Below are 144179 nucleotides of genomic sequence, written 5' to 3'. Positions count from 1 at the left end.
ATTGACATATATACATTATTGATACTATATATAAACTAGACAACTAATGAGAACCTGCTGTATATCACAGGGAACTCTACTCAATGCTCTGTGGTGACCTAAATGGGAAGGAAATCCAAAAAAGAGGGGATATATGTATACGCATAGCTGATTCACTTTGCGGTACAGCAGAAACTAACACAACATTGTAAAGCAACTATACTTCAATACAAGTTTAGATAAATAAATAAAAATTAAAATCGGGGCTTCCCTGGTGGCTCAATGGTAAAGAATCCACCTGCCAATGTAGGAGACACAGGTTTGATCCCTGATCCAGGAAGATCCCACGTGCCAGGTGAGCCTGTGCTGTAGAGCCCAGGAACTGCAACCACTGAGTCCATGCGCCACAACTATTGAAAGCCCTGACCCTAGAGCCTGTGCCCACGACAGGAGAAACAACAGCAATGAGGAGCCTGCCCACCACAGCGAGAGACTAGGCCCCTCTCGCTGCAACTAGAGAAGAAGCCATGCAGCAACAAATACCCAGCACAGCCAAAAATAAATACATACGATTATTTTCTAAAATTAAAATTAAATCAACATTTATACATACACACAAAACCAGCAAGCCAAGACTACTGAAACAGCAAATTTCCCCCATTTTAAGAAATAATCTTAATCTCATATAAACTATTGTAGAAAATAGAAAAAAGCAGCAAACTCTCCAATTCTTCTATGAGACGAAAACGACCTTATCTCAAAACAGATGAAGAATAGTTGAGAAAGGAAAAAAAATACAGCCAACTCACCAGACTATAAATATAAAAATAATTTTTGAAAAAACAGTTGGGAAACTAAATCCAATAACATTAACCCTCTACATTATACCGCATAAAATATTAATTCAAAGTGGATCATATGCATTTGGTATTAAACAAAATTATAAAGCTTCTAGAAGAAAACAGGAGAAAATCTTTACAACCTTGAGGTCAATAATAGTTTTTAGATAGATAGAATGTGTAAGACAAGTCATTTTTAAAAATTATAAACTGGACTTAAAAATTAAATGATTTTTATTTTTAAAAGACAGCATTTTAGAAAATAAAAAAGCAAGTTACAGACTAGAAGAAAATATTCCAAAAACATATATGAGATAAAGGACTTGTAACCAGAATATACATAAAAACACTCTAACTCATTAATATGAAAACAATCTAGGGACTTCCTTGGTGGTTCAGTGACTAAGACTTCATGCTCCCAATGCAGGGGGCCTGGGTTCAATCCCTGGTCAGGGAACTAGATCCCACATGCTGCAATTAAGGATCCCACATACTGTGCAACCAATAAAAAAAACATTACATATATATATATATATATAATAGGACAAAACTTTGAACATACACATCATAAAAAATATGTACAAATAGCTGAGAAGTTCATGAAAAGGAAAACTCATCAGTCATCAGGGAAATGCCAATTAAAAATCATAATGACCTATCATGACACATATATTAGAATAGATGCATTTCAAAAATAATCATATCAAGATGTAAAGGCAAGGATATAGAGCAACTGAAATGCCCATGGACTGCTGACAAAAATGTAAAATAGTATATCCATCTTAGAAAATAACTTGGCAAGTTTTTAAGTAAATATTGACCTACAATATAATCCAGCCATTCTACTCCTAGGTTAGAAAAGAAAAATGAAAATGTATGTCCATACAAAGATTTGTATATGAACCTTCATAACAACTTATTTTTAATAGCCAAGCACTGAAAACAATCCAAATGTCCATCAACAAGTAAGTGGATAATATAAAGGATATGCCACTTAGCAATTAAAAATAATGAAAGGTGGATTTAACTATAGACACCCTATCATTACAAGTTGGCAATTAATTCAAACAATTAAAGGAAAGAATATTATGACCATCTGTTTATGTGGAAAAAGGACCTTCTAAGGTTCAATATCCATTCAGACATTAAAAATAAAGAAAGAGAAAGACACTACCTTAATCTGATAAATAGTATCTTCAAACAAAAACCTACAGCAAACAGAATAGTTAATGATGAAAACTCAGAAGTATTTCCTTTCAAGTCAGAAACAAGCCAAGGCTGTCCCACCACCACATCTTTTCAACGTTGAACCAAAGGGCAGAAAACTCAGTAAGAAATAAAACGTGTAACATTGGAAAGGAAAAGTCACTGTTATTATTCCTAAGCAATGACATTGTAAACATAGAAAACCCAAATTATTCCATCAAAAAACTATTAGAACAAATAAAAAAAATCAGAAACTTGCTAGACATAAGATCAGTTTCTTTAAACGTTGTGTTCCAATATACCAATAAACAATCAGAAAACTATAAAAGAAAATTGTTGATTCACAAACTCAGTAGCTTCCCGGATGAAATCTGAAACTGATCCCCATATATGGAAGGCAAGGAGAGATGGAGGAAAGAGATGTACCACTCCAGATTGGCAGGTGGCCGATTTAGTAATCAAGAGAACTTACTTACGAAGCTCGTTTTGGGCAGCTGCAAGACTGAGTAGATCTCCACACAAGCTCACCAGAACCTTAAAAGTTTCTATAGAGGCCCTAATTGGGTTTGGTCACATATACCACACATACCAACACCTTATTCTCTCAAAGCCATGTCCCTGAGACAGTTCTTAATGTGGGAATGATGGACAGAAAATGAATTCCAAGAACAGGAGGGACAGTTGAGGAGCCTTCAATTTTCCAGGTCCAGCTTGTGGATCAACTGGTGGTCATATTTTCTCATGATCTCCTCCAACAGAAATATGCTGTTGCCCATCAAAGAAAAGTGAGAATGAAACAGACTCATGGACATGGGGGAGGGGGGAGGAAGGAGAGGGTGGGACAAATGGAGAGAGTAACATGGAAACACATGCAACCATATCTAAAATAGACAGCCAATGGGAATTTGCGGGATGACTCAGGGAACTCAAACCGGGGCTCTGTGACAACCTAGAGGGCTGGGATGCGGTGGGAAGTGGGAGGGAAGTTCAAAAAGGAGGGGACATAGGAATACCTATGGCTGATTCATGTTGATGTATGGCAGGAACCAACACAATATTGTAAAGCAATTGTCTTTCAATTAAATATAAGCACATTTAAAAGAAAGAACTCTGAAAAAAATAAATTAAATAATCTTTTGCTTAAAAAAAAAGGAAAAATGAGAACGAGAGTGTAGTCAGGAGATTGATATGAAAATCCTTGTAGTTCAGTATGTATAAAAACCATACTTTCTCCTGAAGGCAAGCCCTTGGCTCTGAGGAGTCTTATGTAGCGGGAACAACAGCCAGATTTGTGTTGTAGGAAGTTATCCGCAGCTGCAGAATTGGCAAGAGCAAGCCAGGCCACAAATTCCATCTGAACTATGAATACATTCTTCAGACATTCTAAAGGTGAAATAATAAGCAGCTCAATCCAACAAGATGAAATTTTCATTAACAACAACCAAATGCTGCCTTTTGAATCAAAAAGGAGTTTATGCAAATATGAGACCTGATAACAGTTTGTGAAATAAAGATTTGAAGGATCCAGGGAATGACAAGCTTATTAGGAACTCGCAGTGGGTGACAGCTATTGGGAAAGCTATTAGGAAATTCTGAATTAAAGAGAAAAGATAAAAGATGAAAAAGAGGGTCTCCCCTGGTGGTCCAGCAGTTAAGACTTCCCCATCCAATACAGCGAGCATGGGTTTGAGCCCTGGTCAGGAAGCTAAGATCCCACACACCTTCATATCCAAAAAAAGAACACGTAAAACAGAAGCAATACTGTAACAAAAATTTTAAAAGGCTTTAAAAAAGGTCCACATCAAAAAAAAAACACAGATGATGGACTGCCCATGTAGCTCAGTGGTAGAGAATCCACCTGCCAATGTAGGAGACATGGGTTCAATCCCTGGTCCAGGAAGATCGCACATGCCGTGGGATCATGCTGCACATGCCATGCAGCAATTAAACCCATGCCCCACAACTATTGAGCCTGTGCTCTAGAGCCCAAGAGTTGCAACTACTGAGCCCATGTGCCACGACTACTGAAAGCCTGTGTGCCCTAGAGCCCACGCTCCACAACAAGAGAAGCCACAGCAATGAGAACCCCGTGCACCATGATTAGAGTAGCCTCAACTCACTGCAGCTAGAGAAAAAGCCTAAGCAGCAACAAAGACCCAGCACAGTCAAAAATAAATAAATTAATCTTAAAAAAATGAAAAAAGAAAATCTCATGGCCTCTCCAATAGCATGCTAGGCTATTATGTCCTGTTTTGAACACTGTAGCTACATTTTAAGAAGTGACATTAGACATCAGCATAAGGAGAGTTGAGAATGGAGGAGCAGATGACCATAAATTTTTCTGATGCTCGTCCCATGGAGAGATAACACCTATGTCCCTTCTCATCTGAGTTGGCTCTGTGACTTCTATGATCAATAGAATGTAGCTGACTCTCTAAGAGTTCCTAGGCCCAGACTTAAAGAAACTCGGCAGCCTTTGCTTCTTCCATCCTGGATCACAGAACCACTATGTAAAATGGTCATTTAACCAGAGGCCACCATGCTGGAAGGAAGCCCAAGCAAAGGGAACGGCCTTGTGGAAAGACAGAAGCTCAGCCTATCTCAAGATATTCCAGGAGCAAGCCAATCAACTTCTGGCCCAAACCAGAGCCAGACACCGATGAAGGAATTTCAGACAGCGGGACCAAGTCAAAGCAGCCCTACTCACAATTTGACTGTAACTACATGAGAGATCCAAACAAGAACCAGCCAAGTGGGTTCAGTGAACCTACAGATTCATGAGATATAACGAAAGCATAATCACCATTGTATATATTATATCTTAAGTAAGTATTAGTATAATAAAAAGTGGTTCTAACCATTCAGTTTGTTACACAACAATAGAGAACAAAACTTGAGGTTCCTTGTCTCCAGGTCACTTCCTGCTACATGAGGAATGATTAAAAGAATAACGTATATTTAGCTTGGAAAGGAACACTTTAGAAAAGGATAATAGCCATCTTCAAATATTTGAAACTCTGGCATGTGAACTAGAGAAGGGTTTTAGTCTCTGAAGGACAGACCTAGGACCAAGATCAGGTGATCAGGGAAGGAGCAAAAATCAGGTTCCTAGAAAGAACATTCCAATAATCAGCATGGTACAAGAATGAAAACGGCATTATTGTGATGTTGGAAACAACTTTCTCTGGATAATGTTCAACTGAATAGACATTTTTCCATAGAGGAAATGTGAATGGCCAAGTGGCACATGAAAAATACTCACCATCCCTAATTATCAGGGAAATGCAAATCAAAACCACAAAGAGCTGTGACCTCACACCTGGCAGAATGGTTATCATCAAAAAGAATACAAATAACAAATGTTGGCAAGGATATGGTGTAGAAATGCAAACTGGTGCATCCACTGTGGAAAACAGTATGGAAGTTTCTCAAAAAACTAAAAAGAGAACTACCATATTACCTAGCAATTCTACTCCTGGGTATATATTTAAAAAAAAAAAAGGAACAGAAACATTAATTCAAAAAGATAGATGTACCCCAATGTTCCCAGCAGCATTATTTAAAATTGCCAAGATATGGAAGCAATCCAAGTGTCCATCAACAGATGAATGGAGAAAGAAGATGTAAACATACATAGCGGCCATAAAAAAAACAATGAAATGTTGCCATTTGCAGCAACATGGATGAACTTGGAGGACATTATGCTGTGAAATAAGTCAGGCAGAGAAAGCAAATACTATATGATGTCACTCATATGTAGAAGCTAAAAAATATAACAGATTAGTGAATATAATAAAGAGGCAGACTCACTGATACAAAAAATAAATTAGTGGTCACCAGTGGAGAGAGGGAAGAGAGGAGAGGATAATAAAGGGGAAGGGGATTAAGAAGGACAAACTATTAGGTATAAAATAAGCTAAAAATATATATTGTTACAACAGGGAATACAGCCAATATTTTATGACTATAAATGGAGTATAAAAATTCACCTTTAAAAACTGTGAATCACTGTATTATACACCTGTAACTTACATAATATTGTACAGCAACTACAATTCAATAATAGATAAAAGACTAGAAGTACGACCAGGTGGCTGTGTTCATTCCATGTGTTTCAGAGAGGTGACAAGTAAACTTGTAGGTATCTGTGTGAGCTAAAAGTAGCTTTTGTTGCTGTTGGTTAGTTGCTAAATCATGTCTGATTCTTTTGCAACCCCAAGGACTGTAGCCCTCCAGACTCTTCTATTGATGGGGTTTCCTAGGAAAGAATAGTGGAGTGGGTTGTCATCTCATTCTCCAGGGGATCTTCTCGACCCAGGGATGAAACTTATGTCTCCTTCATTGGCAGATGTATTCTTTACCACTGAACCACCAGGGAAGCCCAAAAGTAGCTTCAAAAGTCGAAAGTGAAGTCGCTCAGTCGTGGTCGACTCTTTGCGACCCCATGGACTGTAGCCTACTAGGCTTCTCCATCCATGGGATTTTCCAGGCAAGAGTACTGGAGTGGGTTGCCATTTCCTTCTCCAGGAGATCTTCCCAACCCAGGGATTGAACCCGGGTCTCCCACATTGTAGGCAGACGCTTTACCATCTGAGCCACCAGGGAAGTCAGAAGTAGCTTAGGTATTCTCAATCCCTTCTCTTTGAAAATACTGACTTATGAGGCAATAAAATTCTGCAGCCTTGACTCCAACTTACTCTAAGCTTAAACAAGACAAATTTCTTAGAAATCATACATGTATTCTATTTGTAAGATATATGCAAAAGTGAATGGCAAATATTGTCAGGAAACTCTTCTAGTATTTAAGCAAACCACTTTATGGAAACACTTTAAGACTGGAAGAAACGATCCTTCACTTCAACTCTTTCACCTACATTAGATAACTACTTCCCTACATCTGATGACTCACTATAATTCAGAAACTGCACTAGGCATTTTAGAGTATTCTCTTATTTGTGCCAAACAAAACTCTAAGATAAGGTCTTATCTCTATTTCACACATTGAGAAATTGAGGCACAGAGAGGTTAAGCAAACTGCCCAAATGCACAGCCAATAAATCCGAAACTCTTACCCAGCTGGCCACTAGCCTGGGCAGATTGAAGAATCCTTCTCACAGAAAGCAGTGACTTTGTTCTGTGTTCCTTAGAAGCTCCACGCATACCTGTTTCTTGGTGTCCAATAATCTTCTTATTTGATTATCAAATGGGTGATTCAATTCTTGTGTTAGAAAAAACAGAAAGGAGAATAGATTGAGAATAAAGTACCTCTCTTAATATAGAGGTGTAGTTATATGGGTGTTCCAATGTAGAGTTTAGGACAAAATTGCTAGCCACCTTTCCAGATCTCTTCCCTCAAACATAGGTTACATCACAATTCAAACAAATGCCGTATAGTAGAGCGCCACCTCAGTGAAAACTAGAAAATAAATTGTATTAATCCAGGAAGAGCAAACAATACAAAGCTAATCATTATTGAAAAGAAAGTGAAATTGATAGAGTCCCAGTCATGTCTGAACTCTTTTCAACCTCATGGACTGTAGCCCACCAGACTCCTCTGTCCATGGGATTCTCCAAGCAAGAATACTAGAGTGGGTAGCCCTTCCCTTCTCCAGGGAATCTTCCTGACCCAGGGATCAAACCCAGGTCTTCTGCATTGCAAGCATATGCTTTACTGTCTGAGCCACCAGGGAAGCCCAAATCATTATTGGGTCTCTCCATTTAAAACAACAATGACCAAAAAAAAACAACAACTTAAAAAAAAAATCTTCCCTAGAAATCAGATAAACCAAACATGCCATTGCCATATTCAAGAGTCAGTCTACGACATAAGGCAAGCTCTCCTTCAGAAAGATGTAAAGTCCACTTGGGAGCCCAAATTAGGCTTATCATCAAGGTATTGATATTAAAAAGTACTGAGAAAGCTATCAGTTAGAATGCTTTATGTATTAGTACATATTTAAAAATCATATCTGGATCTTTCTTCATTCCTGGGGTCACAGGGTGCATGGGAAGTTTACATGGGAGGATACACAGTTATTTGTAGCAGTATTTTCAGCAGGGGCTTGGACCAAACGACCCTTCAAGGTGACACAGTATTTTTCGAGTCCACAAGCTGTGTTTATATCCAATCCCAGCTCAGACAAGCTTCACTAACCACAGAAGTTGGGATAGAAGCCAGATGCATCCCACACATCCCTGTGGTCCTCCAGCCTTCTGGCAAACTCCGGGACCAGATTGGAAAAATCTGTGCCCGGTGTGGGGGCCAAGTTTGGCGTGATCCGGGGAAGATTTATACGGCTTTGGTTGGAGTCCACACGGTATGTGCTACTTTGGCCAAGTTCAGCTTTGGGGTTTCTGACTCATTTGAAGTGAAATGTATCAGGTGGGGACAGATGGGTTCCCCGATAGGGATAGAAAGGTCTCCTCCAAATACTGTGGGACCCCAAGACAACCGAATGGCCCACCTCTCTACTTGAAGTCCTGGAAACATGCAACGCGGGTGGTGTCAGTGCAGAGGAGCTGGAGGGACACGTGCTTTCCAGGATTCGCCAAAAATAAAAATAAATGGCTTTTAATTTCTGAAGGGAGAAAGGCTGGATTGATTTTACAGGCTCTCCTCTAAACAGCAATTTACATGCTGAAACTGTAAAGCTGAGGGTAAAATATCCCTTCCAGGTGATTTGAAATCCGTTGATTAATTTCAGGTTGATGACCTTGGTCCCCTACAACAATAGAACTTTAATTCATCTCACTCAGGCTGCCTCTAACTAGTTTTCAACAATCACTAAATAACCAGCAAGTGGTGGCTATTTGGTGTATAGAATCCCTATTAATAAATACAAATGAAATGAAGCATATCAAAAGAACCTGAATCCGGTACCAAACTAAATAGGATTTTCTCTGAATTTAAGAGCAAAATGCATCCCCATCAGAAACATCTCAGATACTGTAAGGCAACTCTGCTCAATAGATAGAAATAAAAGGCAATGGATAAACAACAAGGTTCTACTGTACAGCACAGGGAACTAGTCAATATCCCATGATAAGCCATAATGGCAAAGAATATGAAAAAGAATGCATATATATGTGTATATGTATGTATAATTGAATCACTTTGCTACATCAGAAATACAACATTGTAAATCAACTGATCAACTATACTTCAATAAAATAAATTTTAAAAAATAACACAAATATAAGCCACTATGTAATTTTAAAATTCTCAAATAGCCACATTAAAACACAATAGGTGGAATTTCATTTTTAAAATATTTTTATTTAACACAATATATCTAAAATATCATTTCAACATGCAATCAATATAAAATGTTTCATGAGATTTTTTACATTCTTTTTCCATGTAAATCTTTGAAATGCAGTATGTATCTCACACTGAAAGTGTGAAAGGGTTAGTTGCTCAGTTGTGTCCGACTCTGCTACCCCATGGGCTGTAGCTTGCCAGCCTCCTCTGTCAGTGGAATTCTCCAGGCAAGAGTACAGGTGTGGGTAGCCCTTCCCTTCTCCAGGGGATCTTCCTGACCCAGGGATCAAACCCACATCTTCTGGATTGCAGGCAGATTCTTCACCATCGGATCCACCAGGGAATCCCATCTCACACTGAACAGCATCTCAGTTCAGACTTCCTGCATTTCAAATGCTCAAAAGACTCATGTGACTAGTAGCTACCATTAATGGGCAGTGTAGCTCTAAGGTAATAGCCACCCTAAATGTCTTTCTATAAGCAAATATTATGGTTAGCTCAGACACGAGTTATAACAAGATGAATAATAGCTTTGACCTCACAGAAATGGCACCATTTAGGAGCCAGTGTAATAGCAGGCCACAGGGCGTCTGAGAAAAGCCTGCTGAGGCGCTTACTCTGCCTGCCTCAGTTTCCTCATCTATGATGAGGATAAGAGCTCTAGCTATCTCATATGGCTCAGTGATTAAATTAGGGAACACAAGTAGAGAGTTTGGAACCATTTTTGGCATATCGTAACAATCAACAGATCCTGGCAAGAAGAGGCTGATCAGAAATCTACCTTGAGGGCAAGGACTGTTCCTTATTCATCACCCTTAAGTCCCAGTATCTCTCTTGGGCCTGGTACCTGGTCAGCGAATGTTTTCTTCTAAGGCCTTAAGAGTGGTGAGACACTGTGACCTGCCGCTGGGACCCTGCTTCCAGAAATAAAGGGAATTTAACTCAGGTTTCTGGGTGTGCTGCCAGCAGACAGCCCTCAGCTATCCTCTTCCTAATGGGATTGCCCCAACCGAAGACAAATGACCTGCTTAAACCCAAACACTTTTTTCCAGGGTAGTTTACTTACAATAGGACTATTAGGCAGGCTCTCTCCTCAGGGAAGACCGGAGCCCCTCATCCCTTGGGCATGCTTATGCAAGGACTTCTCCACCCACCCTATCCTGCATCCTTCCCCTCCGTCCACAGATCCGAAAGGCTCTTCCTACTAAACACCCTGCCTGTTAACACGTAAGCCACAGAACCCAACTGGTGATGGATGATAAGAAACAGGAACTGTTCTGTTGAAAGAAGAGTTAAGATGGTGAATAAACAGTAATGGTCAGGAAGATCCCCTGGAGAAGGAAATGGCAACCCACTCCAGTACTCTTGCCTGGAAAATTCCACAGATGGAGGAGCCTGGTAGGCTACAGTCCATGTGGTCACAAAGCGTCGGACACGACTAAGTGACTTCACTTTCACTTTTCGCTTTCACTTTCACTAATGGCTTTCTCACAATTTCTATTAACCTGGCCAATACACGTGCCACCTGAATACTACGCGTTGTGGGTTGTCTCTTTGTCTTTCCACCAGCGGCTCATTTCTTCCAAGACGCACAACCGAGCAATGACAGAAGGAACGAGAACAGCTGCAAGCACTGAGACTCTGTCAAGAAAGCCTCTTTCTTCTTTAGGTTATCCAAGACCCACGCACTGCAACCAGATGCATGCCGTCCTGAGCCCAAACCCTCGACTTCTCTCCCATCTCGGACTTTCAAATTCTTAAATTTGCCCTTTACTTAAAAAAGTCAATGATTTCACCAAGAAAGTTTGATTAGTTTCTTTTACTTTCTGTAATGAAGTGCCATCCTTTTTACACTTGAAAGGATCTTTGTAATAATGCAACATTGATCTTTTGAATACAGATGAGCTAACCTAGATAATAGGATTTAGAATGTGAGAGACTGGACTTGGGATGATATTTAAGGCTCCAGTGCCATCAAGAGGAATTGCAGCATAAGACATCTGCTTCCAGAGACATTGTCTGCCGCCACATTAATAGATGGAGGATCATGTGCCCTACCGCACAAAGTTTTTATTTTGTTCAGCAGCTTCAGAGATGTCAATATGCTCTATCTTCAGATGTCAATCACCCAGTGTGGGGAGGTGGTGGGGGAGAAGGGCGAGATTTAGCCCTGAGATCCATCCTCTCCAGTCTGCAGCTTTCTACCTCAAAGGTGGAGAACTGGGATTCAAATTTGATACTAGAAGACAGTTTAATAAAACTTTAGGGGGAAAAAAAAAGATAAATCATTTATTCAACAATACTATTTTGCACCAGGCTTAGTAGAGACTGGGGCTTCCCAGATGATTCAGCGGTAAAGAACCTGCCTACAATGCAGGAGACCCGGGCTCATTCCCTGGGTGGGGAAGATCCCGTGGAGCAGGAAATGGCAACCCCTCCAGTATTCTTGCCTGGAGAATTTCACGGACAGGGATGCCTGGTAGGCTACAGTCCATGGAGTCACAAAGAGCTGGACACCGCTGAGCACGCACACAGGTAGAGGCTAAGGATGTAAGAATGAACTAAACCTGGTTCAAGTCCTTGAAGAGCTGACAAGGAGAGGCAGGGAAGGTTAGCTCTGGAAAATGAAGTGTATTTTGCAAGAATTCACACAGTAGGTGGCTATTTTTCCACCTCTCCAGCCCTTAGAAAAATAAAGAGAGCTTTTTATGGCCCCACCCTCCAAGAGAGACTGAGTAGAAACAGCCTTATACACAGTCTCACACACTGGGGTCACTCTTGCTCAGTCAGGGCCAAGGTCATGACTTCCCTGTAATGAACAATGTTAGATACAATGTCAAAATAAAGTAAAAAGAACTATCATGAAAGACTTAGTCCGGTGACAAGTTTTGGAGGAGCCAGGCTATTATTTTATATATGGTACATCTGAAATTATCCATGTCTTATTTAATTAAGCCCAAATTTAGTTTGGGGAGCGATAACTAAGCAACAGCAAAATCAAGTGAGATACTAACCGAAAAGTATTTAGAGCCAGAGACAGCCTAGTGTGGGATACAGGGAAAAGTACAGTGAAAGTATTAGTCGCTCAGTTGTGTTAGACACTTTGTGACACCATGGACTGTAGCCTGTCAGGCTCCTCCGTCCACGGAATTCTTCAGGCAAAAATACTGAAGGGGTTGCATTTTCCTACTCTAGGGGATCTTCCAGGTCCAGGGATCAAAAACTGGTCTGTTGCATTACAGGCAGATTCTTTACCATCTGAGCCACCAGGAAATCCTGGTGGGCTAAATTGGGCTAAATTCTATCATCCTAGTCCTGGGGGCTTCTTGGGACTTAGATGATAGGGTAGCTGAGAGTTCCTTCTCCCTCACTCTGTAACAGGTAGTATGAGACGCACTTCACACACACTGTCTCATTTACCCCTTTGTGGGACTATATGAGGGGGTTACCTCTGCTTTACAGGTGAGAAAATTGGAGCCCAAGGTTGAATTACTTACCCAAGGGTTCAAAATTCTTAGGGTGGAGCTGAAATTAGAACTCAGTTTATCTGAGCCCAGAGCCTGAAGTCTTCAACAAGTAAATCATACCAAACACTTGACCAAGAGTGAGGATGGATCAGCAAGTCACAGGACCAAGAAGGAAGACTGCGATATCTGATAGGCTCACAGGGAGAAGGCAAATTGGAAGACAAGGTGGAGATGTAAGCCAGTGTCATGGGGGCAGTCCAGCCATACAGAGTCAAATCTAAGGGCAGACTTGGATGCTAGGCCTTAGAGTGACAAATAAGGTCAAAGGAATGGGGATAACGAACACGGGACCAAAGCAGGGGTTCCCTTACGGGAAGGTCTTATAAGACAAGGACTTAGTCATCAGATAAGATGGTAAGAGTACAGATCTAGACATAAAACATGAGTTTCCAGAAAAGCAACAGCAGAGCCAATTTAGATGCCCTCATTACATTCTGCTTGGGAATAGAACTGGTCCCAGACTCTGGCCTTAGGCTACCTCTCTACCTCTATGTAGGAACATGATAACCTCAACCAGTGGACCCTGAAACCTCCAAAACATGGACCATGATATTCTGGCCCCATGAAATGTTAAAAGAAAATAAGAAAAAGAGGAAGAAAGGAAAGGGAGAGGAAGGGAGGGAGGGAGGAAGAGTTTTTAATTCCTAGGTCCAAATAAGTTGAGAAACTCTACATGCAATAGCATTCTTTGATTTATAATGCACATTAGCATAAAACTCCACCTAAACAAGCAAACATTTTCCAAATTTATTTGTCCACAGAGGCCCGCAGGGCACACCCTAAGAAAATATTGTAAAGAAATGCAGGGGCAGAGGCCCACACCCACACCAACCATCTCAGAAGAAGAAAGGAAAGTGGGCTGGCCACAGAAATGGGCATGAAGAAGAGCCAAGATCGACCAGGAATTATGTTGGAAACAGTCGAAGATTCCATTTGAGAAAATGAAGATCAGATTACAAAGGAGCTGGAAATCCTGAATGGTCAGATAGTGGGAGGTTCCTGAACTGAGAAATCATAACATTAGAGATCAAATGTGCTGGGTCTCAGAGCTCAACATCTATATCGGGAGGGAATTTAGAGAGAAGAGTGGGGTGGGGAGGTGGGCTTTGTATTTAACTCAAAGGTAGTGTATGCCTTGGAAGTGCCAGAGCTCTCAAATGAGAAATTTCCTTCTGAATGCCAAGACTGTCATTTACCACCCTGTCACCTTGGCCTTAGGGACTCCATCCGCTTTCCAGCACCCTGGAAACAAAGGCCTGAAGAAGGAAGGTGACTTGCCCAACCTTCTACTCAAAAAGCATCTCAGCCACGATTCACAACCAGTGTAGCTGCCTCCAGAACCACTGGGCTGGACCATGGTATTAAACCATCGCTGAGATCTTTTCCCTTCAACCCTTCAAGGACAAGAAGCCAGTCTCCATGGTTCCCTCTGGTACCCTCTGCATCTCCACTTCCCTGCTGGTCAGCTGGGAGCATCACCCGTGTCCCACTTCCCCCCACAGGAAAGGTTTTATTGGAATACAGTGTTACATTAGATCTGTGCTACTGCTTTTAAAAATTCACTAAAGTCCACCTTTAGCCAACATATTTTTATTCCAGACAGACTACTATTATAGCTATTTTATTTCAAGCTAAAAGATACACTCAATCCAGTTATATCGTTGGACACCTTTCAGGTGACAGAGCCAACACATGGCTCTGTGGAGCCAAGGTATGTCTCGGGTGGTTTCTATTCTTTGCGCAGCGTGGCCCAGCATTTGTTCCGGCTGCAGTTACCTAAGAGCAACACCTGTCCATTTCCTGTTGGATGTAGCCTCACCTCACACTACCTCCTACAGGTGATGCTCAACTCTAGAAGTACCAGTTCTAAGGGCTTTCCCTCCACCCCCTCTCAATTTAGACCCTGGCTGGTCTGGGACGGGCAGCCCAAGGGGTCGAGAGGGTTCTCCATGAGAGCTGTCCCCGCAGGCTCATCCCAGCCCTTTGCGGCGACAGGCCCTCGGGCGGCATCTCTGGAGGTGCACTCTCTCACAGGGTGCACGGAAACTGCCCGAGCCTCAGCTTCGACTTGTAAACAGAGGCTTTGAAAGAGCAAAGTTGTGAGTTTGTCTCCACTAAAGCAAACTTCCTCTGCTGTTTGCTTTGGGCGTTTTGCCGATGTCTCTGCAGAGTGAGCATGGATTTTCTGTCTGTCCCTCTAGCCTCTCGGAGCCGCGCGGAGCTCAGCTGCCACCTCCGGGCTCCGGAACAGGCATGAGCCAGTCCAGGTCAAGCCCCAGCCGAAGGCTTTCCTCTCCCGCTCTGCGCCTCCTTTAACCCTTTCTTCCCCCAGCGTCGTCAGGTGCCCCATCAAGCGCCCTGCTAGAGTGCTAGTTAGGAGGCAGGCAATCTTCAACTTGCTGGAGTGCTAGTTAGCAGGCTCCCAGTATCACTGGCCTGCAAACCCCGCTGCTTCCAAGAGGAAACCAAGCAGGAGCCAGGAGGTGTGGCTTCCTGGGGCATGCCAGGCAGCGCACCCTGATAAAGTTAGTGCCTGCCCAGGGCTGTAGAGAGAACTGAGATTCTCTCCATTTTCACCAAAGGGACTAAAAAAAAAAAAAAAAAAATCAGAGTGAGGTATTCTACCCAAGGTTAACTTCAGGTCTGCCCACCTTCCAAAACAGCTCTCCTGGGAATTCCCTGGTGGTCTAGTGGTTAGGATTATGCTTCCATTGACTGGGGCATAATCCCTGGTTGGGGAACTAAGATGGGGCAAGCTGTCCAGTGTGAAGCTCTCCCACGTATGAAATTCAAAGCGCTGGCAATTTCTCCAAGTGCTGCCTGAAGCAGGGAGGTCCACGTTCAGATTCATTTTTCTTGAGACATGTGGCACCTTCACTGCATCTTTCACTTTTCTACTTTAAGACAGGCACGGGTATTAAATGCTCATTTTCCTTTTTATTGAAACAAAAACGGTACAAAGTGATTTCATTTTGCACCTCCCTCAGTGTCAAGTAAGCAAAAGGGGACACCTGGGTATGTAGTGACTACATACAGCCGCAAAGAAGGTCTGTGCATGCTAAGTCGCTTCAGTTATGTCCAACTCTCTGCAGCCCCATGGACTGTAGCCTGCCAGTCTCCTCTGTCCATGGGATTCTTCAGGCAAGTACACTGGAGTGGGGTTGCCATTTCCTCCTCCAGGGGATCTTCCCGACCCAGGAATCAAAGTGCTGGCAACTAATTTTTCAAAAAATGTTAAACATAGTATGGGCCTATACAGCCTGATGAACCAAATATGCTCATAGAATAGGTCTGGAACTGTCTGCCATTGCAGCCTCTGCACTGTCCTGCCTTAGGAAGAGTCAGCTGATTAGCTCTGAGTTAAGACCTCCTGCAAACAAAGGGGCCTGGGGACACTGGAACCCAGCAGGACTAGATCTATCTGTGAAAGTGACACTTCAGAGTTTCTATGATCATGGGGTTAAGGAAGGTCACACGGTTCCATCTTCAGAGAAAGCTGGCTGGATTCTGCCTACTTAATAGATGTGGAGAAAGATTAAATGCAAAAATTTTCTGATAGCAACAGCAGGATTTAAGTCCTATCTAAAGGTATTGAGGGTTGGGAGGAAGGATGGGTTTATGTATTATCTTTGTGACATTTCCAATTAAATGCAAAATCAACAGAACATCTTCTGCCAGGGTCACAGTGGTAATGAGCGCTCACCCCAGCTTGTTAGCACAACAATCCCTCAAAACAGCAAAAAGGGGGATAAATCAACTCCTTTGCTACCTTTATCAGCATAAACAAAGAGATAAAAATACGGTATAAAATTTTAACTATCTTCCCCCTGTTCTACCTGCAAATGTGAAATTCCCCTGTGCTTCAATAAAAGAAAAATACATCCAATGAAATCTAACAAATGTGCCATCTGTTCAGAAAGAAGGCAGGCATCTTTTACATGTGACACTACTGCCCTCGTGTGGTCTAAAGGTATAATGCAACTGTTTTCCAAAAAGGTTTGAAAGGTTCTGTCTACAGAAACTTCTCATAAATGTAAGTACTTCTCATAAATGTAAGACAGTTATAACGTGGCACACTATATGAAGAAAGTTTCATTTCAAAAAACACAAATATCAGTTATAATTAAAAAAAAACCCTCCATGCAAATCAGACTCTGGACTGAGCTTCCTTATGAAAGGGAGAAGAAATCAAGGGAAACAAGTGTCATTAGGAAACAGCTGGATAGCAAGGACACAGGACTCTCAGACCTAATGATAACATCAGTCACTTTCCTGCCATGGTGCCTGCACCTGGCTTCCCGCCTCAATGCTTTCCTGTATGGTTTTGCCCAGGGATGAGGGGAGGAGAGGAGGGGGAGGGATGGGACACTTTTTAATTCCTACTCTTATTTATTATTTCTGCACCATTAATTTGTACCACCACCTCTGGCTACATCATTCAAGTCCATGGCCTTGCATATCCCAGAGGTTATTCCTGAGAAGGCATTGTTTGAAGGGGTGGCAAGAATTCAGACAGGCAAGTCTAGACAGGGAACAGAAAGGAAAACTTCCCAGCACAGTGAACTAGACAGAAAAGAGACAACATTATAACTAAAATGAAACAAATAATACTTCCATTTTCTTCCCTCTTCCACTGACTACAGAGTCACTCAGTTATTCAATGAACAAATTTTTTAAATGGCATGTGTATGAACATACGAGAAGATGGCAGGAACACTCAGCCCTCTCAGCCAGCCTTCTTGCTGGTAAAATAGGGGAAATGCCTTCTATTTAATCCTTTCCATCATCCTATGGGGTGATGGGCATCAAAGTCTTTCCAAGATTGCTCACAGCCTGTAGGCTTTCATCATAGCATTCTAATTTCAATTGAGGTGCAAGTGTTAGATTTAAATTTCATGAAGGAGATTGTTTGGATGATAATCTGCAAGCTGAGTGGATTTCTTGAGCTTTGTGACCCAGAAGGCTCGGTTGCTTCCTGCAAGGGTTGAAATCAGGCCAATTGACTACAAAACGGGAAAGCCCCCGAGGTCCTCCCCAGGGGAGCCCAAAGCACTGCCAGGTGTAGGCTGCTCAGTCAGCGTTAAGGTTGCTGGCTGAGTGGCTGGACATTCCAGCTAGACGCCAAGCACCTCTGATGGCCGCAGGCTGCTGTACCCCTTCCCAATCCCACCACTGCCCCAGATCCTGCTGCAAGAGTGAGGGGGACCCTTACTCTCCAGCTAGTAAAGCAGGGGGCAGCAGAGCTGGTCTTTATTTTATTCCTATGAGGCCTGTCTGCTGTTCTGTGTGAGTACTCACTCAATTGGAGGGAAATAATTTGCTGCATGTTTATTCCACCTTTAGAAGTAGGAAATTAATCTTTCATCAGACCAGTGATGATGGCGGCCTACTGAAGATTCACACTGAAAAGACTGGACAGCAGTGTCTGAGAAAATGAGCCTTAGCATGAGTTATACCCAAGCCCAATACACGCCACCTCTGCACTGACTGGCTGTGTGGTCTCAGTGAGTTAATCCCTGTCTCTGGGTTTACATCCTAATCTATAAACTGGGGATACCTGTCCTGACCTGACTCTCTGGGTTGGTGTGAAAATGCTTGCCTGCTTGGCACATGAGACAGGTCAGCTGATGATAGCAGAGCTGGCAGTCAATAATTGAAGCAGGTTTTGAAGGCCGGGTGAATTTGAGCTTGGCGTGAGCAAAAGTTTCGAAGCCAGAAAGCCTCTGAGTGTGATTTAGACTTAGTGACTATGAGGGATGCAAACTCTCCAGCATCTCGATCAAGGGCAGGGTGGGGAGTCTGACAGCCCAGCCAACATGACCTGTAGCCATTTGTAGAGCATTTACTCCTTCCCTTGTAATCTGTCAGGGGCCACTATCGATCATCTTCCATCCCTTCTGAGCCGTCGCTGCAGCTGGGCTGACAGGGTGAATGGCAAAGTGATGGCTATTAAGTAGGAGGTTTCCGCGATGCCACATTGCTCTGGCTGCTGCTGTAGTCTTTTCACACCAGGGTGATCAGCCTTGCCCTGGAGTGTTTCTAATGTGGTCCCCCTAGTGCTGCTGAAAAGCAAGCCACGACCTTCTTTGTTTCTTTGCTGTCGAGAGCTGGGCAGATGGATTAAGCGTCCAGTCCCTGGTCTCCTTTCAACCCAGTGTCTGTTCTCTACTTTGTATCCCAGGCCCTTTTTCAGACCAACTCCCGACAGGAATCTTGGCTCTTGATCTGTCATTACCTTTTCCTGGAGCTTCAGTCCCAGCTGTTTTGTCCAGACCCACTCTTCCTTTCATTCACTCCCCTTCCACTTTTCCTTTTTGCTGGTGAAAAATAGCCCATATGACCTGCCTCATCTGCAGTATCTTCCCTGAGAAAAACTGAAATTGACACCCCAGTCTCAAGCTGGAGTTTGTTTTTTTTTTTTTTTAGTTTTATTGTGACAGAAATTACATCTTAAAATGGATCATTTAAGTATACAATTTAATGAATGATAGTAACATTACAATTGTACCATCACCATAATCTAATTTTAGAACATTCCCATCCACCTAAAAAGAAACCTTGTGTGCATTTAGAGTGATTTCATATTTCCCACCCCCAGACTTTTGAACATTTCATATAAATGCAATAATACAAAGCATGTATTTCTGTGTCTGTATTTATGTAATACAAAGCATTACATAATCTAATGCCTTGGCCATCACTTTAGACAGGCCCCCAAAGACCATATACCCTTCTGCTTTTCTCGTAGCCTCTTAGCTACTGCTGCTGCTGCTGCTAAGTCGCTCTAGTTGTGTCCAACTCTGTGCGACCCCATAGACGGCAGCTCACCAGGCTCTGCCGTCCCTGGGATTCTGAAGGCAAGAACACTGGAGTGGGTTGCAATTTCCTTCTTCAATGCATGAAAGTGAAAAAGTGAAAGTGAAGTTGCTCAGTTGTGTCCGACTCCTAGTGACCCCATGGACTGCAGCCCACCAGGCCCTTCCGTCCATGGGATTTTCCAGGCAAGAGCACTGGAGTGGGGTGCCATTGCCTTCTCCGGGCCTCTTAGCTAAGATGCACACATTTCTCTACAACTCTGAGCATACTCTATATACTAGGCTCTGGGCTTAGCCTCAGGATACAGTCAGTGGTCAGCAAAACTAGACACAATCCTTGTCCTCACAAAGTTACACAAGTATTTATTTCACCCAAATAAATTTAAACTTATCAATGTGATAAGTTCTACAAGAGAGACAAAATCTTGATTGTATTCTGAGCTAAATGAATACAGTTTACAAGAACTGTCTACTACCAAGCATCTTGAAAAACATAGGCTTTCTGGTCAAAATGGAAATTTTTTTTGCTAAAAGTAAGGCATAGGTATTCTATGCAATCCTTATCAAAATCCCAGCTGCCTTTTCTGTGGAAACAGACAAACTGATCTTGGAATTCATATGGAAATGCAAAGCACTGCAAATAGCCGAAACAATCTTGAAAAATAAGACCAATGTTGTTCCTAATTTCAAAACTTACTACGATGCTACAGCAATTAATACAATGTGGTACTGGCATAAGGATAGGCATGTAGAAAAACAGAACGAGAGTCTAGAAAAAAGAAACAGACATTTATGGTATATTGATTTTTGGCAAAGGCGCTAAGGTAATTCATTAGAGAAAAGTATAGTCTGAGTCTCAGCAAATGATTCTGAGACAACTGAGTATTCACATGCAAAAATAACCTCAAAACAGATTTAAAAAGCTAAATACAAGAGTTAAACTATAAAACTCTTAAAAGAAAACATATGTAAATCTTTGTGATCTTGAATTAGGCAATGAATTCTGAGATATAATAAAAATATGAACAACAACAATAAAAAATAGATTAGACTTCATAAAAATTGAAAACTTTGCACAGCAAAGCACATTATCAAAAAATAAATAAAAAGACAATCTATAGAATGGGAGAAAATATTTGCAAATCATATATCTGATAAAGTTTTAATATCCAGAGTATATAAAGAACACTTAAAACTCAACAACAACAAAATAATCCAATTAAAAACAAGTAAGGGGTTAAAGTTAGAGAACAGACATTCTCTAAAGAATTTATGTTAATACAAATGGTTAACAAGCACATGAAAAGAAGCTAGGGTTATTAATAAAGTATAATTTCATTTTACAGAAAAAAATCACAATGATATATCATTTCTCATCCATTAAGATGACTTTGGTCAAAAAGACAGACAAAAACAAGTCTCAGAGAGGATGTACAGAATTGTGATCTTCATAAATAGCTGGTAGGAATGCAAAGTGGTGCAGCTGCTACAAATAACAGTTAAATAGTTCCTCAAAATGTTAAATATAGAGTTACCATATGACTCAGCAGCTCCGCTACTTGCTATATACCAAGTTGAATTGAAAACACATGGCCTCACAAACTTGTACACAAATGTTCATAGCAGCAATATTCATTATAGCCAAAAAAATAGCAACAACATAAATCTCCATCAACTGATGAAAGATAAAAAAATGTGTATCCATGTAGTGGACTATGATTCAGCTGTAAGCAGCAATGAAGTACTGATACGCACTACAACATGGATTAACCTTGAAAGCATTCTGCTAAGTGAAAGAAGTCAAAAGAGAAGGCCACATATTGTATGATTCCATTTATATGAAATGTTCAGAAGAGGCAAATCCAGAGAGGCAGAAAGTAGACTAATTGTTGCCTAGGGCCAGGGGTGCAGTAGATGAGAGTGACAGTGAGTGTACAAGATGTCTTTGGGGCCGATGAGCACAGTCTGCAATTAGATAGTGGTGATCATTGGACAACTTTATGAATATACTAAAAAATGCTGAACTGTGTACTTTAAAGGGGCACATGAAATATATCTCAATAGATCACCAGAAGCCAATTCAAACAAAGCAGAAGTATATATAAAGTGAGAGGAAGTGTCTGCATTCCCTTTTCCCCACATGACTGTCATCAAGGTCCTGTCTCTAGGCTCCGAGCCTACTTTTCCATAATCTGCTTTGTGATGCTTTTAAAAAAATAGATTTATTTATTTGGCAGGGTCAGGTCTAGGTTGCAGCACGCAGGATCTTTAGCTGGGGGCTCATGAGATCTAGTTCCCTGAGTAGGGATAGAACACTGGCCCCCTGCGTTGGGAGCACAGACCCTTAGCCACTGGACCACCAGGGAGGTTTCTGCCTTATGATGCTCCCTGTCACGTTTCTCACAAGAGGCAGACTGGCAGGCAGCAACGTCTCTTGACCCCAGGAGCGCAGTCAGTTCCATTCCAGGCTCCAGTGTCTTTCAGCCTTCCTAACAGAATCTCTGTGTCCCCCTTTTTTTCAAAAGTTACCAGCAAAAGCCAGGAAGTGCTCCCTTCTCAGGGCTGAGCCCTCTTCTGAGGTTCTGATAACATTTAGCCTCATCTTATTTCTCAGTCCTTGATGTGGGAGCTGCTTCCCACAGTTACTGTCTTTGTGATATCTGGATCTCCCCTTCTTACTTTTTCAGCACTCCAACCTTGTCTTTCTGTAAGTCAAATCCCTTATGTTGAAATATTTTATATGGTTTCTGTTTGCTTAATTGCATCCCGACTGACAAAGCCCATTATATACCTATATACTCCTCTAAGTTTCTTTTAATTCATATTGAAATATTACTTACCATTGTTCTTTGTATAATGGGATACTATGTTATACAAGTTGTTTTATATTGTAGGCATCTTTATCAATGTACTTCCACATCATTTTGTATACAGTTAATGTATCCTTTTTATGGTACTTGGATCCATTTCATCTCCTCCCATGATGTTCATTGCTCTAAATGTGTCTAAAGTATATTGTTCTTTCAGGGAAATTTAATTGCACTGAATTCTAATTATATTCACTTATTTATGAGGCATCTACTCTGTGAAGACATTATACTGAGTGTTTGAGAATATAAGGATAAATTAGACATGGTCTTGCACTGGAGAAGATATGAGATACAGCTAAGACTATAAAATTGAATTTTTCAAGACATTTCCAGTTTTAAGTAATCCATCCTTCTCCTTCAATACACTAGCTATCTTACTCAGATTTTTATTTTCAGTCAAATACAAATTTCCATTCAGTTGCTACTACGCAACTCTTTATCCTGATACTCATCTGCCTCATTCATACCTTGCAATGGCTTTTAGACAGAAATTCTGAGAGTGTATCTAATTTTTTTAGATGAAATGGTAGTAGTTCCAAGGAGATGTCAAATTTATCAAACTGGGAAAAATAATAATATAATTATACCTAATATTACAATATCTGAACCAAACTCAACTTTGACCCTACTAGAACTTAAATAGACTTCCACTGGGTCACCAAAACGTATTTTCTTAGACATCCTAACAAGGTCATTTCTCTTGGTGTGCATAAGGGCAAGATATCAATCCTACATTTCATTTACAACTGGGAGAAGTACAGAGCTCCAGAATAATCTATTAATGACATTTTCTTTAAATAAGCTTTCTTTATACGTCCATAGTATATTCAAAAGGAAAAAGAAGAATGAAATAAACTTACTGGACAGCACTAAGGGTTGCTAGAGAACCAACACATGACTCCGAAATTTGATCATTAAGAGACAAAAAAAAGTCAGCATATATTACAACTTTCTAGGGTAAGTATATCTTAAGACAATAAAAACAGCTTTAGTGAAGAAAGTTCATCTGTCTAAAAAAAAAAAATCCCAGTTAATATACGCAGAAGAAATTATACTATTCAAAAATCACCATTTCACAACCTTTAATGAAATAATCAAATCTAGGCAATGGTCATTGTGTTAAGCTTTCTAGAGCTGCTGCAATAAAGTACCACAGGCTGGGGTGGCTTAAAACAACAGAAATCTGGGAATTTCCTGGTGGTCCAATGGCCAGGACTTGTCACTCTCACTGCTGGGGCCTGGGTTCAATTCCTGGTTGGGGAACTAAGATCCCACAAGCCACAGGGCCAGGGGGGGGAAAAAAAAACAACACAGAAATTTATTGTCTCACAATTCTGCAGGCTGGTAGAATAAAATGAAGGTGTCAGCAGAGCTATGCTCCCTCTTTCTCATTTGGTGATATCCCCATCAAATGTCAGCATTCCTCAGCTGACAGCTGGATAATTCCAATCTCTGCCTCTGTCATCACTTGCCTTGCTCCCCATATGTCTCTGACTTCACATGACCATTTCCTCTTCTTATAAGACATCAGTCATGTTAGATTTAAGCCCATCCCAATGACCTCATGGCTTCCCTGATAGGTCAGTTGGTAAAGAATACATCTGCAATGTGGGAGACCTGGTTCAATCCCTGGGTTGGGAAGATCCCCTGGAGAAGGGAAAATCTACCCACTCCAGTAGTCTGGCCTAGAGAATTCCATGGACTATATAGTCCATGGGGTCGCCAAGAGCGGGCCATGACTGAGTGACTTTCACTTTCACAACGACCTCATCTTAACTTGATTATGTCTGCAAAGACCTTATTCCCAAACAAGATGACACTCACAAGTACCAGAGCTTAGGACTTCAACAGATCTTTTCTTTTGGAGAGGGGAACACACTTTAACACATAATAGTCAACAATAGATCATAAAAATATTAAACAAAATGTTGATGGGAAACATTACACTGAAAGGGTGAGAATGTCACCCCTGAACCCACAGATCAACACTGGAATCACTGAAAGCTGAACCACCAAACATTACATATGACATGACATGATCAGATGTATATAACTTGGCACCACTGGGGCATATTCTTACAAAACAAATTAAAAATACACTGATTTGGAAATGAGTTTGCCTTTCATTCTTCCTCCACCCCGCCCCCGCCACAGGGTACTGAAGATAGAGGGACATGTTAACCTACGTTGCTAGGAAGCACTGGCCAAACCCAGAAGCTGAGACAATTATATTGCTTCTACAGACATGGAGAATGAAAGAAAGGGAAGTGTTCTAGAGGGGAAATAGTACAGTTAAGAGAAAATTGAGCTTTAAGAATGAAAAAACAACAGACCACATTAGGAAACCAAATCAATACACAGGGCAATTGTTAAAAAAAGTTTATAATAAAGCAATTTTACTATGTACTAGATATTAGATGATATTAAGAATATTTTCCTAATTCTATCATCCTATTGTGAAACGATGTCCCTTTTCAAGAGGCATTTTGTAGCAATTGGTGATTCACTGACAGGATATATAATATTTCCTTTATTTTAAAAATTTATTTATTTGGCCACATCATTTGCCACATGCAGGCTCTTCATTGTGGCATGTGGGCTGCGCTCTAGTTGTGGGATCCCAGGTGCCCCACCAGGGATGGAACCCACATCCCCGACAAGGTAGATTCATAATCACTGGACCACCAGGAAAGTCTCTGTAGTATTTATTTTGAAATGCTCCACACAGTGGGCACTTTCTATTGAGTGAATAAATGGAGGGAGGGATGAAGATGAGGGCTACTCTGGCTTTCCCATGTGGAGCAGGACACTCTGTTCAGAATGTCAAGGGTTGCTCATCCAGGTGAGACCTAAAGATTACCTCTTACAGAAAGCAGCATTTCAGAAACAAGCTCATTTCCTGAAAATGTCATGATCATTTGGATCACTTTCTGCCCATATCATAAACTGACTTAAGGATGCGCAAGGACTGCCATTTCCTGAGCACCAACCATGTGACAGGCACTGTGAAGACACATTAAAGCCATTGTCTCAGTTAATCCCTAGAACATTCACATGAGGCAAGTACCATTTTAATCTTCATTTTACAAGTCTGGAAATCGAGGTGTGGCAAGATGAAGCAACTTTCCCAGGGTCCCAGAGGTAAGAACCAACATAGCCATTGTTTGAATCAACTGGGAGGGCTTATCAATCAACAGTCTTCATCACCTACATGGGAGAGTTTTCAATGAAATTTAGGAAATGCAACCCACACTATCTCCTCTCCCTCCCAAGACCTCACTATATCAAGACTAATTGGATGTTAAAAGAAAAAGGCATAAACTTATAAGAACAAAGAATAGAAGAAAAAATGAAAATAAAATTTCCAACTCTGGAAAACAGACTCAGTGTTCATTGTTTTAACAGACCTGGGCAAACAGAACCCTAAGCTGGCAGAGGAAGGTTGGAGAAGCAACCCATTTGACATCAGAACCCCAAATGCACAGGAGTTTGTAACATTAGGTACCCCTGGGATTGTACAGTAAAAATGAGAGTAAAAACCTGAAAACTGATGGAGCCTGTTTCATAAGCAGTTAGATAGATGCACAGAGTCCTTCCCTCATTCTGCACAAAGGTCCAGTGAGGGCCCCTCAGAGGCTACGGTAGGGATCATCCACCAGAGACAGGAGGATCAAGACAAAGTTAACATACCAAAACTTCAGACTTCCAAACTTCCTCCCCAACCTTTAGCTAAGAATGTGGAAACCGCAAAGTATACCCTCTGGGCTGGATATAACAAAAGACCTCGCTGTGGAATTTGACCAGCCAGAGAGGAAATACCTAACAATCCTGGTATTTGGAGAACTGGACGTGGAACAGACTGGTTCCAAATAGGAAAAGGAGTACATCAAGGCTGTATACTGTCACCCTGCTTATTTAACTTATATGCAGAGTACATCGTGAGAAATGCTGGGCTGGAAGAAGCACAAGCTGGAATCAAGATTGCTGGGAGAAATATCAATAATCTCAGATATACAGATGACACCACCCTTATGGCAAAAAGTAAAGAGGAACTAAAAAGCCTCTTGATGAAAGTGAAAGAGGAAAGTGAAAAAGTTGGCTTAAAGCTCAACATTCAGAAAACGAAGATCATGGCATCCGGTCCCATCACTTCATGGGAAATAGATGGGGAAACAGTGGAAACAGTGTCAGACTTTATTTTGGGGGGCTCGAAAATCACTGCAGATGGTGACTGCAGCCATGAAATTAAAATACGCTTACTCCTTGGAAGGAAAGTTATGACCAACCTAGATAGCATATTCAAAAGCAGAGACATTACTTTGCCAACAAAGGTCCGTCTAGTCAAGGCTATGGTTTTTCCAGTGGTCATGTATGGATGTGAGAGTTGGACTGTGAAGAGAGCTGAGTGCTGAACAATTGATGCTTTTGAACTGTGGAGCTGGAGAAGACTCTTGAGAATTCCTTGGACTGCAAGGAAGTCCGACCAGTCCATGCTAAAGGAGATCAGTCCTGGGTGTTCACTCAAAGGACTGATGCTGAGGCTGAAACTCCAATACTTTGGCCACCTCATGCTAAGAGTTGACTCATTGGAAAAGACCCTGATGCTGGGAGGGATTGGGGGCAGGAGGAGAAGGGGACGAAAGAGGATGAGATGGCTGGATGGCATCACCGACCCAATGGACATGAGTTTGAGTAGACTCCAGGAGTTGGTGATGGACAGGGAGGCCTGGCGTGCTGCGATTCATGGGGTCGCAAAGAGTTGGACATGACTGAGTGACTAAACTGAACTGAACTGAATGAAATAGCCAGTGAAGTCACCTTACAGTGAAGCTCACAGTTGACAACCTCTATTCTCACTGCAGCTATTGGAGCCCTCTTCTTAAAAGTGATCAGACTTGTATGACTTCAATTATATGATGTTCTGGAAAAGACAAAACCATAGAGAGAGTGAAAAAAAGAATTTGTGGTTGCCAGGGGTTGGACAGCAGGGAGGAAATGAAGAGGCAGAGCACAGAGGATTTCTAGAGCAGTGAAAGTACTCTTGTGATACTGCAATGATAACAGTCTATACATCTGCTCAAACCCATAGAATATACAACACCAAGAGGGAACTCCAAATAAGCCGTGATATTGGGTGACTATGTAGGTTCATCAATTGTAACAAGTGCACCTCTCTGGTGAGAGACGCTGACAGAGGAAGCTGTAACGTGAGGGGATGGGATATATGGGAACTCCGTATCTTCCCTTCAATTTTGCTGTGAACCTTAAACATCTCAAAAAAAATTTATTTTTGGTAAATAAAGTTTTATTAGATCACAGCTGCAGTCACCAGTTAGTTATTGGTGGTTTTCATGCTACAGTGACAGAGTTGAGTACTTACAATAGAAACCATTCAGCATGAAAAGCTTAAAATACTTACTGTATTTACTACCTTTTAGGAAAAGTCACCCCACTCCAGTACTCTTGCCTGGAAAATCCCATGGACGGAGGAGCCTGGTAGGCCGCAGTTCATGGGGTCGCTAAGAGTCGGACAAGACTGAGCGACTTCACTTTCACTTTTCACTTTCATGCATTGGAGAAGGAAATGGCAACCCACTCCAGTGTTCTTGCCTGGAGAATCCCAGGGATGGCGGAGCCTGGTGGGCTGCCGTCTATTGGGTCACACAGAGTCGGACACGACTGAAGCAACTTAGCAGGAAAACAGTTTGTCAACTTCTGACATAGGCTTGGAAATCATACACCATTACTTCTATGGTATCTTGGTATTATTCTTACAAGTATTTTGAAAGTTTATAATTTCATCGAAATAAAAAGTTACCCATCTCATAGCCCCCCTCAAAAAAAGATGTATATGAAATGGATGAAAGGGGTCAGGAGATAGAAGGTGTGGTGGAATAATAGGACTGAAAATTCTGAGATGTGCTTTCAAGTTTTCAGAGTTGTTTGAAAGCCTCTTTCCCCTTTCTGGAAATACTCATATTCAAAGTTGGCTTGCTTTGCTTATTACCCCACATAAGAAAATTTCCAAATAGCAAAACAACAACAACAACAACAACAAAATCGCCCCAAACCCAGTATAAATCCCCAAGTCTCAGAAAACAGACATTTTGGTAGAACACACAAGTGTACAGAAAATAACATCAAAAAGGGGGAGCAATAGCATAAAAAGCCAACAGCAGGGAAGTGATTAAATATACTGTTACATTCACAGCTTACAATAGTATGACATAGATATATTTAAAGATTGCTTGTTGTCATGGTTAAATGTTTATGATAGCACATTGAACAAGACAAGGTATGGAGAAACACACACAGAGAAATCCATGCAAAGGAGTGTGTGGACGGGGGAGCAGCCCTCTTGTATGTGACATAATGGTTTCTAAGAATTTGGGATAATAAGATCTATCTGTTAAAGAATGCAAAATATTTAGCATATGGCAAATGTTTTGTCAATATTATTAAACACACACACACACACACAACTGGATGAAAACAAGCCAAAACAATTGACAACGACAATTTCTGTGTGGTAAGAGTGTGAGCTATCTTATTTGTATGTGTGGCTTGCTTACCTCTCCCCCCTCCCCCGTTTTCTATAATGAACATCCATGATATCTCTGTTTTTTTCAGTCAGGAAAAAAAACTTGTCTTCTGCCAGCCATGCTAATTTCACCTGGAAATTAAAGGACCCATAACTGACCAGGCATAATGTTCGATTGCAGGCAGCCAGAGACAGTCCTGTAATTGAACAAACAGACCTGCTTTCACTGGCAGCAAGAGTATTTATGTCCAAAGAGAGCACAGTGGTTCCCTTATGAAGGCTGAGAGCTTGACATACATAGAGTGAAACAGGTTTTTAAAAAGTGTGCACACTGGCCCAAGTTTCTCAAAAAGCCTAAGGGAGACCACATATTCCTTGACAAAAGTTATTATTAGATACACATTAAATCCAGAGTCCTGAAGTATGTGTTTAGCTTGGTATTAACACTGAAAGAAAAGGAGGCTTGATAATTAATAAACATATTTCTTACTTCATCTGCTGAGGGATGCTTTGGGAAACTAAAGCATTACAGTACCCTGTGGACATTCTCCAGGCTTGAGGGTGGGTGCCTTACGTATGTAAGGTGAAAAGCATCAACAAGTTCCTAACAAGGGCCCCGTGATGGCTAGGTCTGAGGTTCTGTCACCGCTTCTGAAAGGTCTCATTTCACATTATCATTCCCCTCCCTACCCTTTTCAATGATAGAACTTACAAGGGTTTTCTTGTAAGTTCTTGAGAAGACTTCTTTCAGAAAGATCCCACACAAAGTCCCTTGGAATGGATCCATCTGTATGGGCTGAATTGTAGTCCCCCCAATTCATCTGTTGAAGCTTTGACCCATGATATGACTATTTTAGAAGATACGGCTTTTAAGAAGATAATTAAACAAAGTCACAAGTGTGGGGCCCTAATTTTATGACTGGTGTCTTTCTAAGAGGAGGAAGAGATATCAGAGCACGATCTCTGTGCATAGAAAGGAAAGGCCACTTAAGCACACAGTTAAGAAAGCACCCACTGTCTGCCAGCCAGGAAGAGATCTCACCAAAAACCCACCCTAATGTATGGAGAGAGTAACACGGAAACACTACCCTATGGAAAATAGATAGCCAATAGGAATTTGCTGTATGACTCAGGGAACTCAAACCGAGGCTCTGTGACAACCTAGAGGGGTGAGATGGGGAGGGAGGTGGGAGGGAGGTTCAAGAGGAGGGGACATAGGCTGATTCATGATGATGTTTGGCAAAAACCAACACAATACTGTAAAGCAATGATCCTTCAATTAAAAATAACTAAATTTAAAAAAAAAAGAAAGAAATCCACCCTAACAGCACCTTGATGTGGACTGCCCAGCATCCAGAAGTTTCTTTAAGCCACGGAGTCTGTGATATCTTGTTATGGTGGCCTGAGTCAATTAACTCATCATTCTTCTTTTTTTTTTCAGGAAAAAGTTTTATTACACATATGAAGTAAATCATGTGTCCATTATTAATTTTTTTTTCTTGGTTGCAAATAAGTGGTAATCTTTTTGCCTTTGCTCATGCTCAGCTGTGTCTAACTCTTTGTGACCCCATGAAATATAGCCAGGCAGGCTCCTCTGTCCATGGGATTTTTCAGGCAAGAATACTGGAGTGGGTTGCCATTCTCTTCTGGGGATCTTCCCAAACCAGGGATCAAACCTATCCTGTGTCTCCTGTGTCACCTGCACTGCAAGTGGATTCTTTACCTGCTGAGCCATCACGGAAGCCCAATAAGCAGTAGGTATGCACCAAACACCATATGACATGAGTTGAAGGTTTACAACCACACAACATGATAACCTATGTCTGTGTAACCAATTAATAGGAGTATCTTGAGTATAAACCTTTTAAAATGTAAGGTTTTAAAATGAAAAATATGACTTAGGGAAAAATTCTTAAAATAATTTCAAACCATTATTTAGTATTTACATGGACTAATAAATATGAATGTGACTATTTCCTTTTCCTTTTCATTAGTAATTATTTCTATTTCTTTCCAGGCTAGTAGTATATCTGAATATCTTTAATCCACAGCTTACACAAAAATTTAACCACTCCACATTCAAGAATCTAAGGAAACAGATTCTACAATGGTTAGATTGACCAAGTTTTGAACTCCTCCATTTTAATTCCCTTTTCATAAAGATCAGGCTAAAGGGGTATTTGCCTCTTATATGGATCTATTCCTATTACTTGATGGTTCACTTTATTCTGGCTTGACTATTTGTCTGAAGAACTAGATACATAAGAATCAAAATAGCTTCCTCTGATTACCAAATAAATGAATAATGAAAAATATGCAAAAGCCATCTGGGTCTACACAAGCCAATCCTAGATATCATGATTGTTCCCTTTAAGGCTGCTGAGATTTGAATTATAGAAAACTGATGGGAAAATTCTTTTGAGTTGTTCAGCTAAGTTACTGAGAAGCACAGAAGGGATCATGGAGATTTTATCTTTGACATTAACTGAAAGGAAGTTCCATGGAAAGCAAAATGCACTTATGCTTCAATGCTCTCCAAAATGACCAGCAAGTCACTCTAAAATTTACTTCTGAAAAGGAGTCAGCTTTGTATTGACTTTATGGGAGCCGGATTTTGTTAATTGGAAGCTCATCTATGAACAGACATCTAAAAGTTCAATGAAGAACTGTAACACGCTTTTAGAACAGGTTTCTCTTCATCTGTTGTCTAACACAGCAGTCAGTATTGGGACCTGTCCCTTTTTCTTAAGATATAAAAGTCCAGTTATTGCTGCAACATACGTTCGGTGAGCTGGTGACTTCTGGAGGGCAGGGTTTGGGTGGCCTCTTTTATTGATTTGCTTGACCTCAGAAATACACAGTAAATAGCATTCTGGTCAAATTGAAAAGAGAAACTAGACTCCCAACACTGCCCATACCAATCTCAACCCTTCATTGATTTAAAAAAAAGAAAAAGGAAAGGCAACAACAAAAGAAAAAACACCCACAAAAACAACAGGCACCAAGCCACAGCAAGCCCATTATAAATAAAGTGATCTGCTTTAGCAAAGAGGCCTGGTGTTCTCCAGCTAATTTAAAAATTACCATGCATTAAGCTAAAAAATCAGAGTCTCTTTATATGGTAGACAAAAGGGGAACCAGGAAGACCATCTGTGATTGAGCAAGAATTGTGTTATGTTAGAGGAAGGGATCCTTGTTATGTTAGAGGAGGTGTCCTAGGCCTACCACGACTTCATCCTAACTTTTCTGACAATAGTGTCTGTAATACAACAGAAGACCTTCCAATGAAGAGTAATAAATCCAGACCTATTTAGTGATTCTTCTCACTACCTGGTATTAAAGTACACATTTATTTTCACTTGTATATTGCCCTTGAGCACCACCAGAATCAAACCCATAAAGGCAGTCACCTCCATTTCCTCAATATTCGATGAATAAATGAATTGATGGATGAAACATAATGGACTGAGATTGTTGCATTTGCTTTCAGCATGCTCCTGAAGATGAAATTCAAGTGATTTGGAGGGAGGGAAATGGAACTATTAATACTATAACCAGAACATTATCCCTTGATTGTTAGGCAAAAACTGGGAAAAGTCACCTGATATAAAATAGAGAAATCATGGTCCATTGGTTAAGATCCCCAGTGCAGGGGGCTCAGGTTCCACCCCTTTTCAGGGCACTAGATTCTGCATGCTGCAACTAAGACCCAGTGCAGCCAAATTAAGAAAAAAAAAGAGAGAGAGAAATCTTATTGGGAACTATCAAAGAATACTACATCCTACCATCAATGATGACATATAAAAACCATAATATAAGTACAATGCAAAACTATACAGTCATTTAAAAAAAATCAAATCACAGAATATATTTCAAGGGGGAAAATGTGACTGCATGTATATTAGGCGAAAATGGCAGGTAGCAAAGGCATCTACTTAATAATTTAATCCCACACCACTAGATACTCAGTAATCATCATTAGATTAATTCAATGTAAGATTTCCTTTGCACTTATTGCTGCTTTTTGGAGGTGTCTGTATAGACATGTATTCATATATAATTAGAAACAGTTCCATGGAGTTCAGAAAGACTTTGCTTCAGCCTGAAGCTCACAACTGGATCATAGGACTACAATTACTTCCCTCATATTCATATCATCTACCCTTTGGAGACAGTATGGGTGAATGAAAGCAATTATCTTTAAAGAAATAGGACTCTTGGAACTTTTCCTAGTGGTCCAGTGGTCCAGACTTTGCCTTCCAATGCAGGGGGTGGAGGTTCGATTCCCGGTCGGGAAGCTGAGATCCCACATGCCTCAAGGCCAAAAAACCAAAACATAAAACAAAAGCAGTATTGTAACAAGTTCAATAAAGACTTGAAAAATGGTTCACATCAAAATGATCTTAAAAATTGGGGTAAGAATGGATACATGTATTAATATATGTATGGCTAAGTCCCTTTGCTGCTCACCTGAAACTATCACAACATTGTTAATCAGCTATGCTGCTAAGTAGCTTCAGTTGTGTCCAACTCTGTGCAGCCCCACAGACGGCAGCCCACTAGGCTCCGCCTTCCCTAGGATTCTCCAGGCAAGAACACTGGAGTGGGTTGCCATTTCCTTCTCCAATGCATGAAAGTGAAAAGTGAAAGTGAAGTCGCTCAGTTGTCTCCAAATCTTCGAAACCCCATGGACTGCAGCCTACCAGGCTCCTCCGTCCATGGGAGTTTCCAGGCAACAGTACTGGAGTGGGGTGCCAGGGCCTTCTACCCCAATTCAAAATAAAAAGTTTTTTTAAAATCTTTAAGGAAAAGAAATAGCTTGAAGAAAACAAACAAAAACAAATCTGCCTCTTAACCTGGTCTGTCAAGCTCTCTGGACCCAACCAGTATCAACGTGGCTTCTCTGACTATCCTCAGAACCTGATCCTTTCCTCTCCCTTTAGATATCTTTCTTAATGTATAGATTAGAGTCTTGCCTCCCTTGCCTTTTGTCCATCACAGATCTCTTGCAAGGAGGCGGCTCCTGTTACAGGCAGGATCAAGTGCCCTCTAGGATGTAATATTAACCCACAAACTGTCTCAAACTGAAACAAAATCTCCTTACAGCTGCAGGTTTACTTAATGCCTACCACATAGGGTCATTTCAAGAACATGTGGTAATCCCAAAGTTAGATTCCCAGGGTGGGGTTGGGGAGAAGTTTCTGGAGCATGTCCTCTCAAAGTAAACAAATATATACGAGATTCACCGGAGGAGCTAGCTAAATGAGATGTTTCCATGACCTCTCTTCCAAGATTCCCTTTTAATAGGTCATTTTTATTGTGTATGTTGAATAGATTTCTAAGGCAATTCTGCAGCAGATAACCCACAGATCACACCTAGAAACAGTGCTTCCAGACTTTAATGACACAGGGAAGACAGTGAGGCGAATGGAAGTGCCTCAAAATTTTACCCCAACTCTGAGTGCAAGTCAAAAGATTTGCCTCTAGCTAGCTATGAAAAAAAAAAAAAAAAACTGAAGTAATAAAAAAGATTTTCAGAGCATTTGACATTTATATCTCAATTCCTTCCTTTAGGAATGTGATGGCATTCTTACCTGGGAACTTTAGGCAATACTGTTTTGCATTTATAGTTTATTTTGCTCAGTAATTATTTGCAAAACGTTTTGCAGGGTATATTTGGTCTCCCCAGATTGACCATAAACTCCTGGGGTAGTTTGAAGGCTTTAAGAAAAACTTTTTAAATGACATGTTAAGAAAGAAAATGTGCTTGGCTCAGCTCTGTTGATGCAAGTGATGAGAGGTCACGAGGTGTGTATTTTATACTGCCTCTCATTTAGCTCTAGGTCTGGAGTCAGATCCCTTTTAAACTAGAGATAAATATTAGGTGGGATACTAACGTTTTAAATTAAAGAAAGCTTTTATTTTGTAATGAGGGCAAGTTTCATTTTAATGCAACAGTCCTCAAAATGCAGTCCACAACCAGCCAAATTAAAATGACCTTATTAAAAATGCATGTTCTCAGGCCCCTCCCAGACCCCTTGAATCAGAACTCAGGCAGTGCACCCAGATATCTGGTTTCAATGAGTTCTCCAGGGACTGCTTCTGTCTTAGCCCAGGCCGCTACAACAAAATACCAAGACTAGTGGGGGCAGGAGGGAGGATCTAAACAGCAAACTTCCGTTGCTCACAGTTTTGGAGGCTGGGAAGTCCCAAGATCAAGGTGCTGGGAAATTCAGTCCTCAGTGAGAGCCTTCTTCCTGGTTTGTAGATGGCCGCCTTGGATCTCCATTAGGGCGTGCAGGCTCCTCCTCCTGGGGCCTGGGGGGTCTCTAGTTGCAAAGCACAGAACTTCTCTACCTGTGGAGCACGAGCTCTCAAGCATACAGACTCAGTAGCTGCCATGCTCAGGCTTCTCTGCTGTTGCTAAGTCACTTCAGTCATGTCCAACTCTGTGTGACCCCATAGACGGCAGCCTACCAGGCTCCCCCGTCTCTCGGATTCTCCAGGCAAGAACACTGGAGTGGGTTGCCATTTCCTTCTCCAATGCATGAAAGTGAAAAGTGAAAGGGAAGTCGCTCAGTTGTGTCCGACTCTTAGCGACCCCATGGACTGCAGCCTACCAGGCTCCTCCGTCCATGGGATTTTCCAGGCAAGAGTACTGGAGTGGGGTGCCATTGCCTTCTCCGCAGGCTTCTCTAGTTGGGCTTAATTGCCTGGGAGGCAAGTGGGATCTTAGTTCCAGACCAGGGATAGAACCTTCAGCCCCTGCATTGCAAGACAGATGCTTAACCACCGGATCGCCAGGAAGTCCCAGCTGCCTTCCTGATGTATATTGACATGGCCTTTCCTAGATGCGCTCTCTTCCTCTTAAAATGGCCTTAGATTCCATTATTGAAGGCCCTACCCTCAAGACATAGTTTAAATTGAATTACCTCCCAAAGCCTTGCCTCCAAATATCATCACACTAAGGGGCTAGGGTTTCAACATGTGGATCTGAGGACACATTTTATCTGTAACGTGTTCAAATGCACACTTAATTTTAAGACTGGGGTTGAAAGGGATGGTGGAATCTGTTTTATTATTTAAAACAAACAAAAAAACTTGAAGTCAATAAAATAGTAAAGCTAGCATGTAATCAAAGTGTACAATCTGCTTGATAGAAAACACTATTCATAAAGTATTAGATGTGCATGGAAAGATTCCTCCATATACACATATAAAATAAATGCACAGAAACAAACGGGAATATTTCTGTTGCATTTTACAAACTACTTTGTCTCACTCGATCTCAGTGGACTCTCCTAACTTCCCTGAGATGAAAATTAAGTCCTATTACTTCCCTATTTAACAGGCAAAGGTACGAAGCTCAGAGATGACCTGGGACGAGTCACGTGGTCCCCAAGCTGCCTAAATTCTGTATTCACTTCCCTCCACCAAACTGCATTTCCTTATTATAACAAACGAATTCCCGTCTTTCACCTTGTTTCTCAAGGATTGGGGTAAATGTTATCTCCTGAAGCTCCTTGCTCGTTTGTTTGTTGTCTGCAGACCTTTTCTTCATTCACAAATTAACAGCTTGTCCCCGTATTAGCCAGATGGATGGCTGCACCTGGTTAATTGGAGTTGTAAGATGGATAAGTGGATTAAAGAGCACAGCAGCTGGAGTGCTCACTGCTGGCCAGACATAATTAAGAAAGGAGGAGTGAGCAAGTTCTACTGGGGCTTTGGTGAGGAAAGGGCTCAGTGGACTGATTTCCTGGAACTGCTTCAGTTGCTAAATTATGAGAGGCACTCGCTGCCGCGTTGGGAGAACACTGCAATTCTGCTGCTGAGAGGGCACAAAATTCTGCTCTCTCCCTAAGATGTTCAGCATTTAAATCAATGTTTCTCAGAGTTTGTCTATCGACCGTCTATCTCAGAATCATCTGGATGTTTATTAAAAATACAGATTTCTTGACCTCATCCAAGGCCCACTAATTTAGGGGTGGGGGTTCGTGGTAGGGACCACGATAATAAAAGGGGGAAAGTGCATTGATAATAAAAGGGGAAAAGTGAAAGTGTTAGTCGACAGTCGTATTTGACTCTACGATCCCATGGACTGTAGCCTGCCAGGCTCCTCTGTCCATAGAATTCTCCCGGCAACAATGCTGGAGTAGGTAGCCATTTCCTTCTCCAGGGGATGTTCCCAACCCAGGGATCGATCCCATGTCTTCTGCAATGCAGGCAGGCTCTTTACCATCTGAGCCACCAGGGAGGTCCATCTTCCTCTAAAGATGGGAACCACTGACCCAGCACATCCTCAAACATGTAGAATTCTAGAATCACCTAAAAAAGACTTCACAACCAACACTTTGGGAAAAATAACTCTGGTAGAGCCCTTGGCTACCAAAACCTATAGCAACAGAATATCCAAATCCCCAAAGTCCTTGACCAATCAGAGTCTATTGTCAGAATACAAGAAGGTTTTGGATGTCTCAGAAGCCTCCTGAGACATCCGTTAGAAACACACTTTCTCAGCCTCAGCCCAGAAGTTGTGAATCAGGAAGTCTGGGGATGAGGTACCCTCAGGACGAGTCTGGGGTATGCTGAAACTGGAGGACCATTGCTCTAGACCCATACTGCTCACCCTTCAGTGCATGTATGAATTACCTGGAGATCTTGTTAAAACGCAGATTGTTTCAGTAGGTTTGGGAGTGAAAAATCTCCCAAGTGATGTTGATGCTGCTGGCTCATAGACTCTGAGTAGCAAAACTCCAGGCTATTTTTTAATCTAATGGCGTTAAGAGAAAATTCAAAAAAAAAAAAAAAAAAAGAGCAGGTCCCCAGGCCTAGGTTGAAATGGTTGGTTAATCAGCACATTCCAAGCAAAGAAAGTAAAGCTGCTCACTGCTATGCACAAACCAACAGAACACTGTAAATCAACTATACCCCAAGAAAAATTAAAAACAAAAAAGAAGTGATGCTGCTAAAATACCATCAGTTGGCTTTGAGCTCTGATACTAGGGATGCATTTGCACTGACTGTCCCACAGGCCATCCTCTGAAACTGTGATAACTGTTAATAAGATCACAGGTTTTTACGTGGCTAGGAAAGGAAGCTAAAAATGGCTTTCCAAGGATCAGACTCTGACCCAATTTATAAACATTGTCATCAATCAGCTAATAAGCTCTGACAAATTATCCCAGTTCTCTCTACGGTGACACGGTGTCATGTAAACAGCTCCAGTCAGGGGCGTGGGGACTCCTAGTGCTCACTCATGTCACTTTACTGGGCCCTTACACATGGAGAGATGTTTTAGGGTCTTTGTTTCCCAGGTGGCTCAATGGTAAAGAATTCTCCTGCCAATGCAGGAGATGCAGATTCAATCCCTGGATCAGAAAGATTCCTTGGAGGAGGAAATGGCAATCCACACTAGTATTCTTGCAGGGAGAATCCCTTGGACAGAGGAGCCTGGCAGGTCGCAGTCCATGGGGCCACAGAGTCAGACATAATTTACCGACTGAGCACACACACACACTACCCTTGAAAGTCTGTATTCTCTGACCCCTTCAGCCCAATTATTATACTTGCTGTATTGCTTCTGCAGCTGCACACTACCGCTGCCTACCCTTTTGCACCTGAGTTCAGTGAAAGCAGTTTGGTTTCCCTGAGTCAGCCTCTATTGCTGGTTCAGGGATCATAAACTTGAGCAACACGTGGAGGATTCAGACGCTCTGTACTTCTTGTGCTTGTACTTTTCACCTTTACCTTGGTACATTTTCAATTATTCAGCCTTGACATTCCATCACACTCAAATTCCTAATCTGGAATATCGTCACATACAAGATTAGTTTGCCTAGCTGACAGTGGTTTACCAAGTAGCCCGCGTCCTCTGAGATGAGGTATATATAAATTAGAGTGAGAATCTGCTTCTAATAGGGACCTTCCAGAATAATTTGCTCAATAAAGACTTTGAATAGCTAGTAGGTTTATGGAATTTCTCTAGTGTAATTAGGAGAGGCATTGTTGTGTAATGAAGAAAATTAATTAGAACTAAGTGTTTAGGGATTGTCTGGTTAGGTAACCAAAGGCATATTTGCAGCCTAATTGTTTTTTGGCAGCTGGAGGCATTTTATACCCTTTCAGAGTGTTTAGTTAATGGATATTTTAACATGCCCCACTGTTTGCTTTTCCTTAAACTACTCCCATATTTTAAAAAAATAACAAAAAAACAGTTCATCAAAGGCTTGAATCAAGTATTTATCCCAATGGACAAATGCCTCAGTTATCTGATTTATTTGATCATACTGTCTGCCAAATGCAAATTATTTTCAGAGGAAGTCCATTTTGAGACTAATTTGCATGCCCTCCTGCACCATATAAATTACAGAGTTCTGCTGTGTGCTTACAAAACACAAACACCAAAACATTTTCTAATATCTTTCCAATATTTCTTCTAATCTGCCCCCAAGTCACAAGCATTCTGTCTCAAGTCTCCTCTGGAACAAGACAGAGTTTTGAAAACAGTCTGTTTTAAAATAAGATGGATTACTTATTCAGTTGGTTGATTAGTTTTCTCATATGTATAAGATTTTGAGGTCAAGCAGACACAGATTCAAATGCTGGCTCTGTCACTAACTATGTGATCTTCAGAAAATTATTTAAACTTCCTAAGGCTTAGTTTCATGATCTGCAAATGAAGATAATAAGCCTGGCATTACAGGGTTGAAGTGAAAATCAGACAAAAATAAATATATTTTATTAAGATATTTTTGGTTTTAGATGAGAGAAAACTGACATAAAATAACTTCAAATGACAACAAAGAGGAGAATGCTAAGTGCTAATTATTTTCAGAGGAAGTCCATATTGAGACTAATTCTAAATAACATTTATCTAGAATAATTTTATATTTCCAAATGAAATTACAAAAATATTAGTTTCCATATATTCTTCAGCCAGCTTCACCAAATATAAAATTAGCTGTCATAAAATTATCAAAACCAGAAAATTAGTATTGACAAAAATATACCTTAGTTTACAAACCTGATTCAAATTTTGGTAATCATCTCTTCTGGTCCAGGATCTCTCATTGTATTTAAGCTTCAAATCTTCTTGGTCTCCACCATCTGGGAAAACTCCTCAACTTTATTCTCTTAACCTTGACAAGCTTGAAGAATATTAACCAATTATTATGTAGAGGCCTGCTTTTATTTTGTTTTATTGCTAAATTTGCCCCAGACGTGGCCATTGGGTGATCCTTCAAGTTGATTCCTGTGTCATTTTCACATACCTCTGTTATTTTGGGGGGCCCTTCCTTGCTTTCTGACATATCTGTGCATCTCATTATTTCAGCCCTGGAATGAGTCATTTCTCCACAGAAACCTAATGGAAAGTTCAAGGCAATGAAGCTGGCTCCAAGCACAGCCAAATCAAAGGGTTCAAGGAATTTCATAAGGTATTCAAATCTGTTGTTCAAACTTTTGGCTCTGTTTTTCTCAGTTTCATTCTTAGGTTATATTAACACAACTTAGGTCATATGTCCATCTCTGATCCAATCTCTTTGGCCAGGTATGTATCATATGACCACAGGCAGGGAGGAGTTCAGCATAATAATAAGTGCACTAGAAAAATTTTAAATAAAATATAGGTATAAATAAAGGCAATATATGTGTGTGCTCAGTTGAGTCTGCCTCTTTGCAACCCCATCAGGCTCCTGTCCATGGGATTCTCCAAGCAAGAATACTGGAATGCGTTGCCATTTCCTTCTCCAGGGAATCTTCCCGACCCAGGGATCGAACCTGCATCTCTTGTGTCTCCTGCACTGGCAGGGAGTTTCTGTAGAACAAAACAAACTAACATCTGCTTTCTTCTGACAGTCACAGTGCAAGTCCCATGGAGAAGGCATATTAGCACAACTTAGGTCATACAAGGCACTTCAGAATGTCCAAAACATTGAGCATCAGCTACTGTTGTATTAAAAATATTAAAGTTACAGTTGACAAAATTTGCTGAGCATCTCTTTTTTTGTTGCCTTAAAACAAGCAAACAAAAAAACAAGACCAGAAACTAGAGTGAGGAAAATGAAACGAGAATGGAAAGCCAGAGTGAAAAGGGAATCCATAGAATGGTAGAAAATATTTGTAGAAAATATTTCTACCATAGAAAATAATGGTAGAAAAGCTCGATGAGTTAAGAAGACATACGAATGGCTAACAGGTATATGAAAAGATGTTCAATGTCACTAATTATCAGGGAAATGCAAATCAAAACCACCATGAGACCATCTCACACCTGTTACAATGTCCATTAGCAGAAAAGTAGAAGATAACAAGTGGTGAGTGCCGGGGACCAGCCCCGGCTGATCCAGGGTATTCGAAGGAGAGACGGCATAGGCGAGGATCAGGATACAATAGCTTCAATTAGATATTAATTAAAGATATAAAGAGTAATAGAATAAGGATAGCTCAGTAGGAAAATTCAGTGGAGAAAAGAGGCTGAGTAGCTTGGTTTACGCGGGAGACCAATAAAACTTCAAGACAAGAAGTTTGCACCACTTACGTAGGCCGCAGGCGTCCTTCCGTTCTCCCCCAAGGAGAGGAGACACTGAGGCCTCCCGGTCGGATCTTAGAAGCCCAGGCATAATTAGTAAGCATGGTGGGTTCCGCGCTCCAGATGGAGACTCAGCCAGAGTGACAGAGAGAGCGACATGGGGAGACCAGTATTTCGAGAAACTGATCCCAATTCTTTATTTTCCAGAGTCTGTTTTTATACACTGAGATGTTATGCAAAAGTCACGCGGGGTCAGCAGTCCTGACTTTTATCAAAGTCAGGTGCTTCATACAAATGTATACAGAGGTCTTAGGGGTGTTACATTATCTTCTGGCCAGGGGGGCCTGCTGACAATTTACGACCGTCTCCTTGTGACAGCGGTCAGTCAATCAGGACACTTATTTCTCCAGGGCTGATTATTCTCAAAACAGACGCCACCCAAATAAAGTTACATTCCTACAGGGTGAGGGTGTAGTGGGTTTTAGTTAAGGAAAGAATTTACTTAGCCTAAGGTCTAACGTGATTAATATCAAAGGTTAATACTTATTTCTTCTATATATTCATTAATGTGTGTAAGGGCAGGGGATGTGGAGACTTAGCAACAAACATTGGCTCAACAAATGAAAAACCCTTCACCAATACAATTTCTAATCAGCCCATTATACTTATACTAATAGTTTTCTAACTTTTCTAAGGAACCTGTTTTTAGAAGGTTTAAAGCATTTCGTGCCTCTCAAGGTTGGGAGGCTGTGAGCAATCACATGTGGCCCGACGAGCCTGTCAGGCAGGCTAGAGAACCTTCAGAGGAGTTTGTAGGTTAAAACACTCTTGTCACACCCAAGAGTTTTTATTGACTGGAGCTCTAGGTTAACTCCTTCTCCGAAAGAGGTGGTGGGGGACAGCCCCCTGTAAAGTCAGAGATGTAGGAAAGAGCACAAAGTAGTAAAGTAGGCAGGCTCTGGTTATGGGGGTAGACGCTCGAGGATTTCCAGGGGGACTCCTGAGGCTCGATCCCGCCTTTGCGTATGTCGAGCCTCCTTCCTCATGACCTTTGCCATGGGCGGAGTACCTCACTCTGGCCCCCAACAGGTGAGGATGTACAAAAATTAAAACACTGTTGATAGGAATGTAAAAGGGTATAATTACTATGGAAAACAGTATGGAGGTTTCTCAAAAAATTAAAAATATAATTATTGTATGATCCAGTAATCCCACTTTGGGGTATTTAGCAAAAAAAAAAAAAAAAAATAGAAATCAGAATCTCAAAAAAAATCTGCACTCCTATGTTCATTGAATCATTATTCACAACAGCCAAGACATGGAAACAACCCAAATATCCATCAACAGGTAATGGATAAAGAAAATGAGGTATATCATACAATGGAATATTATTCGGTCTTTAAAAAGAAGGGAATCCTGGGGCTTCCCTGGCGGTCCAGTGGTTAAGATTTCGACTTCCAATGCAGGGGGTGCAGAGTTGATCCCTGATCAGGGAACTAAGATCCCACATGCCTTGTGGCTGAAAAACCAAAACATAAAACAGAAGCAATATTGTAACAAATTCAATAAACTTTAAAAATAGTGCACATTAAAAAAAAAATCTTTAAAAAAAAGAAGGAAATCCTGCAGTATGATACAGAAGAATCTTAAGAATAGCTAGGTTAAAATATGCCAGTCATAGGACAACTACTGCACAATTTCACTTAAATGAGGTTAACTAAAATAGTCGAGCTCATGCGAGCAGAGAGTATTAATAGAATGGTAGTGGCCAGGGGTTAAGGAGAGAGGGAAATGGGGAACTGTTAATCAATGCACACAAAGTCTCAGTTGTACAAGATGAGTAAGTTGCAGAGATCTGCTGTACAGTAATTAATGTGACTATATTGTATAGTTCAACATCTACTAAGAGAGTAGCTGCCATCCTAAGCATTCTTTCCAAAAAAAATAAATAAAAACCACACACACACACAAACAAGAAAACCTAAAATGGGAAAGCCAAAGCCTCAGTTTCAAATGTGGGAAGAGAAGTGGGGTGGGAATTGATTATATCCATTATTGGGGCCATGACAAATGAGGGTACCACTTTATTAAATGTAACAGTCTCTCCGTATTCAGAAGACCTTTAATACTTTCTTAGCATTTGTTTGTTATGTTTATATGACGGTGATTTAATGAGAGGCTGCTTTTTTAAACAAGCCAGAATAGAAATTCAAGTAAGTATGTCATCCCCTTCAAGAGTCTTGAGAAATAATCTAAGACATTTGTTTCAGCGATGTTCCTAACTGCTGTCTAAAGTACTCCCCCCAAGAGAATATTTTCAAAAATCAATTAAAATTCATTTAAATTCAAGATTAAGGAGAGTGATCAAGTTTGATGTACCTATTTGGCATTAAAACAGTAAGGTGATTATAGAAAATCACTGGTTTCCATTTAATGGAATCCTATGAAGCTCTTAAAAATAATGGAGTACATATATATGTACAGCTATGAAATTACCTACAAAACACACCATCCAGTGGAAACAAGCAAGGAATTTAACAGTAGGTATGTGCTCACTCAGTCGTGTCCAATTCTTTGGGATCCCATGGACTGTAACCCACCAGGTTCCTCTGTCCATTTGATTTTACAGGCAACAACAGTGGAGTGGGTTGCCATTTTCTCCTCCAGGGGATTTTTCTGATCTGAGGACTGAACAACAAATAGCATGCTTTTAACTGTTACTTGTAAGAAAGGAGTACATGTATGACTATATGCTCAATCTAGGCACAGCCTATCTCTGGAAGGATATCTGAATAATTGGTAATTTTCGAGTAGCTGTTCTAAAAATTTTAATATGTTTGTGGCATTTTCACGTTTGTTTCTTAGCTCTTACTAGGTTTCACGATCCCTTAGGACAAGGCTCATGCTCTGTTCTCCCTTATATTCCCATGTGCACAGGAAGTTACACTTACAAGACACTCAATAAAAGGCTGTGTGTTAACATGCTCAGATTTACATCTGGTGAAGCTAAGTTAAGATGGAGGATAGAGGCAAAGATTCATCAAAAGGAAGATGAAAGTAATGTGAGGGCTTCTTTGAGGAGGTACTCAAATACAATACAATCAAGTTTTCATATTCTTATCTCGTATAAATAACTAAAACTTGGTAAGAGCTGTGCATTCTACTGACTATAGTTATACATGTAATAGAAAAGATAACTTTCCATTTCATCCCCAGAAACTGGGATAAGCTTATCCTGCTTATCCTGGTTGCTTATCCTGCAACCCAGTCTTGCACACAGACATCTGCAGTTCTGTTTGTCATTATAAAATTAATAGCCCGTGTGGTTCCCAGGAAAGGAACTTGGAAAGGGAACTTCCCACCACACAGTGTGTGGTTAGAAACAGCTGGCCCTGTGGCCAGGGAATATGCTGATGGCCACTGAAGCATTTTCCATGGGTCATTGCCATTCTTGGAGCACCGGACCAGCCCACCAGCTCTTCATGAAATGATACAAACACACAAGCAGGTGGTTGCTGCTCCACTTCATTTCTTCATTCAAAACATTTCCTGAAGATCACAGCCATGAGTACATGTAAAGTGAAATATAAAAGTTCCAGATTGAGAGCAAGTACATCTGAGACTATGTGACTTGATACAAGTTCAGAGAAGACTTAGTCCATGCTTACGTGGATTGAAGTGTTGAAAAGTCTGCCAATCTGAAAAGTCACAATGCTTGACATTACTTCAAGAGGCAATGTGATAAACCACTTTCCCGATGAAAGGTTGTTGTTGAATCACGCAAAGACGCTGGGATTCTTGGCCCCCGGAGGAGAAGAATTCAATCCGGGGCCAGAGACGAGGCTTGATCACTCAGAGTTTTGTGTAATAAAGTTTTATTAAAGTATAAAGGAGATAGAGAAAGCTTCTGACATAGGCATCAGAAGGAGGCAGAAAGAGTACCTCCCTGCTAGTCTTCAGCTGGATGTTATACAGTCATTAGCAGTCTGTTAATGAAAGAAAGGAATGTCTTAAAACTCAGAATGGCACCAGGCCCCTCACCCGTAAGATGCATTTTGGGATAATCTTGGCACCAAATGGTTCATCCTGGGCCATAAAAAGATTAACTTGAATCTTGAAGAAGGGCAGATCACCATACAAATAGTTTCGTTTACAAAGATTAGGGGAACAATATCTGAATATAACATACTGGTTTGTCAAGTAGGTTCTGAGCCAAGAGGCAGAACCAATTTGAAGACAGAGTTTGGAGTAAATGCATAGTACATTAGCATGGCTTAAGACAAACATTTCCATAAGAGAAATGCATTGGTTATCTCTAGGTTTGAGAATAGTTAACTTCAGGGAAACCAGGTGTCATTATGGCAACACAGTATTTTAAGAGAAACCTCCTTTTAAATTTGTATAGAGAAGGAAAAAATATCGACAGTTTCTTTCTTCCTGCCACTTAAGAGAGATAAAAATGTCTGACATTTGCAGGCTATTTTCTCCCTTTGGAGACCCCTGGCCTTCCTGTCTGTTACCCTCTCACCCATCAACGTCAGAAATCAGCTGATTTCATCTGCAAATTACAGCATTAAGAAGAGAACATTAAGGAAGACAAAAGGGTTAGCTAACACTTTAAATTTCTCCAAGGACCTACCAGAGCTATGAACGTTTATAGGAGTTATTTCTGTTTCCTTTACACAAATATCCCTATTTTACTGCTGTGGAAACTAAAGCTCAGAGAAGTTAGTTAACTTGTCCCAGATGAAACAGCCATTGCAATGTCAGACTCTACATTCAGGAACTGACCTAAAGTGACAATTAGCTTCCCGAAATCTGATGGCCAATCAAAAGTAAAGATGAACAGCATGATCTCTGGGACCAGATCACTTGGACATGAATCCTGATGCCGTCACTCACCATCTGTGAGACTTAACATGCCTATCACTTAGTTTTCATTCCAATCCTAAAGAGGGGCAATGCCAAAGAATGTTCAAACTACCGCACAACTGCACTCATTTCACACGCAAGCCAAGTAATGCTCAAAATCCTTCAAGCTAGGCTTTAACAGTATGTGAACCAAGAATTTCCAGATATACAAGTTAGATTTACAAAAGGCAGAGGAACCAGAGATCAAAATGCCAACATCAAAATGCCAAAAAGCTAGAGAATTCCAGAAAAACATCTGGTTCATTGACTACACTAAAGACTTTGACTGTGTGGATCACAACAAACTGTGGAAAATTCTTAAAGAGATGGAAATACCAGATCATCTTACCCACCTCCTGAGAAGCCTTTATGCAGGTCAAGAAGCAACAGTGAGAACTGGACATGGAACAAAGGACTGATTCAAAATTGGGAAAGGAGTATGTCAAGGTTGTATATTGTCACCCTGCTTATTTAACTTATATGCAGAGTACATCATATGAAATGCCAGGCTGGATGAATCACAAGCTGGAATCAAGACTGTGGGGAGAAATATCAATATCTTCACATATGCAGAAGACATCACACTTAAGGGAGAAAGTGAAAAGGAATTATTAGCCTCTTGATGAAAGAGAAGAGTGAAAAAGTTGGCTTAAAACTCAACATTCAAAAGACGAAGATCAAGACATCCAGTCCCATCACTTCATGGCAAATAGATGGGGAAACAATGGAAACAGTGACAGACTTTATTTTGGGGGCTCCAAAATCACTGAAGATGGTAACTGCAGCCATGAAATTAAAAGACATTTGCTCCTTGGAAGAAAAGCGATGACCAACCTAGACAGCATATTAAAAAGCAGAGACACTACTTTGCCTACAAAGGTTTGTATAGTCAAAACTATGGTTTTTCCAGTAGTCACATAAAGATGTGAGAGCTGGACAATAAAAAAAAAAGATGAGCACCAAAGAATTAATGCCTTCAAACTGTGGTGCTGGAGAAGACTCTTGAGAGTCCCTTGGACTACAAGGAAATCAAACTAGTCAATCCTAAAGGAAATCAGTCCTGAATATTCATTGGAAGGACTGATGCTGAAGCTGAAACTCCAATACTTTGGCCACCTGATGTGAAGAACTGACTCATTAGAAAAGACCCTGATGCTGGGAAAGATTGAAGGCAGGAGGAGAAGGTGATGACAGAGGACAAGATGGTTGGATGGCATCATCCACTCAATGGACATGAGTTTCTGCAAACTCCTGGATATGGTAGAGGACAGGGAAGCCTGAAGTGTTGCAGTCCAAGGGGTCTCAAAGAGTCAGACATGACTGAGCGACTGAACAACACTTATCTTCATTGTCTCCCTTACCTCCATTTGTAAAATGTGCACAGGAATAGTAACTACCCATGAGGGTCATTTTGAGGGTAGGTGGATTTATGTAAGTAAAACACTTAGAAAATGTACTTTGTGTATTTATTATGTTAGCTTCTGACTTGAGAGAATCAGGACAAACATACTTTAATGGGAAATAGAAAGGAGTATGATAAAGCTATAAATCAGAGGAGGGTAGATCAAGGCAAGACAAATAGTGCAGAGATCTCAGTTATGACCTGCAACTGTATCTGAGGGTGAGAGTGGGGAGCAGCTCACCAAGAGCGAACATGGATGGATGACAATGGATAGAACGAACATTAATGAAGACGAACTGGGAAATCAGACTTGTCCTGTGGATAGGAATATTCTGCAGTTTTTCATCGGCTTTGCTCTTATTATTTTCTAGTCTTTCAACAGAAAAAGCATCACTTTGTTGAACTATCTCAAAAGCAATCGTGTAAAACAGTTAACTCTATATAATTTGCACTCCTGTGAGAGGTTTAGTCTACCTTCCTCAGCTCAGGCAAAGCCTTCTGGAAACAAAGCACCAACTTGGATTTCTAAATGAGCTTCAGTCCCCATGGTTCAGCTATGCAAAGCTTCCAGCAGCACAGAACCTAATAGTTCATGCTCCACAGCTGGGTTCTGAGCCTGGGGCTTCCAATGACTTTTTGCAGAGCTTCATGATTGGTTTGCTTCCATGGGATTTGGATCAAGAAGATGAAAAATGAGCCCAAGATTATTTGGAAAAGGCTCATATTTAAGAAATCTTCAAATGCTTTCGCAAATAAAAGTGGTCTATGAATACTGTATAACAACCCTCTAATAACTTCCCACTTGCTAATGTTTATCACAGAAGGAAAATTAGCAGTGGGTACACCCATACTTCAAAAGTTAGGGAAGGGGAGATAAAATCCAAGTAGTCTGGAAGAAAAGCACTTTACTCAGTGGGGAAGAGCAGTTCATGAGGGAAGGAAATTGTATTTGAATTTCCCAGCATTGTGATAATAAAGTGTTCTATCTGGATGATTCCTATTTTTGACAGAGTATCCCCAGCCTCCAGCACCCAACCTACCAACCTCTGTCCCCACCAACTCATGATGAGCCATCCCAGGAGCATGTACTATTCTGTAGCCACAGGGATGGGGTTATGCAGATTGAAGATCACCTATCTTTAATGCATAAAGTTGAAACCAAATACAATAATCTCATGAACAGTCAAACAAATCAATGTCTTGAGTCAACATCCACCCCCATTCTCTTGCGGCATCGATGCTGACCCTCACACTTCATTCTGGAGCCGAGCCTCAAGGGCCCGCACCACATTAGTGAGTCCAATTGGCCATTTTTTTGTCGCAGAGCTGCTGGTTTAAAAATCAGCATTTATAAAGCAGCTTATTGATGGAGTAAAAAGCCAGGACAAAGATGTAATAAATAATGTTTTGAATTACAGTTTGGACATTTAAAAATGCTCTGGGCTCATTTTCATGAGGTATTTGCATTTTTAATAGGAAAAACAAAACAAAACAAAACATCTCTGAGCTTCCAGTCTCAGGTTAACAGCCTCATTCAAGTTGTAAATTTTCTGTAGGAGCAATTACAAACTGTACAAAGATTCATTATTTCTCGAGTACTTTATCAGGACATTTCCCCATACATCTAATTTGTCCTGTCTGAAATGTAACTTGACATAAGGGATTTTCTTAATTGCTTTTGAAGCCCTTCCAAGATAATCACCAGCTTTTTGGAGGATGATAAAAGACAGTAGGCAGTATTGCCAGTCTGCCTAAGGATTGCACACTGAAGTTTATGTGTAAGAGATAGCAAAGAAAGGCAACAATTGCCTCTTACGCTATTCAGTATCTCTATTTTAACTTGGTTTCCATTTAAACAGCAATGTCTAAGAATAGTAGGAAGAAGATGCCCCATTTTTATCTGCTCCATTCCAATGTCTTGTCACCTTGGGGGTGGGGGTAGATGTAGTCCTTATTTACAAATGGACCAAAGTATAGTCTTTTTTTTTTTTTTTTAGAGATTCTGAAAGAACTTTATTAACCAATATTAAACGATCCAAACAATACAAATACACTGAAATTTAGTATATTTGCTTCAACTCTGTATCTTACTCTTCTCGTAAGTCACCATATATATGTGTGGGTGTATACATATATATAAATAAAGGTTATTAATGACTTTGAAAACTCAAAATTTTAAATAATTTTTTGGAAATTAGTAAAACATTCCTTGGTTTTATAAAATTAGTTTACAAGTTTTAGAACAAGACAATTTAAGAAAATCTGAGAATTTACCCCAATAGGAAAATTGTCTTCCTTATAGTAATACATGAAGACAACAACAAAAGCTGCTGCTGCTGCTAAGTTGCTTCAGTCATGTCCGACTCTGTGCGACCCCATAGACGGCAACCCACCAGGCTCCCCAGTCCCTGGGATTCTCCACGCAAGAATACTGGAGTGGGTTGCCATTTCCTTCTCCAAAGCATGAAAGTGAAAAGTGAAACAAGTCGCTCAGTCATGTCCGACTCCTACCGACTCCATGGACTGCAGCCTACCAGGCCCCTCTGTCCATAGGATTTTCCAGGCAAGTGTACTGGAGTGGGGTGCCATTGCCTTCTCCAATTCTGAAGAATCCTAAGTAAAGATTAAATAAAATATAACCAAATTTGGGGAGGAGAAGAAACTGTGTCAAAAGCTGGTTGTGTTTCTACAAACCATCACTTAACAATTAAAGCAAATGATGGAACACTCTTTTAGAACCGTTTTATCTTGAGTTTTCAAGCTGCCAATTCTAAATAACTCCATTTTTTAGTTACAGAACTATTATCTAATATACATGGTTGGCAGATTATGGTTCCTAAAGATGTCCACACCTTGACAGCTGGAACCTTATAAGGCATTATAGACTTTGTAGATGTGATGAAGGCTACTGACCTTGACATGGGGAGATTGTATATGGATCACTGAGAGATACCTCATCTACTCAGATGCATCCTTAAAACTGGAGAACTTTTCCCAACTGTGGTTCAAGAGATGAGACAGAAGGGTTAGAAAGATTTGACCTGAGGACTCAACCCACTGCTGCTGGCTTTGAAGACAGAAGGAGGGGGCAGGAGCCAAGGAAAGTGGTGGCCTCTGTAAGTTGGGAACAGCCTTCAGTTTATAACTAGCAACAAAATGGGGACTTCATTCCCATAGATGCCAGAAACTGAATTTACAAGCAACCCAAATGAGCAGGAAAACTTATTCACAGAGCCTCTGGAAAGGAATGAAGTCTGGAGACATTTTGATTTCAACCCAGTAAGACCTGTGTCAGAGTTAACTATACAATTATGAAATAATACATTTGAGTTGTTTAAGGCACTATATTGGTAGTCATTTGTTAAAAGCACCCAGAAAAACAATATGCTGTCTAAAGCACAGTACTCTATTTTGGTAACCAGATCATTTTTGTAACATGAGATTAATATGATTTGTATTATCGTATTATCATTTAGTGAGTACCACCCTGTGCAATGGAAATACCGCTGGCTTAGGTAAAATTATATCTCACAAATGGAAAATATAAAAGACTCTAGTGTCCTTTAAGAAAGCTGACATTACTAACTTAAGAACATCAGGGTATTGGATAAAAATATTAGCTTTGTTTTAGATCAACAATGTTAATATACCGTGCTGACCCTTTATCATCTCTCAAGAACTGCACTTGGCAGGAATCACAGAATTGATTGTTCTCAATTTTAAAGCTTAGCCTTGGCAGTCTATAATATAACAAGTTCACAGGAGCTCAAGGAATATTTAAATCTTTTCAAATAAAAGATACTCCAAAAAAAATAAAAGATACTCCAAAATGATAGGAAAATAAAAATCACTTTTTCCAGGTGAGTGCAGGCAATATTAATAGCCAAAATTAAAAGGTTACTTTGGTGCTTTCACTTGTATTAACCAATGGATGTCCTTTTCTAAGACAGTATGTTCCAGTGTATTAACTTTCCCAAAGAAATAAAAGAACAGCAATTCACATGAGCCAAAAGATCACAAGAACTGTTATGGAAGGCACAGAATTAAAGAAAACCAGGAGCCTTCAGCTCATAAAGATGGTCAGGAGGAGATTCACCATCTAAGTCTACAAAATCAACAAAAGTACGATGTTCCATTTTAAAATGGTAGATAGAATACAGGTATGAAATTTTGTTTCCTCCCAAAACCCTAGTTAAATATATAAAGACACAAAATAACAAGGACAGGAAGAACCAAAATGAAACAAAAGTAACAAAATTTTGGAAGCTGGAAACCAAGGAAACTATGATAAAGGATTCAACCAACCCCACTCCCACCCCCACCACCCCTCAGAGCTGAAATGTAGCCAATAGTTGCAAGAGCTGAGAACCAAAGCAATTTATTCTGAAAAACCCTCCAAAGACTCAGAACCGGAGTTCCCAATCTTGGGTGAAAGGCACGGAAGACGATAGAGAAAAATGCAAAACTAGATTCCCAGATCCCCTTCCCAACACCTCGATTTCAGCACGTCTGTCCTCTGGATAGTCTTAACACAGGTGACTTCTGGAGTGGAGTACTGGAGGTGAGATGGGAGGGGTGAAGAGGGAGGCACCCAACTCAAGTCCAAAGTGAATATAATGAAAGCGGAATGCTAACTTCAGGACTTTGAGCTGTGTGGAAACTCTAACATAATCTAGCAAGGAGTTCAACATCTTGGGTCTAGGTCTCTACTGGATGAACTGCACACTGTTAAGAAAGACTGTTACATAAAAGGCAAACTTGGCTCTAACAGCAGTTCTCTATGCTACTAATTATGGAATCTCTAAGCTGTATTAAATCCAGCAGGAAGAGGATGGTATGGGAATCCCTGGATGCGGTGGGTACCACCCGCCCCAGACAGATCACCTTCTGACCCTTTCTATCTTCAGCATCTCAAGGGAGGTTAAAGGCATCACAGTGATGTATGTCAGGAAGCATTTAACAGAATCTGTTAAATCCTGTGTGCTGTTTTGGATCTGTCAGGAATTCTCTGTTCCTTATTAATTCCTGAATACTCAGGAATTAAGAGGAGAGGCAAGCCTCTCCCGGGGGCTGAGGAATCCAGGCATTTCCTTCATTAGTGTTTCTATATGGTGGTAAGTACCCTCTTCCTTCTTGTGAACCATACAGTAAAAGTGATTGTTTACAACTCTCTAATATGGATCGCCTATGTTTTGTAAGTCTGGAATTTTAATCTTTACCTCTGCTGAAAATAACTACTTTGTAAGACAGTATATATGCCCACACCATGTTGATTAAAACACCTTTGCTCTATCAGAGCTCTGGTCCCCGTGTCTTTCTCTCTCCCTCTCTCTTTTTCAGGCTGATCCCCTGGAGTGCAGAGGCTCTCTGAGTTCACTTTCCTGCCCGGGTTTCTAAGACCCTCTCGAGAAGGTGCTCTGCACCTTCACCCCATGGAGAGGGCGCCTGAGGCCTTCGTGAACAGAGCAAGCCCGGTGCCAGGGGCTTTACTGGCTTTCTTCGTAAACCAAGGAATACAGCCTCTCTCTCTCCTTTACTTTCTAATCGGTCGACTCTGGACCACCAGGTTCCGGTCCATTAAAGGACCTCAACAGATGTGTGTAGTGCTCTGTTTTGTGATGAAACTTTCACTTTGATACACTCCCCCTGAAATGGTTTAATAGTACAGATCTCAGGCTTCTCTCTTACTAGTCACCAGATCACTGGCAGCCAGGCCTTTGCCCTCCAAGTAGGGGACTGAAAGACCCTTTTCTGAGGAATCTGACCTGCCCAAGAGAAAAAACTTGAAAATAATGACAATGGGAGCCACACCCCCACCCCCAGCTACCAGTGGAAGCACTCACATGGCCCTAGAATAGTTGTTCTCCTTTGGGATGACCTTGCTCCCAAAGAATACCCGGTGATGTCTGGAAGCATTTTTGATCACACCTGTGTGGCTGGTGTCTAGTGAGTAGAGGTCAAAGGTACTATCAATCATCCTACAATGCACATGACAGTCCTCCTACACAGATATTCAGCAGTTCCAATTGTCCTTTCAGTGTCTCACTCTCAATCATGATCAGACAGCTTAACAAAGCTAAGCTTCTCTAATAGAGAAGAAAACAGATCGAGCACCCTCATGCTGCTGAGAGACATGTAAATACATCAGATAGACAAAGGTGCCATCTCATGCAGTCTTAGCTCATACAGCAGTTTTTTTTTTTTTCCAATCATCCATCCTTGCCCACGGGATTCCTTGATAGCTCAGTTGGTAAAGAATTTGCCTGCAATGCAAAAGACCCCGGTTCAATTCCTGGGTCAGGAAGATCTGCTGGAGAAGGGACAGTCTACCCACACCAGTATTCTTGGGCTTCCCTTGTGGCTCAGCGGGTAAAGAATCTGCCTGCAATGTGGAAGACCTGGGTTTGATCCCTGGGTTGGGAAGATCCCCTAGAGAAGGGAAAGGCTATCCATTCCAGTATTCTGACTCAGAGAATTCCAAGGACTGTATAGTCCATGGGGTCACAAAGAGTCGGACACAACTGAGCGACTTGCACTATCCTATCCTCTTGTTTCAACGAAAATTATAACTACAGAAGATGAGTTCTGCAGTCAATAACCCTCATTATTCGTTCCAACTATCCAACAATTTACTACATACTCAGCGCGTAAAGTCTGGGGCTGATACAGTATAAGAAGAAAAAGAAACTACTTCCTGCTCTTCAACAAGTCCAAATCTTCCTAGATAAGTTTTAGCATCTCATATTAAATTTGAAGCCTCCAAGTCCAGTTTACATTTCAAAAGGTAATGTTTTGTGAGTTCTGTAACAAACTAGGGAACTGGAATTGTAGGCACTGGGCTCATGAAAGCCTGCTATAACGTTCCATACAAACAACTAAGTCACCCTGCTGTGCAGCAGAGACTGACACAACACTGTAAATCAAACACATTTCAATTAAAAAAAAAAAAGGGCAGAAGACTATAAAGTCCCCACACACTCAAAAGCACATCAGTAAGAAACTGATTAAATAAATTGATTCAGTCACTGATAAAAGGGAATAAATGCAGCCATAAAAGACTACCTGGCTCCTTCTTTGGTAGTCTGGTACACACTGAATTGTGGGGGGCTGCTGATAGTGCCTCTTGGGCTGGGATGAGGTCCTTGACCAGGTGCAGTGGCCCACATGGTCACTGGCATCAAGGTCATGGCCCAGGGGTCAGGGATACTCAACCGGCTCACGGAGATCTGTGTGGTGAGGGGAACAGGAGGGGACTCGGTGTGATCCAAGAATGGCTCTTATAAATGACTTGAGCGAATGTTGAAACTAATGGGAGCTATGTTTCTCATTGTCAAAAAAGTACCTATGAGAAGACAGAAGCTAAATAAACCCTGTGGAGCAACACTAGAACTGGAGGCACTGATGTGAGTCATTGATTTCTTTATGTAGAGATGTCAAAAATGTCAAGTCTTTATGAACAGGAAAAAAGACTAAGGAACTATTCCAGACTAAAGCTAAAGCAAGTAAGAAATGCCACACGTAATCCTAGATTGGATAGACTTAGAAAGGACATCACTAGGACAACTGATGAAATGTGAATAGGGTCTATGGATGAGAGGAGATCATCGTACTGATGTCATCTTCTTGACTTCGATGCTTCTATTATAGTTATGTGGACATGTATTCTTATCTTTAAAAAACACACTTAAGTTTAGATCCTAAGTAGGTGATTAGGCACCATGACTCCAACTTACTCTTAAATGGCCCAGGAAAAAGACATATACATCATGTGTGCATGTGTTAAAAAAAAAAAAAAGAAAGAATAAATGACAGGAAAAATATGGCTTAATGCTGAGAGTTGGGGAATATAGGAAGGGAACTGCAGGCATTCTGTGTGGCATTATGGCAACTTTTCTGAGACTGAAATTTCAAACTGAATAGGGGAAAAAAAGGATTCTTTGTAACTATATAAATCCCAAGGCATTTTAAATGAAAAAAGCAACACACAAAAAAACTTAGTAAAATATGTATTTTGCTATCTAAATAAAAAAGGGATGCTGAGAGTATGAACATATATAGAGAGTAACATGCCAGATCTGAACTACGTTGATTTCTTCCACTGATAAAAAATTTGGGGTTTAAAGGGTATCAGGTCAAGCTAGAGAAGAAAACTTTTTTTTAATGTGAAAATCTGAATTGATTACTATGTGAAGTGAAGTGTAACTAAGGAAAAAAAAACAAACCCAGAGTACTTCAGTGGTTGCCAAATACAAGTCCCAGGCTGGTTACTTCAGAAGGACCTGAAGAACATTTATAACTACATCAGCAGGTCATCAGTTTCAGAAACTCTATTTCAGTGGGTACATCATAGCACTCGTTGCAGTAAAAGTTCCCTAGTTCCTAATATAACATAACATCGTTTGGGAACTGAGGCTTTAACCAAATCACCCAGACCTGATCCCCTCTAAACCCCAAATTCTAAGTAAATTAGAAATAAATAGTTTTTGTCCAATGAAATAAGACTATAATCTAGGGAAAGAATACTTCACAAGTGAAATGAGAAAATCTGAAAACTGGATTTGTACTGAACTCTGAATAGAAGCCAAGGCTCACTTGTTATTCTTTCTTTCTGCTTCCTTATTAAGGACCAAAAATACTGTTGAGGTCAAAGTAACCTGACTATTACCTGGTACAGAAAACACATTCACATACTCTGCATTCTTCAAAAGGAACACTCTTTGTAAATATATTACAAGAGTATAGTTATTTACTTTTCATTATGAAAAATCAGTGGGTACAAGTAAATACAGTGTCTATAACATTTAGATTTCACGTGGTAGATTCACCAGGGCTCATTTTATTACTGTGCTTTGTACTTTAATGTACATTAACGATATTCTGCATCAGATAAGGTAATTTTACATGATAAGAAGGAAATTTTAAAAATTACAGCAACAAAACAGTTTAGATATCTGGTCCCTACATTTCAAAAAAGAGAAATAAATACGAGAAAATTAAGCATTACCATGCCAGCAGTACATATTTATTATTATTCATGAATGTCAAAAGACTTACAAGGCCCATTACTATTAGTATAACTGCACATATGAAATATCACTTAGTGACATGGAGTGAAAAGGACAGTTTCATATATATTTAAAAAATACATTCACATACACACATTCTCTCTCTCTCAAACATTCACTGTTCACTGCTACAAAAGCAGGAGGTATCAAGCTGCAGGAGTTTCAATATACATAACATGTTGAAATATCTCAAGCATAAAAACTACACTTAGGTTGCAAAAATAAAGTTTCTTTCTTCAAACATTTTGATCTGAACTCAAGCAAAGCAAACAATGAACACCAATGATTTGTATGCCATTTAACACAATTTAAAACATTAAAGGATCAACAGTTGTAAAAGTCCTGAAAATGTAGAGGTTATTTATAGGAATGAACAATGCATTTCTTCCCCCTGCCCCCCCAAAAAAAGTCTACAGCAGATGTGTTTCATCCTGGCTCTCAAATACTTGAAAATCATAATTTACTATATTCACACAGCAAATTGAGGCAGAACAAAATGAGAAAATCATTACTTCAAACGAGGCATTATTGCCCTTAAATTTCCCTAGACAATTTCACTTGTGCAAGAGCATCATTTACCTGAAAGATAATGAGTCACAATCGAAGAGCACTCATACAAAACTATTTCCTTTTTTCTTTAAAAAGTGCCATGACTTCTTGACTTCTCGTTTTAAAAAACACCACCACCACCCCCACCACCACACATACACTAATGAAAGACCGTCTGTCTCCATCTCTTGTCAATCAGGAAAGGCCAGAGTGACTCTTTGATTCCAATTCGAAATGGTGTTCGCTGGCCAATGCCCAAGGTCTCCAATCTAGAGCAATCAAGCTGAGCATTTCTCGGACGTTGTGCTCCTACGACAGGACTGTCAGTTATCTTTAAAATAAACACACAAAATAAAAAATAAATGAGAAGCTCATTGATGAGGTTTTACATTCTCTATTTCCCTTTGCCCTCAGTGCAAGGAATATGATTTGATCCCTAGAAAAATAAATAAAGCATCTGCCACAATCAAGAAAGCACTTTTTCTATAAACTTCACCAATACACATGGGCTCCTTTACACATGGCAATTTAGAGAAATTTAACAATGGAAGCTGCCAACATACAAGCAAAGTTCACTTTGATTAGATTTCATGCAAAGATGGGCTCGATAAAGGACAGAGATGGTATGGACCTAATAGAAGCAGAAGATATTAAGAAGAGGTGGCAAGAATACACAGAAGAACTGTACAAAAAAGATCTTCACGACCCAGATAATCACGATGGTGTGATCACTCACTTAGAGCCAGACATCCTGGAATGTGAAGTCAAGTGGGCCTTAGAAAGCATCATTACGAACAAAGCTAGTGGAGGTGATGGAATTCCAGTTGAGCTATTTCAGATCCTGAAACATGATGCTGTGAAAGTGCTGCACTCAATATGCCAGCACATTTGGAAAATTCAGCAGTGGCCACAGGACTGGAAAAGGTCAGTTTTCACTCCAATCCCAAAGAAAGGCAATGCCAAAGAATGCTCAAACTACCGCACAATTGCACTCATCTTACACGCTAGTAAAGTAATGCTCAAAATTCTCCAAGCCAGGCTTCAGCAGTACGTGAACTGTAAACTTCCAGATGTTCAAGCTGGTTTTAGAAAAGGCAGAGGAACCAGAGATCAAATTGCCAACATCCGCTGGCTCATCCAAAAAGCCAGAGAGTTCCAGAAAAACATCTATTTCTGCTTTATTGACTATGCCAAAGCCTTTGACTGTGTGGGTGACAATAAACTGTGGAAAATTCTTCAAGAGATGGGAATACCAGACCATCTGACCTGCCTCTTGAGAAACCTATATGCAGGTCAGGAAGCAACAGTTAGAACGGGAAATGGAACAACAGACTGGTTCCAAATAGGAAAAGGAGTATGTCAAGGCTGTATATTGTCACCCTGCTTATTTAACTTCTATGCAGAGTACATCATGAGAAACGCTGGGCTGGAAGAAGCAGAAGCTGGAATCAAGATTGCGGGGAGAAATATCAATAACCTCAGATATGCAGATGACACCACCCTCACAGCAGACAGTGAAGAGGAACTAAAAAGCCTCTTGATGAAAGTGAAAGAGGAGAGTGAAAAAGTTGGCTTAAAGCTCAACATTCAGTAAACGAAGATCATGGCATCTGGTCCCATCACTTCATGGCAAATAGACGGGGAAACAGTGGAAACAGTGTCAGACTTTATTTTTGGGGGCTCCAAAACCACTGCAGATGGTGACTGCAGCCATGAAATTAAAAGACACTTACTCCTTGGAAGGAAAGTTATGACCAACCTAGATAGCATATTCAAAAGCTTTACTTTACACATTACTTTGCCAAGAAAGGTCCGTCTAGTCAAGGCTATGGTTTTTCCAGTGGTCATGTATGGATGTGAGAGTTGGCCTGTGAAGAAAGCTGAGTGCCGAAAAATTGATGCTTTTGAACTGTGGTGTTGGAGAAGACTCTTGAGAGTCCCTTGGACTGCAAGGAGATCCAACCAGTCCATTCTGAAGGAGATCAGCCCTGGGATTTCTTTGAAAGGAATGATGCTAAAGCTGAAACTCCAGTACTTTGGCCACCTCATGTGAAGAGTTGACTCATTGGAAAAGACTTTGATGCTGGGAGGGATTGGGGGCAGGAGGAGAAGGGGATGAAAGAGGATGAGATGGCTGGATGGCATCACCGACTCAATGGACATGAGTTTGACTGAACTGCAGAAGTTGGTGATGGACAGGGAGGCCTGGCCTGCTGCGATTCATGGGGTCGCAAAGAGTCGGACACAACAGAGAACTGAACTGAACTGAATACTTTTAAACAACAAGAAAAATGTTATCCATAGAACACAACAGTGATGGACCTGGACTTCCAAGAAGTAAGAAGGTTACCTGTTTGTTTCGCTGAGTACCGCTTGAGGGATCTTAGTTACCTGGCCGAGGATTGAATCTGGGCCTCAGCAGTGAAAGTGCCAAGTCTCAACCACTGGACTGCCAGGGAATTCCCAAGTAAGGTTCTAAATGCCATGTACTTACCGGTCTTAAGTGGCTGCTGGGGAGGTTGAAGGCATCTGCAATTGCACATGCCATTTCATACTTAGTCATCTGTTCGTTGCCAGACCAGTGAAAGGTTCCCTTAATTGATGGATCCTGACAAGGACACAAATAGTTCAAACTGGTTTCAAACTTTCTGAGTTGAGTGGAATAGCAACTGTGACAAGACAACTAACTTAAACAGGTCCAGGAAATATAATGTATCGTACCTTTCTGGAATGCTCTACATAAGATATCTAAAATCAAATTCCTATAAATCTCCCCAGTTAAAAATGGAAATCCATTTTAGAATTTAGCCTTAAGAATTGTTTTAAAATAAATTGTTAGTGGCTCTGATTTAGTGGAAATCCTAAAATGATTACAGATTTTTATGAAACACAGACCAATTCAACTAGCATTTTCAATTATCCTAAGAAGCTAACACCAAAACTTAACAGAACCATTTTTCAAGATGAGTTAATTAGTCATAACATCCTTATTGTCATGGTACATATTTTTTAAAAATACACAAATTTTGATGCATTAAAAAAAAGTCACGCTACTATAAATATTCTAAAATAACTCAGTCTCTAACTTTCCTTTCTGTAGATATTCTATTTAGCTCTAACTTTTACAAATACTTAAAATGAGCTATTTTTCAAATATCTAAAAGAATAATTATAAATTATTCTTACAGTGGCTGAAACAATTAAGGTTCTTCTGTGCCACTACCTAGATCTTAAATAGACATTACTCGGTATTTAAAACAGGCTTCTTATAAGACATCAGGCAAAGAAAAATACAAGTTTTCAGTTATCTTGCAGTGAGAGAATGACAAATGGAGTCTATAGTATTTGAGAAAAAAATCAAATATAATAGCATAAAATTTTTATTATTCATAAATACAGCTACTATCCAAGTACTTTTGCTTGGTGTCCTTCTAAATGTTTAAAAAAGCACTTCGATTCTCACCAGCATCCTCTTCTCTGCTAACTGACGACACACGGTGGCCACATCTTTGACGTGCGTGGGGAACCGTTGCTGCCAGTGGTCCATGTTTGCGGACTTGTTGCTGAACTGCACTTTATCAAACATAATAGTCACAGCACTTTCCTCAAGCCTTTCAACTTCTCCATACAGAACAGGAATTCTCAAAACAGCAGCTCCTAGAGAGTAATAAAAGCAGATAATATTTCAAAGCTCACTGGTTCTTAAATCTTGCTATAAGATCAGAGTGTGTAGATTTAAAATACATTATCACAGAAAACATGCAATATACCAGAATGACACAGCTCACCTATTTAAACAAATGTGATCTAGAATATTTTTAAATGTCTCTGTCATGTAGGATATTTTTATAATTATATAATTTCATTACTGTGGCCATTAAAAATAAAACTGATCATGACAATTTCAACAAGTGATCCCTGATTATTCCCAAATTAAAAAAATAAATGCAATAAAGGACATTTTGGGCACAATATTCCTACATAGATTGTGTATTGCATTAATGCTAAATTTCCTAAGTGTAATAACTGCATTGTAATTATGTGAAGAACATCCTTCTTGAAGATACATGGTGAAGTACTTTGGGGTGAAATTCAACTAATTCTCTATGAGTTCAGGAAAAAAAACAGTGTATGTGTAAAACATATGGCAAAACGTTAACAATTGGTGAAATCTGTATAAAGTGTATATGAGTGTTCACCACATAGTCCTTGAAATCACTAAGGAATTATAAGGTATTTTATGTGGGTCAATACTAAGGAGTTATAATAGACTAGATAATTTACACTAATTGAAATTCAATGAAAACTATTTTAAATTAACTTACTAAAGAGCTGGGCAGATGACTTATGAATAACACAGGTTTGAACAGTGTGGTTGCATTTATATGCAACTTTTTTTCATGCAAAATATCATGGATAAGATGTACTGAAGTGGATACCCTATCCTTACATAGGCATAAGGTGAGTGATGGTTAACATAAGGTTAATGTGTTTTCTTAATGTTTCATAACTTCATTTTCAAAGAGTTACATTACCATACAGTATGCCTCATCTCTCTTGTAACTAGAAAAACTCAGTCTATCATCACAGGTAAGTGGTTTTAAAAAAAAAAAAATTAACAGTATTTAGCTGTATGATGAATGACTGTAATACCTATGCCAATAGTTTTATAATGATTCATTCACTAGTGTATGGCCAAGGCTACCATGAAGCAATCATTACTGATTACACTAGGCTACCATTTACTGCTTCTTCCTTACTAATTCCTGAATCATACCTGTAAATAAATATGAATTTCTTCTTAGATTATCTTCATTTGTGATGTGTGGTCTTATAATACATGACACGTATAGTGTTTTGTACCATCTAAAACAACACTAGTGTAGTTACTGACGGACGATTCATCTTGTAAACAAATGAGGTAAACTTACAGTGTTGATACAATACTGTATTTTCTCTTATGATTTTTTAATGTTTTATTCTCTCAAGATTACTTTAGGAATAGTATATAATACATATAACACACAAAATATGTGTAAATTGACTCTCTGTTTTAGTAAGGCTTGGGTCAAGAGCTGCTGTTTAGCTGCTAAGTTGTGTCTGACTTTTTTGCGACCCCATAGACTGCAGCCCACCAGGTTCCTCCATCCACAGGATTTCCCAGGCAAGAATACTGGAATGGGTTGACAGTTCCTACTCCCAGGGAACTTCCTGACCCAGGGATCAAACCTGCATCTCCTGTTTTGGCAGGAGGGTTCTTCACCACTGAGCCACCAGGGAAGACCCTCTGTCAAGAGTAGGCTGTGAGCAATTAAGTTTCTGGAATCTAAAGTTACACATGGATTTCCAAATACGCATGGGTTGGCAACACTAATCCCCAAGCTGTACAAGGGTCAGCTGTATACTAATATATATTCAAAGATGATTTCCAAAGGATAATTTATATTAATAATAATAAAAAACCTAGTCTGTATATGGTATGTATAGTAGGGGATGTTTCTCAAGGATGTAGTACAGTCTAAGGCAATAGTTTCAGTGCAAAGGATCATTAAATCAGGTATTATGCAGCCACTGATATGAAAAAGATATCCTAGAGATGGCTCCATAAGAACTGAAATGCATGTATGTGGGGGGAGAAAAATCAGTTTATAAAACAATATGCACAGATGTTTAGAAATCCACAAAAAACACTTCCATAACCACATTTAGTGCTTCTCTGAGGAAGCACTCTAAGAGAACTCTACAGTTTTAGATTAAAAAAAAAAAAAAGGAGGTTATTTCTTTTATAATTAACACATTAATGTGTGTGTGTATATATACAAACCTTTTCATTATAGGGGACTGGAATGCAAAAGTAGGAAGTCAAGAAACACCTGGGGTAACAGGCAAACACACAGGAAAAAAGAAAAACCATACAAATGACTGTGGATATACAAACACAGGAAAAAAATTAACCATCCAAATGACAGAATACTGCAATCTAAGAAAAATGATACTGATCTTTTTTTTTTTTTGGAAGATTACAAAAATCTGATTTACTTTCTATCTATAATGGTATTCATGTACACACTGATACTGGAAATGGTCTGAAAGGATTCATAAACTCTCCAGGATTTCAAAAATTCTTGTTTTTCTTGTTAACTACATTCCCTAGTTTTTCTCCAATGGATTTATGCTCCTTGACTAAAACAAAACAAAAAAAAAACAACAACAGGAACTTCTTCCCTGGTGGTCCAGTGGTTAAGAATCCGCCTTCCAATGCAGGAGATGTGGGTTCAATGCCAGGTCCAGGAAGTAAGATCCCACATGCCACAGAGCAACCAAGTCCATACACCACAACTAAGACCCGGCACAGCCAAGTAAAGAAAAACCACTAAATAAGTATTTAAAAAATTAAGATACAGACGCGCATACACACAAATCTTAAACAAAAAGGAATCCTCAAAAAGAGTCAGGGAGCTAACTAAAGAGATGTGTCTTACCTAAATTGTTCTCCAGGACGGCCTTTTCTCCTTCTAATTTTGTTTTGCCATATAGATTTAGGGGATTTGGTATGTCTTCCTCTCTATAAGGTGGGTTTGTTCCATCAAAAACATAATCAGAGCTAATGTAGATTAGAAATGCTCCAATTGCAGCTACCAAAAAAAAAAAAGAGAGAGAGAGAGAGAAAATAATCTATTAAATTACTATACAACCTGATGCTTTACTGGAATTTGTAACAGCTTATTCATCAAAAGTATAACAAATTTCTTATAAGCCATCTACAAAATTTTAATATTTGCACACTCAGCGATCACTTAATTTTTATGAAGATTTTATAAAGTCTTCATTACCTGCTTCCTTTGCTAAATTCCCAGAAGCATCCACATTAAGTTGAGAAGCAGCATCTGGGTGATTTTCTACAACATCTGGCCTTCTCTCTGCTGCACAGTGTACGATGACATGGGGCTAGAAGTTAAGCATTGATGTGTTTTCAGCCCAAAAAGGAATAAAAACCGAAGAACTATAGCCTTCCAACAGTAAGTTAATTCATAGAAACATGTTTATTAAAACATTCCTTCAACTAAAGAATCTAATTTTTAATGTGGTTTTGTCACACTTCCCTTTTTCAACGTTCAAACTTCCTTAAAAATATACATAGGCCCTGAGAAGGAAAGAGCAATCGAGCAATCCCTAGGCAAAATCAGACAAAACTCTGGGGCAACAACCAGGCTTCTAAATCAAAATAAGCTTCATCCCCTCATCTGAGCGGGAGAAAAGGGCAATCATTTATGTAATTCATATGACCTAAATATTTAGTTAAGTCTGTGGGAAAGGGAGAGGAATAGCAATTGCAAATTAAATTCATAAATTCTAATCTCTTAACTTCATCATTTAAAGAAAATTAAGCATCCATAAAAACTTATATTGCCAGTAAAGTATGCTAAGCAGTGTGTGAGGATCAAGGATTTTACAATCTAATGGAAAAAATGGGTATGTAAAGAGACCATTTCAATACTGTATAACGTGAAGGTCCTTGGTAGAGTCCGGGCATCTACTTCCCAGAGGAGCTGAGTCAGAGTTAAGTTTTGGGAAGACCAGTGATCAAAAGGGCTCATGTGCCCAAACACGAAACTTCCTCCTTCTCAGAAACTGCTTGAAGAAGCATGATCTGAAAGTTGCTTTCAAACTTACATGTGCATAAACTAGGATGGTTCTTAAAATGTGCAGTCCTAGGCTCTACCATAGGCTTACTGAATGAAAATTTTTGGGAGTGAGACATAAGAACAAGTTTTCCAAGTGATTCTGATGCAATGTTCTTTGGGTCGTATTTTTAGAAAGAACTTGAATTTCTGATTTCACCTCAAGAGCTGTAACAAAACCTAATTCTTTCTATAACTTTTCTGCGACCATGGCCAACGAGTTGTTTAACTTCTCTGAGCCTTTGTGATTTCTAAAATGGAAATGAGTCCCTTGGACTGCAAGGGGATCAAACCAGTCAATCCTAAAGGAAATCAACCTTGAATATAGAGTAGAAAGACTGATGCTGAAGCTGAAGCTCCACTATTCTGGCCACCTAATGCAAACAGCGGACTCACTGGAAAAGACCCTGATTCTGGGAAAGATTGAGGGCAGGAGGAAAAGGGGGCAAGAGAGAATGAGATGGTTGGATAGCATCACCGACTCAATGGACATGAGTCTGAGCCAATTCTGGGAGATAGTGAAGGACAGGGAAGCCTGTCCTTCAGATGTGCTGCAGGCAATGGGGGTCACTAAGTCGGCAACTAAACAACAAAAACAGATATGAGAACAACTATTTTGCAGTGTTGTAAGGTTAACAGATACTATTTTCAAAAGGATTTGTAGTGGAAGGAGAGGGTGGGACAAAATTGAGAGAGTAGCAATGACAGATATACCACCATGTATAAAATAGCTAACTAATGGGAAGCTGCTATATTTAACATAGGGAGCACCGCTCTGTGACAACCTTAAGAAGTAGAAATGGGGCGGGTGGCTCAAGAGGGAGGGGATAAACACATACATACACACACATACACACATACACACACACACGGCTCATCTGTGTAGTTTTACCACAGAAACCAACACAACATTGTAAAGCAATTATCCTCCAGTTAAAAATAAAAAATACAGAAGCAAATATTTTTACCCTCAAAACAAGAAAAGGATTTGCACATAAAGTGGTACTTAGAAGAGTAATTCTCAAACAGAAGCTTTTTACAAAATGCTTAATTTTCTGCCTTTTGTTAACCTATATCTCAACCTAATTTTTCTAAGGATGACATACTTTTCCACCCCCTCAAAAAAAAAAAAAAATGTGCACTGTATACTATTGTTGCTTAATAGGTTAGAGCTTAAGTACTATAACTTCCTTGAGAACAACAATTTTTATATCACCCAGACAGAATCACTGCAGATAGTGACTGCAGCCATGAAATTAAAAGACGCTTGCTCCTTGGAAGAAATGCTATGAAGAACCTAGACAGCACACTGAAGAGTATAGACATTGCTTTGCCAACAAAGGTCCATCTAGTCAAGGCTATGGTTTTTCCAGTGGTCATGTATGGATGTGAGAGTTGGACTATCAAGAAAGCTGAGCACCGAAGAATTAATGCTTCTGAACTGTGGTGATGGAGAAGACTCTTGAGAGTCCCTTGGACTATAAGATTAAACCAGTCAATTCTAAAGGAAATCAGTCCTGAACGTTCATTGGAAGGACTGATGCTGAAGCTGAAACTCCAATACTTTGGCCACCTTACGCGAAGAACCAACTCACTGGAAAAGACTCTGATGCTGGGAAAGATTGACGGCAGGAGGAGAAGGAGACGACAGAGAATGAGATGTTTGGATGGCATCACCAACTCAATGCACGTGAGTCTGAGTAGGCTCTGGGAGTTGCTGATGGACAGCGAAGCCTGGCATGCTGCAGTCCATGGGGTCGCAAAGAGTTGGACATGACTGAGTGACTGAACTGAGACAATTCTTAATAGTTTCTTCCTTACCAGCTGAGCTACCAGGAAAGCCCCTTAATAGTTTACTTATGCTTTAAAATAAACCATACCTGAAAATCATAAATGATGTGATGAACTGCATTAGAATCCAAGAGATTGACCTGCTCAAATTTTGGTCTTGCTCTTCTAAAACCACAGCCAACGGCATGCCAATTATTCTGCTGAAATTCTTTGTACACAGCTCTGCCAAGAAGCCCAGTGGCACCAGTAATGAGAACCCGCCTGTTGGGGATGTTAACTTCCTCCTAAAATGTGAAAGAGGAGAAAAGAAGTAATTAATTTGACAATAGCCTCTCAACAAAATTAGCCACCATCTTCATTCAACTAAACATTTCAAGTCTGAGTTGTCTGCTTCACGTCCCATATGTATAACTCTTAAGTTAGAACGAAGATCAAACTGCATCAGTAAGTATGTCACTTAAGAGAAAGTTTTAATAATCCTTCCCAAAAAAAGGAACCTAAGATGATACTGCAAGGAATCACCTAGTCAAACAGATTTAGATTTCCTAACAGTAATAATGGAAAAACTTAATTTTTAGGATCAATGATGTCCAAAGTAGTAATAACCATCAACTTTATGTTCTTCTATTTATAAAAATGCAGTTTAAAGCTTACTTATTTCTGCCCTGATTAAATATTAGGGTTATTCTGCGAACATGTTTCCAAACCGACAGTTTTGCTCTTCAATTTTTAATCTCAAGTTTTCTTTTAAACCTCATTATTGGGATATGTCCAAATTAGAGAATTTCATATTTCATAGAAATTTATGTGGAAGAAAAATAAATTTGGTCCTTATAGAACTAACATTCTAAGTTTAACTAAACTTGTAAATATTCCTACACTGACTCTAAATTTACCTACATAGACCAGTTAAAACTAATAAAACATAAGTAGAGGATAAGAAAAAAATAAATATTTTAAACTGATCTATGTTACTATTGTGAAAAAGGAAAAATTCCTCACACACTGAGATAAAAAAAAAACTACTATTTAGGAAACAATTCCAATTATCTATACATAGAAATTTCCCTTCTTCCCAAAACAGGTTAACGCCAAATATCCTCACAGACATTTGAATTAAGAAAACACTATTCAAAACAAAAAACAGTTTTTATTAGCGTATCAACTTGAAGCCTTTTAAATTTGAAATGTTGGTTTAGTCACTTAATTCTGAGCTGTCAAAAACCTTAAGTATACACACAATACCCAAAGATCTTTTTCCCCAGCCCTCAAGACAGCTAATTTAACAGACTATACTTGAAAAAGAAAAAGAAGAAAAAAAAAAAAAAGGCCACCTAAATCAAGTATGTCTATCAAAGGAAAAACCAGAAATGAAAGGGCTGAAACAGAAACCAGAAACAGAATGAAGGCTAAGTTTTTAAAGATATTTCTTCCTTAGTTCACCACATTTCAAGATGTTTTAGAAGCTGAAGAAAAATTCATCTAGGCTCTCTCTTGCAAAACTTGGCTCTAAGTCAAACAATCTATGCAAACAAAGATTTAAGCCAGCAAAATATTTTCTTTGAATTTTTGGCAAGAAAACAGCCCTGCAAAGACTGCAATTGTTAAAGAGGTTAAAACAGGCCAGGTTTAGTAGAGACACAATCAGAAAACAATTTGCACAGGATAAATACCATAAAGATCCCTGGGAAAATATTATAAAGGCCTATGAGTTGGTTTCTTCTGAGTTTCTCATGTCACTCTAAAGAAGGAAAGGAATAGACAGTGGTTCTTGGATCAGTGGTTCACAGGCAAACGCCTAGGACAGGAATCAACTGGAAGGCTTTCAGATCCAGTAGATTTGGAATGAGGCCTGATAATCGGCATTTCTAACAAGTTTCCAGGTGGTGCTGATGCTGGTGATTTGGAAACTGAACTTGAGAATTCCAGGAACATCCAAGACCTTCCTAAAGATAGCTCTGACTCAAACAAATAAAAACAAACTGCCATTTACCCTTCCAGAAGCAACAACCTCGTTACCCTTTTCCCCTTAAAAAGGAAAACTAGAAAAAGAAGTCAAAGACCAAACATCATGCTTGTAGTAACCACGAAATTACTGAACAGTAAAATAAGATCTCTGTGTACTTCACTGGTGAGTGAAGCACATTTTTCCTTCATTTATCATCTGTTAAATGAAGGAAATAAAGATGCATCTTACAAATGTGTTTGGCAGTCTTTTTGCCTTTTCAGTGCATCTTAAGAGTCCAGATAATCTCACAATTAAGTGCATCTTAGATTTGATGAAATATAGTATTAAGTTACAAACACAGCGAGGGTCTTTAAGGCATATAAGATTCTTCACTTTAAAATAGTATGGGTGGTTGCGTGGAGAAGATACAAACTCTGTACAGCCTGGGATAATTTGTAAGCTCCCTGGAAGAAAATAGTTCAATAGTTACCTAGTGGTAAGATGTCAGTGTGCAATAATTTTCTATATTAAAAGAGCAGAGAACTGAAGTGCAAGCATTTTCTGAAACAAAGAGATTCTGCACAATCCTCTTCTTGTAAATTCTCATGTGAGAGTTTTCCAAAGCGAAGAACCTTAAATCTAAAGATGTCACAGGTTTTGCCCACAGTAAAAGGAAAAAGGTTGGAAACACAACTGGTGTCCTTTTGCTTCTATCGTCTAGTCAAATGCATGCTGAGTTTTGTCTCAATCCTTTGAACTTATACTTGGTTTCTTGATGACTAAATTTTATCTTCTCTGCCACAAACTGTGGCATTAAGAAGTTACTCCAACTCTGCTAATGTAACTTGCTGGTAAAAGTATGCATTTGGACAGATGATTAAGGCTCTTACAGCTTTACAATCCTATAATTCTAACATTTTCCATATTACCCTTCCCATAGAAGATATCCGAATAAACTGAAAGAAGTCTTGTTTAAAGTAACTTTTTTTCTTTTCATACAGTTCTCTTTGGAGACTCAATCAGCATGTTCTGTCACAGTACAGAAGCCAAAACAAGAAGTTTTCATTCAGATTACAAGTTTTTTGGTGGTTGGCAAATAAAATACACATCACTCTGAAATTAACAGAAGTCAAAACAAAATATCTCTATTTTTGAGTCTCTATAACAGAACTCCACCTGAAGCATCTTAAAGCACAGTTTTGATTCTTTTAAAACCAGGGAAATATTCCTCTGAAAATAATTTCGGCTCATTACTCTATAAATTACTTTACTTCTGCCAAACACAGGAATGTCCAACACCTCGAGGAACTCTAAATGAGGAACAAAAAGCTGCGTAGTTAAGCAGCATAATTAAGACCTGAAGATATTCTGTCTTCCTGAAAAGTCTATTTTTCAGTTTTTATTCTTATTAGTCAAGTATATTAAACATGACTTTAATTTGCATCTGCCTCTTCTCCCACCAACTCACAGATTTACAGAATTCAGTAACACCAGGTGACCAGATTTATACATACACACACACACAAAACGTTTGAAAAAGTAAGTACATATAAATAAATGAAGAGTCATAGCTCTTATTATGCCATCAAATCAAATAATAGCAAATTCTAAGGTACAGGACAATAAAAGGCTCTTCCAAAATGATCCAAAACAGTACTCTGGGACAGTGGTTTCTACTTTAGCACACTTGGATTAACTTCTACTAAAAATGTCCTAGAGAAAGTCAAGAGTGAAATATCACAAATATCTAAAGTAGGATCTTCTTAAGTTTTAGTGATAATTATACTTTGCTATTTTCAGAACCTCTTCAATTTGGCAAAGTTTCACATTGATTTATTTGATTCTCACAACATTCCCCTAGAGATAGATCTTTGAGTAGACACTCCTGGACTTTGAGAAGCTTTTTAAAATACCTAGGTGACACTGGTCTAAACTCCCACTGTCACTCTATTGTACCCCACAGCCAGTAATATGAACAGGAACCACCACAGTTTATTCCTGTAACATAAACTATAGAACAGTCCCACTACTACAGGTTCTGAGAGAAGCAAATACGTGTCAAGCCTTTGGTTGTGTAATGTGAATGAAGGAAAACGCATTTTCATTTGTCTACTGAACTCACTGTTAAAACTGATTAACCTTTATATACACACACATGCAAGCCCAGTGCACATACACACATACATAAACAAGCAATATGCAACTTTAGGGACTCAGCATTGTGAGGGGGTACACAGGAGCGAAACAGAAGATCAAACAGCCCATCCATTCTAACTTTACTCCCCAAATCCCAAAATGACTTGAAAACACTAAATATGCTATATTTTGAAGGTGTAAAAATTTTGCATTCTCAACAACAGCCATCACTTACACCTTCTCTTAAATCCTTAAGATATACTGATTTTGGCGTGAACATTCTTCTTATCCCCAGGGCTAAATATCCTATGGACTGATGAATACTGAGGGGCCTGGGATGAAATAGAGATTGGGGTTTATGGAGATTTATGCAATCTCTGCAGTGGTTCAAAGCTTGAGACAGTCAAAGAGATTGTACTTGAATCCCAGCTGCAATCTTACTGAATGAACTTGGACCAAAGACCTGCTCTCTTAGTCTCAAATATCTGTAAAATGGAACAAAACAAATAATGCATATAAAGTGCACAACAGTGCCATGCATAAACTAAGAGTTCAGTTCTTATCTCCAATCCTGTTACTACTTCTGAAAAGCCACATGGCTCCTTTTTTTCCTCAGAGATACGAACAGTTAAGATCAAAAGATATGAACAAAGGATAAAAACGAAATTTAGAAAAAGTCAAAACAGCTCGGAAAACCCCTCTTCATTCCTGAGAGGAGAGACGGGAGGCTAGAAAGTGAAACCCGACCTAATCATTTCCTGTCGCAGTGGCTGAGAAACAAAACACAGAGGAGTGTGCACCGAGGTAAACAAACTCAGCGGCGCCGCCCTAGTCTCCTGGGGCCTCCGACTCTGGGAGGATGCGTCTGGAAAACCACTCGAGCCCCCGCCACCAGACTCTTCCCGCTCAGCGCACTTGGTTACCACGAGACGTCTCCCCACCCCGCAAGACCCGGGGCGACTCCCTCACCTCCACCAACCGGCAGTCCCCGGGAACAAAGTGGATAGAGAGCTCTTTCTCCCGGCCCACCATGCCCGCCGTCTTTGCGCTGTCGTCGCCGCCGCCGCCGCCGCAGCGACCGCCACTTCCTTCAGCCCGGGATCGCGGCGGGCCGCAGCTCCAACCCCTTCGGCCCGCCTACCCTAGGTCCGGGCCAGCCCCCTTTCACCGCTTCCGGCTTCCGCCGCCAAGACCGCGCTTCCTGATTGGCCACGCTCCGCCGACGCCCCTGAAAGGAGGCGGGCGCGTTCGGGACGCTCCCAGCCCACGCGCCAACTCTTAAAGGGATACACAAAACAAAGGCCCTGGTCTTAAACTGGGAATACGAGTTTTGTTTAGAGGCCGGCAGGGGACGGGAGGGGGACACGGGGGGTGGGGGTCAAGAATATTTTGTGTGTTCTTCCTTCTCGACTAGGTAAGGAGTGAATTGGATTGCTCAGACTGTGTGCGGTGTCTAAGAATCAACTGGGCACGTGATACATAAAGCGGGATGGAGGTGGTGGTGTAGTCGCTAAGTCGTGTTCGACTCTTGCGATTCCACGGACAGAAGAGCCTGGCAGTCTACAGTCCATGGGATTCTCCAGGCAAGAACACTGGAGTGGGTTGCCCTTTCCTTCTCCAGGGGATCTTCCCAACCCAGGGATCGAACCCGGGTCTCCTGCATTGTGCGCGGATTCTTTACCAACTGAACTACAAGGGAAGCCCCATAAAACGGGATGAAACACTTTAAAGTCTTGGTGGGAAGAGTGAAGCGGGGAGAGGAGGCGGCACAACGCGTCTGTATCTCTAGAGCATTAAGTTTTTCTTGAGAGATTGAAAGACTGAAATAAAAATAATAAGTATTGATATCTGCGTCATTAACACTTAAAGAACCCATTTGTCTTTCTGGCATGCCAGAAAGTAGTACGCGTGAAATTCCGAACGTGTCAAACTCTTAACTAGTTAAAAATAAAAACACGTAGGGGGCTGGGGGACGAATTATTTGGTTGCTCCTTCAAAGCAAGGATTCTCGGACTTTTATCAGTAATTGCTGAATGAGTTATTGTAGGAGCCTGGCGGGCTACAGTCCATGGGGTCGCAGAGTCAGACACAACTTTGCGACTAAACAATGATTGGGACCCTACATTTAGTGAACTTTAACCGGAGTCAAGATCAGCCTTTGAGAAGCACCGCCTTACAGGTTGCAGCGTCAAGCTACGCGAGGCGAACCTCCACTACCAAGAAAAGTAAAAGAACTAGTAGAGAGTCATGCTGAACCGTCTACCACCTGGATTACGCTTTTTTCAAGTGACAGATCAAAAACGGCCCTATTAGGCAACTGCAACTGATTTCCAGTTCAAACCCGAAAAGCCGGGATGCCTGTGAAATTTACTCGCAAAAAACCCGAGCATGGATCTCATAGGTTTTGTCAAATTTGAACGTAAATCTGTACTGTTCTTGTCCAGACACGCAGGATACCAAAACCTTAAAAGTCGCCCACAAACGTGATTACTGCTTGGGTCTTTCTAAAACATATTTTCATACACCTTTTTTGGTTTAATCTTAGAGCTCAACATTAAGCAGCCTTTAAAAAATTTTTTTCCACGTCTGAGTCCGGTGACTTTCTTTCCTACTCAACCCCCAAAAAGAACTCATTTCCTAATTACTGTAAGAATAAAGTTTCTTTTGAACTGAAACAAGAGAGACTGAGCCTTCACACTTTTCTATTTTTGTTTTACTCCAGGCTGTTAATCAATTTAGCATTATTTAGAGTCCTTGAGAGAAAAGCTCCAACGCGAAACCATGCATAATTTGCAAACAACAAAGAAATGGTGTGGGTGTTGGGGGAGCAGATTCAAGATCCTCTTGATCGTTTTTTAAAAGTAATTTTTGTGAAGTTTCTAGTTGCAACGGTAATGCAATCTAATTTTTCCAGAAAAAAAAAAATTCTGTCCTACTCGAAGACGATTTAAGGACTTGCATATGCAATTAGCATTTTGATTCTCAGAGCAGCCTTATCTGGAGTGAGGAACAAAAAGAGTTTACTTGCCTACATTTGAGGATCTGGTTTAATATTTGCCAGATAAAACTTGGGTATGGTTCTAGGGGCACATCTTCGTACATGGGTTTTAATCATCCTTTTTAAAAATGGAAGTTTCTACATGAATAAAAACGCCATTGTTATACAGACAATATCCAAGTTCGTGTGGTGGCTAAGTCTATAAATTTAAATAGAGCAATCTAGAGATAAAAGTTAGGTTAGCAGGTTCATTTCTTGCCAAGACAAAGAAAGCCTGGAGCACCCAACTATAGATAAAAGCGTTATTTCTATAGAACCTTCACCTACATAAATGCATTTTAATCTGGTTAAGTGAAACTGCTGTTTTGGGTTATTTTTGTCAATTGAGACTTAGCTGAGCTCTCCATACAGGGTCAATAATTAAAGCTGTTTAATTATTCCAAGTCCCAAAGTTATAAGTCTTAAATGAAAGACTTTTTTTAAAAACACACCCTTTTCGGCTTTTACGTTCCCAGACGTTCACTGGGATTCTTGTAAAGAAACTCTATAAAACTCCAGACTGCTTTTCTTGAATAGCTCACTCTTACCTGTTCCATGTTCTCTGGCATTTCAGGCATGATTCCAAAATTATCTGAGGAAAAAGATTTGAGATGGGTTTCAGCCTCTGCCTCCTCGGACCGGGTCTTTGTTCTGCCTGCAGAGAGCGTAGGCACGAGAAAACGTGAGCCACAGCTTCACTCGACCTTTGAAATTAGCATTTTGAGTCGGATCCCAGAATCTCGTGCAGCATTCCACATTGCAGTAAACTGGCAGCTGATTCCCCGTGGCAGTCTTGAAAATACCCAATGAGAAGTTTCATGTTGTACTGCCAGCCAAATAAGGTCCATTATCAAAACCATTAGGAGAACCAACTTAGAAAGAAATATAGATACAACCACAAAAAGCTTCCTGTGAAGACTTGTTGCAATTTTCTCTTGTGAAAGAAAAGCAAGAGCCAGCAGTTGGAAAGCACGCAGGCCATGCAATTGATTCCTATTCTGAAATAGTTTATTGAGTTATGTCTGATTACAACAGAATCCGTTTGGTAAAGTTCTCCAGTGGTTTCTAATTAATTATTTCAAAGGACCGGTAAAAGGCACTTGTGGTAACAATACGCAGATGTTAAAAACCAACAGGTTATTTCCATTAATATGTCCTGTCCCGTTTGAGGAAATGGTGGGTGGAGTAATTTAAATTTGGCTGAGCTTTAAGGACTCCTGTTTCCGTGATTCCCAGACCTACCAGCACCGAAAAATCTATGAAACAAAATCAAGTGAAGCCTGGCAATCCTATTTTTAAAGTTTAAAGGGTATTGAATATACTCTGTTAAATTTTGAACCACTATTCTGGATTAAGGCCTTTTAACAGTTTAACAACAACCAACAAAAAGAATTGCCATTCAGGTACTTCCTGGGTGATCCACCAATGGTTAAGACTTCCGATTTCCAACGGAGGGGTTGAGAGTTCTTAGCTACACTTTAGCATGTAGCTAAGATCCTACATGCCTCTCTGGTCAAAAGACCAAAACATAAAAACCAGAAGCAATATTGTAAAAATTCATTAAAAGCTTTTTTAAAAATTGCCATTCATGTAGAGCTTTAGAAAAACATGACTTTTTATATTCCACTCCTATAAAGCACCTGGTAAACGGTATGAGGCATGTAGATGGTCTGTAAGTGATGAAGAATATACAATTTTTAAAAAGTGATGAATTAAAGTTCATCCAATACTTCGGCCACCTGATGCAAAGAGCTGACTCATTTGAAAAGACCCTGATGCTGGGAAAGATTGAGGGCAGGAGGAGAAGGGTACAACAGAGGATGAGATGGTTGGATGGCATCACCTTTTCAATGGTAGGCTCCGGGAGTTGGTGATGGACAGGGAGGCCTGGTGTGCTGCACTTCATGGGGTTGCAAAGAGTTGGACACGACTGAGCGACTGAACTGAACTGAAAGTTCATCAAAATTTAAAACTTCTGTTAATCAGAAGACAAAATTAAGAAAATAAGTAAAACAGACTGGGGAAAATGATCTTGATACATTTATCTAAAAGTACTTACATTCAGAATACTTAAACTCCAACTCAAAGTATTTTAAAAATCATTTTTTAAATGGACATAAGTTTCGAACAGATGCTTTACAAACTACAGATAACATTTGTAGAAAGTTTTACTTTCCTTTTAGGTTCCAAGGATTCACTAATAAAAGAAACCACTCATTACACACACAATAAACAATCTTATTATTTAATAGATTATCTGACTTAATTTCAATGAGAAGTGAAAGAAGCGCTCAGTCATATCTGACTCTTTGGACTGTAGCCCACCAAGCTTCTCTGTCCATGGAATTTTCCAGGTAAGAATACTGCAATTAGTAGCCATTCCTTTCTCCCGGGGGATCATCCGAACCCAGGGATCGAACCTGGGTCTCCTTCATTGCAGGCAGAATCTTTACTTTCTGCGCCACCAGGGAAGCACAGTATTCAGCTATAATACAGTCAGTATACAATCCAATATACATAATTTCAATAAATAGTTATTAAAAGAAGAGAAATAGAAACAATAGAAGTAACAGCTTACATATCACCAAATTGGGAAGACAACGTATATTCAGACTTGAACAGCACCAGGAAGTCCCCAAATAACAGCAATCTGGAGTTCCAGTTGGGAAAAGGGTCCTGGGTGGTGTGTGCACCCTGTGGGTGAGACTTCAAATTGCAGCTTCTGCGGGCTCTCCCTAATAATCCCAGGCTGTAAACTATCATCAGTTTATATGCAAAAATGCAGCTCTTTTTTTTAACTTTTACAATGGTATTTGTTTCACCTTGTGAGTCATAAGACTTCTTGTGGGGGGTGGGGAGGGGCCTTTGGCCAAGCTCTCAGGGGCTTAAGAAATTTCAATATCTATTCCCTTTCTTATCTAAATTGCCCCTAGACTAGCTGGTAACAATTGGTGTACTCCCAGGCCAACTGGAATCCAGACAGAGGTCAGGCAAGGTCAGAAATTGGTCAGAGGCCTGCTCCCTGACTTTTGAAGCCTGAACAAAAGTAATTCCGTTTTAATTTCCCTAACATTATACTTTAACAAGCATTTTGAGCAATTAGAACTTTCATTCATTCCTGGTGGGATATCAGTTCAGTTCAGTTCAGTCGCTCAGTCGTGTCCGACTCTGCGACCCAATGAATTGAGCATGCCAGGCCTCCCTGTCCATCACCAACTCCCGGAGTTCACTCAAACTCACATCCATTGAGTCAGTGATGCCATCCAGCCATCTCATCCTCTGTCATCCCCTTCTCCTCCTGCCCCCAATCCCTCCCAGCATCAGACTGTTTTCCAATGAGTCAACTCTTCCCACGAGGTGGCCAAAGTACTGGAGTTTCAGCTTTAGCATCATTCCTTCCAGAAAACACCCAGGGCCCATCTTTAGAATGGACTGGTTGGACCTCCTTGAAGTCCAAGGGACTCTCAAGAGTCTTCTCCAACACCACAGTTCAAAAGCATCAATTCTTCCGCGCTCAGCTTTCTTCACTGTCTAACTCTCACATCCATACATGACCACAGGAAAAACCATGGCCTTGACTAGACAGACCTTTGTTGGCAAAGTAATGTTTCTCCTTTTGAATATGCTATCTGGGTTGGTCATACCTTTCCTTCCAAGGAGTAAGCGTCTTTTAATTTCATGGCTGCAGTCACCATCTAGAGTGATTTTGGAGCCCCCCAAAATAAAGTCTGACACTATTTCCACTGTTTCCCCATCTATTTGCCATGAAGCGATGGGACCAGATGCCATGATCTTCGTTTTCTGAATGTTGAGCTTTAAGCCAACTTTTTCAATTTCCTCTTTCACTTTCATCAAGAGGCTTTTTAGTTCCTCTTCACTTTTTGCCATAAGGGTGGTGTCATCTGCATTATCTGAGGTTATTGATATTTCTCCCGGCAATCTTGATTCCAGCTTCTGCTTCTTCCAGCCCAGCGTTTCTCATGATGTACTCTGCATAGAAGTTAAATAAACAGGGTGACAATATACAGCCTTGATGTACTCCTTTTCCTATTTGGAACCAGTCTGTTGTTCCATGTCCAGTTCTAACTGTTGCTTCCTGACCTGCATATAGGTTTCTCAAGAGGCAGGTCAGGTGGTCTGGTATTCCCATCTATTTCAGAATTTTCCACAGTTTATTGTGATCCACACAGTCAAAGGCTTTGGCATAGTCAATAAAGCAGAAATAGATGTTTTTCTGGAACTCTCTGGCTTTTTGGATGAGCCAGCGGATGTTGGCAATTTGATCTCTGGTTCTTCTGCCTTTTCTAAAACCAGCTTGAACATCAGGAAGTTCACGGTTCACGTATTGCTGAAGCCTGGCTTGGAGAATTTTGAGCATTACTTTACTAGCATGTGAGATGAGTGCAATTGTGTGGTAGTTTGAGCATTCTTTGGCATTGCCTTTCTTTGGGATTGGAATGAAAACTGACCTTTTCCAGTCCTGTGGCCACTTCTGGGTTTTCCAAATGTGCTGGCATATTGAGTGCAGCACTTTCACAGCATCATCTTTCAGGATTTGAAAGAGCTCAACTGGAATTCCATCACCTCCACTAGCTTTGTTCATAGTGATGCTTTCTAAGACCCAGTTAACTTCACATTCCAGGATGTCTGGCTCTAGGTGAGTGATCACACCATCGTGATTATCTGGGTCATGAAACTCTTTTTTGTACAGTTCTTCTGTGTATTCTTGCCACCTCTTCTTAACATCTTCTGCTTCTGTTAGGTCCATGCCATTTCTATCCTTTACTGAGCCCATTTTTGCATGAAATGTTCCCTTGGTATCTCTAATTTTCTTGCCGAGATCTCTAGTCCTTCCCATTCTGTTGTTTTCCTCTTATTTCTTTGCATTGATCACTGAGGAAGGCTTTCTTATCTCTCCTTGCTATTCTTTGGAACTCTGCATTCAGATGCTTATATCTTTCCTTTTCTCTTTTGCTTTTTGCTTCTCTTCTTTTCACAGCTATTTGTAAGGCCTCCCAAGACAGCCATTTTGCTTTTTTTGCATTTCTTTTCCACGCGATGGTTTTGATCTCTGTCTCCTGTACAATGTCACGAACCTCCGTTCATAGTTCATCAGGCACTCTGTCTATCAGATCTAGTCCCTTAAATCTATTTCTCACTTCCACTGTATAATCATAAGGGATTTGATTTAGGTCATACCTGAATGGTCTAGTGATTTTCCCACTTTCTTCAATTTAAGTCTGAATTTGGCAATAAGGAGTTCATGATCTGAGCCACAGTCAGCTCCTGGTCTTGTTCTTGCTGACTGTATAGAGCTTCTCCATCTTGGCTGCAACGAATATAATCAATCTGATTTCGGTGTTGACCATCTGGTGATGTCCATATGTAGAGTTTTCCCTTGTGTTGTTGGAAGAGGGTGTTTGTTATGACCAGTGCATTCTCTTGGCAAAACCCTTAGCCTTTTCCCTGCTTCATTCAGTATACTAAGGCCAAATTTGCCTGTTACTCCAGGTGTTTCTTGACTTTCTACTTTTGCATTCCAGTCCCCTATAATGAAAAGGACATATTTTTTGGGTGTTAGTTCTAAAAGGTCTTGTAGATCTTCATAGACCGTTCAACTTCAGCTTCTTCAGCATTACTTGTTGGGGCATAGGCTTGGATTACCGTGATATTGAAAGGTTTGCCTTGTAAACGAACAGAGATCATTCTGTCGTTTTTGAGATTGCATCCAAGTACTGCATTTCGGACTCTTTTGTTGACCATGATGGCCACTCCATTTCTTCTGAGGGATTCCTGCCCGCAGTAGTAGATATAATGGTCATCTGAGTTAAATTCACCCATTCCAGTCCATTTCAGGTCGCTGATTCCTAGAATGTTGACATTCACTCTTGCCATCTCTTGTTTGACCACTTCCAATTTGTCTTGATTCATGGACCTGACATTCCAGGTTCCTATACAATTCTGGTCTTTACAGCATCAGACCTTGCTTCTATCACCAGTCACATCCACAGCTGGGTATTGTTTTTGCTTTGGCTGCATCCCTTCATTCTTTCTGGAGTTACTTCTCCACTGATCTGCAGCAGCATAGTGGGCACCTACCGACCCGGGGAGTTCCCCTTTCAGTATCCTATGATTTTGCCTTTTCATACTGTACATGGGGTTCTCAAGGCAAGAAAACTGAAGTGGTTTGCCATTCCCTTCTCCAGTGGACCACATTCTGTCAGACCTCTCCACCATGACCCTCCCATCTTGGGTGGCCCCACATGGCATGGCTTAGTTTCATTGAGTTAGACAAGGCTGTGGTCCATGTGATCAGATTGGCTAGTTTTCTGTGACTATGGTGGGCTACTAAAGGAAGAGTGAAGTCACTCAATTGTGTCTGACTCAGTGACCCCATGGACTGCAGCTTCCCAGGCTCCTCTGTCCATGGGATTTTCCAGGTAAGAGTACTAGAGTGGGTTACCATTTCCTTCTCCAGATCTTCCCGACTCAGGGATCGAACCTAAGTCTCCCACATTGCAGGCAGAAGCTTTACCCTCTAAGCCACCAGGGAAGCCCTAAGGGCTGTTACAGAGATATAAGGCCTGAGTGGAGGAGACAGGGCCCAAGCTTCTCAGCACTTGGATTTTTACCTGTAGTAAGCTTGGTAAAACCTTGGTAAAAACCTTGAGGCAAAAGCTTAGAGGCTTAAGGAATAGGCCAAAGTATAGTCCATTCTAAAGGAGATCAGCCCTGGGTGTTCTTTGGAAGGAATGATGCTAAAGCTCAAACTCCAATACTTTGGCCACCTCATGCGAAGAGTTGACTCATTGGAAAAGACTCTGATGCTGGGAGGGATTGGGGGCAGGAGGAGAAGGGGACGACAGAGGATGAGATGGCTGACTCAATGGACGTGAGTTTGAGTGAACTCTGGGAGTTGGTGATGGACAGGGAGGCCTGGCATGTTGCAGTTCATGGGGTGGCAAAGAGTCGGACACAACTGAGTGCCTGAACTGAAATGAAGTGATAGGCCATTCCTTCTAAAGAGACCTTATCCACACCTCCAACACACTCTAGCCTGGTACTCCCTGGGTATGCAAACCAATCATCAGTTCAGTTCAGTTCAGTCGCTCAGTCGTGTCCAACTCTTTGCGACCCCATGAATCGCAGCACGCCAGGCCTCGCTGTCCATCACCAATTCCCAGAGTTCACTCAGACTCACAGCCATCGAGTCAGTGATGCCATCCAGCCATCTCATCCTCTCTCGTCCCCTTCTCCTCCTGCCCCCAATCCCTCCCAGAATCAGAGTCTTTTCCAATGAGTCAACTCTTCGCATGACGTGGCCAAAGTACTGGAGTTTCAGCTTTAGCATCATTCCTTCCAAAGAAATCCCAGGGCTGATCTCCTTCAGAATGGACTGGTTGGATCTCCTTGCAGTCCAAGGGCCTCTCAAGAGTCTTCTCCAACACCACAGTTCAAAGGCATCAATTCGTTGGCACTCAGCCTTCTTCACAGTCCAAGTCTCACATCCATACATGACCACAGGAAAAACCATAGCCTTGACTAGACGAACCTTTGTTGGCAAAGTAATGTCTCTGCTTTTGAATATGCTATCTAGGTTGGTCATAACTTTCCTTCCACGGAGTAAGCGTCTTTTAATTTCATGGCTGCAGTCACCACCTGCAATGATTTTGGAGCCCCCCAAAATAAAGTCTGACACTGTTTCCACTGTTTCCCCATCTATTTGCCCTGAAGTGATGAGACCAGATGCCATGATCTTCGTTTTCTGAATGTTGAGCTTTAAGCCAACTTTTTCACTCTCCACTTTGACTTTCATGAAGAGGCTTTTGAGTTCCTCTTCACTTTCTGCCATAATGGTGGTGTCATCTGTGTATCTGAGGCTATAGATATTTCTCCTGGCAATCTTGATTCCAGCTTGTGTTTCTTCCAGTCCAGCATTTCTCATGATGTACTCTGCATAGAAGTTAAATAAACAGGGTGACAATATACAGCCTTGACGTACTCCTTTTCCTATTTGGAACCAGTCTGTTGTTCCATGTCCAGTTCTAACTGTTGCTTCCTGACCTGCATATAGGTTTCTCAAGAGGCAGGTCAGGTGGTCTGAAAATTCCCATCTCTTTCAGAATTTTCCACAGTTTATTGTGATCCATAGTCAAAGGCTTTGGCATAGTCAATAAAGCAGAAATAGATGTTTTTCTGGAACTCTCTTGCTTTTTCCATGATCCAGCAGATGTTGGCAATTTGATCTCTGGTTCCTCTGCCTTTTCTAAAACCAGCTTGAACATCAGGAAGTTCATGGTTCATGTATTGCTGAAGCCTGGCTTGGAGAATTTTGAGCATTACTTTACTAGCATGTGAGATGAGTGCCATTGTGCGGTAGTTTGAGCATTCTTTGGCATTGCCTTTCTTTGGGATTGGAATGAAAACTGACCTTTTCCAGTCTTGTGGCCACTGCTGAGTTTTCCAAATGTGCTGGCATATTGAGTGCAGCACTTTCACAGCATCATCTTTCAGGATTTGAAAGAGCTCAACTGGAATTCCATCACCTCCACTAGCTTTGTTCGTAGTGATGCTTTCTAAGGCCCAGTTAACTTCACATTCCAGGATGTCTGGCTCTAGATGAGTGATCACACCATCGTGATTATCTGGGTCGTGAAGATCTTTTTTGTATAGTTCTTCTGCGTATTCTTGCCACCTCTTCTTACCACAGCTGAATTCTAAAAGGCCTAAAAATTTCCCCTTAGATAGTCTTTGTTTGCAGAAAGCCAGGACTACTACTACGGCTGCTGCTGCTGCTAAGTCGCTTCAGTCGTGTCCGACTCTGTATGACCCCATTGATGGCAGCCCACTAGGCTCCTCTGTCCCTGGGATTCTCCAGGCAAGAACACTGGAGTGGGTTGCCATTTCCTTCTCCAATGCATAAAAGTGAAAAGTGAAAGTGAAGTTGGTCAGTCATGCCTGATTCTTAGTAACGCCATGGCCTACAGCCCACCAGGCTCCTCCACCCATGGGATTTTCCAGTGGGTTGCCATTGCCTTCTCCACTACTACGGCTACTACTGTTATTATTATTGTTATTATTATTAACAACTTTATGGAACACCTCATTGGCCACTCACCCATGTAGTTGGTGTAACTCCTGCTGTTCTTTACTATATTCTGTACCTCTGTTTATCCTTATACTATTTAAGCAGTGTTCCTTTTTCTTCAGAGTAGTTAAATCAGTTTGTAATTTTACATTTATGCTTGACTGTCTTTCTTGCTATACTGTAACTTTGAAGTTAGGCATTGTCTTGGTTATTTCTATAGCCTCTAGCAGATTTTAGAAACCCTGATAGGACTTCCCTGATGGTCCAGTGGTTAAGAACTATGAAATGTGAGGACAGAGGTTTGATGCCTGGTCAGGGAAGATTCCACATGCCTCAGGGCAAGTGGGCCCAGGCACCACAACTACTGAGCCTGTGTGCCACAACTACCGAAGCTCTCTCGCCTGAGACCGTGCTTCACAAGAGAAGCCACAGCAATCAGAAGCCTGTGCACTGCAACTGGAGAAAACCCCCTCAGCAACAAAGATCCAGCACAGCCAAAAGACAAAAGAAAAAAAAATTACCTCTCAGAAATTATAGGCCCTCTGCAGTGGTGTTAGCAACACCCTCGGAATACACTTTGAAGCTGATCCAAATATCAGTTAAAACTGCTAATAAATGGAATTTTATATTTTATACAGTGAGATAAAGGTGATGTTAATTATTTCATACTTGAAGGATTGTATAATGCTGGAATTGGGATGGGGTTAGGTGTTGGGACTTGATGTTCTCAGTCTAAAACCATCATACAAGTGGTAGCATGCTGCTGCTACTGCTAAGTCACTTCAGTCATGTCCGACTCTGTGCAACCCCATAGAGGGCAGCCCACCTGGCTCCCCCATCCTGGGGATTCTCCAGGCAAGAACACCAGAGTGGGTTGCCATTTCCTTCTCCAGTGCATGAAAGTGAAAAGTGAAAGTGTGTCCAACTCTTAGCAACCCCATGGACTACAGCCCACCAGGCTCCTCCGTCCATGGGATTTTCCAGGCAAGAGTATTGGAGTGGGGTGCCATTGCCTTCTCCGAAGTGGTAGCATAGATTCCTCCTAATAACTGTCCCATTGTCCTCATATTTTTGAAAGGGAAGAAATCATTAGCATCTACAAAATGTTTAATGGGCATATTTTTTTCCCTTAAGGGATTTTCTTCCATTAATGATTAAAAAACAAACACATTCTGAACCTCCCAATTCCCCCCAATAAAGTTCCAGATTTTCAAAGGTTGAAAACTAGTTTTCTTTGAACAAATGTAAACTAAGAATAATGCATGTAAAAATAAATAGGTCTTACATCAATAAAAGATAAAACTAATCCCCAAAGACCCTCCAAAAAAGGTCTTCAGGTAAATAAATAAAGCCACTTAAAATCAGTAGCCCAGTTTGATAAAGGAAAACAAAACAAAACAAAACAGTAGCCCAATATTGAGATAATAATCTCAATATTAAAACTTGTTTCAAAATGAACTACTTTCAAAAACTAATTTATTGACTTTGGCTGTGCTGGGTCTTCGTTACGGCGAGAGCAACAAGGATATGTACAATATATACCGATAAAATCATCACCATAATCAAGATAGTGAATGTATCCATCACCCACAAAAGTAATATTGTCACCTTTCTTACTGCTGATACTGGTAGTTAATGTATTTTTATATTCTTGATTAGCTAGAGGTTTATCACTTTTATTGGTTTTCAATTAAACATTTTTCATTGATCTTTACTTTTGTTTTGTAGCTTACCGATTTCTCCTCTGACCTTTATTCTTCTTTTCCCCCTACTTATTTTGGTTTTAAATTGCTCTTTTACTTATTTCTACATTAAGAGTTCATTGATCTGAAACCTTTCTTTTTTGGAAATAAAGGCCACCAGTGAGGTAATTTTGCTCTAAATCTGCTTTAGCAGCATTCTACAAGCTTTGATATATTGTGTCTTCATTTTCAATCTATTCAAAATAGTTTCTATTTTCCTTTCAGATTTATTCTTTGACCAATATCTCATTTAGTAGTGTGATAATTGATTTCCAACTATTTATGGATTTTCCAGAGACTTATGTTATTGACTTCTAATTCAATTCCATTGTCAATGGACAACACCCTTGGTATGACTGGAATCCATTTAAATTTATAGAGACTGTTTTCATGACCCAGTGTATAAATAGTCAATCTTGGCAAATTCTTGTGCTCACTTACAAAATATTCTGCTCGTGTTAGGGGATTTCTGTAAACACCAATTTGATCAAGTTGGTTCAGAATATTTTTTAAATCTTCTATATTCTTTCCAGTTTTCTATTTGTTCTACAATTTGAGGGAGGCTATTGATATATCTATGTAATTAGATTTTTCTATTTCTCGTTGTAAATCTATCAATTTTTTGACTCATGTATTTTCAGACTATCATTGGCTACATAAATGTTTATTTTGGCCTCCTGATGAACTGATTCATTTATCATTATCACATGAAACATATTCTTGGTAATATTCTTTGCTAAGAAATCTATTTTGTCTGATATTAATACAGCCACTCTAGTTTCTGTTTTCAATCTGTTAGCATAATCTTGGCACATCATCTTGTGTGTGTGTGTGTGTGGTAAGAACATTTAACAAATTTACCCTCTAGAAAATTTTAAAGTGTAAAATACAGTATTTTAATTATAGGTATGATGTTGTAGAGCAGGTCTCTAGAACTTACCTTACACAACTGAGACTTTATGCCTGTTAATTAGCAACTCATTTCCTCATTTCCATGATGGATGGTTGGATGGCATCATTGACTCAATGGACATGAGTGAGCAAGCTTGGGGAGATGGTGAAGGACAGGGAAGCCTGGCATGTTGCAGTCCATGAGGCTGCAAAGAGTGGGACACGACTGAGTGACGGAACAGCAACATTTCCTCTGCCACCCAGGCCCTGACAACCACCACTGTACTCTTTGCTTCAGTGATTCTGGATATTTTAGATACCTCATGTTAAGTGGAATCATGCAGTTTCTGTCCTCTGGTGTTTGGCTAAGTTTACTTGGCATAATCTTCTCAAGGTTCATCCATTTTTTGCACGTGGCAGGATTTCCTTCTTTCTAAAGGCTTTATAATATTCCACTACAGGTATATTACCACATTTTGTTCATCCATTCCCACATCTTAGCTATTGTGAATAACAATGCAATAAACATGAAGGTGTAAGTATCTCTTTGAGATTCCAATTTCAATTATTTGGGATAAATATACATAAGTGAGATTGCTGGACATTGGCTTCCCTGGTGGCTCAGTCGGTAAAGTCTGCCTGCAATGCAGGAGACTTGGGTTTGATCCCTCGGTCGGGAAGATACAACCCACTGCAGTATCCAGCTCCAGAGGAGCCTGGTGGGCTACTGTCCATTGGGTCACAAAGAGTCGGGCACAACTGAGTGACTTTCATGGTAGTTCCATTTTTAATTTTTTTTGAGAAAGTTCCATCATACTTTCCATAGTGTTGCACCATTTTAAATTTCCAACAGTGTGTAACACTTCCTTGCCCACACTTGTTAGGCAGAAACTTTTTTAGTTGGATGCAGTCCTACTTGTCCATTTTTGTTTTTCTTGACTGACCTTTGGTATCACAACCAAGAAATCGCGGCTAAGACCAATGTCATAAAAGTGTTTTCCATGGTTTGTTACGGTAGTTTTAGTTTAAGGTTTTACGTTTAAGCCTTTAATCCTTTTTGAGTTGATTTTTGTGTATAGTGTAAGGTAAGGTTCCAATTTCATTCTTTTGCATTTGGATATACAATTTTCCCAACGTTATTTGTTGGAGAGACTATTGTTTCCCCATTTCCAAAGGGAATCTGTCTCCGTACTGTTGTTGAATTAGGGTGTTTGTCAGGGGAAGGAGGGACTAGGTCTTCCTATCCCTTTAGCTTGGTGTATCTTTTAACATCCTTGTATTTTTGACCTTATTTCTGTCATTATACATGAAGTGCATTTTTGTAGGCAGCATATAGTCATCTTGCTTTGTAATCCAATTTGATCATTTCTGCATTTTAATTGAAGTAAAGACCATTTACATTAATATGACTGTCAATATGATTAAATTTAATTATATTAATTTCTTTTTGACTCATCTGTTGTTTTTTTTCTGCCTTTTGAATTGACTCTTTATATGTTGACTTATTGACAAGTGCTTTATTTTAGTGATTGTATTAGGGTTTATAGTATGTATTATTAAGTTACCACAGTCTGTCTTCAAGTAACATTATTCTACTTTACATATAGTATAAAGAACTTGCAATCATATTCTTCCATTTTCTCCTCCTAGGCTTTGAGCTATTGCTGTCATTATGTAATTTAAAACATGTCTAAACTACAGACCATACTCTTGCTGTTCTTTTTAACAATTATATTTTAAAGAGACTATTAAGTTTTTTTTATGTCTGAAAATAATTTTTCATCCCTGCTTCTGAAAACTATTTTTGTTGAGATAGTTTTAGGTTGACAATTTTTCTTTATCACTGCTTTTCAGCAGTTGTGATGTTTCATATTTATTGTTCCTAGGGTTCTAGTTTTCCTATTTGGAAACGTTTCCACCATTACTTCTTCAGAAGTGATTTTTCTGTCCCCTCCTTCCCTCCTCTGGGAACTCTGATTACATATATGTTAGGCTGCTTGAAGTTGTTCCAGAGTACATTGGTGTTCTGCTCGTTTTTTGAACCTCATTTCTGTGTTTCATTTTGGATAGTGCCTATTGCTGTTTTCAAGTTCACTAATCTTTCCTTTTGCAATGCCTTCTCTCTGTACTCCCATTGAGGGTTTTTTTTTTTTTTTTATATACTGTAGTTCTTATCTCTACAAGTTCAATTTGGATTCTTTTTTAATGTTAAATATCTTCACTAAGTTTTGATATATGTGGCATATATAAAATAGCCATTGTGATGTTCTCTGATAATTCAGTTCTGGGTTGATTGAATCTTCTCTTCAGGAGATGATGTTTCCAGCCTCTCTGCATGTCTAGTGATCTTTTGATTGGATGTTAAGAAACTGTAAAACTTACATTCTTGGGTGCTTGACATTTTTATAAACCTATGCAGTTTCTTGAGCTTTGTTCCAAAATTGTAATAATTTTCTTAGAAAGGATCGATCCTCTTGGGTTTTCCTTTTTTAAGATTTGTTAAGTGGTACTAGAGTGCTCACTTTAGGACTAATTATTCCCCAGTACCGAACCCTTCTGCATATCCTAGTCAGTTCCCTATAAATCATGAGGTTTTCAAGTTAGGCTGGTGGGAACAGGCAGTATTTCTAGCCTGTGTGAGCTTTGAGCACTGTTACTTTTAATTTCGGGGGATGGTTCTTCCCCAGGCTTCAGGCAGTTTCCTCATATGCCTACCTAGTCAGTATGCAGGTGATTCCTTGAGGGACCCTTTGTGTATCTCCACAATTCTCTCCTGCAATTTTGTCCTTTCAGTACTCTGTCCTGCAGTCTCCAGTATCTTTGGTCTCCCCAGCAGATCTCACTTCGGGCTTTTCAACTCGGTTAGTTGGCTGGGCTTTGCCTGGGTTTCCCTTTTATGTATGTTTGCAAACTCTCTCAAGGCTGTAAACATGGATGAATTGTAGGATTCACCTTGATTTTCCCCATGTCTTAGGGATTTTTTTTTTTTAATGTTTAACATCATGAAAATCATTCTTTTATATATTTTGTCTTTCTTGGAGAGTTTTAGGGTGCACGTGCATGCGTGTGTGTGTGTGTGTGTAGGGTGGGAGGAGCAATAAATCTGATCCATGTTACTTCATCTTGGCTAAAAGCAGAAATCTTGAATGATTCCATTTTATTTGACAGTTTTTCTAATTTCTACATTTCCTTTGAACTTAACTATGTATTAAGATCTAATAAAATAATTTATTAAGAAAAGTTATCCTGATTAAAATAGTCGCTGTTGGTCCATCAATGGGGAAACATGACAAAAAGGTGGCTTATAATATACCAACTGTGTAGATCAGGTATTTTAGGTGGAGAATGACCACTTTCTAAGTAGTATACTATTAATACCATTAGTGGTTCTGCAAACAGTATGGGGAGAGGAGGGCAGGGACAATAAATGCACCTTAAATAGAAGCATTAAGTGATTTCATATAATACAAGTTGTATAATTGGGTCAGTGACTTAACATGTAATTTTATTTCATGATACATAAATATTAATCAAACACCCAGGAATCAGACAGATGTTAAGCAGCTAGACGAATTCTCTAAGGAGGTTATGAGCAGCGACTTCCCCAGCAGTCCTGTGGTTATGACTCCGTGGTTCCATGGAAGCATGGGTTCGATCCCCAGTCAGGAACTAAGATTCCACACTTGGTGTGTGGTGTGGCAAAAAAGAGGTTACAAGCTGAGTTTCTTAGAATTAACTGCTGTTTATGAGAAAAAAAAATCAGATTTCTAGACCAAAACAGATTGTAATTTAAGAGGACTGGGATGGGGTCTAGAAATCTGCAAATTATTAACCAACTCAGTGGCTTTGGTAAGAGATAACTATGGAAAAAAGCTTGCCTCTATTTCTTATTTGAACTGGATAAACGGATGATGGTTGGGACAGAATGAACATTATTAGGAGAATTAAAGTAGAGGCAAGAACAAGCCAAGGTATTTTAGCCTAGCATAAGAGATTCAGACTAGAAAAGGTCTTCAGCATCAAATTAAAAAAAACCTAAGGTTTCAGAATAGGGAAATGATAGTATGAGAATGATTTTTAAAAGACTACTGATTTGATGGGATGAGTGAGCAAAGCTGGAAAGCATCAGAACATTAAGAATGAGATAATAAGGGTGAGCATCAAGGAGGAAGTACTGACTATTGTAACTAGAATGTCAGAGAACACTGGTAAAAACGGTCAAACTTCCTTTCACCTATGTAAGGACAGGAAGTTAGTATTAAATAAGAGTATTAAAAATATTATAAACACAATAGTAAGCAAAATAATAATAATAAAAAATAGTAAGAACAAAATAATCTTCAACAGGTTTTTCAGATGTTTACTTGCATGATTCTTGAAACTCCACTAAGAGCTCAGGAGCAGTTTGTATTGCCTGGAAGGAGTATTAAACAGCAGTGTTAGTTTTCTAAATTAAAACTAATGCATCGGTCATTATGAACAAAAAGCAGTTTACCTTCTCTAAGGAAGATGAAGCAATACTAGCATTTTATTTATATTTCTTCATTTGCTATTTCAGCCAATTTCAGTTTATTGTCAAAGATAGAGAGATTGTAGTCAAGAGAGAAAAATGGACTTCTCCGGTAGTATAGTGGATAGATATCAACTTGCCAGTGTAGGGGACACGGGTTCAATCTCTGGTCTAGGAAGATTCGATATGCCAAGGAGCAACTAAGCCTGTGTGCCACAACTACTGAGCCTGTGTTCCGCAACAAAAGAAGCCACCGCAATGAGAAACCCTCACACCGCAGTGAAGAGTAGCCTCCACTCACCACAACTAGGGAAAGGCCAAGAGCGGCAACAAAGACCCAGTGCAGCCAAAAATAAAGGGAATAAGTAACATAAAAGAAAAAAACAAAAATCTACTTCTCCAAAATTACAAATTGGATGTTTAGGTTACAAAATATCAAGGGTGTGATAGAGGGATTATTTCTGGTAGGGAGTGGGTATGAGCAAAAATGGCAGACAAGGGGACTTCCCTAGTGGTCTAGTGGCTAAGACTCCACACTCCCTACGCAGGGGCCCTGGGTTCAATCCCTGGTCAGGGAACTAGATCCTACATGCTGCAACTTAAGAGTTTGCATGCCACAACTAAAGATCCTGCGTGTTGCAACTAAGCCACATGGCCAAACAAATAAGTAAATATAAAAAAATAGAGAAAGAAGTACGACAAGTTTTCAAGAAAGATATAAGATATCAGAAACTGTTAACAGATTTTCACAGTTCATAAAGATAGATAACTTGCTCAGTGCTGTGAAAGCAAATCCAAAGGAAGATGACAGTTCTGTATGTTTATTCATTTCTTACCTTCTTTTAATGGAGTTTTGGGAACAAAATTTTCTTTACTTTCATGAAGAAAAGCCTTTGAAGGATCAAAGTGTTTGATACCCAGAACTTTATTCAATTCCTCCTGAAGTTTTGCTTCACTTTGTTTTCTTTTAGTAAGCTGAGCACGGAGTTTTAACACCTCCTATCGTAAGAAAAAACACAGTCCGTAAATAATTATAGAAGATCATGTTGGTGAAATGTGCTACCGACATTACTGACAATTCCACAGTTGCTCTTTTTTCAAACCTTGATGGCAAAAGCCTACTGCATACAGGCTTTCAGACTATAAATTACAAAATGAACAACTATGACAAAGAAGATAACAAGTTATTTAAATCTTCCTGTCCCTCTATAGGTACAAAGTTGTATTTCTGATAAAAGTTCAATACCAAATTAAATGCTGAGATTCACTACTGGTGAGACAGCATGAGAAGCTCTGATGACTTGCTCCCTAGTGACATAAAAAATTACCAAAAAAGCAACTACTTAAAGCCTCTATAAATAGCCTTAAGGTAAAATAGCAAGTGAAGAAACAATTCAAGCAGATCCACAAAAGTGCTTTTTGTTTTTTAAAAAAGGCAATGTCCTGTTGTGTTTGAACCAATCCTGTTCCCTCTCACCCTAGTCCTTGCTTAGCAAAGCAGAGACTCCACATCAGACCTCTGCAGACCGGAGCAGAGGGTTCCTTCCTCTCCCTGCTCCCAGTCAGAGGCTTCTCCTGCCAAGAGGAGCAGGATGTCAGTATCTCTCATCTTGCCCCTAGCCTCTTCCTTGATCTGAACCACAGAAAATGTGGCTGAGAGGTGTGTGTGTAGGTCTTTTCTTTCAAGAAACCAAGGTGCAGAGTGCTGAAAATACCCAGACCCTGATCACCCTTTACCTGCCTCATGAGATGATGGTTCCAAGCCAACAGAGGCAAAGTGAGAAACCCTCAGATTGCTCATCTCCCTCTCCCCAAGTCTACTAAACATCCAGCTACAGGGACATAGGTGTCACTCAGAGGAAAGCTTGCCATTGTTCCCAAATCCAGATCTGAAGCCTTGTCTCAGAAATTATGACTAGGAGGAGAACACAGAGCTCCTAATTTATTCCCAGAGATAGTGACTTCACTTACAACAGAGCTTAGAGCACTTCAAGCTGAAGGGTGCCCTTAAGAACAGTAGAGGCTGTGTGGTGCAAGGGAATGGGAAGTGATTAAAAACTGGGCTAAACTGTAAGCTGACTAGTTTGTAGAAGAGAAGTGTTGAATAAGACAGGTGGGAGGAGCCCTCCTGTAGCCAGAACAAAGCCAATCACTGACCTAAAACACAGTTCCAACAAAGGAACCAGAATTAGATTGGATTAATCTGTAGAGTTAGAACTGGACATGGAACAACAGGCTGGTTCCAAATAGGAAAAGGAGTACGTCAAGGCTGTATATTGTCACCCTGCTTATTTAACTTCTATGCAGAGTACATCATGAGAAATGCTGGACTGGAAGAAGCACAAGCTAGAATCAAGATTGCCAGGAGAAATATCAATAACCTCAGATATGCAGATGACACCACCATTATGGCAGAAAGTGAAGAGGAACTAAAAAGCCTCTTGATGAAGGTGAAAGAGGAGAGTGAAAAAGTTGGCTTAAAGCTCAACATTCAGAAAACGAAGATCATGGCATCTGGTCCCATCACTTCATGGGAAATAGATGCGGAAACAGTGGAAACAGTGTCAGACTTTATTTTGGGGGGCTCCAAAATCACTGAAGATGGTGACTGCAGCCATGAAATTAAAAGGCGCTTACTCCTTGGAAGAAAAGTTATGACCAACCTAGATAGCATATTCAAAAGCAGAGACATTACTTTGCCAACAAAGGTTCGTCTAGTCAAGGCTATGGTTTTTCCTGTGGTCATGTATGGATGTGAGAGTTGGACTGTGAAGAAAGCTGAGCACCAAAGTATTGATGCTTTTGAACTGTGGTGTTGGAGAAGACTCTTGAGAGTCCCTTGGACTGCAAGGAAATCCAACCAGTCCATTCTGAAGGAGATCAGCCCTGGGATTTCTTTGGAAGGAATGATGCTAAAGCTGAAACTCCAGTACTTTGGCCACCTCATGTGAAGAGTTGACTCATTGGAAAAGACTCTGATGCTGGGAGGGATTGGGGGCAGGAGGAGAAGGGGACGAGAGAGGATGAGATGGCTGGATGGCATCACTGACTCGATGGATGTGAGTCTGAGTGAACTCTGGGAGTTGGTGATGGACAGGGAGGCCTGGCGTGCCTTGACTCATGGGGTCGCAAAGAGTCGGACACGACTGACAGACTAGACTGAACTGAACTGAACTGAACTGAATCTGTAGAGGAATTTATGACCTGGGGCAATGTTGAAAATAACAGGGGGATAAGCCAGCAACTATGTGTGATCAGGGAGAGAAGGAGGCAGCCTTACCCAAACCAGCGTCATCTCAGGGTGACTGTGTACACACCCCAAACTGAACCTCCCTCAGAAGCAACATCAGAGGCACAAACTAGTGGGGAATGGGGAGGACGAACAGACTTCACTAAACAAGAAAATAACAACATACTTGCAAGGGGACGGCAGTACCCAGAGGTACTACAATATATTGTCTAAAACATCCATTTTCTAACCGAAAAATTACAAAGTACGCAAACAGGAAAGCATGATTTATATACTGGGGAAAAGCAGGCAACAACAACTGCCCAAGAGAGTAACCCAATATCAAATTTATCCAAAAAAGGGTTTAAAGCCATTATAAACATTTGAAGTGAAGGAACTTAAAAAAAAAGGGAGTAGACTCAAATTCCTACAAACAGAAATGAAAGAGGGGCCATTGCTACTGATATTATCAAAATAAAAAGGAATGTAAGGGAATATGGCACACAATTGTGAATCAACACATCAGAAAATGAAATGGACATATTCCTAGAAAGACACAAACTACTGAAATTGTCTCAAGAAGAAATAGTCAATCCGAGGTAGGACTGTATTGCTATAAACTTCCCTGTAAGAACTGCTTTTGCTGCATCCCATGGGTTTTGAGTTGAAATAGTCAATCTGAATGGACCTATTATAACAAGTGAAGAGATTAAATTATTGATCAAAAACCATCCACAGAGAAAAGTCCAGGTCCAGATGCCTTCACCACTGAATTCCACTACACATTCAGTAAAGAATTAATATCAATAATTCACGAACTATTCCATAAATAGAAAAGGTGAAACACTTGCCAACTCATTTTATGAAGTCAGTATTACCCTGATCAAATAAAAACCACCCACCCCAATATCAACAAAAGTAAACGTGACTTTACAAACCGATTTGAGATTGCTATTTTCATCTTTCAATTTCACAACATGCTTGATTTTCTGCTTTAGATTCTGATGACCCAATAATTTGGCATATGAATCTCTTAGATTATTTAGTTGTTCCTGAGCCGCACCATGTTCATTCAACAAAGCCTGTTTCTCTGCTTCAAATGCATCCAGTTGTAGCTGAAAAAGATTTTTTTGTGAAGTTAAGACTTAAAACTATTAAATCCTACTTAACTCGTATTAACTACAAGGAAAATAAAATGAAAGAAAGTAAAAAGGCAAGACAGGACTTCCCTGGTGGTCCAGTGGCTAAGACTGCAGAAGACTGCAGGCTCCCAGTGCAGGGGAGCCAGGTTTGATCCCTGGTTGGGGAACTGGATCCCACATGCTGCAATTAAGACCCGGTGCAGCCAAAAAAGTAAATAAATATTTAAACAAGAAACTCAACAACCACCACAACAAAAAAGGCAAAAAACAAAAATATATTATATTGACTTACTCTTAGGGCTCTCCATAAATTGTCTTTTTTTAAAATAAAAGGTTACTTTTCATTTCAAAGATCAATGAAACAGAAAGAAAGAAACAATGAAAAGACCTGCTAGCTGGGCTAATCTGTATTACCACAACATATTATAACCAATACTGTCTTCTGACTCTAAGTACCCAGATTTGCATTTATCCTTTAAGCGTTAATTAGAGGAACATTGAGAAAGATCATAAAAAAATAAGTGTCATAAATTTACATAGATTATCAAAAGTTCATATCAGGAGAGCCTTCTAAGGTATTAACTTTTAAGAACCTCATTAAGGGGTAATATTTAAGCCTATAAAGCCTATATTAAAAATGTATGCATAATAATGTAGTAACATCTATAATAAACCTTCTGTAATAGGAAGTTAAACTGGCAGCAAAATGATCTTTCAGAAGAACCATGTCACTGCCATGACTGTGATACGGAACAATACGAATTCTCAAATACAAATAAGTTAAGTCCTAATTAACAGACCTGAAAAGGCTTCGTCTTATTATATAATTCTTCATAGAGGAGACGCCACTTATTCATTTCCTCAGTTAATTCTGCTATTGAGTTTTCTTTTCCAGCTTTTCTGTAAGGGAAAATTAAATTAAAAACCACACTATACTAGAAAAAATGACTTGAGACGCGTGGCATTTTAGTTTTCAACCTAGATTACCTTGCTTCTTCCTCTTCCAGTTGTTTCTTAAAGTCTTCGCTTTGTTGCTTGAGTTGGTTCTGCAAATCAGATATTCTTTTAAGAGAAGAAACTGTAATTTCTTTCATTTCTGCTTCTTTAAGTGCTGATTTGGTCTGCAGATCTAGAAGCATCCTTGGGTTTGAGAGAGAAGAGTCCATTAAGAAAGTTATAGCCATTTAAATTACCTTTTTTAAAAAAAGAATCTCAAAGAACTGTTAAGAATTATACTTTTTAAACTGTGTAAATTCATAATTCACCATTGAAGATCACCCAAAGCAAGCCATGGGACTACAGTTTTCTGCATCACTTAGTAGCTGGCTTGCAGCAACATCCAATTGTCCTAATGGTTCTAAGACCACAGGTGTGGGTAGGTTTTATTTCTCCTACATACCTTGCATATTCTTGATTTGAGTTCTCAGTGGCCAATACTTGATCTCGGACATCCTCTGCACTTTGCTCAGCCTTGGCCAGTTTTTCCTTAAGTGATTCGTTCTGCACCTTAAGATCTTTTAGCTCACTTGCTGTTGAGGCTTTATAGCTTATTTTTTAAAAAACAAGGTTAAAGGATTTTTCTAACATATGCACGACAAATCTATAGCTGATTGGTTTATATTTTATACACTTTTAGGTAAAACAAACAAAACCTTATGTATTTTCACATTTGCACAGGTAAGAATTCAATGTTTTGAAGTCAAGTTAATACTAAACACGAACTTATATGACATACGCGGTTCCTTTAAAGAAAAGAGTCAAGTGCCTAGTATGGGCGGAATCTATGAACAAAGATAAAAAGAAATCAACTACCAAACATGGAAATTACCTCAAAACAAAAACCCCACACAATCCCTCTACCTACTGTCATACTTTATTATCTTGCGGGTGATAGAAAAAAATGCCTCTTCAGGTTGTTGCAAAATAAAAGGAAAAATAACTACATAATTAACTTTGTTCTGAGTGTTTTAAAGGCAAACTACAGAACATGTTAGCTGATAAAACTGGAGAACCTACATTTTGCTTCATGATTCAGAAAAGGCTTTTCTGAGGAATTTACAATTAAGTTGAGGTGTGAAAGTGAAGAAGAACTAAAAAGCCTCTTGATGAAAGTGAAAGTGGAGAGTGAAAAAGTTGACTTAAAGCTCAACATTCAGAAAACGAAGATCATGGCATCCGGTCCCATCACTTCATGGGAAATAGATGGGGAAACAGTGTCAGACTTTATTTTTCTGGGCTCCAAAATCACTGCAGATGGTGACTGCAGCCATGAAATTAAAAGACGCTTACTCCTTGGAAGGAAAGTTATGACCAACCTAGATAGCATATTCAAAAGCAGAGACATTACTTTGCCAACAAAGGTTTGTCTAGTCAAGGCTATGGTTTTTCCTGTGGGCACATATGGATGTGAGAGTTGGACTGTGAAGAAAGCTGAGCGCCAAAGAATTGATGCCTTTGAACTGTGGTGTTGGAGAAGACTCTTCAGAGTCCCTTGGACTGCAAGGAGATCCAACCAGTCCATTCTGAAGGAGATCAGCCCTGGGATTTCTTTGGAAGGAATGATGCTAAAGCTGAAACTCCAGTACTTTGGCCACCTCATGGGAAGAGTTGACTCATTGGAAAAGACTCTGATGCTGGGAGGGATTGGGGGCAGGAGGAGAAGGGGACGACAGAGGATGAGATGGCTGGATGGCATCACTGACTCGATGGATGTGAGTCTGAGTGAACTCCGGGAGTTGGTGATGGACAGGAAGGCTTGGTGTGCCTTGATTCATGGGGTCGAAAAGAGTCGGACACGACTGAGCGACTGAACTGAACTGAAATGAGGTGTGATGGATAAGAAGGATTTAGCGAGCCAATTGGGGAAAGTATTTCAGAGGGCAAAGATGTGTATGTGCTCGGAGGCAGGTAGAACACAGTCCACTAAGAGCTGGGACTGGGGCTTGCCTGGTGGCTCAGTGGTAAAGAATCCACCTGTCAAGCCAGAGACATGGGTTCAATCCCCAGTCTGAGGAAGACCCCGCATGCTGTGGAGCAACTAAGCCTGTGTGCCACAACTACTGAGCCTGTGTTGTTAACTATTGAACTCAAGTGCCCTAGAGCCCACGCTCCTCAACAAGAAAAGCCACCTCATTGATAAGCCCGCGCACCAGAGTTAGAGAGCACCCCCACTCACTGCAACTAGAGAAAAGCCCACAGAGCAATGAAGACCTAGCATAGCCAAATACAAATAAATAAAATACTAAGCATAAAAAAAAAAAGAGCTGTGACAAGAGTCTAACGAACAAGAGAGGCCAAAAAAAAAAAAAAAAAGAACAAGAGAGGCAGGAGCAGAAGCAAGAGGCATGAGTCCTTACTGGAGGGGCACAGTGGCCTTACCTGAATGATAAAGAACATACTTCAAAGGTCTCTTAAGTAAGTGTGTAAATTATTCCAGAGATATGCAGAGAACTGACTGGGGAGGGCCAGGAATGCTGAACTGGAGGATTAACCAGAGGATGATTATTTTTCAGCCCAGATGAGTGCTAAGGGAGGATTGGACCAAGGAATTGGCAAAAGAAAAATGTGAGATCTCTTTTGGAGGCAGAATGGAAAAACTCAAGAAAGAGATTGAATGTTGGGAGAAAGGGAGAGAAGATGATTATGATGACTCAAGACTTACGGAAGGAGAAACTCAGAAGATGGAGATGTCACCGACTGTGATCAACAAGAATGAGAGACGAGAGGGACAAAGGGAGACAAAGATGATCTAGAGTTGTTTTGGTGGGGTTAATACCAGACAACAGTGAGAGATCTACTTGAAGTCAAGTAGGCAGCTGAATATATGAGTAGGGGATGAAGGGAGAGGTCTGGTCTGAAGAAATAAATTTTAATGCTACTCGCATACTAATGGTGACTGACATCACAGAATGCCTCTAAAGGCACTAGTTTTCAAAGTATCAAGAAGGAAAATTTCTTTCCAGAGTTGTGAACAGCACTAAAAATTATATATGTATACAGATATATATAGTTGTTGTTCAGTTGCTCAGTAGTGTCCAACTGTTTGTGACCCCATGGACTGTAGCACACCAGGCTTCCCTGTCCTTCACCATTTCCAGGAGCTTGCTGAAACTCATGTCCATTGAATCAGAGATGCCATCCAATCATCTTGTCCTCTGTTGTCCCCTTCTCCTACCCTCAATCATTCCCACATCACAGTCTCTTCTAATGAGTTGGCTCTTCATATCAGGTGGCCAAAGTATTGGCGCTTCAGCTTCAGCATCAGTTCTTCCAAAGAATATTCAAGGTTGGTTTCCTTCAGGATTTACTGGATCTTCTTGCAGTCTAAGAGACTCTCAAGAGTCTTTTCCAACACCACAGTTCAAAAGCATCAATTCTTCAGTGCTCAGCCTTCTTTATGGTCCAACTCACATATTCATACATGACTACTGGAAAACCACAGCTTTGACTACACAGATCTTTTTTGGCAAAGTAATGTTTCTGCTTTTTAATATGCTGTCTAGGTTTGTCATATGTATATTAATTATATGTATGCTGACATATAAAAATTAAAATATATAGGGACTTCCCCAGTAGGCCAGTGGTTAGACTCTGCTTCCACTGTAGGGGGATTGAGTTTGATCCCTGGTTGGGGAACTAAAATTCCTCATGTCACACAGCATGGCCAAAAATTCAAAAAACAAAACAAAATATATATATATATACACACACACATACATGTACATACATACACACACACACACACACACACACACACATATATACGCTATGTATGTCAAAATATATCAGATGCAGGAACACATCAGAGAGATTAGAAGGTACTAGTTAATGAATGGGTATTAGGCAGTTGATTATCCATATGGAAAAAGAAATATGAATTTTATCCCTTTATCACTACACATACAGAAATCAGTTCTAGGTGGAAAAATGAAAAGTGCAATTTTGAAACTTAGGGAAAAAAAAGGTGAATATCTTTAAGTTCTTAGGATAGAAAGAAGTTTTTGTATGTAAAAGTGTTCACATAAAACTCTATAAGTTTAACAACACTAAAATCAAGAATTGCCATTCATCACAGGAAACCATAAAGAAAATGAAAAGACAAGCCACACTCTGTAAGATATCTACTTCCCATATTGCTGATAAAAACCCTACAAATCAACCAAGAAAAGATAATGCTCTAGAGAAATGAATAAAAGTCATATATAAGCTTTTTACAGAAAAGGAAAAATGAATTATCCACAAGAAGAGGTCCTTTTACATTTAGTATACTGGCAAAATTTATGAAGTCTAACAAGCTTCAGAGAGGAGGTAGATCAATGGGAACTCATATATCACTAGTGGGAGTGTAGATTTTCACCTCCCCTTTGTAAAATGATTTGGAATTAAATTTTGAAGTTGAACACTCACTTAAATGTGACTTTAGAGTAATTCTTACAGGTATGTAAGAGGAGATCACAGGAATATTCACAGTACTGTTAATAAAATGAAAGAAATGGCAAACAACCCAAAAGCCCAAAGCCAGAATGGATAAATAGTGGTAGACTGATAAGATCAAATATTCTATAACAGAGGATGAGATGGCTGGATGGCATTATCGACTCAATGGACATGAGTTTGAGCAAACTCCAGGAGATAGTGAAGGACAGGGAAGGCTGGTGTGCTGCAGTTCATGAGATTGCAGAGAGTTGGACATGACTAAGTCCAACTTAGTCATGTTGGACTAAGCTCCAACTATAGTCTCAGGCAATACTGTGATTCAACACTAAAAACATACATAATGCAGAGTGAAAAGGCAAGTCCCAGGATATGGCATATACTACTAGGACATTTTTGGTGAAGTTCTGGAAAAAGCAAAATTAGGTATTATTCATATGGACATACATTATACAATTATACACAGGAAAAAAGCAAGGAAGTAACTGATGTAGATTTTGAGATGGTGTTACCTGCTGCGGGGAGGAATGAAGATGGGACAGTGGAGGATTCATATAGGTCGCAAGCTGTTGAAACTCTTGGTTTATAGGTTGTCTTCTATGAGCTCATGCATGTTAAATTTACCTTTATGATTTAGGATTTCTGTACACATTGTATCTTTTTATTGAATATACTAAAATAGATAAAAGAAGAGCCCTCCATCCAAAATTATATAAAGTAAATACAGTAAGTAAAAATGTTAACATTAATACACTCAGTGTGAGACTGTGTGATGTACTAGTGTTTGTTGTATTATCCTTTGTAATTTGTAGTGCCCTCCAAAATAAACTTTCTTTAAAAAAGGGAAAATAAGTAGACTGGATAGGAAGTAGATACATTATAATATCTATCAAGAAGATGGGCTATGAGATTATATTATAAACTATAAATATAAACTAGTATATATGTGAAGTTGCTCAGTCATGTCCGACTCTTTGCGACCCTGTGGACTGTAGCCCACCAGGCTCCTCCATCCATGGGGTTCTCCAGGCAAGAATACTGGAGTGGATTGCCATTTCCTTCTCCAGGGGATCTTCCCGACCCAGGGATCGAACCCAGGTCTTCCGCGTTGCAGGCAGACACTTTAACCTCTGAGCCACCAGGGAAGCCATATATATGGGATGAATAAACAACTAAGTCCTACTATATAGTATAGGCAACTATATTCAGTATCTTGACATAAACCATAATGGAAAGGAATAGTTAAAGGAATCTATCTATATATACAGTAGAAATTAACACACTGTAAATCAATTATACTTCAATAAAATAAATTAAAGAAAAAAAGATGGGCTATAAACATGAGGAGGATTTGGGGGTAAGAACAGTATTGGGAATGAAAGGTGCAGAAAGAAGTGGGGGGTGAAGGGAGATTTAAAAAGTTGTGTTTTAAAGACGAAGGCACATTAACATGTTCTAATACTGACTGGAAAAATTCTAGAAGAAAGGTTGAAAATTAAGAGATAAGGGATGAATGATGGAAAGAGGTCACTAAAGGTTAAGGAATGAGATACCTCATCTGTAATAGGTGGGAAGAAGATAGGGTGAAAGATGCAGGTACATTTATAGGTTCCATGAAGAGGAAATAAAAGCGTTTGGATTCTTCGTGAGGAAAATGATGACATCAGGAGAGTCAGACAGATGTGTATGAAATCTGAAGTGGGTACCGGGAGAGGGAAATTACTATATATTCTAAGACTACAGGTAACATGAAATGCCCATTTATGATTGGGCATTGTGGAATTTAAAGTAATAACAATTGTTTTATTCATATAGTTTTGCTGACAGATGTCCCTAGGTGAACACCCCTTGCCTGCTCACGTATGTTTGAGAGCAGCCTCCCCATAAAAATACCTTTCAAATTGAGCAGTAACATCTTCCAGGTTCTGCACTGTACTGTTATGTTTTTCTTGCAAAAGCAGGGTGGCTTGAGTATAAGCAGCATTACTTTCCTCCAGTTCAGCTTCTTTCCTAAGAAAAAGGAATGGTTAAAAGATAAGATGCTAACTGCATCTTAATTTAATATACCATTTAATATACCGTTAGCTTAAGAAAGAGACTAGGATGTACCTTCGACACTGTGAATCATATACCCCACATTGGACAGCTTAGATCTACATTCATGATCTATATCTGCTAGCATGTTTATTTACATGCAGCTTCATCTTATCTTTCCCATTCTTATTTTACTTTTGTTTTTATCCTAATTTACTTACTTTTATTTTCATACCATATGTACTTATGTAGGTAGTTTAAACACTTTTGGGGAAGAAATGAGATTAAAAAGACTCTAAGACAGAATCTTGGCAGCATCCAAGACTGAAGAATGTGAAGGATTATAAGTTAAGAAGCTCTTGGGTTGAATAAAATTTAATTCTCTGAATTAGGATATTTAGGGAACACTAGGTAGAGTTAAGGTAACTTCGTTTCTTAAAACGAAGGTCTTTTGAAAAAATAATTACAAGACTATGTAGATTTATTGTGACTATACCAATAACCCACAAAATAAATTACTAATTATTTAAAGATTCAACAACTTATTGAGGAGGCTATTTTGCCTAGACAGAATGGCTTTTAAGTCATCTTTATAACTATAGACTACAAATCTATACAGATTTCAAATATATGAATATTACATATTTCTACAATGGTGACAAACTTTATTTGACAGGCATATGAGCTTATAAGAGGTATTTTAAAGAACACATAGAACTAAAACTATAAGCAGCATTATTCGCTTAAAGGCTAAGTTGGGCACTGAAACAGGATACACAATTATTCAAATTCATTCTGGAATGAGCATAGGATTTTAAAAATACACCCCACAGCTAAAAGCAATTAACTATTACTAAAGGATTTAAAATAAAAATACTTTTTCCTGCTCCCTAGAGGAATCTTGTCAACTTTTTTCTCTGAATCCTGAAATTTCCACACTGGAAAGGATCTTACAAATAATGTCATAAAACTCCTTTATTTTGTATCTAATGAAACAGAAAACAAAAGAAATTAAGACAGTCTTGCTCAGAATCACACATTTAACTAACAGATCTAGTAATAAAATCTTTATCTCCTGACCTTTGAACTGAGTTCTTTGAGTTAGAATAAATGATTATCTCATTTTTCTTTCTGAAATTGACATCATCCACTCAAGTTTCTTAATGTACCTGTTCCCTGAGGCTGGCTGCAGGATGAAACAATCCCCCTAATTACACTTTGGTACTGTTCCCCAAAATGCAGGCATATATAAAAAAATTTGGTGTTTTTTAAAATCACTAACCACTAAAAGAAAATAGAAAAGGGATTAATAAAAAAGCACCTAATAAGAGATAGATACATAGTTGTGATATAAGTGATGATTTTGTAAGGTTATGTCTAGTTACCTTTCTAGAAAATGTTTACTGCTGAGATCCCAAGAATTCAAGTATTTGTTTACAATTTGAACTCAAGAATCAACTTGAATACTGTAAATAAATGTGGAGGGCATATAATGTGAAAACAATATGAAATTAAACGAAAAAAAAGGCACTGGATCTCAGGCTTTCTACTTTTAATGATACATTTTTTTTAATTTCAGGATTTCCTCCAGTTCTGGTTGTTTCTTCCCCATTTTGGTTTTTGATTGCTATTTCTGAAGTGTTTGTGGCTCCCTCTTTGAACTTTAAATAAGAAAAGGGCATGGCTTCTGACTTGGGCTGTCACATACCTTTCTATCTGTACTTCCCGCACATGTACTTTACCTCTCTGTGTCTCTTTCTTATTTGTGGACTTCCCTGGTGGTCCAGTGGCTTAGAATCTGCCTGCTAATGTAGGAGACCATGGGTTCAGTCCCTGGTCTGGGAAGATTTCACATGCTGCAGGGCAACTAAGCCTGTGCGCCACAAGAACTGAGCCTACACTCTGGAGTCTGCATGGCAACTGCTGAGCCCATGTGTTGTAACTACTGAAGCCTGGGTGCCCTAGAGCCCATGAAAGTAGCCCCTGCTCACAACCAGAGAAAGCCTGCATGCAGCAATGAAGACCCAGCACAGTCAAAAGTAAATAAAATTAAAAAAAAAAAAAATTTCCTTATTTGTAAAATAATTCCAACCTCACCACTCACGATTGGTATGGGAATCCCAAGAGAATGTACTAGAAAATAACTTTTAATTATAAACATGAAGTCCTATTAATACGAACCCTTTCAGCTTTTCTTTGAGGCGTTTTAGTTCTGCAGCTCTAGATTCTGCTTCCTCTTCCAGTTGCTTAAGCAGGTTTTCAGCTTGTTCCTCCTTTTGCTGTAATTTATCCAGCTCATCCAAGGCCTGCTTTAATTCTCCCTCAAAGAGAGTTCTCTCTTTAATCATTTCTTCTTGAAAAGAACAGAGCTTCTGCTGAAGACCAGAAGATAATTCCTGCATATAGATAGAAAGCCAGCAAAATCATCTGAAAGGTTTTGACAATTTAATAAATAATTAAATTTAATAATCTGTGAGATTTTACTAAGGACAAGAGAGAAGTACAACTAATGAAGTATGGACACTAAACTCAAGAGCCTCTGAGAAACTTGAGAGATTCATATTCATTCTGTCATGGATTATATCCTACCCTCTGTTAAGATTGGGGTAAATGTTATTTCAGTTTTTTTCCTATGCAACACACACTTCTTAGACAACAAAAATTATATTCTACAATTGGCTTTTATCATATATTTTTCTCATATGATACTATATAGAGTATTATGATTCCAATGTTATATAGAAATATTTTAAAGTTATATAAGTAAATAAGAATAAGTAAATACAAGTAAATCACCATTGCAAAAAAAATTCTAACATTACAAAAAAAGGAAAAATTGCCTTTGACTACTCCCCATTCCAATCAAGATAACCTCTACATTTTGCATTATAAGCCTTATGGTCTTTTTTTATATATGTACATTATTTTAAAACATAAATTAAATACACTGTGTATAAAAAGGTCATTTAAAATATCATAAAAATAGTTGTTGAGGTCTTTTCAAGTCAGTATATACAGATCTACCTAATTCCTTTGTCACTAAAGATTGCCAACAATATAATATTTCACATTAGTTCACATGAGTACTTGCTTGCTTGACTAGTTCTCACCAATATATCATATTACCAAATGTTTTAATTTGTGCCAATCTTGGAAGTGGAAAAAAACACCAAAAGATTTCTTTGATTATTATGACAAGTATAGCATCTTCTCATTTTACAAGCTATCTGAATCTCTACTGCTAAGAATTTTCTATTTCCATCCTATGCCCATTAAAAAAACTTTTTTGTTTAATTAAAAAAATTTTTTTGGCAGCACTGAGAGCCATGCAAGATCTTCATTCCCTGACCAGGGATCAAACCTGTGACCCCTGTAGTGGAAGCTCGGAGTCTTAACCACTGGATCACCAGAATTATTATTATGATTTTTTAATGAACTTCCTGTGTTTCTCATTGATATGTAAAATGTTCATGTAATCTGGATTTCAAAAAGTTACATTTTGTTTTTTGTCTAATTAGACACTCTTTTACCACAGATCTGTAAATGCCTACATAGTAATCTAACACAAGAATGTGCTGAAAAACAAATTAAAACAATTTCCCTATATTGTTTCAACTGTTGCTTAAATTTTTCAAATCATGAATGACTGTGGTAACATCAGTTAAATATGCAGCAAAGACATGATTACTTCCTCAGGATAAGAATCTAAAAGTAGAATTGTTGGATCAAAGGATATATACAATTTAAAGGTTTTCTGATACACAGGGAAATGTATGACATAAGAGAAGCACTAGGCTTTTTTAATATTGTAAACTACCTTCTCTTGTTGCAGAAGTGAATCCATTTGCAATACTTTTTGTTGTAGTTCTTCATGTTCTTGTTTTTCAAGAATAGACCTCTCTTTTAAGCTTTGTATCTCAGAATTTAGATTTTCGTCCCGTTCTCTGTTCCTATTGATGAGGTCTTCTAGAAAAGGAAAAATATTAACAATGGTGTAGTTAGATACTAATATTACCTTTGAAAAACCCAGCTTCCCAGGGTGGTTCAGAGCATAAAGAATCTGCCCACAATGCGGGAGACCCAGGTTCGATCCCTGGGTTGGGAAGGTCCCCTGAAGAAGGGAATGGCAATCCACTCCAATATTCTTGCTTGGAGAATTCCATGGACAGACGACCCTGGTGAGCTATAGTCCATGGGGTCACAAAGAGTCGGACACGACTGAGTGACTAACACACACACACACACACACACACACACATAGAGGTCAAGTACTTCCAAAGAGGGAAAAAAAATTCTGAAGTTCCTGTCATTATTACATATAAAACAGTATATACGTTATATAATAAAATCCTCAAACCTAGCTCTATGTATCTACCAATTTTAAATGGCTACCCAATGAGGAGGTCAAATGTATATATTTCAACCAAGATAAGCAATATAGTCAAATAAACAGATAACAAATATCATAAAAGATAAAAATTCCCAGGCATAAAACAAAATTTTCATTGTTGTTTATGTAATTATTTAAAGTTGCTATAACATATCAGTACTTTTAAAAACTATCATAGGTAGTATTTATCTAAAGAAAATAGTACTATAGACAGTAGAATACCTTTTTCTTCTTCAAGCACCTGGCATTTAGACTTCATGTCTTCTATTTGTTTAGACAATATAGTAATATTTTCCTCAAGAGACTGCTTAAGGCTTAAAACTTCATGATTCTTCTCTTTCAGATTTTCTTCTAACTGGGCAATATCTAGCTTGTATTTTTCCACTTGATCTGATGCACAACTGCATTAAAACAAATTATATTGAGGAGCACATCTATTTAAGCAGAGGCAACATTAAATGAAAAGAGATGAAAATGATGTATTCATCGCACTTCAATAAAACAAAGTCCAAAAACTACTCTTCATATTACCTTATTTCTTCAATGTATTCTAAGAGCTTTTCTGTTTCAGATTTTTCATCAATCTTTTCCTTCTCTATTGAAACACTAAAAAAAAAATGCATACATTAATATACACAATAATCATACTTACTCTGTACCAGAGTAAGCATCTCTGGTACAGGGTAAGCCTCATTCTGGTACAGAGTAAGCTTACTCTACAGAGATGCTTACTCTGTGCCAGATACTGTTCTCTCAGGCAGGCTGACTCTAGGTTCTAAACTCCTAACCATTAGTTTGTGTGACCGCTCACGTTGACAATTTATGCAAGTAGGAGGCTCAAGTTTATTGTTTATTTTTTAAGTGAGAAAGCTTTCCAAATATATTCTGACAAAAGGATTATGATGATGAGAGTCTGTATACAGTTATAGATCTGTAACACTCTGAGTGTATTAGAAACCACCTTTCCTGTAGCTTTCTTAGAATCCCCACCCACCACACATACAAAATAGAATTTTGTGTGCTTCAAAGCCTTTCTTCCAGGCTGCCTTTTATTCGGTTACTTATTGACAAAGGGGCAAGGGGCTTTAGTAGATGTCTTACGAAAGGACATATATGAATGGTCAATAAGCACATAAAAAAGATGTCTGACACTAACAGCAACAAATTGAAAACATAGATGATATACTATTTTACATCCACTAGAAAGGCTGAAATCAGACAGGCTGACAAGTATCAGTGCATATATGACTGTCAAGTCGATTCAGTCGTGTCTGACTCTTTGCAACCCTATGGACTATAGCCCACCAGGCTCCTCTGTCCGTGGGATTCTCCAGATAAGAATACTGGAGTGGGTTGCCATGCCTGCCTCCAGGACAAATATTGGTGAGGATATGGAATGAATGGAACCATCATGCATTGTGAAGTGGGAGTGTAAAATTGTATAAACTCTTTGAGCTTTTAAAAAAGCATTACATGGGACTTCCCTGGTGATCCAGTGGCTAAGACTCCATGCTCCCAATAAAGAAGGCCCAGGTTCAATCCCTGGCCCAGGTTAGATCCCACATGTCACAACTAAAGATCCTGCATGCTGCAACTAAGACATGGCACAGCCAAATAAATAAATAAACAACAAAACAAACAACATAGAAAACATACGTGCATACTATGACCTTGAAATTCCACTCCTAGATACTTACTCAGAGAAACAAAAACCTTTGTCTACAAAAAGGTAAATATAGTAGTCTTATTGACAATAGTCAAAAATTGGAAACCCAAGTACTGATCAATAGGAGAGTAATGAACAAATGGAGGTATATTCGTATAGTGGAATACTACTCAGAAATGAAAGAAACATGTAATACACACAATATGGATGAATCTTGACTCTGCACTTTCAATACAAAGCGCATGGGTTTGAGACCTGGTCAGGGAACTAAGAGCCTGCAAGATGTGCAGCATGTCCAGGAAAAAAAAAAAAAGCCACATATATACATATGTGCATGCATGTGATGATAAATATCCCCAAAAAGGTCAAATTAACTTACAATGATGGAAGTCAGAAAAGTGGTTGCAGGGGTGGGGGGTAACTGTGGGGAGGAACAGGGAGCAGGAAGGAGCACGAGGGGACTTTCTGAGGGAATGACAGTGTTCTCTATCTTGTTTGGGTGGTGGTTACATAGGAGTACACAATTGTCAAGTCACTAAAATGAATACTTACGATCTCTGCATGTTACTGTATGCAAATTACAGTTGAGTAATTAAAAGAAGTCTAGGATTGTAAATTAATCATAGCTTCCTGTATCAATGCTTCTCAGTTTCAGTCTCATTACAACCTCCATAAGATTATGTGCCTTTCCTCAACACTGATACAGAAGATGTACAAACATAATACATTCATATTTCTTTTCAGCATAAAATGTTGGGGAACGATTAGGGTTCAGCTGTTACTTAGGAAGAGAAATAGGGCAAGTAGAGGCAGGCAGTGAGATGAGTATGGAGTAATAACCAGCCAAGAAAGCCAAGTACAAAACTGGTTACACAACGTAACCTCTTTTCTTTTAGTCACTCACAGTTTCCCCTCAAGTTGTACTATTTTCTCCTGAGACTCCACGAGGTTCTTCTGGGTGAGCTGCAGCTTCACCTCCATGCCTTCTTGTTTAGCCATCATGCTCTACACAACAGAAATACCTGTTTTAGGAAATGAGAACTTGTTCAGATCCCCAGTTCCAGAAAACTTACCTAAGGTATCACTCACCCGCATCTTGGTTTCTCTTTTGTTTCTCAGTTTCATCAACTCAAGGCTTAGAATTCTCAAATTCTTCTGGTTATTATCTTCAGAAAACTGAGTAGAGCAAACACATAAAAAATTGAGAAATATTTTCTACTAAAGTTGTGTAAAAATCACTTAAGTATTGAGTATTCTATCTATTATAGGGACTACTATTTGCTTACAACATACTTTAGTAGAGAAAAGTATCCTTAACCCACACCAGGATTACTGGCTTTATACTACTTCTATTCTTGTCCCTCCTTTTCCTTCATGGGACTTTCTGGTCTACTTTTGAAATCAGCTTCAGTGATTATTTATCTGTATATGCTGGGAAGTCTACTGTGTGGCTCTAAAACAAGATTTTTGCAGAGTTTTGTCTGTAAAAATTGGTTAATTCAAGTGTGTTTGCTTAACAAACTGCATTTGCATTGTTTCATCTACTTCGAAATATGCAGACTACAGGGTCCATCACAGGCCTAATAAATGATAATCTCCCTAAGTGAGGCTCAGGAATCTGTCTTGCCTGTGCTTAATTCTTATGCATCCTTACTCCCTTTGTAAGCAAAGAGCCCAGCATGTTATAGGCCCTGAATAATAGATTCTTATTAAGCTGAACAGTGATTTACAGCTTCCTTCCACTTCTATAAAAAGGAGGATGACCATGTTAAGTCCTTTAAGATCTATTAGTTTATTGATAAACACAATTTATCTACTGAGCATATTTAGTCCACACATTTATTCATTTTCTACTGTACTCCCAAAGAGATTTAAGACAGAGGCCTGCTATCATGCTATTATTTATTGCAGAGAAAGATCTTTAAAGATACTTCTAGATGTAAATTCTAAAACGTTATTAGTGGTCTTACTAATTGGGAGTGACTTTGAAAGAGGGTGAGAAAATGTCAGATGTTAAAACAAAAAGTAAATGATTGTTTATATTCTCTTATGTGCCAGGCACCATAATAAACAAGATGCAATAATAATTCCTATTGGGAGTGGCTTAATATTTAATATACATTTATTGACATTAAATGACTAAATTAGGCCTAAAATTCCCAAACAGCTCTATGAGGAAAAAAAAAAATTGCTTTTTATTCAATTGTAAAGATTATGAGGTTCAAATACCTTAGATTTTAGGAGCTCATTAGTCCTGGTTAATTCAATAAGCTGTTTTTCCAGTGAAGCATTACTTGCAGAGAGAGAGGTTTTTTCCCTGACGGCAGCGTTTAGCTTTGCTTCCATCTTCTCCACCTCAGCTTCCAGATCCTGGATCCGCCTGTCCTGAGCTCCACGCTCCTGCACAAGAATGCGGATCTGGACAGGAACAAGGAGATGAAATTAATAACTCCCGTATTACTGCCAATACAGTTACTAGATGCTGTCCTGTGCTGTTCTTAGTCCCTCAGCTGTGTACAACTCTTTGTGACCCCATGGACAGTAGCCCGCCAGGCTCCTCTGTCCATGGGGATGCTCCAAGCAAGAATACTACAGGGAGTTTCCATGCTCTCCTCCAGTACTAGGTACTAATGATAATCAAAACATTAAAGTTCTAGAAAAACCTCTGATTGTGATATGATGTTCTTCAATAGTCTTAGCTGTTTGAGCAATCATATTTACTTTATGACACATCTTGAAAATCTGTAAGCATTTTAAGAACAGAGAATTCAAACTGCCATAAACTTCTAGGTGTAATTATACTGTTTATTTACTTTTAAGGCATTACTACCTATAAAAGTTCTTCTTTTCTCTAGTTCTAATTATAGGAATTCAAATTACAGCTTAAAATGCTAAACACCTTTATTTCTGGGAAAACAGAACAGGGCTTATGGGTAGGGTGTGGTAGGCATTAGCAAGCCATCATACTGATGCAACTAATGGGTAAAAACCAAAACGAAAATAAAAAACACATATTTGTCAACAGGAAATGTGGAAGCCAGAAGATAATGAAATGTTTAAAATGTATGGGAAAATCTGCCAATATAAAATTCTATTCCCAATGAAAATAGCCTTTAAATATGAAGGTGATATACAGACATTTTTCAGAGGGAAAAAACAAAAAAGAGCTGAGAATATCTGTCAACAGTAGAACTGCACAACAAGAAATATTAAAGGAAATTCTTTAGGCTGAAGGAAATGATCTAAGGACTGACAGACTGACAATAAAGGTAACAGAAAAGGTTTACCATGTAAACATTAGATAAATGAAAGCTGGCAATGGCTAAGTTAATATTACACAAAGCAGACTTAAGGCAAACATTATTACTAGTAACAAAGAAATTTTATGGTCAAAAGGTTATTTTAAGAGAAGATATAATCTTAAATTTTCATGCACAACAGTAATATTGTAACAAATATACAAAGTCAAAACTGACAGAATTAAAAAGAAATTAATCCACAGAGCTGAAAGTCTAAAAATACCTTTCTGAGAACTACTAAACACACAAAAATATCAGTACAAATAATAGATTTGAAGAAAACTATTAAATGACTTGAACTAATTGATGTATATAGACCACTATAACCAACAAGTGCATTTACATTCTTTTCTAGTGCATATAAAACATTTACCACAATACACTTTATGGCTTCCCTGATAGCTCAGTTGGGAAAGAATCAGCCTGCAATTGCAGGAGACCCCAGTTTTGATTCCTGGGTAAGGAAGATCCGATGGAGAAGGGATAGGCTACCCACTCCAGTATTCCTGGGCTTCCCCTGTGGCTCAGCTAGTAAAGAATCTGCCTGCAATGTGGGAGACCTGGGTTTGACCCCTGGGTTGGGAAAATCCCCTGGAGAAAGGTAAAGCTACCCACTCCAGTATTCTTGCCTAGAGAATTTCATGGACTGTAAAGTCCATGGGGTCGCAAAGAGTCACTTTCACTTCACTTCAAAATAGACTTTATGCTCGGTATAAAAGTATCAGGAAAGCACAGCTATATTAAGTCACATAAAAAGCATTCTCTAGGGGCGGGGTAAAAAAAAAAAAAAAAAAGCATTCTCTACTCTTACTGGCTTTGTATTCAAACTTATCTCAGTATTCTAAGCCAATAATACTTAACTAAAAATATATCAAGCACCACTTACATATATGACTGTGAACTAGATACTAGGAACTGAACGAGATTTAAGATTCCCAACTGTAAGAGTCTTTATTCTTACATTATTGGTTTACAATCAATGTCCATAGCATAGTACTATAAAGCAGAAAAAAGAACATTTAAGACTATCTACATCACACTTTTTTCAGTTAAAGAAGTATAAAGAAGGGTTTGTAAACTCAAATGCCTACATGACCAAGTAGACAATACAAAAGAGCCAGGTGAGGACTGACAGCAAATGCGACATCTAAAGAAGGCAACCCAGGTAGATGCAACCTATTATTACTTTTAGAATGGATAAGCAACAATGTCCTATTGTATAGCACAGGGAACTGTATGATCTCCTGGGATAAACCACAATGGAAAAGAATATTAAAAAAAAGTTAAAAAAAAAAGAATGTTTTTGTGTAAAATGTGTAGAACTAAGTCACTTTGCTGTACTGCAGAGATTTGTACAACATTAAGTCAATTATATGTCAATTAAAAAATATAATTAAAAAAAAAAAAGAAGGCAACCTTGCACAAGCCTAGTAGATTCCCCTGGAGGGGAAGACAGAAATTGTCCTGTGAGATCTTTTTATTCTGCAACAGTAGTCAGAAATCTGAGTTTGTTTTCCATGAAATTTTGCTTTTAAATTAAATATTGATATTTAATTCAAATTACCCAAACAAACAACAAATACTTGGGGGGGTTAAATAATATATAGCAGCATTTGTAAAAAATTTTTATTCTAAAAGATTAAGTAACTGATACAAATGACTAGTTCTAACTCTGGAACTGCCACTCCCTTATCAGCTATCTCCAGAGACACTTAGTTATTAAATCTCTAAGTATTTACCCCTACATCACAGGCATGTGTCCTCAATAAAATGATAGCTAATGTTATTAAAATAGATACAATAAAGGATCAGAGAAACAAGGGCAGAGATTTTCAAAGTTATCTTGACATATTCCTGGCCTAAGCCAACATTTAACTGTAATCAATGGAAAATTTTAATATGTCTACCAGAAAGAGTTGGTCAGTAGTGGAAATGTAGAAAAAAGACTGCCAGAAAAGCAAAGCTGGCAGTGACCTGCCTGGCCCTGCTTACAGAAGTAAACAGGTTTTTTATAAATAGCTAGTGTGAAGCTGCTGTACAGCAGAGAGTTCAGCTCAGGGCTCTGTGATGACCTAGAGAGGTGGGATGGGAGGGAACCTCAGGAGAGAAGGGACACGTGTATACACATAGCTGATTCACTCTGTTGTATGGAGGAAACACAACATTGTAAAGCAATTGTACTCATCCATATACATACACACACATATACATATATGTTAAAAAAAAAAGTAAGCAGGTTTTTTAGGTTAGTTTTGCTCAAAAAGATTTATTCTACGGTAGAAATGCACTGTTCAGTGTCGTAGCCCCTCTCCACAAGTGCCTATTGAGCAGGTGAAGTGCGACTAGTGGAACTGAATTCTTAATCTTATTTAAATAGTCACGTGTGGTGAATGGCTACCGTATTGGACAGTACACACGCAGTTGGTCATTTTATCCTTGAGAAAGGATATACTTTAGTGCAGAGATGCATTAAGTTAGCACTCCACTGCAATTCAACTAACCTGCTAGGATTTCATGCTTACCAAGCAATTCTCTAGGTAGTTACTATCTTAACACAGAGATTAGCATGTAGGAATAGTGTATGCTATGAGGAAAGGTAAACATTTGATCCACATACAAACTAAAATACTGAGCTTTACTTATCAGTTTTTCATGACATAGATGATCTTATATCCCTCCCTTAGTATGCTAACTGTATACTACATTGACAATCAAGGTCTACAATATGGTATCAAAGCCAACGATTGGTTACCCTGTGGGTACCAGTCTGGATGGTACATATGTTTCATTATCTGACTCCTCAAACAGCAACAGAATCCTTGTCTATGTTTTTCAGTAACTTAAACGTATTGCTCACCTCTTTTTCCAACATCTTCAAATCTTTATCATTCTTCTGAGATTCCTTCTATTTAAAAATCAAAGAACAGTGACAATCAGCTTTAAGTGCCACAAATATCATAGCCAATTTTGATTTTTAGTAGTCAGGAAAGATTAAGGGTTCTAAAAGATTAATTTCTATTTTAAACATTTCATTAAATCTAGTAAATATTTTGTAGGTGATTTATCTAGCCAATGAAGGAGAAGTTTCTTCAAATCTTAAAATATTTCAGGTTTGAATGTTTTTAGCCCAATAGATTAGACTTTTGCTAACAAGTTCAGTGAAAATAACAGGTCTTCTTTTCTAGTGTTAAATAATACATTTTGAGTATTTTATTATACTGTCTCAGAAGAAAAAAAAGACTTTTAAAAAGAGATATCAACTTAAACCTAGATCCACAAAACAAAAAATAAAACAAATGCAAAGACATAAAGAAAAACTGAAATAGTACAAACTGATTCTAATCTACTCATTGCCTTTATTCTCAGTAAGATGTGTTTTTTACATATCTTTTTATATTCACCAGTCTTTGTGAGATAATGGCCAAAAACAGAATATCTATCTTTTCCATCTACAGATGAAAGAAGTCATAAACATCTTGAACAAAATGCATTTTATATATTTCTAACATGGCGGTTGGCCTGTCACATGTTTAATCTCCCACCTGATGGCATTTTCTAGGAAGGTCAAGAAAATGAAGGCCTATTATGTAGGAGTTTAACACAAACTTGTATGTAATTTAGTTTTGGTTTGGGAATTCTGCAATTAATTTAAAATTTCAGAACTGTTTATCCAAGAAATTCAAGTCAAGAAATTTACATCAATTTCTAAAAAAGGATGCTTATATCAGTGCTGTCCATAAAGATATAATGTAAGCCATGCACATATTTTCAAATTTTCTGATAGCCATATTTAAAAGAAAAAGTTTTAATAACACATTTCACTTTACCCAAAATATCAAAAGTATATTTCAACATGTCATTAGTATAAAATTATTAGCAAGATATTTTATACTTTTGGTACTAAGTCTTCAAAATTTGCTGTATATTTTATACTTATATTATTGTTTAGGGGCTAATAGTGTCCTTAAGTAGTCTTTTGCGATTCCATGAACTGTAGCCTGCTAGGCTCCTCTGTCCATGGGATTTCCCAGGAAAGAATACTGGAGTGGGTTGCATTTCCTTCTCCAAGGGATCTTACCGATCCAGGAATTGAACCTGTATCTCCTGCATTGGCAGGTGGATTCTTTACCACTGAGCTACTAGGAAAGCCCATTTTATACTTCTAGTACATATCAATTCAAGTGCTAAATTTTCAATAGAAATATCTAACTATATTTATTTATTTTAAAATATTTACTTTATTTGGCTGTGCCAAGTCTTAGTTGTGGCACGCAGGGTGTTTAGTGGTGGCTAATTTTATTATTATTTAATTTTAATTAATTGTGTAGTTAGAAACTGATACTTGATTCTGTTGATATTTCTAATATCTAACTATATTTAGACTTCACAAAACATAGAGATGAAAAAGTAGATTCACATATCCAAGTTATTCCAAAAACACGTAGGAAGTACAACTGAACTGAATATCAGTTTTTAATAACACATTAATTAAAATTCAGTTCAGTCAGTTCAGTTCAGTTGCTGAGTCGTGTCTGACTCTTTGTGACCCCATGAATTGCAGCACGCCAGGCCTCTCTGTCCATCACCAACTCCCAGAGTTCACTCAAACTGACGTCCATCTAGTCGGTGATGCCATCCAGCCATCTCATCCTCTGTCATCTTCTTCTCCTCCTGCCCTAATCCCTCCCAGCATCAGAGTCTTTTCCAATGAGTCAACTCTTCGCATGAGGTGGCCAAAGTACTGGAGTTTCAGCTTTAGCATCATTCCTTCCAAAGAACACCCAGGACTGATCTCCTTCAGAATGGACTGGTTGGATCTCCTTGCAGTCCAAGGGACTCTCAAGAGTCTTCTCCAACACCACAGTTCAAAAGCATCAATTCTTCAGTGCTCAGCCTTCTTCACAGTCCAAGTCTCACATCCATACATGACTACTGGAAAAACCATAGCCTTCACTAGACAGACCTTTGTTGGCAAAGTAATGTCTCTGCTTTTCAATATGCTATCTAGGTTGGTCATCCTTCCAAGAAGTAAGGGTCTTTTAATTTCATGGCTGCAATCACCATCTGCAGTGATTTTGGAGCCCCCAAAAATCAAGTCTGAGACTGTTTCCACTGTTTCTCTATCTATTTCCAACGAAGTGATGGGACCAGATGTCATGATCTTAGTTTTCTGAATGTTGAGCTTTAAGCCAACTTTTTCACTCTCCTCTTTCACTTTCATCAAGAAACTCTTTAGTTCCTCTTCAGTTTCTGCCATAAGGGTGGTGTTATCTGCATATCTGAGATTGATTGATTACTGCTATTTCTCCCGGAAATCTTGATTCCAGATTGTGCTTCTTCCAGCCCAGTGTTTCTCATGAGGTACTCTGCATAGAAGTTACATAAGCAGGGTGACAATATACAGCCTTGACATACTCCTTTTCCTATTTGGAACCAGTCTGTTGTTCCATGTCCAGTTCTAACTGTTGCTTCCTGACCTGCATATAGATTTCTCAAGAGGCAGGTCAGGTGGTCTGGTATTCCCATCTCTTGAAGAATTTTCCACAGTTTATTGTGATCCACAAAATCAAAGGCTTTGGCATAGTCAATAAAGCAGAAATAGATGTTTTTCTGGAACTCTCTTGCTTTTTCTATGAGCCAGTGGATGTTGGCAATTTGATCTCTGGTTCCTCTGTCTTTTCTAAAACCAGCCAGGAATCAGCAAACTAAAATGGACTGGAATGGGTGAATTTAACTCAGATGACCATTATATCTACTACTGCGGGCAGGAATCCCTTAGAAGAAATGGAGTAGCCATCATGGTCAACAAAAGAGTCCAAAATTAAGTACTTGGATGCAATCTCAAAAAACGACAGAACGATCTCTGTTTGTTTCCAAGGCAAACCACTCAATATCACAGTAATCCAAGTCTATGCCCCAACCAGTAACGCTGAAGAAGCTGAAGTTGAACGGTTCTATGAAGACCTACAAGACCTTCTAGAACTAACACCCAAAAAAGATGTCCTTTTCATTATAGGGGACTGGAATGCAAAAGTAGGAAGTCAAGAAACACCTGGAGTAACAGGCAAATTTGGCCTTGATATACTGAATGAAGCAGGGAAAAGGCTAAGAGTTTTGCCAAGAGAATGCACTGGTCATAACAAACACCCTCTTCCAACAACACAAGGGAAAACTCTACATATGGACATCACCAGATGGTCAACACCGAAATCAGATTGATTATATTTTTTGCAGCCAAAGATGGAGAAGCTCTATACAGTCAGCAAAAACAAGACTGGGAGCTGACTGTGGCTCAGATCATGAACCCCTTATTGCCAAATTCAGACTTAATTAAAATCAAATAATGCTAAGAATCTAATTTTTCATTTTCAAGTGCTGAGTAGCTACATGTGGTTTACCACTTTCATACTGGACAACCACAGTTTTTTTTTTTTTTTTAATAGAATAAGAGATTTAGGTAATTGTCAAGTGAATAAACAAGAATAAGCTTAGCTTATAGCTTTGGTTTTCTAACCAAAGAGCTTGGGAACTCTTTCCCAACTCTGAATCTTTTTCACATTTAAATACCAAGTTGTACAAGTCCTTAAGAAAGTACAACTTGCTTTATGAACTAACGGAAACAGTAATAGTACACTCCTGCACAAGTCCTAACATAAAGATATTAAGGATTTAATTTCCTCCCACTCCATGGCAGTTTCTGAATGGCAAACCCTTGTGGACATTAGAATGGTTTTTTCTTTTCCTTCATCAATATTTACCCTCCCCTTACTTTGTAAAGTCAAATCATGATAACTCAAAAAATCAAAGCATTACATAATTTTTAAGGGCTCACTAGGTATTATATAGCTTATCCATCTATAGAAATGACTGAGAAGTGGAGACCATTTTGTAATTCTGAACTAAGGGTACATTTAAACACAATATATTTAGTAATGACATAGGCTGATAAGTAAAACTTACTAGAGTTCCAATGATAATGTTTTACTCATTTATAGATTTATTGATTACCTTAATTTATAAACTGAACTTACTCTAGTCAAATATAATACCTTTCAGAAATGTTTTTATGATACAGTTGATGAACCAGCTGGAATATAAGGGCACCTCACCTTTAATCCTGAAGTCTTGACTTTTCTTGCTGAAACAGGCAAGGTAGTTTCTTTGTCAACGTTAAGATTTTGTTGTGATTCTGCTATAAAATGAATTGTACAGATCATGTTTCGTGCTTACATGTTTGAAGTACAGACAAAATACCAATTCCCAAATTCCTTATAGAAACTATTAGTGAAGCAATATAAAATTATTCTTTTCTTGATTGTACATTTTCAAGTAATTAGTTGCACAAATGACACATTTCTTTACACATTTTAACACTTTCTTGATTTTCCTAATATTCCCTCTAATATTCTCCAAGAGGATTAATGTGATTACCAAAAGGAAAACTACATGTCTATGCGAGTGTCTTACTTAATTTTTCTGGTTATATGACAGTGTAATGATAAAAGTGTTATTCAGAAGTCGACCCTTTTGTATATCAATTAAGAAAATTTAAATATAGTTGTAGCTTCATATTTTTAGAAATGTTATAGCATCTTTAAATTTAAATAATGTTATCCTTAACTTCAAAATTTACAAGATCATATAACCATTATTCTATTTTGGGATCCATTACCTTTTTGCTTTTGAAATCTTTGTGACTTCTGAAAGGATACTGGTCCTTTCAATACTTCTGAAGTTTTAACATCATAAGCACCTGGGGATGGTGCACATCCTAGAAGAAAAATAAAACATTAAAATCTCATCTAATGTGACTCACATGTTAACATGTTTTACAAAAATCATATATCATTTATATGTGGAATCTAAAAATTAATACAAATGAATCCATATGCAAAGCAGAAACAGATTCACAAACACAAAAAACAAACTTACAGTTACAAAAGTGTAGGAGGTAGAGGGATAAATTATAAGTATGGGATTAATACATACAAACCACTAGACATAAAACAGATAAACAACAAGGATTTACTGTACAGCACAGGGAATTATATTCACTATCTTATAATAACCTATAATAGAAAATAAGTCAGAAAAAATATAATTGAGTCACTTTTCTGTACACGTAAAACTAACACAATATCATAAATCAACTATACTTCAATTAAAAAAAGTAATAGTAAAGTGAGTAGCATAAATGTAAAAATACATTAATAAATTTCTTTCCTAATTAAAAAAATGACATAAAGTAACTTATTCACAAAACAGAAACAGATTTCAAAAACAAACATGTACCAAAGGGGAAATGTGGAGAGGAGGGATAAATTAGAAGCTTGGGATTAACACACACATAATACTATATATAAAACAGATCTCCAACAAAGACCTATTATATAGCACAGGAAACTCTACTCAATATTCTGTAATAATCTATATAGGAAAAGAATCTGAAAACCTATAAATATATGTATAATTGAATCACTATGCTGCACACCTGAAACTAACACAACATTGTAAATCAATTATACTCTAATACATTTTTTTTAAATGCTTCATTTTCAAATGTAAAATTAGCACATTTGATATTATAAAGTAGGCCTCTCTGTGAAGAACAGTATCATTATCTTCCCAGTGATATTTATTTCAGTTAGGTCAAAGGAACACAGACAACTCAGCAAAACAACAAAGACAGTCTTGGGATGGACATGTCCAGTCTTGAGATGAACATGTCAGAACAAGCAACACAGCTATTAGTAAGAACTGAATTAAGAAATAAAATATTTGGAATCAAATCTATTCAAAGAGAGTCACTGAGATTTTAGAAATTATGCTACTAAAAATGTCTAGCCCTTAAGATTTAGCTTGGAATAAAAATTTAGTGATGATCCATCTGTGTCTAATATCAGTACATTAGGAAATCTATAAAGCCATGCTATGCAAAGTACAAACTACACTAGACTGTATTTCTATGTTCCAGCAATTTATACTGTATAACCTCATGTAACTAGAGTCTCAAATCAAAGGTATTTCCATGTACTTATGCAAAGATGACTTGAGATCTGGCTCTTAATTACTTTAGATCTCAGTCTGGATGTCACCTCTTCCATTTTCTCCAAATGCCCACATCAAGCTAGAACCTCCATTCCATAGCAGCTTGCATGTACTATTGCTATTGCAGAACTTCCTGCAGCTTTGTAATGGCCTATACTAATGTACTTAACCATCTCCCACCTTAGACAAAACTGCCTGAAGTTAGGGACAGTCTCAAACACGTCCCTACCCTCAGTATTTACCTCAAGGTAGAGTTTAGTAGTGTGGCAGAGAAAACAGAAAGTCACTGGGGATGTAGGATTGGGAACAGAGTTTTGTATAGTAATCAGTTAGATTAGGGTTCAAATCCAGATTTGTCTGCCAATCCGGTATGATAATTTTATACCTATAAACTGCCTTTACCAATCTTTCTTCTTTTACGCCTGAATGGGACATTCAAAAGAAATTCACAAGTCCACACCAAAAGCAATAGTAAATCTGGTATGATAACAGTATGGGCCAGGTACTTTGTAGCCACAGGGAGAAAATGATGAATAAGAACATTATACTCTCTCCTTTTCCAATCTAACTTTAAGACCCTTGGAAAGTTATTTCTATTTGACACTGTTCTTCATTCATGATACAGGGCTAAAAAAATAGTATCTACCTCATACTTTGGTTGTTTGGATTACTGGAGTAACATAAAAATCATTGCAGTGCCTAATACACACACTAAGCATCAAATAAATGGTCACTTATTATTAGTAAAGCTGTGAGCCTCAAGTTTTATGTAATTGTCAAAACCAGTTCAATATATTATAAAGCAAACAAATCTCCTAAAAGGACACAATGACATAACTCAGAGTAATTCTTTGCATGTTTGACAAATTATATGGTGCTTAAGTCTTTAGTTAAAAAATAAGCTTGTGTTGATCCAATTCTTCACTGGCCTTCTTTTGTGAGCAGGGTGATGCTCATTTCCGTTTGTATGTTATTTGACAGAAATTAAGATGTAATGAGAGACTTAAAAAGTGTACATTATAATGGATAAATCATGAGCTGTGATGTTAAGTTCTGTCACCTGCAGGCTGCTCAGTAGTTACAACCCCCCTTAGTTTCCTCACCTGTAAAATGAGAACAATTGTACATGCCTCCCCTGGCTGTTGGAAAGAATAAACCAGACCCAGTAGGGAAGACCTTAGCACAGTCCCTGAATACAGTTAGCATCCACTGGGCTCAGGAGCACAGGATGGATTCATGCAGGCCTGGTTTCAGGCCCCTGTTCTGCCAGTTCGGTTGTATGACAGTGAGCAAATGTAAGCTTCCATTCTTTTATGGATAAAATAATGAATATTACGGATTTGGGGGAATTGCTCCCTTTACTTCATCTATAGTGTTTTCAGTAAGTGCTACTGCCATAATTTTATACCTATAAACTGCCTTTACCAATCTTTCTTCTTTTACGCCTGAATGGGACATTCAAAAGAAATTCACAAGTCCACACCAAAAGCAATAGTAAAATATATGTATGTGTATATACGCACACATATATACAAGTGAGGACTCCGGACTTGATCAACAGCTACCAATGCTTCCTAATTCCTATTCCCTTCCCTTGGCTTTAGCTTCTCCACAGCACTAATTGTATATTGGCTGCATTCTCCAACTGAATTAAACTCCATGGAGCAGAGACTTTGCTTCGCTCACTATTATATCCTTAACCTCAATAGTGCCTGGCAAGTACTAAATGTTTAGCATGTGTTTCAGGAAAATGGATCGATTTAACGAGCCCCATCCCAGCCGTAAAAATCGCCTATTTGCCTCTGATGAAGGGAACCCAAGCAGGACAAGGGGCGTGAGAGCATATCCTGTTCCCCAGCACTTTTTCCCGTACGCACCAGAAGGGTCATTGAATCGTTTCAGGGGCGCCTTAGGGAAGGACATGCTGACGACCAGCTCCGCAAAACCGAAGATTTCTACCGGTCTACGGCTACTATCCTGCGGGTTGTTTAGGCCTGTTGGCTTCAAATTCAAATCGCCCCACTTAACTCCCGCCCACCGACGTCAGCCAATCGGAACGCCAAAGACCAAAAAGCTTGCATCCTCGGCTCTCGCTGCGTTCAATTACTTGACCCGTTTAGGCCACCATCCAATAGGAGGCTACTACTGTCTCCTCTCGCTCACTGGCCCAATCAGTACTGGCGTTACTCAATTGTAATTACTCATTAGCCGCGTTTGCGCAAGCGCAGTTCACACCAGCGAGTTTTCCGTCGCTTTTGACGTCATATTGGTGGCAGTGTAATGAATTCTAACTTCTCTGGGTCCACCCCTCTTCCATCGTTCCTTAGATGCGAACTTTTCTGGATTTCAGTTCCTTAAACCTGGGTCCTGCCGGCCTCCTCAATGGCCAACTGAAAGGGAAACGCGCACTCAAGCGGAGACCGCAGGTTACATTTCTGCGCATGTGTAGTGACCCGAGCGGAGACAGCCGGGGTGTGGCTCAAGGCGGGGATTCCGGGCGTGAACTCCGCTTGCTCGGTGCCACCGCTTCCGGGAGGCGACTGGAGTATGTCAGCCCCGTTTGAGGAGCGCAGTGGGGTGGTTCCGTGCGGAACGCCGTGGGGCCAGTGGTACCAGACCTTGGAGGAGGTGTTCATTGAAGTTCAGGTGCCGCCAGGCACTCGCGCCCAGGATATCCAGTGCGGCCTGCAGAGCCGGCATGTAGCGCTGGCCGTGGGTGGCCGCGAGATCCTCAAGGTAGCAGCTAGGTCGGGGCTTGTGCTCATTTTCTTCCCGGCCTCCCCAAATTCCGGAGTCCTCAAGTTCATGGTTTCCGTGGAAAGATTGCTGGAAGGCCGTTAGGCCTCTCTGGCTGGCCGAAGGGTGAATAAGATTGCCCTGATTTTGGCCTGGTCAGAGCCCCTGACCTCAGGGCGTTCGTTGTTTGAAGTTGGCATGAAACTAGCCAGTTTACCTTGCTTTGTTTGTAAGCCAAATGAAACTCCTCTGCGGGTCTTCACTGAGAACTGCCTAACTAGATCGTTGAAGGAAAACAAATATTTTTGACATCTGTACCTCCAGGCACTGATCTTGGTGCTGGGAGGACCGCGGTGAACGAGCCAGATACTGTTCCTTTACGCAGGGAGGCATAATTAAATCAATAAATATATAGGAGGTTATAGGAAATGAAAAACGAAAATAAAGATGCTGGGTTGAGGATTTGGAAGTGATGTCCGTTGATTTATTTTCTCATCTAAAATTGGAAAAATTCTGTAAGTTTGTGGAGTGTTTAAGCCAGTGGTCAAGAAGTTGTGAAGAAAGTAATGGATATCCCTTTTATTCTTATCAGTATCCTTTGGGTCTGGGACCCATTTCTTCCTTGTTAAAATGTATAGTTTAATTCAGTTAACTTGAAGTTAGATTTCTTCTTCAGCTTAGAAGCCCCAGATATTTGATGGCAGTGTTGTGTAATGGTGAAGGGAGACTGCTTGAGAGTATACCTGGCTTGGCCATTTTCCCAGTTGTAACCTTGGGCAAGAGATTATTCATTTTCTAAGCCTTCATCCCCAAAGTGGGATAATTATAGTACCTTTCTCATAGGATCATTTTAAAAGTAGCATGGTATCTATGAGTGAAGAGCTTGGAGTAGGTAATAACTAATATGTAATAAGCTTGCACTACATGTTCCTATTATTATCTTAATATGAAAGTGTTTTGAGTGTCTCAGAAAAGGAAGATTTATGTGAAAGACACTGATTTATGTCAGCTTGGCTCTTGATGACCTTTCTGAATAGTTGTGCTATTTATAATTTACTGAATGGTGATTTCAAATTACATTTCAAATTTACTTTAGTAATTGCAGTAATCTAGGGAATTTGGCGGAGAAGGCAATGGCACCCCACTCCAGTACTCTTGCCTGGAAAATCCCATGGACGGAGGAGCCTGGTGGGCTGCAGTCCATGGGGTGGCGAAGAGTCGGACACGACTGAGCGACATCACTTTCATGCATTGGAGGAGGAAATGGCAACCCACTCCAGAATCTTGCCTGGAGAATCCCAGGGACGGGGGAGCCTGGTGGGCTGCCGTCTATGGGGTCGCACAGAGTCGGACACGACTGAAGGGACTTAGCAGCAGCAGCAGGGAATTTGGCAATAACTCTGTCTTTAGGATTTTAGGTACATTTATACAAGTAGTATTCACACCCCCCCACCACCCCCTGAATTGACATATGAAAAGACTGTTTTCTTTTTTTAATGTGACATGTTAATTTCATTTCCGAAAGCTAAAATTTGGTAAGTAGCAACAAATCAAATTGGATTTGAGCAGGTGCAATCTCTTTTAAACTTATATTTTACTTAGTTCTTTCTTAAAACAAGAGTTTCTGAAAAATCAGTCACAACTCATCTGACATCATAGGTATATACGGATGTGTGTGCTTTCATTTTTTTTTTTCTTTTAATGCTAAACTGCCTTACAAAGAGATTGAACCAGTTTTTTTTAAAGTTTATATTAAGATATTTTTCCTTAATATCTGTAGGAGAGTTCTTTTTGTAGTTTATTGGTAAAGTTAACACACTTCAGATGTTGACATCACATTTGACCAATCAGTAGTATTTCTTCATCTTCTAAAAATTAAGGAGCCCTGATCTTTTTGTAGAGTGCTCTGTGTTGTTTACTGTAGTATATACTCCATCGTGTAAACTAGGTTCTCTTTTACTCGCTAGGCAGGAACTTAGGGTTGGCCACCTATCGATGTGTTGAAATGGTAGAAAATTTGTTCTCCCTACTCTAAACAAATTAAGTAGTTGTATGTAGATTAGATAGGAAATAAGGGAAGTCTTAAATCCGGAAAACTTTATGAAAATTAATGGAATTTCTTTTAGTACCTCATATGTTTATTTTTCAGGGCAAACTCTTTGACTCTACAATAGCTGATGAGGGAACATGGACTCTGGGTAAGGGTAATCTATTACATTTCTTAGAATCTTTTTAAAAGTTAATTTTGTCTTGGAAATTAGTATGTTTCCCCCTGCTGTAGATTTGCAACTTTGTAAGCTATATAAATGTATTGAAAACAATTGTATGTCAACATTTCCTAATTAGGTTTCTGAAAATATAACTTAATGATGAACTTTGATTTCTTTGTGATTTTTGTTTGTTTGTTTAGAGGATAGAAAAATGGTCCGTATTGTTCTTACAAAGACGAAGAGAGATGCAGCAAATTGTTGGACTTCTCTTCTAGAATCTGATTATGCAGCTGACCCTTGGGTGCAAGACCAAATGCAGAGAAAACTTACATTAGAGAGATTTCAGAAAGAAGTAAGTCAGATCAGTTGAAGAATATGTGTAGTTAAACATCTTAAACTCATAGAATAATTATTACTTGAAATCAAAACTCAAACGTCATTTTAAAAAATTGCTAGCATTCTTCAGATAAATTTTTTCAGTTTAATGGTTAGAAAACTGACTGGCCTTTCTATATAGGGATTTAACCTCACCACCCCACCCCTGCTGCCCCAGAGGAATTTATCTGTACCACTGTGATATCTAAGTTTAAATTTATTTAGTTTGCATCAGTAGTTCATGAATAAACTGATAAAAATTCTCTCAGTACATACGTCGTGTAAAAAAGTGAAAGGCCCTTTAGTATCTCCCATTTGGTATCTCTGTCTCATTCTCATCTCAATACATTGAGTTTATTGTTTTGTTTTTTTTTAATATAAGTGGAGGATCACACAGTATGTATCATCATGTAGCTTTTTCATTTAATAATATGTCTTAGGTCTCTTTCCGTACTAGTACATGTGGATAAAATTCATTCCTTTTAATTGCTTTAGAGTGTTTCCTAGTTTAAGTGTATTATTTTTACTTAGCTCTTCCTCTTTGATGAGATTTAGATTTCTCTGTGTCTATTTCAAACAAAGTTTGTGCTTTCATCTCTGAAAATACTCACATTTTCCTTTAACATAGCTATCTAGGAGAATTATTGGATCAAAGCACTGTTAAAGTTTTGATAGATAATTTCTACATAAATGATGATGATTCCCAAATGTATGTCTCTAGCCTAGACTTTTTACAGAATGTCAGAACTGCGTATCCAGCTGTTTACTTAACATCTTGGCTGTTTAACAGACATATCCAACTCAACATATCCAAGTGAACTTCCTAATTTCCCTCACACATTTATTGTGCCTTCTCATCTCATCTGATAGAAACTGGTTGTTCTGATGGAACAACATTGGGGAATCATCCTCCACTCTTCTCTTTGTCTCACACCCTGCTTGTCAGGAGCCTTACTGTCACGGTCTTCTAGGTATGTTTAGAGTTTGACTGCACATCACCACCATTCTACCACCACTCTCACCTGGACCACCTTTAAAGTCTTGCTTAGGTTAGTCTAATGACCTTCCCCCTACCCGGTTTTCTTTTTGGCTTGAACTGGGTCTTCATTGCTGCACACCAGCTTTCTTTAGTTTCAGAAAGCAGGGGCTCTTCTCTAGTTGCAGTGCACTGGCTTCTCATTGCGGTGGCTTCTCTTGCTGCAGAGCACAGGCTCTGGATGCACGGGTTTCAGTTGTTGCAGCACAGGAGCTCCTTAGTTGGGACTTGCAGGCTCTAGAGTGTGTAGGCTTCAGTAGTTGCAGCCCATGGGCTCAGTAGTTGTGGCTTCCTGGCTCTAGAACACAGGCTCAACTGCTCCTTGGCATGTGGAATCTTCCCGGACCAGGGATTGAACTCGTGAACCCTGCATTGGTCAGGCAGATTTTTATCTACTGTGCCACCAAGAAAGTGTTTCTTAATGACCTTTTAATTGTTCTCTTTACTTCTACCCTTGCCAAGCTGCAGTCTTGTGAAAATAGCAGCTAGAGCAGTCCTTTTAAAATGTAAATCAGACAATATTACTTCTCAGAACTCTTTCACTCAAGTAAAAGACAAAGTCTTTTACAAGGCCCAGACTCATCTGGTCCTCCCTGACGTCTCTGATCTCCTGTCCTGCTGCTGCCCCTCTCATTCATTCTGCTCTAGCCATGCTGGCATTTCTGCCTTTTATTAAACATGCCTGACCATTCCTTCTCTGTCCTTTTGACTGCAGTGCTCTTTTCCCAAAGTTTACCTGATTTCTTCACTGTTTTCCAGCAATTTCTCAATGAAGCATATTTTGATGATCCTATTTAAATATTCTGATTTCCTCATTTTCCTTACTTTACCCTACATCTTTTTTCTTTTCTATAACACTTACTGACTTTTAATATACTGCATCATGGGGCTGACAAACTATAGCCAGCAGTCAAATCCAGCCCACTGCCTGCTTTTGAAGGAAATGTTTTACCGGAACACAGCTATGCTCATTTGTTTGTGTATTGTCTTTTATATAGCAGCAGCAGAATTAAGTCTTGGCCGTGACTGAGACTATGTGGCCTTCAATGCCTAAAGTATTGATATTTACTACTTGACTCTTCACAAAAAAGTGTGCTGGCCCATGCACCAGGTAGCTTAGGGTTTATTATTTGTCCTCTTGTTAGAATATACACCAGAACAGGGATCTTTTGTCTATTTTGTTCACTCTTAAATTCTGCATGCCTTTCATGGTGTCTTCTAAACAGTAGCAACTTAATATATGTTTGTTGAATAAATAAAATGCCTCTTAAACAACTGAAGCCAGAGGTAGTACTTCCTCTATAAGACTGTTACAAGAATTGAATATTTTAGTGTATATATATATACCTCTTAGAACCCTGCCTGGCCTATAATAAGCTCTCAAAAAAATGCTAATTATTAAAATCTGTTTATATACTGATGGTAAAGAATATGTTTGCCCATACACTTGTGAACATTATAATATGCATACTAATCTTCTAAATATTTGTAAATATGAAAATTGAAAAAAATCTCATAGTTTTAGGTTCCATTTTGGCGATTACAGTGAAATTGGATATCTTTTCATGTTTATTGGCCATTTATTAATATATTTCCTTTTTTGTCAGTTGCCAGTTTATATCTTTTTACCATTTTCTTTTTGGCTTATTTATATTTTTCCTTTTAATTTTATCTGAATTTTTTTTTTTCCATGTCTTTTAGAATCCTGGTTTTGACTTCAGTGGAGCAGAAATCTCAGGAAACTACACTAAAGGTGGACCAGATTTCTCGAATCTTGAGAAATAACTGTGACCTTCTTGCTGCATTTTGTGGATCCTAGCAGATGTTGCCAACTTAATCAGAGGAACAGATTATGTGGTGGAATAAAAATGTGGATACCTAGTTAACAAATTGCAAAATACATTTAAATATGGTTCTAAAAATTGCATTCAAATATGATTTACATAGGAAACATCTTAAATACTGTGGAAACTATTCTATTGATACGTGGTAACTTTTATTTTGGACTTGTTTTTGCTCAGCATGATGTTTTATATGCTGCACTTTACTAATTTCATATTTAGCCTGTATTTTTAATACAAAAAGTTTTAGGGTATAGATCATGTAAAATGACAGGGTGCCTTCAGGGAATATTAAGTTTTTCTTCCAATAACTGTGATGCAGGAATAATGTTCAATAAATTTTTCTAAATAGGAATTGTGTACCCCTTTGTCTAAGTGTACCAGTTCACACAAGGAAATTGTATTACTGAAGAAAATTTTCAGAAAGGAAAAAATAATTCATGAATATATTCTAAGTTAATTTTAAGAGTTACTGAAAATTTCTGAATTAGTATATTATTCTTTGAGAGATGCCTTTATGTCAAGAAATTGAAAAGTAGCTAAAAACGTATCAATAAGAATAGACTAATGCAAAAGGAAGCACTGAAGCAAATTTGGTTATTGGTGAATCCTTTGTTAGGGACAAGAAACACAGTCAATGAGTATAACTCAGTGATATCTTTTTGATCTTCATTGATCCAGGCATATAGGTAAGAATTGTCTTGAAATTTTTTCTTTCATCCTTTTTGTCCTTTCTAATTTTAAATATTTTGAATAGTCTTGAATGTATAGAGAAGTTACAAGTAAAGCACACAGAATTGTCTTCTTCCTGATTCTCCAGGTTTTTGTGTAAGTTGATAACATGATGCCCCATCACCTCTGAGTACTTTAGTGTGTATTTCCTTCAAAGGACATCTCCTACATAGCTTCAAATACAACCATTAAAATCAGGAACTTAGCACTGACACGTTATGACCACCTAATTCTGGACGTTTATTCCATTCAAGTTTGCTTATTGTCCCAGTAATGTTCTTTATAGCAAAAGGATCCAGTCAGAATCATGCCTTGCCTTTTGTTTTATTTCTGTGGTTGTGCTGCACCACTTGTGGGATCTTAGTTCCCTGACTAGGAATTGAACCCAGGCTCCCAGCAGTGAGAGTAATGAATCCTAACTACTGGTCTGCCATGGAATTCCCCATTTCTCACTTTTTGATATCAGGGGTCTTTAGTATGCTTCAGACTGGAAAAAGTCTTCATATTAACCTTGACTTTTATAACCATGACACTTTAGAAGATCACAGGCTAGTTTTGTACATCTATTATGGTGTGTTTTGTCTGATATTTCTACACGATGAGAATCAGGTTATGAATCTGACCATTGCAGAAGAGAAGTGATACTGTGTTCTTACTGCATCCTGTCACAAGTTACTGGTTACAGTTCACCCTTTTTCTGATAGTGTTTACTGTTGGCCTGCCATATTGGTGGTTTTCAAACTCTCAGATTCAATCAACCAAGGATAGAAAATAGTTAAAAAAAAAAAGTGCAGAAGCTTCCAAATAGCAAAACTTGAATTTGCCTTGCAACAAGAAACTAGTTACATAGCATTTATGTTGTGTTTATAACTATTTACATAGTATTTACATTGTATTTTATTAGGTATTATAACTCTAGAGGTGATTTACAGTATCAGGGAGGATGTGGGTAGATTATATGTAGGTTATATGCAAACATGATGTCATATTATTGAACATCTGTGGATTTTGATGTTTGAGGGGATTGCTGGCTCCAATACCCTGCAGAAGCTGAGGGACAGCTATACTTAGATCATTGATGAAGTGGTGTCTGCCCATCTTCTCCACTACAAAGCCATTCTTTCATGCTTATGACTTAAGTATATTTTGTGTGATGTAGTTTCAAAGTATTACCTTGTTTCTCATCAAGCTTTAAATGTATGTCTTATATAATACACACTCATTATTTCCACTTTATTCATTGAGTAAAAATCTATTATTCCCATTTTTATCCTCAAAATTTTTCTAGATTTGGCCAGTGGAAATTTCTTGTAGATGGCTTTTATGTCCTTTTGACATGTTTCCGTTATTATTTGAGCAATTTCTCATTCTCTGGCATAAGATATTCCAGGCTTCTTATGCCTTCCCTACCCTTGGCCAAGAATCAGCCATTTTTCCAGAGTCCTGGTTCTCTGTGAAGAATGGTGTTTAGAAACCAGGATCTGTTAGCAGTTGCTGTTTGTGTGTGTGTATTATGCATATGTTTACATCTATACATTTATGTCTACATACATGTTGAAAACCATGAGTTCACACTTAAACATTGATTTCTGACCCCATGGGGTTCATTTTACTCTCTCCCATTATACAAAACTTTCAACGTGAGATACCTGATCTTGTTATCCTTAATATATTTGGTTCCCCATTCTAGGTCATCTTCCCATGCGAATGCCTTTCTCAATCTGCTCAGCCTTCAACACCCTGTGCTAAGCAGAGGTACCTGTTTGACTTGCTTGGTTTTTGATGCCCCACTTGTCCACTACAGCCCAGGCACACCCTTTGGCAAGATAGCTGTGTTGTTCATTTTGCCCAATAACTTAAAGGATGAATGGGGAAGAGATTTTTTTTTTAATTGGTTTATCTTTTTGACATTAAAACTTTTTTTAATATATTTTGAATAAACATAAGTAAAATTAACTTGTTTGTAGTTTTGTGAATTTTAACTTATATAGATATATGTGTGAAAGTGAAGTCGCTCAGTCATGTTCGACTCTTCGCAACCCCTTGGACTGTAGCCTACCAGGCTCCTCCATCCATGGGATTCTCCAGGCAAGAGTACTGGAGTGGTCTGCCATTTCCTTCTCCAGGAGATCTTCCTAACCCAGGGATTGAGCCCAGGTCTCCCGCATTGTAGGCAGACGCTTTACCATCTGACCCACCAGGGAAGTCTAGATATATGTGTGAACACCTCCAAAATCAGGAAACTGAACAGTTCTATCACCACAAAATCTCCTTCATGTTCTCTTTATAGTCATACCCTACTCCTAGCCTCAAACCCTGGAGTCCACTGATTTTAGTCTCTGCCTCTATATTTTGTTTTTTTCAAGAATTTCATTGAAATAGAATCATATGTAATCCTTTTTAAAAGATAGCTTTGAGAGAGAATTCACATCCCATATACTGGTTTTTCGTATAGTCATATATTCAACTATCACCATAGTCAACTTTAATTTTCATCACCTCAAAAAAACCAAACCCATATTTTTTTCTCTTATATTTTGGCTGTGCTGAGTCTTCACTGTGGTGCTTAGTTGCCTGTGGCATGTGAGATCTTAGTTCCCTGCCTGGGATTGAACCCAGGCCCCCTGCACTCGACGGCAGATTCTTAACCACTGGACCACCAGGGAAATCCCTGAAACCTGTATTTTCTTAACTATCACCCTCCACACATATACCCAACCCCCTCAAGCAATCACTACTTACTTTTCACCTCAGATTTCTCTGTTACGGATATTTCATATACATGGAGTCATAATGTGGTCTTTTGTTTCTGGTTTAACTTACATAAGGTTTTAGAAGTTCATCCATGTTCTAGAATGTCAGCGCTTCATTCTGTCTGGCTGGATGATATTCCATTGTATGATTACCACATTATTTACCCATTTGTCAGTTGGTGGACATCTGGGAGGTTTCCACTGTTTGGCTACTATGAATATGCTATAAACATTGAACTACAAATTTTTATGTACATCTATTATTTCCTTACAGAGGAGTGTAATCTCAAGTTTTTCAAAAATTTTATGTTTAATCATTTGAGGAGGATTGTTTGTTTTCCAATCATGTTTGTTTTCCAAAGCAGCTACACCATTTTACATTCTCACCAGCAGTATGAGTTTCAGTTTCTCCATAATACTTGTTACGTGATTTTTTGATCTTGGCCATCCTGGTGAATGTGGAGTGGTATCATGCTGTGGTTTTCATTTGCATTTCTCTGATGGCTAATTATGTTGAACATCTTATCTTGTACTTATTGACCATTTGTGTATCTTCCTTGAAAAAAATGTCTATTCAGATCCTTTGCCCATTTTTAATGGGTTATCTGCCTCTTTAATATTGAAGTGTAAAAGTTCTTATATATATTCTGGAGACAAGCCCTTTATCATATATGATTTGCATATATTTTCTTTTTGTATGATTTTTACTTTCTCAACAGTGCCTTTTGAAGCCTGAATGCTGTTTTGATATAGGCTAATTCATCATGCTTCTGGTGTCATGTCTAAGAATTTTGAAATCCCAGGTTACGAGGATTTTCTTCCCAATGTTTTCTTCTAAAAGTTTTATATTTTTATCTTTTACATTTAGATCTGTGACCTATTTTTTTTTTTTTTTTTTTGAGAAGCTGTGAAATATAGGTGGAGTTTCATTTTTTAGCATATAGATATCCAGTTGTTTCAAAATCATTTGTTGAAAAGGGTATTCATTCTCCATTAAATTGTTTTTGCACTTTTCACAAAAATCAATTGCTATTTATATGGGTGTTTTTGGTCTCTGTTCTATACCATGAATCGGTGTGTCTTTCCCTTCACAAATACAACACTGCCTTGACAATGGTAGCTTTGTCTTAAAATTGGGTAGCATGATTCCTTCAACTTTTTCAGAATTGGTTTCGCTGTGTTAATTTTCTTTGCTTTTTCATGTAAAGTTTAGAATCAGCTAGTCTATCTACAACAAAAAGTCCTGAAATTTCCACTGGAATAGCATGTCTTCTGATCCATGAACATGGGGCATCTCTTCATTTAGCCCCTCTGATTTAGATCATTTTATTGTTTTCTGCTTCTAGAACCTTTACATCTTATATTTATTCCTAAGTGTTCATTTTCTGAAGATGTTGTAAGTTATTTCCTTTTGAAACTTTTTGATCCTGTGACTTTGATAGTTGTCTCCTTGGAAATTTTTGCATAAACCACAGACAGGAAAGTTTTTGTCTGCTCTAGTTTGTAGTCTTTTGTTTCCTTTTCTTGCTTCATTGTACTTGCTAGAAAAAAAGAGGTGGTGGAAATGGCCATCCCTGTCTTGTTCTAGATGTTAGTTTTGAAAGCATTCTAACATTAAGTATTATGTTAACTGTATGCTTTCATTGATGACCTTTATCAGATTGAGGAAATTCTCATCTATTAATTGTTAGCTGATTTTTCTCATGAGTGGACTGGAATTCTCTCAAATGCTTTTTTCTATATCAGTTGATCCTTTTTTTTTTCTTCCTTTAGACTCTTAGTATGGTGGATTATATTGATTTTCTAATTTTGAACCTGCTTCTCTCTCCCATCCTTTTCATTCCTAAAATTTCTTATCAGTCTTGCTAGAAGTTTATCTGTTGCTCTTTTCAAACCCCAATTTTTTAATTTTAATTAGCCCTATTGTTTCAGTTTCATACACTTTTTTTTTTACACATCCTTCTTCAGACTTCCTTGTGCTTACTTTGGGTTTATTTTGCTCTTTTTCTAGTTTCTTAAAATAGAAATTTACTAGTTTTGAGACCTTTTTTAACAAAAATGATTGATACTATGATTACTAAGCACTGCTTTAGTGGCATTCCATGTATTTTGATATTTTCATTAAGTTCAAAATACATTCTCTTTTTAGACTTTCCCTTACAGGCATGGATTATTCATAGATGTTTCTTATTTAACTTCCAAGTGTTTGGAGATTGTCCCTTTAACTCTTTTCTAGTTTTATGGTCAGGGAACACATTTTATATGATTTTAGTTCATTTCTTTGTTTATGACCCAGGATATATTCTCTTTTGGTGACTATGCCACATTCACTTGAAAAGAATGCTTATTCTATTTTGGGATGAATTTTAAATAAAGTAGATCCATATGGTTGTTGGTACTTTTCAGTCCTACATCCTTGTTGATTTTCTAGTACTATATGTTACTGAGTGGAATCTTTTAAGCCTGCAACTGAAGCTTTGTCCATATGACCTTTCACTGCTGTTAGTTTGTATTACTTCTTGTATTTGTAAGCTCTGATGTTAGGTGCATACATATTTAAGACTCATATCTTGGTGAATTCTTTTATCATTTTTTAATATACTTTACTCTATTAACTTTGATACAATTTCACTTAAGTCCATTTAATCTATTTTGGGAAGTAATGCGCAGAGTGTTTAGGAACATAGCCTGAGTCACAATTGCCTGGATTTGAATCTCACATCCAAGTACAGGTATGTGACCTTGGGCTTATCTCTTACCTGCTCTGCTGTTCTGGTTTATTTGTAAATGGGATACTCTCATTCAGTTTGGAGAATAACATGAAATGATTCATCTAAAATATCTGACAATAGTACCTGACAGTAAAAACCATCACTGCTAACCACAAATGTTAGATCAGAAATATCTAGTTTTTAAAAAGTATGCCACATAATTTAGAAAAGGTTAAAGTGCCTATTTTAAAAAACAGCACTTATGAAAACAAGGATTATTCAATCTAACCTGAGTCAAATACAATAGGAACCTTCCTTTATAAGTTTTTCTTTATTCAGTAATTCCTTACAGTATCTACTTTCTAGCTTGTTAGTTAAATGAACAGTTCAAAATCATATATTATTAACAAGCAGTCTAACCAGACTAATACAATACCTGGTGGTTGCCTGTCATTACCAACCACCTGCTGGAATCCTGTTTAATTAGGTAAGAAAGTCACACAACTATAGATGGGCTGAATCTGAGGGTGATTTAGTATTAAGGACAGTTGTAACAGTGATGGGGTAGTCCATGTGGCGATGGTGGTAAAGAACCCACCTGCCAATGCAGGAGACGTAAGATTATGACACGGATTCCATCCCTGGGTCGGGAAGATGCCCTGGAGGAAGGCATGGAAACCCACTCTAGTGTCCTTGCCTGAAGAATTTCTTGGACAGAGGAGCCTGGCGGGTTACAGTCCATAGGGTCATAAAGAGTATAGACATGACTGAAGTGACTTGGCATGCCCATACAATGGAACCTAAATAATAAAAGTGACCAACAATGCATAAAGCAAGTTTTTGATGCATATTAAGCATATTTGTCATCATCTTGTGTTATCTTTAAAAAACCACTAGAAAGCAAAGTGTCAACTAGGTAATAGCTATACTATCATAACTTTTTTCCTTACCATGTATCTTGTTGTTGTTCAGTCTCTAAGTTATGTCTGACTCTCTGTGACCCCACGGACTGTAGTCCACCAGGTTCCTTTGTCCATGGGATTTCCCAGGCAAGAATAGTTTCCCAGGTTGCCATTTCCTTCTCTAGGGGATATTCCCAGACCAGGGATCAAACCTATGTCTCCTGCATTGGCAGGATTTTTCACCAGTTAGCTACCAGGGAAGCCCACCATGCCTCGTACTTTAGTGCTAAATTTAAAGTGAGTGGAGACAGCTTTTTATTGTGGTGCTATTATCACATTGCCAAAATAGTTAGAAGAGAAACAAATAGAAAACCACCTGGCAAAGGAATGCATTTCAGTAACTTTATTGAAAGGTATATCCCTTAGTACCAAAACATAATGGGAGTTGGTTAGGTTACCTCTGGCAACTCAAAATTAACACTGATGTATTCAAAATATTGAAATGTATCAGTATTTTGGGAAAACTGTAAAGTTATCCATAAAACATGGTTTACCAAGTATGAGATACACTGTGGGTCTTTGGTTCATTTTCTGATGCCTCTATAGCCATAAAATGATGTCAAAACTGGGTGCAGCCATCCTGGATGGATTCAGGCTACACACTGCACTGAGTAACTCTGCAACACTTTAACCCTGTAGATCTCCAAACACTACACCTCAGCAACCTTATACTTATGAAGATGCCTACTTATCTTTCCTAATACTTGCTTTTGGCACACAGTAGGGGCAATTAATGTAAGTATATTCTCTTCCTTTTAAGCAAAATTCTAAGTTAGAACCAAGTTTTATAAAAACAGTCCTCAGTAAAAACTGATGGAGTGTTAAAAAGTTTTCAGAGTGACGCTAATTTGTTTTGAGTTACTAGTACAGTAAAAACTAATTTTCTTGATGGGACTAGACTGAGGCAGTAAATTTTATATAAAACTTTTAAAATCATGGATACAAACATCACCTGTTTTCTAGAAAAATATTAAAGATAACATGCCAAAATTAATGAGTTGGTAGTTTTGCTTTACATAAATGCCCTCAAATTTAAATGTGATTTCTATGTAGCAGTAAGGTCCACATCTCTGGGTTAATAATTACTTGCATTATAGGTGCCAAGAAACTAACTATTCTCACTGTCTAGAATAGTGACCCTTATTGTGCCTTAAAAAGTGCATTTGTGAAATGGTGGTTTTGATGTAAACCTCATAGTTTAAGTAGGTTACCCTTTTTAAACACCACCTAAATACAATATATTGACCCAATATAGAAACTTGGATCAATGTTAGAAATGAAGATTCACAGTTTACCTTTCCAGGCTTGTCATTTGCATTTCACATTTATACTGTTACTTTGATTTGTATGTTTCATAGGTGAATTCAAATTTGAGTAATTCCACTATAGGGTAATGTTAATTAGGCAGTTTTCCCAAATCTGAGAACACCGATGCTAATCTAGTTGTGATGTTTTGAGGCTTCACAGCTTAAATCCGTTATAATATTATGGAATCCACAGCTCAGGATTGTGGAGAAAGGCTTCAGAAGTTTTTTGTTGCTGTAATCATCCTATTTAACAAACAAAAAACCAAGTTATTAGAAGTCTGCCAAACAAATTTTACTACCTGTTAAAATATCTAAGATTCATAATCATGTCTTATGTAGATGTGTTCTATGTTCACATTTAGTTTTGGTAGGAAGAAAGTTAAATCACCACAGTGAGTTAAACTTAGATGGTAAGAAAGTCTATCATATATTCCTGAGGAGGTTTACATTTTTATGCATGTAAATACTTTCCACTGTTCAACTATTAGAGCAATGATACACAACTACAGTGCTGAGACACCCTGGCAGTTTCCAAAGACCCAGTGTAGAAACCACCTGTCCTAACTTATTTTTCTTTGAGTGTAACACCTGAGTTCATACTGATTTTCCTAATAAGCTAATAGTCTCAAATGAGTTCAATGTATGGTTCAAAATTTTGGTCCTGTTCCTTTACTCAGGCTTGTGTAACTTTAAATGAACTAAAGGTGGAGTCTACATGTAACAAAATGATATGCAATTAGGAAAAAAATACTGTTTTAGTGCTACTTTTAAAGTTTACATTATTAAGGAGGATGTGGCTTTGTAAGCTGACAATTTAATGAAATGGCTAACGTATATATCAAAGTTTAGATAATTCCTTACTCTTGGGATGTTGTATTGATACCTTGAATGTAGTGTGCTTGGTCACTAATTTGGGTCAAACTCTTTGTGACCCCATGGACTGCAGCCCACCAGGCTCCTACGTCCGTGGGATTTTCCTGGCAAGAAGACTGGGGTGGATTGCCATTTCCTTCTCCACGAATGTAGTACATGCCCTCAAATATTAGCTGACTAGATCAGTGAGGTCATTTTCCCCTTTGCTATTCCAACTCCATTTTGTTTATTTTGAAAATAATTCAGACTTATATTCTTGAATTGTAGAAGAAAATTATATAGCATTAGAAAATTTTCTCTAACGTGGAGGATAACTACGAACCACATTTACCAATTAAGGGACCGTTTCGGGAATTGTTGGAAGGTGGGTTATCCTGTAGTAACTATGCCTCAGTTGCCGTGCAGTACGCCCAGAAACAATCCATTTCAACTTCTGAACGTTTGGTTTGGCACACTTGTTCGATGAATATTCAGCTAAACACTTGGATACAAGCTCCTGCCAGAAAGTCAAATCTCTGCCACTAATCTGTACGTAAATTAAAAAAAAAATGTTAATAGTCCTATAGTTTTCATTATAGTAATTAATAATTACAATCTTATTAACATGTCTTTCCGTGTCAAAAAAATTTAAGGGTAAGTTACTTAAGTTTCAAGCAAACACATGACATCTCACTTTACTTTAGGAACAAGTGGTTTAGTTTTTTTTACAGCTGTGAATAGGATTTAGGCTATGACCTTGACATACCTTGGAATGTTTCTGAAGACGTTCTACTCCTTCTGTTAACTCTATATACTTCTGTGCTTGGATCTCCAATGCGATGATAGACAATGCCAACACAGATGGCTAAAAGAGATACATTTTAAAGTAAATGTTGAATATGACAATAGGTATATAAACAGATTTAATCTTTATAAAATATTTACCTTTGCTTTAGAAAATATGATCCTGCAGTAGCATGCCTTAAGTTGGGCTTCTAGTCTTTCAAAATTAAGGCTACTCTTCCTTTAAAGAGAAAATGAAATTTTATGTAGGTAATTTTACATCGAGTCAAAAGAAATTTTTAGAAAAATAATGAAGTCAATTTTAAAGTGAAGATTATGCACACTTATCATAGAAAAATGAATTATTTGAAGAAGTTTCCTTCCTTCAGAGACATTAACTTAAGGATACCATAGATGAATTTTAAATAATTTGGGCCAAAAAAGAAAAATTTATTCTACAACTACCAAGGTTTCTTTTCATTTTAATAAATCTGTTTTTGAATTGAAAATTTCTTTTTCCATAAATTCGTGTTCGATGCTTGCCTATTAGGTTCTGTAACTAGCCTATAAATGGAAAATGTAATGTTAAAGAATTTACCATCTTAAGAATTCAAAGACTCCAAGAAGCTACTTTTGACTGAATGTCTCCTCATTTTTGCTGGAGAGTGAAGTGAAGTGAAAAGTGGCTTAGCTGTCATTTTACTTGATTGAAATTCTCCCAGCATACTGATTTTATGTAACATTCACACAATATTCTGGTTTCTACATCTCCTTTGTTGAAAACAAAGCTCACATACCTTTCATGTGGCACGTTCTCTTGAAGGAGTGAGTAATAGAGCTGTAGAAACTGAAAGGCAGTAGTAGCTTTGACTTTCCAACACACCTTCTCCAATACAATCTTCTCCATTCTCATCAAGTCTGAAACCGTGAACCTGTACTGGCTTATTCGGATCAAGTCAGTTGCCAATGGGACATTCCTTTCCTCTTCTGTTGATTTTACAGCCAGATAGAAGCAGCTTAGTCCAACACACCCAAGGTGCTTGGGCTGTACCTGAAAAGACAATAAGTCCATCTCTACCTTATTTCAATTAAAAAAAAAGTATAATCTAGAACTCAGACCCATCACTTAGAAAAATGTATTTGTGAGGTGAATTTCTCAGTGGCAAAGGACTTAGCAAGATCCACTGATGCCTCACCTGTAGGCTGTAACCATATGCACCCACTTGGAACCAATTTTTGAGTAAATGGAGTAAGTTGCAGCGTACTGTTTGCCTTTAGCACGTAACAATTCTTAGTTCTTCTGGTTTTTTAAATCACTGAAGAATGATAAGCGGTAAGTTATTTGGTCAAAGACTCATATGAGGATTGAAATATCTTACAGCTTATACACAAAATTTCTTTTCAGAATGTTGTGTTTTTCCAGGCTGTTTTCTTTGTAGTAATACTTGTGAAATGTTTTTAAATACTGTGACACTGTTTACTGTACCTGTAAAGCTCTCTTCACTACCAAGCTTTTAAATTTATCCATCATTTTCTGAATGTCTACAATCAAAATTCTATCTAGTTTATTTAAAAAGCTTTATTTTGGCTATGCTGGGTCTTCCTTGCTGTGCGGGCTCTCTCTAGCTGTGGAGAATGGGGCCTATTCTTCATTGTGGTGTGTGGGATTCTCATTGTGGTGGCTTCTCTGTTGCAGTGCATGGGCTCCAGGGTGTGCGGCTTCTGGGGTCTAGACCACAGGCTCAGTAGCTCCGGCACATGAGCTTAGTTGTGTGGCCGCATGTGAGATCTTACCAGACCAGGGGTTGAACCCCAATCACTTGCATTGGCAGGCAGATTTTTTACCACTGAGCCACCAGGGAAGCCCTCTATCCACTTTAAGTTTCAGCTCAACTGAAGCTTTAAAAAGCTTTTACCAGTATTTGGGCTCTCCTCTTCTTAGAACCCCTTCAGCAATATATTTATATTTCGTTTGAAGTATAATGTAATTCTTTTCTTATTATTCCTTGTACTAATGATAGTTTTAAGTGCAAACATTACTCCCACTAAGATTATAATATACTTGAGGAACAGATGCATGTCATTCACCTGTGACACATTTAGAATTAAAGGTAGTGCCTACACATGGTGTCTAAAAGAGTTGTGAACAAGTTTCTTGAACCATTTAACAAACATTGAGCTCTTTCTGTATATGTTGCATTCTGTTAGGTACTTTGAATAAAACATGAGTTTCATTTTAAGTGTCACATTATCTCATTATCTGCCAAAAACCATGGACACAGAGAAGTCAGATGTATTTTTAACAATTAAACTCTGAAAGCTACACAGATGTCCTGCTTATCCAATACAGGGTACAACTGTGTATCTGCTCCTTCAGAAGATACTCTCTACTATATGCAAACTTAGGCTGGAAATGCCAAGCATAGGCATGACTTGGGTAACTTTAAGGCTAAACCAGTTGGAACTTTATTATATATGAACAAAGATCAAAAAATATACTCTATTGACCAGGTGGTAGACAGCATGAACAAAAAGGAAAAAAAAAAAAAAAAAAATTCTAATTTTTAACCCACAATCTAGCATTCTGCCTTTAACACATTTCTTAAAAACAACAGTAAAAAAATGAAAATACCCAGACTATCAAACAAGACTTTTAAAATTTTACAACAGCCAGCTCTCCTACTGAGAGGCTTTGCAATGATTTGATATTAGACTATTATTCAATGTCAGAAGTTAAGTTTAATAGCTGATGCATTACTCTTGATTAAAAGGAAGAATATTCATCAATGTTATAGTACACAGAATTACCACAACGTTTTGGTTACTTGCCGAAAACAACAAAAAAATGGTCAAGTTATGAATACCAGCCCAAAGCTGGCAATACCATGTCCAAAACACATTGAGCAAAATCATGAAATACTCAGGGTAATGCAGCTTTAAACATACCTTCATTTTAGACAGGAATCTGTCCAGTAAATTCACAGCTAGAGAAAATGTCTCCGTGTCAAAGCCAAAGAACTGAGTTAGACTAAGAAGATCTTTTACTTCAAAGTCCCTCAGTCTTGCAGTCATTCTAAGGCCATTATCATGTGCAGATTCAATTAGTCTCAAGCCGCAGACCTTTGGCTGACATCTCAACTCCTGTTCCAACAGGGCATTCAGCTGGTGTAGCAGTTTCTGAGAGTCAGTTGTTGTCAGTACCTCTATCATCTATATATAGAACAAAGCCCAGAAAGGAGTGAAAGAACAGCCCTTCCTGTCCTGCCAGGTGCCTTATAACACAAGCATCCCCTCTCTCAATGCTATTAGTGAGTCTCAGTCATTGCCAAGGGCCATCTGTTATTCTCCCCCTCCCCAACCAGTTGGTTACATCCATCCTAAATTGTGACTTCCTAGACGGCCTTTTCAAAATAAATAAATAAATGCTAATCTTCATGCCCAAACTTTGAAATTAGACGGTAGTATGTATTCTGCCGCTTAGTAACAATGTGAACTATTCAAGTTAGTCAATTTTTCTTAGTCCTCAGTTCCTAATCTGTTAATAGGTTATTACTCATTTCATAGACTTATGTGAAATAAAGGTAAAGAATTTGCTTGCTATGCAAGAGAAACCAGTTCGATCCCTGGGTTGGGAAGATCCTGTGGAGAAGGGTATGGCTACCCACTCCAGTATTCTTGCCTGGAGAATTCCATGAACGCCCGAGCCTGGAGGGCGACAGTCTATAGGGTCGCAAAGAATAGGACACGACTGAGTGACTAACACGTTCAGTTTCAGGTACACAGGTATCTAGCACATATAATAGGTGCCTAATAAACACCTGGACAATATTAACGAGCTTATTTATAGTCTGTAAAACGAGGCAATATCTGCGTCTTTAAATGGCTGTTAAGATTAAACAAGATGATTCAACTAAAGAGTTTAGCATAGTGCTTGGCACTCAGTGCTCAGCAACTGTTAACTTTTATTGATGTTACGAAAGGAAACTCAGGTGTTAAGAGCACACGCAGTGGGGACAGGAGGCTAATCCATCCTGAAAGAGGAACCTGGGAGTTTCATTAATTTAGGGCAATACTGAACGCCTACTATGCCCCAGGCACAGGCTATATGGACAGTCCCTCTCCCCAACAACCGAAAGGCAGGAAGCAGAGCATCTTCAGGGTTGAGCGACGGAAGAGGTGGACAAATGTGGAGTCACAGTCTTCATGGATCCAACTCTTTCGCCCCCGGGATGGTGCCTGGGACCACGCCAACTTGACATTAAGACGCCTAGGGAGGTCTAATCTGGCCCCGCCCCTCCAGGCTCGGACTAGCCTGAACTTGTTGCTCGGTCTAAAGTTAACCGAGGAAAAGGGCGCGAGACGAATCCTCCACCCCGGCCCCTAACCCCCACCCCGCGCCCCCAACCCTGCTCCGTAGCTGCACCCTGCAATCAACCCCGAAATCCCAGCTCACCTTGATTGCGACTGCAGCTCCTCAGCAGTAACCACCCTCCCCGGGCCTGCTCTCACCTCACCCCACGATATACGATCCGAGAGGCCTACGAGGCGAGAGGACTCGCGGGCAAGAGGGGACAGGCCCGGGGAGGGGGAGCCGTCTTGGGTGGGGGTTTCTGCAGCGCCGCCGAGACGACACTGCCCTTCTCTGGGTCAGTTCGGAGCCGAAGGGGCCGCGCCTGGCCTTCCGAGTAATATATTGGAGGGCGGGGCTTTCTCGCTGCGATGGGAGGGGGGAAGTGGGAAGCATTTCCCCGCTAATTGGTGTAAGTCTTTTGATGGATGGCTCCCGCTGTCCAAAGAGGGCTGGTCAGTAGAGGGAAGATGTCCGGCCAATCAGCACACGTTTTTCATTATCCCCGGAGTCAAATTCTCCGCCCCTTGAGACCACGCCCCTGCCTCTAAGCGTCTCTCATTGGAGGATTTCCGCAAGTGTCTTCGATGAAGAGGGGGAGTTAACCGCTGCGTTTACTAACCCAGGCCCGGGTAAGGCCTCTGCTGGCAAAAGGATTGGCCAGAATATCGTTCCAGAATGTACTGGGAGTTTTCATTCAGTTCCGTTTAGTAGAGTGGTTCTGCTGTGTTTCACAGTGGCTGGTTCTAACAAAAAAGTGAAACCCCTATTTTTCATTACAGATGGAGAGGTGGTGGGTTTTCTGTGGTGTGGTTTGTGAAGTTTCTAGAAGTCTCCCCATGTGCGCTTTGGAAATCACTGGTTCCTTGTCTTATTTTGCTTTTTGTAAAATTTAATCAAAGAGTGGAGTTGGGCTACATAGATTCTTGGTCTTCCTGAATTTCCTGAATTTGAATTGTGAACGAATTAGAAA

The 144179-nt window shown here is 39.0% G+C and overlaps 4 protein-coding genes across 8 annotated transcripts; 1 reads left to right on the top strand and 3 right to left on the bottom strand.

The window, feature by feature from the left end:
- Nucleotides 1–56880: 56880 nt before the first annotated feature.
- MAT2B (methionine adenosyltransferase 2 non-catalytic beta subunit) lies at nucleotides 56881–74807 on the bottom strand. Of its 2 annotated transcripts, none has more exons than XM_005889210.3 (7): nucleotides 74637–74807; nucleotides 67057–67251; nucleotides 64328–64442; nucleotides 63977–64129; nucleotides 60958–61151; nucleotides 59989–60102; nucleotides 56881–57825 (listed from the first exon to the last, which is right to left on the bottom strand). In XM_005889210.3, the coding sequence occupies exons 1-7, from the start codon at nucleotides 74664–74666 to the stop codon at nucleotides 57655–57657; spliced, it is 972 nt and encodes a 323-aa protein (XP_005889272.2). In that variant the 5' UTR covers nucleotides 74667–74807; the 3' UTR covers nucleotides 56881–57654. The 2 variants fall into 2 exon arrangements, with proteins under 2 accessions (XP_005889272.2, XP_005889271.2); XM_005889209.3 differs by lacking the exon at nucleotides 74637–74807 and adding an exon at nucleotides 72021–72193.
- Nucleotides 74808–89018: 14211 nt separating this feature from the next.
- Nucleotides 89019–122676, bottom strand: LOC102268494 (hyaluronan mediated motility receptor). 4 transcript variants are annotated; one of them, XM_070373046.1, is made up of 18 exons: nucleotides 122438–122676; nucleotides 119185–119283; nucleotides 118622–118701; nucleotides 114370–114414; nucleotides 110443–110631; nucleotides 109303–109389; nucleotides 109118–109218; nucleotides 107079–107153; nucleotides 106770–106948; nucleotides 105975–106123; nucleotides 104339–104553; nucleotides 102017–102133; nucleotides 96090–96236; nucleotides 95678–95830; nucleotides 95491–95590; nucleotides 94487–94663; nucleotides 91156–91318; nucleotides 89019–90223 (listed from the first exon to the last, which is right to left on the bottom strand). In XM_070373046.1, exons 1-18 carry the CDS (start codon nucleotides 122481–122483, stop codon nucleotides 90204–90206), a joined length of 2142 nt encoding a protein of 713 aa, XP_070229147.1. In that variant the 5' UTR covers nucleotides 122484–122676; the 3' UTR covers nucleotides 89019–90203. The 4 variants fall into 4 exon arrangements, with proteins under 4 accessions (XP_070229147.1, XP_070229146.1, XP_005889270.2 ...); XM_070373045.1 differs by having other exon boundaries at nucleotides 89020–90223; nucleotides 118622–118704; XM_005889208.2 differs by having other exon boundaries at nucleotides 89021–90223; nucleotides 114370–114417.
- Nucleotides 122677–122875: 199 nt separating this feature from the next.
- NUDCD2 (NudC domain containing 2) lies at nucleotides 122876–131444 on the top strand. Its single transcript, XM_005889207.3, has 4 exons — nucleotides 122876–123296; nucleotides 125446–125494; nucleotides 125707–125858; nucleotides 128619–131444. Exons 1-4 carry the CDS (start codon nucleotides 123108–123110, stop codon nucleotides 128700–128702), a joined length of 474 nt encoding a protein of 157 aa, XP_005889269.1. The 5' UTR covers nucleotides 122876–123107; the 3' UTR covers nucleotides 128703–131444.
- A 4800-nt stretch (nucleotides 131445–136244) lies between these two features.
- Nucleotides 136245–143534, bottom strand: CCNG1 (cyclin G1). Its single transcript, XM_070373047.1, has 7 exons — nucleotides 143312–143534; nucleotides 141805–142068; nucleotides 139656–139909; nucleotides 139021–139099; nucleotides 138842–138940; nucleotides 138428–138622; nucleotides 136245–137466 (listed from the first exon to the last, which is right to left on the bottom strand). The coding sequence occupies exons 2-6, from the start codon at nucleotides 142066–142068 to the stop codon at nucleotides 138431–138433; spliced, it is 888 nt and encodes a 295-aa protein (XP_070229148.1). The 5' UTR covers nucleotides 143312–143534; the 3' UTR covers nucleotides 136245–137466; nucleotides 138428–138430.
- Between the last annotated feature and the right edge of the window lie 645 nt (nucleotides 143535–144179).

Source organism: Bos mutus, chromosome 7, assembly GCF_027580195.1.
Source record: "Bos mutus isolate GX-2022 chromosome 7, NWIPB_WYAK_1.1, whole genome shotgun sequence".
NCBI lineage: Eukaryota > Metazoa > Chordata > Mammalia > Artiodactyla > Bovidae > Bos > Bos mutus.
The sequence above is the reverse complement of the archived record's forward strand: the minus strand, read 5'-3'. Positions and strand labels throughout refer to the sequence as shown.

Bases quoted from the DNA above. Each gene is read 5' to 3' on its own strand.
- MAT2B (XM_005889209.3), bottom strand. From the start codon at position 72,083: ATGGTGGGCCGGGAGAAAGAGCTCTCTATCCACTTTGTTCCCGGGGAC. The intron at 64,443-67,056 runs GTATGGTTTATT...CTTAACTTCTAG, and splicing joins ACATCATTTATGATTTTCAG to CCCCATGTCATCGTACACTG. The intron at 64,130-64,327 runs GTAATGAAGACT...TTTTTTTGGTAG, and splicing joins GAATTTAGCAAAGGAAGCAG to CTGCAATTGGAGCATTTCTA.
- LOC102268494 (XM_070373043.1), bottom strand. From the start codon at position 122,483: ATGTCCTTCCCTAAGGCGCCCCTGAAACGATTCAATGACCCTTCTG. The intron at 118,705-119,184 runs GTAATGGATCCC...TTCATTTTATAG, and splicing joins AAGATTTCAAAAGCAAAAAG to CAGAATCACAACAAAATCTT. The intron at 114,418-118,621 runs GTGAGGTGCCCT...ATTTTTAAATAG, and splicing joins TCAAGACTTCAGGATTAAAG to AAGGAATCTCAGAAGAATGA.
- NUDCD2 (XM_005889207.3), top strand. From the start codon at position 123,108: ATGTCAGCCCCGTTTGAGGAGCGCAGTGGGGTGGTTCCGTGCGGAACG. The intron at 123,297-125,445 runs GTAGCAGCTAGG...TTTATTTTTCAG, and splicing joins GTGGCCGCGAGATCCTCAAG to GGCAAACTCTTTGACTCTAC. The intron at 125,495-125,706 runs GTAAGGGTAATC...TTGTTTGTTTAG, and splicing joins TGAGGGAACATGGACTCTGG to AGGATAGAAAAATGGTCCGT.
- CCNG1 (XM_070373047.1), bottom strand. From the start codon at position 142,068: ATGATAGAGGTACTGACAACAACTGACTCTCAGAAACTGCTACACCAG. The intron at 139,100-139,655 runs GTATGTGAGCTT...TTCTCTTTAAAG, and splicing joins GAGAACGTGCCACATGAAAG to GAAGAGTAGCCTTAATTTTG. The intron at 138,623-138,841 runs GTATGTCAAGGT...ATTTACGTACAG, and splicing joins GTCTTCAGAAACATTCCAAG to ATTAGTGGCAGAGATTTGAC.